The sequence below is a fragment of the Phytophthora ramorum genome, assembly GCF_020800215.1.
Source record: "Phytophthora ramorum isolate Pr-102 chromosome Unknown Phyram_PR-102_s0008, whole genome shotgun sequence".
Classification (NCBI taxonomy): domain Eukaryota; phylum Oomycota; class Peronosporomycetes; order Peronosporales; family Peronosporaceae; genus Phytophthora; species Phytophthora ramorum.
The window spans coordinates 1,987,213-2,122,702 of NW_027150654.1; the positions used below are offsets into that span (position 1 = coordinate 1,987,213).

General features: G+C 56.4%; 32 protein-coding genes across 33 annotated transcripts; 18 read left to right on the forward strand and 14 right to left on the reverse strand.

The window, feature by feature from the left end:
• Nucleotides 1-5,350: 5,350 nt before the first annotated feature.
• On the forward strand, nt 5,351-6,472 carry KRP23_9553 (uncharacterized protein; the record flags this gene model as incomplete). The annotated part of the gene is made up of 3 exons (XM_067895120.1): nt 5,351-5,613; nt 5,682-5,763; nt 5,834-6,472. 3 exons carry the CDS (start codon nt 5,351-5,353, stop codon nt 6,470-6,472), a joined length of 984 nt encoding a protein of 327 aa, XP_067742737.1.
• A 277-nt stretch (nt 6,473-6,749) lies between these two features.
• KRP23_9554 (uncharacterized protein) lies at nt 6,750-7,895 on the forward strand (the record flags this gene model as incomplete). The annotated part of the gene is made up of 5 exons (XM_067895121.1): nt 6,750-7,048; nt 7,120-7,356; nt 7,413-7,511; nt 7,568-7,687; nt 7,745-7,895. The coding sequence occupies 5 exons, from the start codon at nt 6,750-6,752 to the stop codon at nt 7,893-7,895; spliced, it is 906 nt and encodes a 301-aa protein (XP_067742738.1).
• Nucleotides 7,896-7,979: 84 nt separating this feature from the next.
• Nucleotides 7,980-8,422, reverse strand: KRP23_9555 (uncharacterized protein; the record flags this gene model as incomplete). Its single annotated transcript, XM_067895123.1, has 2 exons — nt 7,980-8,279; nt 8,339-8,422. The coding sequence occupies 2 exons, from the start codon at nt 8,420-8,422 to the stop codon at nt 7,980-7,982; spliced, it is 384 nt and encodes a 127-aa protein (XP_067742739.1).
• Nucleotides 8,423-8,672: 250 nt separating this feature from the next.
• KRP23_9556 (DNA repair protein XRCC3-like protein) lies at nt 8,673-9,700 on the reverse strand (the record flags this gene model as incomplete). The annotated part of the gene is made up of 4 exons (XM_067895124.1): nt 8,673-8,802; nt 8,859-9,037; nt 9,100-9,201; nt 9,275-9,700. 4 exons carry the CDS (start codon nt 9,698-9,700, stop codon nt 8,673-8,675), a joined length of 837 nt encoding a protein of 278 aa, XP_067742740.1.
• A 3,447-nt stretch (nt 9,701-13,147) lies between these two features.
• KRP23_9557 (putative myosin light chain kinase) lies at nt 13,148-15,031 on the forward strand (the record flags this gene model as incomplete). The annotated part of the gene is made up of 1 exon (XM_067895125.1): nt 13,148-15,031. One exon carries the CDS (start codon nt 13,148-13,150, stop codon nt 15,029-15,031), a length of 1,884 nt encoding a protein of 627 aa, XP_067742741.1.
• Nucleotides 15,032-15,336: 305 nt separating this feature from the next.
• On the reverse strand, nt 15,337-15,925 carry KRP23_9558 (uncharacterized protein; the record flags this gene model as incomplete). The annotated part of the gene is made up of 2 exons (XM_067895126.1): nt 15,337-15,723; nt 15,797-15,925. 2 exons carry the CDS (start codon nt 15,923-15,925, stop codon nt 15,337-15,339), a joined length of 516 nt encoding a protein of 171 aa, XP_067742742.1.
• A 166-nt stretch (nt 15,926-16,091) lies between these two features.
• KRP23_9559 (THO complex subunit 5-like protein B) lies at nt 16,092-18,456 on the forward strand (the record flags this gene model as incomplete). The annotated part of the gene is made up of 3 exons (XM_067895127.1): nt 16,092-16,516; nt 16,586-18,149; nt 18,223-18,456. The coding sequence occupies 3 exons, from the start codon at nt 16,092-16,094 to the stop codon at nt 18,454-18,456; spliced, it is 2,223 nt and encodes a 740-aa protein (XP_067742743.1).
• Nucleotides 18,457-18,553: 97 nt separating this feature from the next.
• KRP23_9560 (13 kDa deflagellation-inducible protein) lies at nt 18,554-18,889 on the reverse strand (the record flags this gene model as incomplete). Its single annotated transcript, XM_067895128.1, has 1 exon — nt 18,554-18,889. The coding sequence occupies one exon, from the start codon at nt 18,887-18,889 to the stop codon at nt 18,554-18,556; it is 336 nt and encodes a 111-aa protein (XP_067742744.1).
• A 191-nt stretch (nt 18,890-19,080) lies between these two features.
• Nucleotides 19,081-21,423, forward strand: KRP23_9561 (DNA topoisomerase 2-binding protein 1; the record flags this gene model as incomplete). The annotated part of the gene is made up of 4 exons (XM_067895129.1): nt 19,081-19,149; nt 19,257-19,367; nt 19,459-19,695; nt 19,765-21,423. 4 exons carry the CDS (start codon nt 19,081-19,083, stop codon nt 21,421-21,423), a joined length of 2,076 nt encoding a protein of 691 aa, XP_067742745.1.
• A 770-nt stretch (nt 21,424-22,193) lies between these two features.
• KRP23_9562 (uncharacterized protein) lies at nt 22,194-23,644 on the reverse strand (the record flags this gene model as incomplete). The annotated part of the gene is made up of 2 exons (XM_067895130.1): nt 22,194-22,688; nt 22,949-23,644. 2 exons carry the CDS (start codon nt 23,642-23,644, stop codon nt 22,194-22,196), a joined length of 1,191 nt encoding a protein of 396 aa, XP_067742746.1.
• Nucleotides 23,645-28,510: 4,866 nt separating this feature from the next.
• KRP23_9563 (uncharacterized protein) lies at nt 28,511-30,250 on the reverse strand (the record flags this gene model as incomplete). Its single annotated transcript, XM_067895131.1, has 3 exons — nt 28,511-29,699; nt 29,809-30,060; nt 30,132-30,250. 3 exons carry the CDS (start codon nt 30,248-30,250, stop codon nt 28,511-28,513), a joined length of 1,560 nt encoding a protein of 519 aa, XP_067742747.1.
• Nucleotides 30,251-31,120: 870 nt separating this feature from the next.
• KRP23_9564 (Dual O-methyltransferase/FAD-dependent monooxygenase CTB3) lies at nt 31,121-32,605 on the forward strand (the record flags this gene model as incomplete). The annotated part of the gene is made up of 1 exon (XM_067895132.1): nt 31,121-32,605. One exon carries the CDS (start codon nt 31,121-31,123, stop codon nt 32,603-32,605), a length of 1,485 nt encoding a protein of 494 aa, XP_067742748.1.
• A 356-nt stretch (nt 32,606-32,961) lies between these two features.
• On the forward strand, nt 32,962-34,697 carry KRP23_9565 (uncharacterized protein; the record flags this gene model as incomplete). Its single annotated transcript, XM_067895134.1, has 3 exons — nt 32,962-33,080; nt 33,152-33,403; nt 33,509-34,697. 3 exons carry the CDS (start codon nt 32,962-32,964, stop codon nt 34,695-34,697), a joined length of 1,560 nt encoding a protein of 519 aa, XP_067742749.1.
• A 388-nt stretch (nt 34,698-35,085) lies between these two features.
• KRP23_9566 (Bacillopeptidase F) lies at nt 35,086-36,750 on the reverse strand (the record flags this gene model as incomplete). Its single annotated transcript, XM_067895135.1, has 2 exons — nt 35,086-36,116; nt 36,177-36,750. The coding sequence occupies 2 exons, from the start codon at nt 36,748-36,750 to the stop codon at nt 35,086-35,088; spliced, it is 1,605 nt and encodes a 534-aa protein (XP_067742750.1).
• Nucleotides 36,751-37,614: 864 nt separating this feature from the next.
• On the forward strand, nt 37,615-38,907 carry KRP23_9567 (uncharacterized protein; the record flags this gene model as incomplete). Its single annotated transcript, XM_067895136.1, has 2 exons — nt 37,615-37,770; nt 37,834-38,907. 2 exons carry the CDS (start codon nt 37,615-37,617, stop codon nt 38,905-38,907), a joined length of 1,230 nt encoding a protein of 409 aa, XP_067742751.1.
• A 677-nt stretch (nt 38,908-39,584) lies between these two features.
• Nucleotides 39,585-40,844, reverse strand: KRP23_9568 (Trifunctional UDP-glucose 4,6-dehydratase/UDP-4-keto-6-deoxy-D-glucose 3,5-epimerase/UDP-4-keto-L-rhamnose-reductase RHM2; the record flags this gene model as incomplete). The annotated part of the gene is made up of 1 exon (XM_067895137.1): nt 39,585-40,844. One exon carries the CDS (start codon nt 40,842-40,844, stop codon nt 39,585-39,587), a length of 1,260 nt encoding a protein of 419 aa, XP_067742752.1.
• A 582-nt stretch (nt 40,845-41,426) lies between these two features.
• KRP23_9569 (putative urocanate hydratase) lies at nt 41,427-43,589 on the reverse strand (the record flags this gene model as incomplete). The annotated part of the gene is made up of 2 exons (XM_067895138.1): nt 41,427-41,495; nt 41,577-43,589. The coding sequence occupies 2 exons, from the start codon at nt 43,587-43,589 to the stop codon at nt 41,427-41,429; spliced, it is 2,082 nt and encodes a 693-aa protein (XP_067742753.1).
• A 1,414-nt stretch (nt 43,590-45,003) lies between these two features.
• KRP23_9570 (Trifunctional nucleotide phosphoesterase protein YfkN) lies at nt 45,004-46,655 on the forward strand (the record flags this gene model as incomplete). Its single annotated transcript, XM_067895139.1, has 2 exons — nt 45,004-45,305; nt 45,386-46,655. The coding sequence occupies 2 exons, from the start codon at nt 45,004-45,006 to the stop codon at nt 46,653-46,655; spliced, it is 1,572 nt and encodes a 523-aa protein (XP_067742754.1).
• A 1,394-nt stretch (nt 46,656-48,049) lies between these two features.
• Nucleotides 48,050-49,490, forward strand: KRP23_9571 (uncharacterized protein; the record flags this gene model as incomplete). 2 transcript variants are annotated; one of them, XM_067895140.1, is made up of 4 exons in its annotated part: nt 48,050-48,116; nt 48,181-48,522; nt 48,693-48,857; nt 48,937-49,490. In XM_067895140.1, the coding sequence occupies 4 exons, from the start codon at nt 48,050-48,052 to the stop codon at nt 49,488-49,490; spliced, it is 1,128 nt and encodes a 375-aa protein (XP_067742755.1). The 2 variants fall into 2 exon arrangements, with proteins under 2 accessions (XP_067742755.1, XP_067742756.1); XM_067895141.1 differs by having other exon boundaries at nt 48,762-48,857.
• Nucleotides 49,491-50,126: 636 nt separating this feature from the next.
• KRP23_9572 (Non-structural maintenance of chromosomes element 4-like protein A) lies at nt 50,127-51,455 on the forward strand (the record flags this gene model as incomplete). Its single annotated transcript, XM_067895142.1, has 6 exons — nt 50,127-50,543; nt 50,623-50,756; nt 50,810-50,918; nt 50,988-51,104; nt 51,170-51,260; nt 51,322-51,455. The coding sequence occupies 6 exons, from the start codon at nt 50,127-50,129 to the stop codon at nt 51,453-51,455; spliced, it is 1,002 nt and encodes a 333-aa protein (XP_067742757.1).
• A 3,581-nt stretch (nt 51,456-55,036) lies between these two features.
• Nucleotides 55,037-58,054, reverse strand: KRP23_9573 (uncharacterized protein; the record flags this gene model as incomplete). Its single annotated transcript, XM_067895143.1, has 2 exons — nt 55,037-56,733; nt 57,706-58,054. 2 exons carry the CDS (start codon nt 58,052-58,054, stop codon nt 55,037-55,039), a joined length of 2,046 nt encoding a protein of 681 aa, XP_067742758.1.
• Nucleotides 58,055-58,993: 939 nt separating this feature from the next.
• On the reverse strand, nt 58,994-63,493 carry KRP23_9574 (Adhesive plaque matrix protein; the record flags this gene model as incomplete). The annotated part of the gene is made up of 1 exon (XM_067895144.1): nt 58,994-63,493. The coding sequence occupies one exon, from the start codon at nt 63,491-63,493 to the stop codon at nt 58,994-58,996; it is 4,500 nt and encodes a 1,499-aa protein (XP_067742759.1).
• A 3,786-nt stretch (nt 63,494-67,279) lies between these two features.
• Nucleotides 67,280-68,155, forward strand: KRP23_9575 (Bidirectional sugar transporter SWEET15; the record flags this gene model as incomplete). Its single annotated transcript, XM_067895147.1, has 1 exon — nt 67,280-68,155. The coding sequence occupies one exon, from the start codon at nt 67,280-67,282 to the stop codon at nt 68,153-68,155; it is 876 nt and encodes a 291-aa protein (XP_067742760.1).
• A 1,928-nt stretch (nt 68,156-70,083) lies between these two features.
• Nucleotides 70,084-70,778, forward strand: KRP23_9576 (Peptidyl-prolyl cis-trans isomerase H; the record flags this gene model as incomplete). The annotated part of the gene is made up of 3 exons (XM_067895148.1): nt 70,084-70,173; nt 70,250-70,337; nt 70,402-70,778. The coding sequence occupies 3 exons, from the start codon at nt 70,084-70,086 to the stop codon at nt 70,776-70,778; spliced, it is 555 nt and encodes a 184-aa protein (XP_067742761.1).
• Nucleotides 70,779-71,043: 265 nt separating this feature from the next.
• KRP23_9577 (uncharacterized protein) lies at nt 71,044-71,928 on the forward strand (the record flags this gene model as incomplete). The annotated part of the gene is made up of 1 exon (XM_067895149.1): nt 71,044-71,928. The coding sequence occupies one exon, from the start codon at nt 71,044-71,046 to the stop codon at nt 71,926-71,928; it is 885 nt and encodes a 294-aa protein (XP_067742762.1).
• Nucleotides 71,929-72,107: 179 nt separating this feature from the next.
• KRP23_9578 (40S ribosomal protein S4) lies at nt 72,108-73,051 on the reverse strand (the record flags this gene model as incomplete). The annotated part of the gene is made up of 2 exons (XM_067895150.1): nt 72,108-72,294; nt 72,453-73,051. The coding sequence occupies 2 exons, from the start codon at nt 73,049-73,051 to the stop codon at nt 72,108-72,110; spliced, it is 786 nt and encodes a 261-aa protein (XP_067742763.1).
• Nucleotides 73,052-73,398: 347 nt separating this feature from the next.
• Nucleotides 73,399-76,411, reverse strand: KRP23_9579 (Phosphatidylinositol 4-phosphate 5-kinase its3; the record flags this gene model as incomplete). Its single annotated transcript, XM_067895151.1, has 3 exons — nt 73,399-75,627; nt 75,702-75,779; nt 75,848-76,411. 3 exons carry the CDS (start codon nt 76,409-76,411, stop codon nt 73,399-73,401), a joined length of 2,871 nt encoding a protein of 956 aa, XP_067742764.1.
• Nucleotides 76,412-76,667: 256 nt separating this feature from the next.
• KRP23_9580 (Peptidyl-prolyl cis-trans isomerase B) lies at nt 76,668-77,921 on the forward strand (the record flags this gene model as incomplete). The annotated part of the gene is made up of 4 exons (XM_067895152.1): nt 76,668-76,745; nt 76,853-77,047; nt 77,117-77,322; nt 77,387-77,921. 4 exons carry the CDS (start codon nt 76,668-76,670, stop codon nt 77,919-77,921), a joined length of 1,014 nt encoding a protein of 337 aa, XP_067742765.1.
• Nucleotides 77,922-78,321: 400 nt separating this feature from the next.
• On the forward strand, nt 78,322-78,942 carry KRP23_9581 (uncharacterized protein; the record flags this gene model as incomplete). The annotated part of the gene is made up of 1 exon (XM_067895153.1): nt 78,322-78,942. One exon carries the CDS (start codon nt 78,322-78,324, stop codon nt 78,940-78,942), a length of 621 nt encoding a protein of 206 aa, XP_067742766.1.
• Nucleotides 78,943-79,588: 646 nt separating this feature from the next.
• Nucleotides 79,589-81,380, reverse strand: KRP23_9582 (uncharacterized protein; the record flags this gene model as incomplete). The annotated part of the gene is made up of 3 exons (XM_067895154.1): nt 79,589-80,043; nt 80,128-80,481; nt 80,564-81,380. 3 exons carry the CDS (start codon nt 81,378-81,380, stop codon nt 79,589-79,591), a joined length of 1,626 nt encoding a protein of 541 aa, XP_067742767.1.
• A 1,214-nt stretch (nt 81,381-82,594) lies between these two features.
• Nucleotides 82,595-84,688, forward strand: KRP23_9583 (Sulfate transporter 4.1, chloroplastic; the record flags this gene model as incomplete). Its single annotated transcript, XM_067895155.1, has 1 exon — nt 82,595-84,688. The coding sequence occupies one exon, from the start codon at nt 82,595-82,597 to the stop codon at nt 84,686-84,688; it is 2,094 nt and encodes a 697-aa protein (XP_067742768.1).
• A 1,440-nt stretch (nt 84,689-86,128) lies between these two features.
• On the forward strand, nt 86,129-86,668 carry KRP23_9584 (uncharacterized protein; the record flags this gene model as incomplete). Its single annotated transcript, XM_067895156.1, has 1 exon — nt 86,129-86,668. The coding sequence occupies one exon, from the start codon at nt 86,129-86,131 to the stop codon at nt 86,666-86,668; it is 540 nt and encodes a 179-aa protein (XP_067742769.1).
• Between the last annotated feature and the right edge of the window lie 48,822 nt (nt 86,669-135,490).

The window sequence follows — 135,490 nt, forward strand, 5'->3', positions numbered from 1 at the left end:
TGACCGCTTCTAGGAGACGAGTCATCGTCCATACATCCACCCGACTCGAGCGCTTTCGCACGTGCCCGAACCCGCGGTCGACTGCGTTCTTGGTGTGCCCCTTAACGAAGAATTTTAGCTCCACAGTCTCCAAGTCACCCATGTGTGCCAGTGCGAGCAGCGCCTTCAGCACGTAGTTGTTTTTGTTCTGACCGCCACAATTATCAGCGTAGATCGTTAGCTTCCGGTGGCCGCCTGGTAACACGATCTTGTGGATGAAGTGATGCAGCAAGGAGTTCACCTCGTCTGTACCCTTGCCAGCTACCGTCTCGTCGTAGATGTAGTTGTATTGGATGGTCTTGTTCGCGTAGTAAATACCAAACATGTTGACACTCCGCAGCGACAGGAAGTACCACTGCGACGGCGTGCTGGTCACACTTGGTAATGTGAGGTTCTGACTGTAGTCTATAATGAGCACCGCGTGGTCTTCGCTTGCAGAAGACAGATCCTGTTTGTACGCTTCCCTTAAGTCCCGAGTAAATCAAAATGATGTTAGTTTCCATTAGTCTAAATCAAAATGATGCTTGTATCCCGCAGGTACAACGAACCTCATGTGTCGAGCTGCTTCGGTGTATCGCCCCAGTTCTTCTGTCAGCTCAGCAGTAACCCCGCTCCGCATCCGCGCGCAGTAGATGATACAAACGTCGCAAACGTTGCTGCGCTGGGACCTGATGCGAATTGTCGGACAATGCTTCTTCAACAGCTGCCTGAAAGAACTCGGTCTTGGCTCGCGTACTCGCAGCCGAATCTCCTCGACATAGTTGTGCATCTCCATGTAGAGCTGACCCCATGTGAAGTACGCTGGTAGCAGGGTGTAGTCAGCCGAGGAATACTTCAGCTTCACCACACCGTCCACAGTCGATTGCTTTCTCACCCGGACGGGCACCACCTCCCCCACGCTCTTCGCGAAGTCCTTGAACCAGGAGATCAACCAACGGAGATCAACAGCACTGGCGTTCTGGTTCAGCCGGTTGCCGTGTGCCTTCACAGAGAAGATGCCGTCATTGATGCGGTTCCTGAAGCGTGTTACTGTTGGGGTTGATACCCCGTACGCCGCGCACCAAGCCGCACGACAGACATGCCCGACGAGAGGAAGGTAGTAGTGATACTGATCTCGTACACCGGTGCCACGATGGCGCTGCACTGTATCCGTCTCCTTGAGCACCGCTAGCGCCGTCACAATGCTCTGCTTTCGCTCGCCACCAGTCATCTGGGACAGCGAGCATAGGAACTGTTCCAGCTTAGCTGCCTTCCCCACAAGACACCTCTTCTTGCAAACGTCTTCGCGAATCAGACGAGTAACCTCGGATGTCAAGTCGCAGTCAATCAAAATTATGCTTGTGTCCATGTCTTCGCCCCCGCCTTGATCCTCTTCGCGCTCGTCCTCGTTTTCCGCAGAGCTTGCGTCGTCTGGGTCAGGCTCCCAGCTGCTGTCTGCACTACCGTCACTGCTGTAACCACTAGAGCTGCTGGCGGTCTGGTCTCTCCCAGCGGCGGCAAATGCGGCGAGCTCTTCCATGCTTCGTTGCCGATACACTCCAGTCAAATTTAGAGATTTTGAAAAATCTCCCTCCTGAAAAATTTCACTTAAGTGCGAAAAGAGAAGCGCCAACTTCCAAGCCGTTTATCTCAAAAACGTTAAAAGGTTAACTAGCATCGTTTTGTTTGGCGCAGTCTCATATACAAACCAACACAAACGCCATTCCGACTGGTAGCGCAGAGTACGCCAAGGTGAGTCGGCACTGGGAAAAGACGGGGTATTGTTCGTTGCTTAGAATTATGCGTAGCTTTTCACATCGCTGCAATACGAGGTACATAAGTAGCTCGTTTTTAGCATTTTAACGTAAATGTATTGTTTTAGCTGGTAAAACCTTATTTCTACAACAAAAACGTTTCGCGCAAAGTTTTGAATTGGATTCTTTTACGGACCACGTTGCAGTACCAAACTACAGTAGCTCACCTGCTAGGGTACTTCTGCTACGTCTCTGACTTGCCTAGCAAACTTAGTTGGCCGCGCTGACGTTGTAGTACACCGTGTTCTCGAACTCCGGCGCACAGTACGGGAACTCCGTTTCGTCGTGTGACGGAGCAAACAGCTCCTTGCCATTCATGTACGTCACGTAGCAGCCCAGCACAAAGCAGATCACCACCACGATGCTTCCCGAGACCTTCTCCCACATCGCAACCTTCTCCCACGACATCTTGAGGTAGAAGACGATGGGCAGCAAAATGCAGTTCACCGTGATGCACGAAGCGCCGACGAAGTCTGCCAGGGACGTGAAGTCGTCCTTCAGCACAATCGAAATGATGACAAGCAGCACCACGAGGATGAACCGCAGCACGACGTACTTGATGGCGTTCGCACCGCGGTACTCCATCGCTTCTTTCTCGGAATCGTCCTTGTGCACGTTCTCAGCGTCGGCCACCGACACGTACGACATCTTGGAGTTACGGACCACGGCTGGGTCAGCCGGAGTAGTTGTTTGCAGGTAGCTGGTGGCGTTCTCCAGGTCCCCCTGCTCCGCCTTGTGCATGCCCAGGAACAGACGCTCCGCGATGTAGAACGCCGGGTTGATGATCACCGCGAAGGCGATCGTGATGTGCAGCTGCATGAAGAGGTAGGCTAGCACGATGGTTCCCCAGTTGGGCGCAAAGCCCAGGTTGGTGAGGCCGGTGTCCGCGTCCGGGTAGATAGTGAAGAGCAGGTTGCCCGAAATCTGGCATCCCACGGCCGAGTACGCGGTGCTGGCTAGCACCAGGAACAGGATCGAGATGATGCCGACGGTGACGCCCACGACACGCGGCATGCGCTTGGGGTCGCTGTGCTGGCGCTGGATGTCCGGGATCACGATACCAGCCCCGTAGGCGAGCGACAGGTTGCCGAAGCAACCAGCGACCTGCTCGAACGAAAGGTCAGGCGTCGGCACGCTCGGGTGGCCACTGAGTCCGTGCATGACTACAGCCACGGCGAGGATGTCGGCAATGATCGTTCCCAGGCATCCGGCGAAGGCGGCGCCAGCTCCTTCCTTGAGGGTGGGCACCAAGCAAACAGGCAGCACCGTGAGCGCCATGAGGATGATCCACGTCGTCTGGCTGAAGGCTCCCGGGAAGAGGCCGTCCAGCAGCGAACCGCCGAGGACCAGGAAGACGCACGGGAGGAGAAGGCACGAGCCCATTTGCGAGACGATACACAGCCAGCGACCAATCGGCCCCATGCACCACTGACCGAGGTCTCCAAACGTCTTGACGGACTTGGGCGCGAGCAGCATGACCTTGGACATGGTCATGGACGCGTAGATGTTGGCGAAGGCCATGAAGGCCATGGCGACAACAGCGAGGAAAGGGCCGGCGCGCGAGAAGTTGCCGGGCATACCAAGAGTACCAACGCCGTAGATACAGCAGAAGAGGTTGAAGGCCGACTTGGCGTCCTCCGCGGTGAAGAAAGGGCCCTTAGCCATGGTTGTCAGGGACGGCAAAGGATTGGAGCGCGCTGTTGATCAGAGGCTTGAGCTGGAGGCAGCCAAATTGACAATGATGAAGTGGGGTGGAGCTGTCGGAGGGCAGACATACACCCCCAATGCGCATTCGCAGTAGGCTGGGGACCTTAATCAATATCCGTACATGTAGCATATGTACTGGACAGTACCAGGATGGACTGATCCCGCAGGCCGGCAGCTGTAGTTCACGTAGGAGGAAGATTGTGCGTTTGATTAATAAAGTTTTAGTCAATTCTGCAGATCGTCGATCTGCACGATTTGAGATCGATCGGTCGCACGTCAACATGTCGGTGCATACACGTCCGTCAACTTTCGAGCGTACGATCTTGGCGCGCCAGTGTTCAGTGAAGGCTTTTTTTGCCCGTTAAATCGGTGCTGCTGTCGGACACCTCAACGCTCGCTGTTGAGTGCCAAGGGCGCAGCTCTCTAGTAGCACGGCGGGGCCCGCGCATCGGTCAGACCAGGTAACTTCCAATGTCGAGTACTACCTCGCTTCGGCTGCCTTCACGAAGCTGTCCGAGCGCATTGCGGCTTTTGGAAGTTGCTGTGCATATCCTTCGTGTGTATTAATACATGTACGGTTCGCATCGAGTACATGTCCGATTGTGAGAGTATCTCTCAAAAAGAGTCGGGAGCCGTGCGGAGCCGGATCGGGACGATGCCATGATGTTCGCTGTCATCGCCCAGACGCGGGGAGGTGATTGGCGTAACGCGCGGCGGTGACGACTTGTATTAATACATGTACGCAATCGACCCTCTTGCATTTATCCAGAGGAGGCAGTTCTTTTCACGTGTGCTCTGAAAGGAAATGTATTATGAAGAAAATACTGTTGTCTGCGAGTTAGCAGCAGGCCGTAGTCTGATCTATACGTGTAGTTGAGCACCTCTGCGAGCTCTTGAATGTGTTATGGCTCAACCGTAATGTTCTTGTCTTCGTAGAAATCGATCGACCGCACAATTCCTTTAAAGGAATTTCATTTACCGGTTGCGAAATACCAACTACAGTCGATTAAGATAATACACTCACACCTGAAATATGTCTAGCACGGATAGTGCCTTCAACTTCGAAAACATCCTCCGACGTAAGCACGAAGTTTAACATCCGTGGAATGAGACGCTGGACATGTGCGGGGCTTGATCGTCCTTAGTGGTGGAGATCGGTGGTTGTCTGAAGCCATTCAAAATCCTCACATCTAACAGGGAAATTCAATGCGGGCTGTGATTTAAGCATGTCTACCGTAGTGGCGAACAAACAACCATGCATACGATCGAGGAGATAATGCCGTAACAACTTGCTGGTCCGAGACGAACAAACACGTGGAAGCTGGTGCCTGAGAGACTGACGGGGCACTTGACTGCAATTTGACCATTCTTCTCGACGTGAGTGATGCACGTCAGGGAGGTGGAGTTGCAGTAGACCTCTGTATAACCCCAATATCCCGTCTGGATGCATTCGGCCCCTTTGTGAATACGGAGGGAGGGTTCACAGATGGACTTGGAATCGTCGAACACTACGCAAATGTCGGTAAATTCCAAAGACATGGATTTAGATAGCAATCGACTTAAGGATGGTAGCTAGAACGGGCATAGGAAGTCGTTAGCTAAGTGACATCAATGTACCTCACTGAGAAACGAAAACAAAGCAATGGACTCGAAGGAATATGAACATGTATGACAAGTTCACGGTCGAGTGAGGTAAGCTGACGAACTCAAACGATAAGTGTCGGTTGCTGTACATCAAAATAGGAATACCAATGGATATCGTGCGACTGCCCTCCAGATCTCATTCCTCAATCTGCTCAAGTAGTTCCAAGATGGCAACCCCAATCAAGTTCAACTTCAAACCCGCTATCAAGCCTGTCGTCAATATCGACAGCATCCAGGAGGCCGGCACACGCGAGACCATGTCTTCGAAGTCAACTTCCTCCTCCCCCGAATCCATTTCGGAGGAGTTCCTCGAATTCGAGGGCACTACAACTTTCGCTCCACCCCCGTCAGCCACCTACCGCTACTCGATGTCACTCAAGAGCGGCAAACTCCGCATCTGGCTCGAGGACTGTGAGAGCAAGAAACAGTGGTAAATGTTTTTGTAGTATAGTAATCTGGTGAAGTAGTATTGATCTGTGGTGTCCCCATTCTCTGTAGGTGCACAACCAACCTAAGTCTTGAAGACTTCGTTGATTCGACCAACGCGATCCCCTACGCTACAGCGTCAAACTACGTGGAGGTGAGGCCAACCTCGTGATCATTTCTACCGACGGCCACGGCTGCTAATCACTTGGTTATTTGGCGTGTAGTACTTCCACGAGCTGCTGAACAGCGCTCACGACGACACTGAGCAAATCCCGATCACATTCCAACGACACAAAGGTGAGAGATTCCGAATGGAAGTGACTATGAAGATTCAAGTGCTGCGGCAGGCACATGTGGTAACGTATGTCATCGACATGGAGCCGATCTCACTGGAACGGATTGACGTTCTGGAGGCCAAGGTGCGCGACCTACAGAGCGAAGTGGCTGGAGTTCGTAAAATTGGAGAGCAGAACAAGGAGCTGAACAAGGAGCTGAACAAGGAGCTGAAAGATCTGCGGCTGGCTCAAGATGCTACGACAACCGTGCAAATGCTAGCGACGGGCAAAGAAGGCCAATGGATCGTGTGGGGAGGGTCTCACACCGTTCAAATGCAGGGACCCGGTACCTACCAAGTGATGGTCGTTGTCAACTACCAGTCGAGCTACGACAGAGTAGATATCCAGTTGATGAAAAGCTACGAGCCCATCCAGAATGTTTTCTGCATTGACCCCTGTGAGGGCTACCGCATGTCGTCCTCCCTGATGTGCATCACGCGCGTGGAGAAAAATGAGCTGCTCTCCGTCAATTGCCCAATCGGCCTCGTGGGTACCAGCTACCTAACACTTGTTCGCATCGGAAACTAGCTCGGCACAATTGGTAGTTGGGCCATGTGAAAATGGCGGCTCTACCTGAACTCCGTAGCTCATTCATTCATTCCATTCGTAGTTTGTGGTGCACTCTCTTCAGTAGAGCTTCTGGTCCGATTTCAATAGAGCTACGTCGAGGCAAGATTGCCAAGAAATACAAACGTTGAATTGACCTGGCGCCTATTTTCATGGCATGTATGCTGCCTTAAAAATACCACAAAACTCGGTGGGCCATTGACAGGAGACCCGTCACCTAGACATCTTCGAGTCGGAAATGACGGCGCACGATGCCGAAGCGAAGCCACGCAAGGCCATGGACCCGGACAGACTTCGCAAGCTCATCGACTCGCCGAGTATTGCGAATGCGACTCGCGACGTCCCCATGGCGATCGTGAAGCGCCAAACCCTTTTTACTTCCTGGAATGGCGAGCAATGCGATGTCCGTGCGTTCGAAAAGTTTGGAGCTTGTGCGCGCGTTGTGCTTGCGACGGATCTTCGCGAGTGCACAATCGGCGAAGGGAAATCCGTCGCGGTGGTGCCCAGTGGCTTGCAGATAGGCGATGTTCACGTTCGGTAGGCAAAACTTGCCTTCGTAGCATTTTTTCACGGATGTTCTACTAACTGTGCTACTTGAATCGCTACAGTCCACAAGATGACCAGCTACAGGGTCGGTTTACTGCTCCATTGATGATTAAGAAAGAGTCGTTCGCTCATGCTGCGGAAATCGAGCATCGAGCTGTTCCCGACTCGGTCTTGTTGAGTGAAGGCATCATGGCCCCGCAACAACGACGCGAACGCCTACATTTCGAGACCGATCACCTTCGAGCCAAGCGGTCTCTGCGTCAAACCGACATGAATGAACACAGGCTGCATCAGATCATGTACGTTAGGCACTTCGCCTGGATGTTTCAAGCAGAAACTGATGCTGTTGTTCCAGCAAGGAGCGATACTCGACTTCCGATGTGCTGGGCACTCAACACCATACACTCGGAGCACCACGAGCTCGAGGTGAACCATACAATCCGGACATGCTAAGGTGACGCTTTTCCTACATGAAACACGCTGAAAACATTCTAACCTCTTCATCTATAGTCACAATGCAGCCGGAGCGCATCGTCGAGAGTACCAAAGCAAAAACAGCAAGGCCAATCCGCGGCTACTGCACCACGGCAGGCTCTTCAACGAAGCACCTCTCGAACGGAACCAGCAAAGGTGCGTCCGCCTCAACCTTCTTCAATACTTTTTCCTAACGTCTTTTATCTTGCTCAGAGCTCAACAACTGCGCAACCAAAGCACAGGCGGACGTCCGTACGACATTGTGAACGGTGCCTGCGTCGAGTACTTCTCACCCACGATCCCCGAAAAGCAGCACCAGTGGCAAACGCACCCGTCTGTCGGCATCCACCCATACACCCGCTAACCACCAAAGTCTCGAAGATCAATTGCACACTTGCATAATTTCATTCCAACTAAAAAACTACATGTACATCCATACTATACACCTCTAGTAGTCCTGGAAGTCTCCTGCAGGAGCGTTCACGACGCCTTCCATGAAGGAAACCACCTGTCCCCCGCACGTCACGAACATCTTGTCGGACGCGAAGCCGCGGCGACTCGGAGGCGGCAAGTATCCATACGTGGCCGAGTAGCTCGCGCTCTCGCTGAGGTTGCGTGGCGGCGACGCAGACAGCGACGAGCACGTGGACGACGGCGACGAGTACGTGAAGTCTGTAGCCATCTGTCGGGGCGAGTTGCGCGCATAGAACTCGAGACGCTGGCGCTGCGCCGTCAAGTGTTTGAGATCCTGCAACGATGAAGACATTAGTATCAATGCAATTAGAAATGACCAAGGAAAACACCGACCTGGACGGACATGCCACTGCGAATCTCGCAGTTGTTGTTGCCTGGGGACGCGCTGGCGTGACGCGTTTGCTTGGTGGCGACCATGGAGCTACTCTGGCGAGTGGAGGAAGACGCTTGTGGTCTGCGGCGATAAAAGATATTGTGTCATAGCCGGCATCGTGGCTCTTGGAAACCACCTTTAGAAACGGAAAGTTGAAGTGAGGGAGTGGCATAGTGAGACCAAGTGCAAAAGCGCAGAAACGCGATCTATTGATTGATCGCACCGCTTGGCTTTTCTGCCAATGGCAAGCTGCCGACGCGTCGCATTGGCTAAAAATACACGTCAACGTCTGGCTCAGTCTCCGTCTACTGGTCGCACACCGTCGCTCGTGACTTGGAAGTTGCAGTGCTGCATCGCGAGATGCGGCGAGAAGGCCACGGCCAGCGAGCGTCGCGTTGAGTCTTTCACTCTGGTGATCATGAGTCTGCAATGGGAGAACAGTCAGGCGTGAAACTGGCAGAAAACGGTCTCCCACCGCACCGTTGGTTGACGCAGTGCGACCACGAGAGCCCCAGCGCCGGACGCAGCGCGTTGCCCGAGCGAGCGTCGAAGTCGCTCGTCACTTGGTTGGTCACCACGAACACGACGCCGTACTGGTCGCTCAGGATGCGCATGCAGTTGGCCAGATGGAACATGGTGCGCGAACGCTCCGCCGCTTCCTGTCAATTGCAGTGTCAACAGCAACCGCTAGTCGAGTGATAGCTGAAGAATATGCTGTTACCTTGACGGAAGACGTGGATTCCAGTCGGAAAACGGCTGCGACGGAGTCCAGCACCACGAGTTTGGTGTTTTGCTCCGCCAGCAGCGCTGGCAGCCTCGCTTGCTGCCATCAGCAGTAGCAACCACAGACAACGTCAGCTCTGCACTGCATTGGGGAACTCAACAGCAGCAAGGACCAGTAGATCCAGCAGGTCGTCGACGGTGTAGAGCTGCTCGACGAAGATGCTGTCCAGGAAGTCGCTGCCGGACAGTTTAGCGACGGCTTCGTCGCGTTTGCGCTTGGTGCCGACGCCCATCACAGCTCCGTACCGCTTTGCATACACCTGTGCGAGGTCGTGCAGTCTCTTAACGGAGCCCACACCTTCTGTGCAGATGTAGCAGGCCGTGCCTTGCAGGCCGCCGAGGGATCGCGGCAGACAGCACTGCAGCAAAAGCTGCAGACACAATTGCGTCTTGCCCGCGGAAGCTTCACCGCAAATCTCCGTCAATATCCCGGATCGGAAACCCCCATCCAGAAGGTGGTCGATCGAATCGCACCCGCAGGGCAGCACGAAAGACGTCGAGCCGCGAGTCTCATACATCGCCAGCGCCGTCGCAGCCATACTCAGATACTAAGGTGGTGTACATTGAACTAGGCATCTAGTTATCCTAAATTAGGTATATTGTGTAATGGACACCAACTGTAACGGTTGGCTGGAGGCGAGTGGGCGATGCGCTCAACGGTTAGCGTCCCTCATTCCTGAAGTGTCGTTCGAGACGGAGAGCTGAGCGGAAACCTTTGTGTAGCGGAGAAGGAGGTGATGTCTATCCTGAGGGGCTGATATGTAATGATCGATAACATACCCAAGTCCAGTACGCTGGCCTGATCCTTCCGACCAAAAGCTTGATGCTTTCAAGCCTTTCATGTTTGAGTGTCCTTGACCTCGTCGCGTGCAGTCAAATCTGCCACAGTTGTTGCGTCCTCCCATGGCCAACCATACTGCTATTGGCTGCACATAACAAGCGGTTGTTCATGATAGGAACCCTTCGCAAACTACCACCGTGTTGCAAGGAGCCAATTACAGCCCACATGCCTATAAACACCATTGTGCATTTTGCGTACAGACAATCCTCTCGGTCGTGATATCCTGAGTAGTGATACCCTCCACGGAGAGATATGGGGAGGGCTCCCGATGACCGTCACCATACAAGCACGAGTCAAATATACCTCTACCCTCTAGTTACTGGTTTGTGATACAAAACACGTCATTATCACTATTCAAAGGTGCTTAACTATTGCTAAGGTCCATTTGGTGCAGGACGTCCGAAGAAGTCAAGCATCGACTTTTGCTGCTTGTGGCCTTGTCTACACGCAAGCTCCTCTCTAAATACTCGCTGCATCGTTCGAAGCCCGATAACGTCCCTTGAACGGACCCCCATCGCACCGGCGGTAACGAAAAGTTGTGCTATCCATTGAAGACGCTCCTTCAGCTCCTCTGTGGACAGGTTTTCGGGCGTTGGATAGGTTGAAGAAGTGCTTTCTTCTTCTTCGTCCTCGATACCGCCATCACCGACATCTTGACCGCACCCATTCTCGCGCTCTGAAGACTCGACCCGGCAGAAATCTTCGTCCGTTGGTTCATCCGTGAGGATGTTCTCGTCCGGTGGGTTCAGCAGCTCTTCAACCGACATCGGATTCGAGGGGTGGAGACGCGTCAGCATCTCTGCCAGCTCGTTCACGATGTCATCCTCCACGCCCGGCTCGGCGTACTCGCACGTGTAGTAGTCAAGCAAGCCAGTCTTCTTCCAGCAGTTACTGAAGACGCTGGGAAGCAGGGCGTTCCAGCTCTCGATGCTCCACAGTACTGCCTGCTGTACGTCGACGCTGTAGAGCTGTTAAGTTCAAATGTACCAATTTTACGGCACATTTCTGCCTTGTAATAACTCCAGCGAGTGATAATGTGGTGGTTCCCGACGCTATCACAAAGGAGAGGATTGTCTGTAGTTATAGTCCGCCAACAGTAGACTCTACTGTAGGTGCCAATTTGAATGCAAAAGAGAAGCAACCACCGTCGTTGAGAATCGGCAGTGTGTGCACTCTTGAAATGGGTGACTTCATACAATTCTTGATGACAGCAGGCACGTTTCTTGGTGCTCGTCAACACTTCTTGAGTCTTATTCGACGTTGAGGCAGAGACTACGAGACTCGACGCCTCTGTAGCCATGTTTTAACGCTGTCCGCCTGGTCGTTCGTTATGCCACAACGGCGGCGGTGGTGCTTGTGTGACTTGTGCCTCCTGCTTTCACAGCACCGTAGCAATCGATTCGTGCTTTCGTTCCCCGCATTTTGCAGTCCGGACCAGAACTGCTCAACGATGTCTACCGCTCGGTGCGTCGCGTATGTTTGCCTGGAAGTCGAAGCGATCATGTCTCCTGCGCCGCCATGACATGCGATGCGGCCCCAGCAGCAGTTTGGGTGCTCGGGTGTTTGTGCGACCGCAGTGGGATCGAGAGGTGTCAAGTCCATGTGGCAGCGCTTCAACTTGCCGCATGGCGAGATGAAGCTCGGCAGGTGGCGCCCAGCGAGTAGTCTACGCCAAGCCAAATGCTACGCGCCCGCAAGCTCGAGGACGACAAGTTCCACGTGGTGTGCATGATGGAGTACGAAGTATATAGGGAATTTCAGCTTCAACTGACCAGTTCACTTCAACTCCGGTGCGTACGGACTTGCGGTCAAGTACCTCGCACCGCAAACCTGAGCGCTCGAGGTCAACTTGCACCAGCCTTTCCACAGTGTCCGGTGCGGCGTCGAAAGGCAATGTCTGTGGGTGGCAAGCCTCCGGTTCCGCGGTCTTGGAGCGTGTGGTGGTCGGCCCCAAGGAGCCACGCGGTCGGGAGTGAGTTCTCCACGGCGCTCGTGGCTTTGGCCTCCGCACTGGCCTTACCGCAATGCACAGCGAGAGGTGCAGCCCGCCAAAGGTGCCACCGTCGATACACAATGCGGCGACGAGCTCCGCTGATGTGGCTACATGCTCTTCCTGCACCACGCGGGGCTGGTGATCTGCCACAAGTGTCCCCGGTAGTGGCGGTACCAATGCAGCCTCCCCGAAATGCCTCTGCACCGAGCTGATTATGCGCTGTCTGCAGAGACCCATCCAGCGCGCACGCCGCGGAAGGCGCGCCGACAACAGCAAGTTGCCTTTTTCGCCCAGCTGTTTGTGCCTGGGCGTGTCCTCGGTGCAGGTCTCCGATGCTGGCCCACCGCAAGCGATCTTCGGCAGCTATCGCACCTGTTTTCGAGCAGAGTCGCCTGTCGGGATCAGCGCAGCAAGAAACTTTTCACCGCGCTTTGCCATGGCGGCGGCGTCGATAGGACATGCAGTAGATCGCGCCATGCATTGTTGCGGCCGCAAGTCGCTGCGAAAGTGTCCTGGTCGAGTTGTAGCTTGGGACACGCATGACAGGCGCTCAAGGTGTTGGCTCGGTGTCCCGCCAGCTGCTGAATCTCAATGCGCGGCGGTGGAGGAGTTCGGCCGCTGCCATGCACCCCGCTTTTGAGCTGGGCGTGTCGGCTTTACGAGCGCTTTTGCCCGTCTTTGGCAGCTCCGGCTGAGCGGATGAGGAGACGAATCAAGGCACAGGCAGATTGGCATGGCCCAAGCCCCTGTGTGACTCAAGGCTTGAGAGTCACACTCCGTGACCCCCGGGGTGTATATTGGGCCCCAGAAGTGTCTACCGTGTAGCTGATTGCGGCTGTGGGCATGAAGGCCCGCGCCCATAATACTGCCCTTCAGGTGGCAACCGCTTCCTCTATCTGCTGTTTGCTTTCGGGTTGTGTGTTTTCGCTCAAGCTCGGCACTGGATAGCGCGAGTAGGCGTGGGCTGTCTGTGCCTCAACGGCTGGCGCCATACTCAAGCCCAGTGAAACTCCGCGAAACGTGTCCCCTTCCTCAGTTCGGCTTTTGCCCCCACCCCACTCCAACTCCAACTCGTGGAAAGGTGCCAGCGAGTATATAGCCTAGTTCAACCCCAAACGGCCCGTTAACCTGCAGTTGATGCCGCACGTGGCCATGATGCCCGCGCCCTCGTCGCCCTCGTCGCTCTCCATCCAGGTGCACCCGAGCCTCAAGACCGTCTACGTGCGCATGAAGGACAGGTCGGGCACGGTAGCCATCGACCTGACGCCGGAGCTGCTGGCGCCCAAGGAGCTCATCGTGCGTTTCCACGAACTGGCGTTCGGCAAGTCGTTCGCCGCCTTCGCCGCCAACTCGAGCCTCTTGACGCGGCGCCGCGACCAGGAGACGCCCGTGACGAGCCTCAGCGACCTGCAGGACGGCGAAGTGATGGTCTACAAGCCCTGCGAGGAGCTACGCACGCTGGTGGAGCAGGGCTGTCTCACGCCCGTGCTCGCCACACACTCCCCCGTGGAAGTGAGTCCGTCCAGCTCCCCGCTGGGTCTCAAGCGCAAGGGCAGAGCCAAGTCCGTCACCAGCAACGTGGAGCGAGTGCACCGGTACGCCTCGGACCTGGCCAAGATGGACGTGTCCCCACGAGAGAGGGAACTCATCGAGGACATGCTCATTGTGGGCGACGAACAGGTCGTGGACGCCATGGAGCAGTTCGTCGTGCACCGGAACCCCGCGCTCGTGCGGCGCGTGCTGCGTGGACCCGTGGGAAAGAAGAACGCGGCGCTGGAGACCTTGTCCATGGACTTCTCCACTATGGACGTGCATTCGCCTGCGGTCCCCACGACAGGAGACGACTTTAGTGACCCGTTCCTACAAAATCCGTTCGTACGAGCTGCAGCAGAGCCGCCACAGAGACCGTCCATGATGAACGTGGACGACTCTCCGTCAACGGAGGGCGGACGACCTTCGCTGATGTTTGACGGAGACGCGCTGTCCAACCCGCCCATTTTCCTACAGTCTATTAAGGAAAAGGTGACGCCTCCGGCCGGACGCATGTCGCTCTCGCTGTCGAACGACCTCGACCCGGCGATGAACGCGCAGACACCGACGCAGCTCTTCTCGATCGAGACTTTGCTGGACAATGTGCCCGTTGCGCGCGACTTCCATGATAAGTATTCTGTGGGCTCCGTGCTGGGCTCGGGCAAGTACTCGGTGGTCAAGCGGTGTACGAACAAGGTGACGAGCGAGCAGTTTGCGGTCAAGATCATCGACAAGCGACAGATGATCGAGGTGCGATTCCTCAAGCGGGAGCTGGAGATTATGTATGCACTGCGCCACGACGGAGTTGTGCGCCTGATGGAGCTGTTCGAGACCAACGACAGTCTGTTCCTGGTCATGGAGCTGTGCGGCCAGGAACTGTTCGAGTTTATTGACCGGAACGGGCCGCTGCCCGAGGCCACCACGCGCCCGCTTATTCGTAAGCTGGTGCGTACGGTCGCGTACCTGCACGCACAGTGCATCGTGCATCGCGACATCAAGCCGGAGAACATCCTGCTACCCCCCAACAGCCAAGACGTTAGTGACATCAAGTTGTCGGACTTTGGGATCGCGCGGAAGCTCGACGGCCACGGCCACGACAACGCGCTTACTCCTCACGAGAGCCTGTCGGAGGTGGCAAACCTCCATGATACTGGCAGCTCGTCTGGCTTGCCGTCAGCAACCGACATGGTTCGCAACCGCATGGCACGAGCACACACCAAGTGCGGGACGCGGGACTACATTGCGCCCGAAGTTATGAGCGGCAAGGGCTACGGCACGGAAGCTGATCTGTGGAGTGTTGGTGTGGTGACGTACGTGCTGGCAAGCGGCTGCGCGCCGGTGTTCCTGCCTACGGCTGAGGGCGTCAAGAAGGTGTTCTTCTCGGATGAGGCGTGGAGCGGCGCGTCCGAGAACCTCAAGCATTTCATCGAGGCACTTCTCGTGCGAAACCCGGAGAAGCGGACCACTGCCGCTGATGCGTTGGAACATCCGTGGCTGAAGGAGTAGAGCTAGCAAGTAGATAAATTCCAAACAAATTGTAAGCTGTCAAGTAGGGCTCCTTCTCGCGGAAGACATGAGCATTTGATAGGTAGCATAGCTTTTTTTTATCAGAGACCGAACCAAATACTATGTATTAAAGCCAAGCTGCGAGTTGTGCGCATGTCCATCGATCCGTAAGGCCTCCCTTGCTTGGATAACCAGGCATCTGCTGAGCCTTTGTAGCCATCTCCGCACACAGCCACTGTCTAACTTGGCTCGACTGCTGCAGGTCCTACCGGCACCTGCTTCTGGCGTGAGATCTCGCTGTCTGTCTACTCGTTGTCGTCGTCGTTGTCGTCTTCGAACTCCTTGATGACCTCGGGAGTGGCCTGCACGAGCTCCACCATGGTGGGGTTGTCGCACAGGTTGAAGAACTCGATGCTGCTGCCGTCCTCGCTGGGCGGGATCACGAGCACATCGTGGCCCTCGGGACCCTTTACGACGCCCTCGCTCGTGTACGGCACCTTCTCCTGCTTGAGGTAGCTCTCCACCTCGCCGAGCTTGTCCACCCAGAGGCTGATAAAGTTGGGGTGGCCGAAGCGGTTGCGCAGCACGCGGTTCTTGTTCTTCTGGTCGCTCTCCACGCGCGTGGGGTATTCCCAGTCCTGCACCTCCAAGTCGCGCACGCCCACAATGCGGAACGGCCGCTCGGCGACGTCCTGCAGACACGAAAAGCGTTAAAAGCGCTCCTCGACGTTATGATACATCGACTTCAGAGCTTGTTTGACGTACGTCCTCGTCGTGCTCGAAGTGGATGGGGCGCATCGCTGTTTGCGAGGGCTCCACCTTCTTGGCAAAGGCGCGCGTGGCCTGCGAGCGAGCCAAGACGGCGCGGGAGCGGAGAGCGGCGCGGCGCAGCATGACGACGAGCTATAAGTTGATGTGCGGTCGGTGAGGCCACTCGTTGTGTCGTGTTTTGCACACCAATTTGATGTTCCCAACACACGTTGACTAAAGTTGCACTACAGTTGCGCAACTTGATTGTGTACACGACGGGTACACCAACATTCGCCACTTGTGAGACTAAATGGCGATGGAGGGGGCGGCGCTCAAGCAGCTGCAGGCGACGTGCACGTCCCTGCGGGAGGAGATGGCGGGGCTGTACGCGCATCGGACGTCGGACGAGGCGCGGCTCAAGCAGCGGCGCTGGCGTGTGCTGCTGCTGCTCGGAGCTATGAAGAGCGGACTGCGGGAGACGTTCCTGGAGTCGGACGGCCGCCGAGCGCGCGTGCAGGAGCAAAAGGACGTGGCGGAGGCGCACCAGCTGCAGCTGCAGAACCTACTGTACGAGAAGGACCATCTGCTACGCGAGATCGGGCGCTGCAGGGGCTTCAGCACCAAGGAGATGGACAAGATCGAGTTCGCGGACGGAGACGTCCCCATTACGGTGGACGCGGACGTGCACCGTCAGCACCTGGACCAGCTCACACAGGAGCTTCACGCTAGAAAGAGGTGGGACGTAGGTTTCTATTGGAATGAGCGTTGAATTTGAGCTCTAACGGTGCTTTTGGGGTCTTGTAGGCTGCAGACGCAGCTCAAGGAGATCAAGCTCAAGATCGCCAAAGTGGAGGATGCTACGGAGACCAAACAAGCATTTTTGAATGCGTTGCCCGACCATTTGGCTGGTATTGAAGCGGCCACGACGGGGCTGCAGAAATACATGGGGGAACCTGTGTCGGCCCAGAGAGCGAGACATCAGGCGGCGGGAGTGGAGTTGGCCACCCCGTTGTATGCGCTCTATTGTGAGCTGGAGGCGTACCGGACTGCGAGCGGTGAGGCGGGCAAGCAGTTGGCGTTGGATATCGTGGACGCGGTGGGCGTGAAGCACGTTGGTGCGTTCCGTAAGCGCGGCTTTCCTGCCGCACTGGATCGACAGGAGTCGTCAACGGCTGCGGTGAAAAGGCTGAAGGCGCCGTCCCGCTCGCCGTCTGCTAGTGTGAATGGAGCGACACCACTCGGTCGTCCGCCGTCACGTTCACCGTCGGCCAAGCGTGGAGCAGACAGCACGACTCGGGAGCCAGAGAGCGGGGAGATCGTGGCGACACATACGGCCGAGAAGCTGCTTGAATTGCGCCCGCATGCTTCCCCATCGGAGGAGGAAGAAACCAAGGAGGAGGGCTTGGAATCCAAGCACTCTCATCACCACGACCAGGATGAAGGCGCTGCATCTGCACAAAACTTGTGGAAGCCCCACACGAAAGCTCTGCAGCTGACAGTATCTATTCAGACTCCTTTGGATGCCGACAAGAGCGGAGCTGCAGCTACCAGCGTATCCGGAACTTTCACCCTCATGTTCCAGTACTTTCCTGTGGCCAAGGTGGTCACCGCTGAGGTAGTGAAGACGAACCCCGCTAGCCTTAACCACGGCAGCCACCAGCGGAGTATCCTGACGAACCTGTTCCCAGGAGACGATGGGCTGACTGTGCCTCACTTGGCTGTGAACTATGCCTACCATGAGGAGGACGAAGAACGTACCGAGGTGGAGTTCCCAGCGAATGCTGTATGCCGCCCGTACTACTGGGCGCAGTGGATCTGCGGTCTGGACCCCATGAAGCGCCCAGACTCGTCGGATATGGCCATCGACACCACTGAGGAGAAGCCTCGTCGCCGACCGGAGCCGTCGGTGCGTAATGTTATGAGCCAGCTTGTGAAGCGTTTTGTGGCCACCGCAGTACTCAAGAAGCACCTGGACCAGCTGAACAAGTCTACAGGCGCTTCCCATCGATCACAAGACGACGGCGCGCATTTTGTACACCCTCTGGCGCGTCACCTGTACCCCCACGGGGTGAAGACTCACCTCGAAGAGTGGAAGGAGATCCCGGCACCTCCACAAGACGTTTTCCAGCTTTTCAGGGAAAGTGTGGCTCCGTCAACGCGTCCGCGAGCCCAGTTCCACCTCCCGACGACAGGCTGCCGCTACTTCCGCTCTGGGTTCAAGAATGGCCAGACGAAGGTGTCTGCTATCGTTGAGATCTCGCCGGAGTACCCCGTGCGTGCGCCGCGCTTCCTCTTTCAGCCACGATCGTCTTCGAGCAGCAAGGCGGTGGACAAGGACCAACTCCCCGTTTACGAGAACCAGCTGAAGGTGTGTGTTCCTCTCTCTCTGCTCGAACCAACTTGTGCTTAACCTCCGCTTTGTGTCATGGCTTCGCTCACAGGAACTCGAAATCGAGGTGAACGCATACTACGACGAGTTGATCCCCAAGGGTAGCGAGCACTTCCTGCTGCTGCACCAGCTGCGCAAGATCGAGGTGTGCTTCGACGTGCTGTGCAACGCTGCAGCCAACAGCGACGCGGACGTGTCTCTGTGCTTCGGTCGCGAGCGTCGCGGCAAAGACCGTCGCCAAGCCATGGTCATGGACACTGCCGCTAAGGAGCTGCGTCACCGGTAGATTTGAGCCCCACTAACAACAAGGAGACAGAGAGACGGTAAGAAGGAAGGAGGTGTTTTGCATATAGTTTCTATCCACGTTGTGCTCTGCTGCAGCCCTAGGACGACGTCTGCTTCTTCTTGGTTAGCTGCACCGTCTCGCGCTTGAGCACGTGCAGCAGCGTCTGCGAGCTCTCGAGGATCTTCATGTAGGCGGCCTCGGTCTCCTGGATGGTGCGGTCGTACTCGTTGCGCGCCTGCGTTTTCCTGGCCAGCGCCTCGTTGATCTTGCTCAGGCGGTCGGTCAGGATGGTCAGGTCCTTCTGGATCTTGGCCTTCTCCTCCTCCTCCTTGAGCATGGCGCGGTTCACCTCCTCGCGCTTCTCGCGCAGGTCCTCGATGCATTTGACCAGCTCATTGTTGTAGTTCTGGAGCGTCGCGCCTTGCTGGGCCATGGTGACAGACGGCAAGAAGCACTACTGGAGCTGCTCACAACCAGGCGCGGATATCCGTTACAAAAGTTCTGGTTGAAGTATTCCTGGAAAACTGTAGCCATCCTCTACAACTGTGAGTGGTGTAGTCATGGCCTACAACTGTGTACCCATATATGCTGTTATAGTGTGTTTCTTGTAAGTTGGCAGTCAAAATGGGCGTGAAAGACCGCATGTTTGCAGGACTCTGTCTGTGCTCCACCGGACTGGAGCTCGACATCAAGGTGCGCATCTTTTGTGTATGCGTCTCTTCTCTCTGATACACTGCTTCATTATCTCTAACTCGCTGTCTGTGACCCGCTATACCTTGCAATGTAAACATTATCTCCAGGAACAAGTGCGCAAGATCGTCGTGGCTTGTGGTGGGAGTTTCCAGGATAATCTGAACGCTGACATCACCACCCACTTGATAGCCGAAGCTGTGGGCTCTCGAAAACACCGCGTACGGTCCCAAACGACCCAGAATTGACACCATCAGGCTCGACTAAAGTATCTTACCTTTTTACTGTAAATTATGCATTATTGTCTTACAGGCTGCAGTGGCCCACGATATGCCGGTGGCTTCTCCTCGCTGGGTGTTTGAGAGTTTCAGAGCTAAGAAGCTGCTGGACGCCAAGGACTTCGGCCTGAAGTTGCTGGAAGGCTTGGGCGTCTGCACTGCAGGCCTTACAGTTAAGGAGAAGGAGACGGTAGAACAATTGGCCACGACCCACGGAGCCCAATACGACGGGAGACTGGAGCTGGGGTTCACTAATGTGCTCATTGCACAGGTGAGAGGCTCGTGAAGGTGGTGGGTGAAGAGAGAGGAAGACGCTGACTAGTTCTTGGTTTTTGTGAAGCATCCGGAAGGAGCCAAGTACGAGGCGGCGGTGGCTAATGGTATCCCAGTGGTGCACCTTGGGTGGCTCTATGCGTGCGTGGAGAGGGACATGTTGGTGGAGGAAGAGGAGTTTGCATTGCGGGCGGAAGCTGAAAATGCGAGTCTGCAACCGACGTACATTGCGTTGAATCAGCAACGGAGTGCCCAGGAACTGGTGTCGACTCTGCCGGAGATTGTGAGCAAGTATCGGCGCGGACACAATGAGGGTCGTCGATATGTGGAGGAGGAAGATGAAGAGGACTGGATGGATCTGTTTGACGGGTGCGTACTGTATCTGCTGGGGTTCTCGCCACAGATGAAGACGCTGCTCCAGCGTTTGATACGGACTGGCATGGGAACGATATATCATAATGTGGTGATACGCCAAGTGACGCATGTAGTCGTGAGCGCGTCGCTGTCGGATCGGCAAACACTTGAGGCTATTCAATCTCGCGTCATAACTGCCGGTGCTGAGGGCGAGGTGTACTTCGTGTCAGCGAGCTGGCTGCTTGACTGTGTCAGGTGTCAGGATCTACAGCCAGAGGAGCTGTATCCAGTTGAGTTTGATGTGCATGCTCCGGAACCCGTACCAGGTACTGGTGCCGACGCTCTTCATCTCGAAGGTAGTGTGGGTGTCAGTATCCCTCAGGCTCCCATCGAGTACAAGCAAGTTGAAGCTGATGCTGAAGCAAGCCTAGAAGCAGTCACTCTCTCGGAAGATCTTTTGCAAGATGGTGATGGGAGAAGCATTTTGGCAACCCGTGGCCAAGCAAATCTCTCTCCGAGGAAGAAGAGGACGAATATCTTTGCCGGCTACTCGTTCTTACTGCTGTGCCGGGATCCTGAGGACAAACACTTGATCAAGCCAATGCTCAAGAGCCTTCGAGGAGAGCTCGGAGGCGCCGAGGCTATCGCGCTCGAGGCAATTGATTTCCCCCTCATTGATCCAAAGCAGTTCGCATTCGTGAGTCATGCGGTTGTGTGCACTGGTGCATTGATGGACCAGCGGGCAGCACTGGAAATACAGCAACGCATTCACGATATTCAGCGCAACAACCGCGACAATGGTGCTGACCAAGAGGCCGATGCAGATCTCGATGACAGGCCTGTGAAGCGGACACGACACGACCTAGACGATGATCGACAGAAGCCACGGCAGCGAATGCTGCTGTTCGTGTCAGATTTGTGGGTAAACTGCTCTCTTGCTGCCAGGACGAAGCTGTCGTTTACCTCACACGAACTATTCGGAGTCAGCGCCAACCAACCGCGCGCTCTGTTCACTGCAGCGGTACCGCTATCTGGCTTCCAAGACGTGAAAGTCTCTACCTCTGTATATCGGGACGTGGAGCAGCTTGTTGTGGCGGAGCTACTACGAGTTGCTGGCGCGCACGTGACCAGAAAGATGAGCGAACACAACACGCACCTGGTTTGTCGAATACCTCACGGAATGAAGTATGTCAAGGCCATGGAGTGGGGACTGCACGTAGTGAAAGCCCGCTGGGTAGTCGATAGCCTTCTGCAAGGCACGCGGCTCAGCGAGCATAACCCGGATTTCCAAGTTGCCGACGAAGATGAACCCAATTTTGCTCAGACGGCGAGTCAAGAGACTGCGCTGTCACAGTCGTCTCCACGCTCGTGAAATGAATACGGTACCGATAAGCACGGAGCGCAAGCGTAAACTGTGAGTACGTGTTTGCGTTGAATTTATTTACTCCTCGCTCCTGTCACGATGAAGCTTACTCTCAAACTTGACCATGCTGGAATGAATGGCTTCTGGCATAGACTGGAGTGATGATCGCGTGCATCTCGAAGTCATTGCTTAGGCGTCGCTCTCGGCCAGCGAGTCGGTGGTTCCTCTTCTTGAACAGGGCGACACCAGCGATGGCTGCGACAGCACCGACAGCAACGACAACGGCGATCAAAACAGTGCTGGAAGCGCCACTGGTGCTCAGACTCGCATCATTTGTCGACGTCGTCGTGGCGAAGTAAGAAACGGTACTTGCGTATGTTGGCGAGGTGGTGGTTGACGATTGCGTCGGTTCCGTAGGTGATGGCGTTGTGGTCTGTGAGGCAGGTGATGATCCTGTCGAAGTAGTTGGTTGCAGCGTCACTGGATCCGTCGTGGTTGGGCAAGGGGTGGTCGGAGACAGCGTCGTGGGCTCCGTCGTGCTTGGACACGGAGTTGTTGGAGACAGAGTCGTTGGCCCCGGTGTAGCAGGCTCGGTCGTACTTGGACACGGAGTCGTTGGGTTTGGGGTCGTGGGCTCTGTTGTACTAGGACACGGAGTCGTTGGAGACAGAGTCGTTGGGTCCGTCGTGCTTGGACACGGAGTCGTTGGGTTTGGGGTCGTGGGCTCGGTCGTACTTGGACACGGAGTCGTTGGGTTTGGCGTCGTGGGCTCTGTTGTACTAGGACACGGAGTCGTTGGAGACAGAGTCGTTGGCTCCGTCGTACTTGGACACGGGGTAGTTGGAGACAGAGTCGTTGGCCCCGGTGTAGCAGGCTCCGTCGTGCTTGGACACGGAGTCGTTGGGTTTGGGGTCGTGGGCTCGGTCGTACTTGGACACGGAGTCGTTGGGTTTGGCGTCGTGGGCTCCGTCGTACTTGGACACGGGGTAGTTGGAGACAGAGTCGTTGGCCCCGGTGTAGCAGGCTCCGTCGTGCTTGGACACGGAGTCGTTGGGTTTGGGGTCGTGGGCTCGGTCGTACTTGGACACGGAGTCGTTGGGTTTGGCGTCGTGGGCTCCGTCGTACTTGGACACGGGGTAGTTGGAGACAGAGTCGTTGGCCCCGGTGTAGCAGGCTCCGTCGTGCTTGGACACGGAGTCGTTGGGTTTGGGGTCGTGGGCTCGGTCGTACTTGGACACGGAGTCGTTGGGTTTGGCGTCGTGGGCTCTGTTGTGCTAGGACACGGGGTCGTTGGGCCAGGTGTAACTGGCTCCGTCGTGCTTGGATATGGCGTCGCAGGTTCTGTTGAATTGGGAATCGGTGTCGAGGCTGTCGGCGCATCCGTCTCCGGGGCCTGGGTGGTCGGAGCGGGCGTAGTGGGGCTCGGCGTGGCCGGTTCTGTCGTATTTGGCAGCGGCGCGTGCGTGGTCGGCTCTGGTGTTGCCGTCGTTGGTTCTGGTGTGGCAGGCTTTGCTGTCGTTGGGACCGGCGTCACCGGCGCCGCAGTGGTCGGCTCTGGTGTTGCCGTCGTTGGTTCTGGTGTGACAGGCTTTGCTGTCGTTGGGGCCGGCGTCACCGGCGCCGCAGTGGTCGGCTCCGGTGTACTGGGCACTGTCGTCTCCGACACCGGAGCCGCTGTCGTCGGCGCTGCCGTTGGCGCCTCAGTGGTGGGCGTCGCCGCTGTCGGTGCCGTTGTCGGTGCCGCTGTAGGCTTCTCTCCGCAGTCGTACATCTCCCTCAAGGCCGTCGTCTGCACGAACCAGCTCTCGTCGTACTCGTCGTTGCCGTCGAACGAGTAGCTGGTGTCGATGTCCACGGCCTCGTCGGCCCCGTTCACGTCCCACGTAGCGCAGTCCGGCGCAACCGGCTGCCCGCAGCCGACGGACGGCAGCACGCAGCCCCACGTCGTGTCCGTGACGATCCGACACTCGGCGTCCTCGGGCGCCACGCAGCCGTCGCCTTGGAACGACGGCAGGTACGCGCGGCACTCGGCCACGGCCACGTCCCCTTTCAACGGGCACGCGGTACCCATCGGCGCGTCTCCGGCGCCCGCGCACTCCACGCCGCGACTCGCCGCCAAGTCGTATGTGGCGTCAGCGCACACGCTCACTTCAACCGCCCGCACGTCTCTAGAGGCGAGGGCCAGCAGCAGCCACAGCAGAGGCGGCGACCGCATTAGTATCCGATACATCGTCCGCTTCTCTCCGAGGCGGGGGGTTCAAGACTGCAACACGCGGGAAAAGGTTGGCTACGGACCTTACGTCGTGGTGACCGCCATTCACTAGTCTGTGTGCGGCGCAAAATCAAGCGCGGGCTCGGATTCTTGTGGCCGGAATCTTATCGGCGACATCACCTCCGCCATGCACCTGGGTGGACTTTTGCATAATGTATCCATGGCGTCCGACCATTCAAAAGTTTTGTCGCGGATGACTACGCTCCTGCTTGCAACGGCCATGGACTCGGCGTCGTCCTTGCTCGCTTCACACAGTCCACGCAGCTTACTGCAGTCGTTTCGAAGGTGTCGGGTGTCCGCCTGAACGCATCATCAACGCCAGTTAAGGTAAGCTAGCCACGTTCATTTATTAGTTAGGTGCGCCTCGCTACGCTCATCTCTTCTGGTGGTTGACGTAGCGCAGCGACAGCAACGCGAGCACTCGGATCAGGACGATCCACGCCACGACGTACGCGCAGTTGGACCAGATCTCGCTGTGCTTGATCCAGAACAAGCTGTCCATGTACTCTTCCACGGTGGTGCCGTCCGCGAGCGTTGGGGGAGTTCCCGTCATCTGCTGACAGCCTGGTCCATTGCCGTCTCCGTCGCAAGCAGCGAAGACGATCGCCGTGAGACTGGCAAACGTGTATTTGTTCGGGGTGAGGCGATAGAGCCAAACGTAGCCGCGAGGAAGCTGGGCGGCGGGCGGATTCATGCCGGTGAACAGGATGAAGATCGTGTTGATGAGCGACGCGAAGACGGGCGCCACGTCGAGGTTTGGCAGGGCGTAGACCAGAAGCTGCCCGAAGTAGCCTTGCATCAGCACCAGCAGCGAAAGGCAGAACCAAAAGGTGAAGAAGTTGCCCACGCCCGTGAACCCCACCATCGGGTAGAAGATGACGAGGAAAATCAGCGTCGCGAGGAAGCAGTACGGGATCTCCACGAGCGTCGAGCCCACAAAGTACCAGAAGGCGTTGTACGTCTGGGCGGCACGTTCACGATAGAACACGACGCGCTCTTGGTAGGTGATTGGGAGCACTCCGTTGAAGGTGATGAACGTGATGTAGGACGCCGCCATGTAGATCATGCCCATGCCCGAGTTAATACCTTGGTACGAGCTGTATTCGGCACCGACGTACGTGATTCCGAACAAAAGTCCCAGGATCACCGAGATGATGAAGCGCGTCAAGTTGTACGACGCCGTCCGCCAGTACAAGTCGAAGAACCGCTTGATCAGGAACGTCGCCTGGGTCACGCTACTGGCAGCGCGTTTCCGATCGAATGTCAAAGCCGGTAGAGAAGGCGACGGACGCGTGAATCCCTCTTGATCCAGATTCGTCTGGAGTTGAACGTATTTGTCGCTCTCCTTGAACGAAGCCACAAAGTCCGTGGCGTCGGCCTTACTATTGTCGACTCCTGCACCGATCACCTCGAGCATCCACGTCGCTGGGTTATAGCCCAGCTCCAGTTTGGCCACGCCGTCGATCGCCTCGAAGTAGTTGACCAACTCGGACGCCTTCGAGCCCAACTCACCGAAGAATACCATCTCTCCACCTCGCTTCAGGAGCAACATACTGTCGAACACTTTAAACACCACAGCCGATGGCTGATGGATCGTGCACACGATCGTCCGTCCAGTATCCGCTACGTTGCGCACGCCGTCCATGATAAGCTTTGCCGACCGAGCATCCAGCCCACTCGTTGGCTCATCCAGAAACAGCACGCTAGGCTGTGCCGCGAGCTCCACGCCGATGGTCAAGCGCTTCATTTGCTCCATGGAGCTGCCACGAATGATCTGGTCTGCGATCGGGTTCAAGTCCAGGAGCTCCAAACACTCGTTCACCGAGTCGTACTTCTGGCTGTCCGGTACGTCGGCACCTTGACGAAGGAACGCACTGAACGTCAAGGCCTCGCGGAAAGTCGATGCGTCCGAGTGAATGTCCATCTGCTCACAGTAGCCAGTAGATCGACGGATAGCGAGCTCCGTGGCCGGATGGCCATTCAGCAGAATCTCTCCGCGAATTCTTCCTCCCGTCTTTCGCCCAGCGATCACGTCCATGAGAGTCGTTTTACCTGCACCCGAGGACCCCATCAACGCCGTAATGCTCCCAGGTACGGCAAACCCACTAACGCCTTTGAGCAGGTCAATGTCTTCCTTGGGATTCGCAGGGCTCGGAACGGAGTACCACAAATCTCGGAAAGCGAGCGTAACTGGGACAAAGCTGTGCTTCTGCGTCGATACAGGGACAACAATCGACATATCCAGACGGCCACGGTCACTAGATGAGGCGCGTTTTGGTGTCTTCAAGAGGCCGTACCCATCATCCGTTAGAGCCTCGTTGCTGGCGGTGGAGTCCCCACTAAGCATGGTGTTTCTCGGGTTCTCGTAGCGCAAATGCTCCAGCACTAAGCAGGACATCAGCATGAGAAATCCGTACAGTGCCGCCAAAAAGACCAAGCCGTACCACAGCCAATGCTTTCCTGTCGGAACGCCGTACACACTCAAGAGGTAGTCGCCTGCTTGCATGCCATATCGGTCGCAATAGTCAATCCCGTCATAGACGCACGTGAGAAAGCGCGGGTCGCTGTACTGGTTCACGGCAAGAGCTCGGACGCCCCACCCCTGCGGACTGAGCCAGTAGACCCAGATCATGTAGTCGGGAATGGTATCCTTGGTCACCACGTAGCCCGAGAAGGTGACGAAGAAGAGCAGCAAGAGCTGGGTCACTGGGAAGGCCACATTCAAGTTCGGCGACACACACGCCACGAAGAAGAAGAGTGCAGCAACGACCATGCTCACGAAGAAGAGCACGAGCTCAAACAGCAGAAAACCGCTCGCCGTTGGAACGAACCCGCACATCCAGTACATGAAGGAGCCGAACACGAGCGACTCCATGAGCCCAATCGGGACGTAGCTCACGAGCCGCGCGATCACAAAGGACGAAGCTCGGAAGAAATTCGCCCCGCGCTGCTTGTAGAACACGTCTCGAGTGGCCATGACTGCCGGAATGAGCGCCATGTGATTCGTTGCCACAAAATTGATCGAGACAAAGCCGATGCCCATGACAACTTGCGAGTTGACGTCGTCGAACTGGTAAAAGGTGCTTCCATGCAGGAGACCAAGAACAATTGCCTGTATGGAGCGGCTTTTGACGGATGTCGTGTCTCTCATCGCCGCCTTCAACTCTCGTTTGAGGAGCGTCCACGCTCCATCCCAGAAACTTTGCTGGAATTCTGGAAGGAGAGTCACATGGAGTTGGTTGTCACGGACAAAAGTCGAGGCCACCGGTTCACGCAAGGCTTCCAAACTTCGCTGGTAGACTCTGGACTGCTCAAACGCCTTTCCAAACTGCGCTGGGGTCGTTGGCACAGATCCCGTGGCATACGGCTGCTGCTTGTTGGTGCCAAGGTCCATCATAAAGTCAGCCACATCGCGTCGAGGAGGGCACGTGAACCCTAGGGTTTCGAAGTAAGCCAGCGCTTGGTCACGGGGTCCATGATACATCACGTAGCCGTCGTTCAGCAGCAGCACTTCATCAAACAACGCAAATACCTCCGGCGACGGCTGCAACAGCGAAATCACGACGGTCTTGTGAAATTTCTTGGCCAGACTGCGTAGTGTCGAGATGATATCGAGCGTTGCGGCGCTGTCAAGGCCCGTGCTGATTTCGTCCATCATCATCACGTAGTTCTTGCCAAACGCCATCTCGCCTGTGGTCACCCGCTTGCGCTCGCCTCCAGAAACCCCTCGCAGCATGGCATCACCCACGACCGTGTCTTGGCAGTTCTCAAGGCCTAGTTGTCGAAGGATCACGTCTGGGTAATGCCTGTGCAAGGCCCGAGCGGTTAGCAGTGCAGCTTCGTTATCTTCGTCGGTCCCCAGCACCAACTGCTGCGCGTCGCGTTTTGACAGCTCGCCACCGCCGCACGCGTGTGCAAATTCCAGCGTTTCCTTCACACTGAAAGTTGGCAAATGCTTGTCGTGCTGCGGTACGTACGTCACGAACTGAGGCAGAAACTTGCGAACTTGTTCTTGCTCCGAGCCATTGTACGTCACGTTGCCCTCTACTTGGACGCCCTTGGATGCAGGGAATCGCCCACTTAGTAGCTTCATCAACGAAGACTTGCCAGACCCAGGCTGCCCCAGCACCAGCGTCATAGTACCGGGTTTGAACACGCCGCTCATAGAGTGCAGGATCTGCTTCTCCACCACGTGCTTGGCAGAGAACATTTGAAGAACTCCCGTCTTGACCACGTTCGGAAGCGTGGGGAGCTCGGACGTGGCTTGCGTCGCATCTTTCACGACAACCCTCGCAGAGATGGACACGTTCTCGAAACGCACTTCCACCTGCGGAAGCTGCTTCCCCAGCGATCGCTCCAACCGGTTCGCCACCAGGTCGTGCAAAGCTTGAGATCCGCCTGCCATGAGCCCCGCACCACTGTCCAAGTCAATTTTCCCTGCCTTTGAAGACACACGCTCCTTTTCAAGTAAACTTGACGCCGGAGTCATGGTCAATTGAGACCTTGGATGCAGAATCGATGATAGGTCCGTGTCCTGAAGCTGGGGGGCGAGAGAAATGAATAATGGATGGAAACATCGATTGCCAGCGGACACTGTGGCCAATAATCACTCGAAGTGCATCATCCTGATAGTCGTTATATCGAGCTCGGCACACAATCGCTTTCGATTATGGGGCGGCCACTACGATTACGCGGGCACTAGGATTATGCGGCACGCTTCAAAGTGTGGGAAAAAATAGAGTGATGGTCCCATTTTGCTAATCGTACGCAAACTTGCGAGATGTACTCCTCACAGCAGTTCCCACTCCTCACTCCAGTGCTTCTTTACAGTGTTTGCCAGAGTCGCCCATCGTGGGTCATGTGCCACTCCTGCGTCTTGCTGCGAACTGTCACCATAAAATTCGAGAAGAGTCCGCGTGCCTCGCGATCCTTCATTTCTTGCGATCGAGGACTCAGAGGGGGGCGAGCAGCCTCGTTCACACTCTCTGCTCCAGGTTCGGTGTCCGAATCTTCATCGTACTCGTCCAATGCAGGTGCGTAGCGTCGGGTTGCTCGTCTGTGGCCACCATTATCCAAAGTGGAGTGAGCTCCCGCCTCAGCAGCTATTTGCAACGCAGCAAGCTTACTGAGGTCATCTACTGGATGCTTCACAGCCAAATGGTTCACAACCAGATCACTACGGGACGACAGCACTGGAAAGTCAAGCTCGTAGCGGCGCAGTTGCTCACATAGCGGAAACGCTTCCGTCCACACTTTGATCTCGGACTTCGCCAACCCTGGAGGAGAAACTGGAGAGCTTGCAGGTGGAGTACCAGCGTATAACATCTCCATGGTAGACGCAAAGCCACCGTGGAGCGCATGAAACGAGCGCTGTCGGTAGTAAACTGCGTCCAGTACGCGCTCGATCGTCATTCGCTCCTCCAAGAACCCAGTCATGGCGCCTGCCAGCTCCAATTCGCCACCCGGTTGTTCATCCTCGCTACTGAAAAACACGTACCCCCATCGTTCAGGGCGGTGAATGTCAACCACACCCGTTGGGGCCCACACGATGTTGTCCTCCCGCTGCTCCGGCACTTTTGCATACTGAAGCTGCTGCGTATCAGCGTTCACCACAGTTTCCAGCTCGTACTGCACGCGAGAGAAATTGACTCGCCACACATCCCCCGCTACTGTGCGAGAAGTGGTCATAGCAGGTCTCGGAGTTTGTCCGCGAGCTGACGGCGGTCTGGGTGTCGCAGTCGAAGCCGATCCCAGTCGAGACCCACTGCTCAGCGATTCTTCCGCGTCGCCACGAAAGCGCAGCCTGTCAAACTGCTGAAGCTCCGCCAGAGACCAACTCATCTCCACGCACCAACGCACGCACTCGGTCTCGGGCGAATTCGTGCGTCCATCCACGAACACAGCCGAGCGTAACGTCACCAAGTTGAACGGGTTCTCAATGCTGTAGCCATCCTTGTACGGTCGATGCAGCAGAAGTTCCCAAATGGTATTCAGGCAGTTCACCTCCAACTCACTGCAGCAAACACACACACACACACACACACACACACACGCGCGCGCGCGCACACACAGGTCAATAAGCAACTCAATGTATCCCCAGTTCATCTGCGACTAGAACTCACTAATAGTGGTGTCTGCTTCCGTCCGGGTTGAAAAACACTTCAAAGTCGTTCTCGTGGTACATGGTGCTGTTCTTCTCGGTGATCGTTCCCCAAATGTTGGGCTCCATCATCTCCGCCGCCACGTACAAAGTGTCGTCGTCGTACATCATTTTGAACCGCGTGAACGGGTGTCCCTTGGGTTTGCGCTCTGGTCCTTCGATGTCCACAAAGGCATCGGACCAGGGCACGTGGGCCCATTCCTCCTTGTCTACGCTTCAATGTGGACAAAAAACACAACACTTGGTTACGGATTCCGACAAGTAAGATGCGACCTCGAAACGTACCGGCCGTCGAGCTCCAAGGGCTCATACCCGTCGTCCGACGAGATGATCTTTCGACGCAAACACACGTAGACAGGAGGTCGGAGCGAGTCCATGTACGCCCAGTCCTCCTCCGACGCCATGGTGACGATTTCCGAGATTTGGATTAGCGGATACTTTTTTTTTTGCCCAACCAGGACTACAGCCAAAGCTGGACGAACTGAAGTGAAGTTTAGTTTCATAGCTGAGTGACGCCAGCTTATTGGAGCTTAGTCGATAGCTCTACGCTAGAACATTCAGCTCGAATCATCAGCCGGGATTGAGTTTCAGTATCCTATACTCGGCCAGGAGAACCACCTTGGAGAAGCTAGTTACTCACGTGGAGCTTGGGTACACCAGACGCAGCCGAAAGAGTCGGACTCAAGATGCTGCACGGATGTTTCCTTGGTCCTGAGGTCATGGAACTCATTGGCGCGGCTTATATGTGACTGGTGCAACAACCGGAACAACTTCAACAATCGGGCCAATCAGAGCGCTTTCGACGGATTACCGCTTGCTGCAGTTGCACGAAGTGACGCTGGGCGTTTGACATTTTCTCGCGAGTTTTCTGCTGCAGTTGCATCGAAAGAGTCTATGGAGCCTTTTGCACTCTGTTGCAATTTCATTGTACGCCCAAGCAGGTGTGAGGATTGCTGGCTTTATCTCCACTTTCCTTGGAGCGAAGCTCGCGAAGGCTGGCAGACGCACTCGGTCACGTGTCGAGGTGCTCCATTTCCATATTTCAAGCCTCCCAGTGACGCTGCAATCGCTGGCGTACTGCTTTATTGCTGCGTGGCACTGTCACCACACTGCATGCATCGGAACTGTAGTCGGGAAAGCAGTTGAGCGCTTCGAAGCCGTCCACTTCTCGTGATCTCTTCATTATTGAAAGCTTCCTGTCGTGAGCAGATCCATAAGAGCTTTCGCGAACCAAGGACAATCTCGGTGCAAGCGAGTCTTCTTCTCCACGTACAATGGGCCGCAATCGTCACCACCAGCAAACTCGCGCTACCCACTACGACCAGCGTCAAACACGTGACGCCAACGAAAACGATGAATCCAAGCGACGTAAAATGATCCGCTGGATCAAGACACGCTTCGGCTACGTGGAGCCGGAAAATAACTCGCGTCCGCGTGAGCGTGGCAGTCTCAGCAAGAGCGGGCGTTCCGGTGGGAATGGCAGCTTTTCGCTGGCACCGGCCGGGTACGGGAATCCGCAGCTCACTCCATCATACCGCATGGACTACCACACACATGTGCTGATCATCGGCGGAGGAATCGGCGGCCTCTGTCTTGCACAAGGACTCAAGAAGAACGGCATCCCCTTCACGGTCTTTGAGCGCGATCCATCCCCCAACTATCGCACTCAGGGCTACCGCCTGCGAATCAACAGCGACGGGTACGAAGCACTCAAGGCCAACCTCCCTCCTGAAAACTTTGAGGTGTTCCTTCGCGCCACAGGCCACTTCCAGCCTGGTTTCAAGTACCTGGACGCCGAAACAGGAGGTGTTGCCCCTCCCAACGCACAGTTCTCACACAAGTCCAGCATTACCAAGAACGTCTTCAGCGCTGACCGCGCTATGCTGCGCTCTCTTATGCTCACTGACCTGAACGAGCACGAGATCCAGTACGGGATGGCTTTCAAAAGCTTCCACGTCCAGCCTAATGGGCGTGTGGAGGTCACGTTCGAGAATGGCACGATCGCAGAGGGAAGCGTACTCGTGGGGGCTGACGGAACCACCTCCCGTGTTCGTCGACAATACGTGCCGCGAGCAACGACCCTGCTTGACACGGATAGCGGTGCAATCTACGGCAAAACGGTGTTGACGCCCGAGATCGAGAGCTTCTTCGAGACGGACAGCACCACCATGGTCATCAGCAAGAAGCCCATGATGAGTCTGGTCATGGAGCCGCGCTGCAAGATTCAGGCGGACCTGAAAGAGTTTGCTGCCATCTCGGATTTGCCGGACGTACAGAACTACATTTGCTGGGTGCTCATCGCTCGCGCTCAGTACTTTCATCGAAACGACGAAATGACTGTCCAAGATCTGTTCTCCATGACGCCGGCTCAAGTCGCGAACTTGTCAAATGACATGACCCGCGACTGGAGTCCACAGATCCGAGCAATTTTCGAGCACCAGTCGCCCGAGTGGAGCTCGTTCTTGCGTATTTCGACCATGTCTCCGGAGATTCGTCACTGGCAGCCCTCGACGATCACGTTGATTGGAGACGCTGTGCACACGATGGCCCCCGCAGGGATCGGCTGCAACACAGCCCTGCACGATGCTCAGATGCTGGTCAAGTACTTCTGCGAGATAGGCGTTGGAGTGGATGCTATTGCGCAGTACGAGCACAACATGCGGCAGTACGGCTCTGAAGGCATCGCTATCAGTATGGACGCCGGCAAAATGATGTATGACTTGCCTACGGTGGAGGACATGCGCGCCGTCGTGTATTAATCCGGCCCCCCCCCTGCACAATTTTCTTGGTCAAGCATCCACCATGCGATTGCACTCTTGTTCAGCAAATACACGTTAGATATGCTCTGGTTTTGGTAAAGACGAATTGTTGCCTCAATGTTGCCGTGCAATGACTTTGATAACCCCACAGAGAATGTGGCACATACTACGCGAACCCAATTTGTCCTGTACAAGTCGCTCCGCCAGGTCGGCCTGGGCTTCAAAAACTCAATCAGAGCTACTGACTCAGCTCCAATAATAAGCTATCGGTGAAGCTAAACTTTACACTAATAGTAGTCCTGATTGGGCAAAAAAAGCCAAAGTATCCGCTAATCCAAATCTCGGGAATCGTCACCATGGCGTCGGAGGAGGACTGGGCGTACATGGACTCGCTCCGACCTCCTATCTACGTGTGTTTGCGTCGAAAGATCACCTCGTCGGACGACGGGTATGAGCCCTTGGAGCTCGACGGCCGGTACGTTTCGAGGCCGCATCTTACTTGTCGAAATCCGTAACCAAATGTTGTGTTTTTTGTCCACATTGAAGCGTGGACAAGGAGGAATGGGCCCACGTGCCCTGGTCCGATGCCTTTGTGGACATCGAAGGACCAGAGCGCAAACCCAAGGAACACCCGTTCACGCGGTTCAAAATGATGTACGACGACGACACTTTGTACGTGGCGGCGGAGATGATGGAGCCCAACATTTGGGGAACGATCACCGAGAAGAACAGCACCATGTACCACGAGAACGACTTTGAAGTGTTTTTCAACCCGGACGGAAGCAGACACCACTATTAGTGAGTTCTAGTCGCAGATGAACTGGGGATACATTGAGTTGCTTATTGACCTGTGTGTGCGCGCGCGCGTGTGTGTGTGTGTGTGTGTGTGTGTGTTTGCTGCAGTGAGTTGGAGGTGAACTGCCTGAATACCATTTGGGAACTTCTGCTGCATCGACCGTACAAGGATGGCTACAGCATTGAGAACCCGTTCAACTTGGTGACGTTACGCTCGGCTGTGTTCGTGGATGGACGCACGAATTCGCCCGAGACCGAGTGCGTGCGTTGGTGCGTGGAGATGAGTTGGTCTCTGGCGGAGCTTCAGCAGTTTGACAGGCTGCGCTTTCGTGGCGACGCGGAAGAGTCGCTGAGCAGTGGGTCTCGACTGGGATCGGCTTCGACTGCGACACCCAGACCGCCGTCAGCTCGCGGACAAACTCCGAGACCTGCTATGACCACTTCTCGCACAGTAGCGGGGGATGTGTGGCGTGTCAATTTCTCTCGCGTGCAGTACGAGTTGGAAACTGTGGTGAACGCTGATACGCAGCAGCTTCAGTATGCAAAAGTGCCGGAGCAGCGGGAGGACAACATCGTGTGGGCCCCAACGGGTGTGGTTGACATTCATCGCCCTGAACGATGGGGGTACGTGTTTTTCAGTAGCGAGGATGAACAACCGGGTGGCGAATTGGAGCTGGCAGGCGCCATGACTGGGTTCTTGGAGGAGCGAATGACGATCGAGCGCGTACTGGACGCAGTTTACTACCGACAGCGCTCGTTTCATGCGCTCCACGGTGGCTTTGCGTCTACCATGGAGATGTTATACGCTGGTACTCCACCTGCAAGCTCTCCAGTTTCTCCTCCAGGGTTGGCGAAGTCCGAGATCAAAGTGTGGACGGAAGCGTTTCCGCTATGTGAGCAACTGCGCCGCTACGAGCTTGACTTTCCAGTGCTGTCGTCCCGTAGTGATCTGGTTGTGAATCATTTGGCTGTGAAGCATCCAGTAGATGACCTCAGCAGGCTTGCTGAGTTGCAAATAGCTGCTGAGGCGGGAGCTCACTCCACTTTGGATAATGGTGGCCACAGACGAGCAACCCGACGCTACGCACCTGCATTGGACGAGTACGATGAAGATTCGGACACCGAACCTGGAGCAGAGAGTGTGAACGAGGCTGCTCGCCCCCCTCTGAGTCCTCGATCGCAAGAAATGAAGGATCGCGAGGCACGCGGACTCTTCTCGAATTTTATGGTGACAGTTCGCAGCAAGACGCAGGAGTGGCACATGACCCACGATGGGCGACTCTGGCAAACACTGTAAAGAAGCACTGGAGTGAGGAGTGGGAACTGCTGTGAGGAGTACATCTTGCAAGTTTGCGTACGATTGGCAAAATGGGACCATCACTCTATTTTTTCCCACACTTTGAAGCGTGCCGCATAATCCTAGTGCCCGCGTAATCGAAAGCGATTGTGTGCCGAGCTCGATATAACGACTATGGTGAGCGATTATTGACTGCAAACAAGCTCTATCATGATGAAGCGCGACTTCCTGCGGCCAAGGATGTCGAAGTGGAGGGCAACGAGTGAAACTACACGGGTCAGGCTCGTAAATTTCTGAAGTAGTTGTAACTGAATTCACTTCGATCAATAGACTCGTAATGGCCAACAAGATGCTTAGGCTGTCCGTAATTTTGGTGTAACTCACTCATTCACTCGGTCGCCACAAACTCAGCGAGCGCAATAGGCTGTCGTTCTTCAACAAAAGATCCTCCAAGGAGAATCGCGTCATCGCATGCGAATCCGAGCTGCTTTGCCGCCAAACAAACATTTACCATTCCCCAGCCGTAGATATTGTTCGGATATTCCTGATACGTCGTGTTGCCGCATTCGCTGGGGACGAGGAAAGGCTTGTGTAATTTGCGCGTCGTCGTCTCGGTGAGGCTGTTCAACACCTTCTCGTACGAAGGTGGTTTCGCCAGAGAGCTTTCTTCCGAGGAATTATACAAACTGAGAAGCAGCGCGATAGCACCGGCCACATGTGGTGTCGCCATCGAGGTTCCCGTCAGCCGAGTGTAGGCGCTGTCCTTCACACTCATCGCCGATCGAATTCCAACACCAGGAGCAACAAAATCGGGCTTGATGATGTACTTGCTGCTCGTAGAGGTTTGCACGTTGGCCAAACCTCGGGAAACCCCCTCCTCCAAGCAGGGCCCCTTTCCACTAGCACCCCAGAGTGAGCTTCCTCCGATCATTGCACCAACCGCAATCGTATCCTCGTGGCTTCCAGGGTAGTACACACTTCCACACAAGAATCCGTTCGTGTTTCCGCTAGCAAATACGGGGTAGACTCCAGCCGCACGCCACGTATCAATCACCTTACTTAACCAAGTCCACTGCGGATACGCCGGTGTCGATCGATCTACTCCAAACGAGTTCGTCACCACATCAGCACCACGAGAACAATCCGCTCCTGTGCCGTCCATCTTCGTCGGGCACAGCACCCACTGTGCTGCCAAAAGGAAGTCGCTCTTGTTGGCGGCGCCCCAAATATCAAACGCTCGAGCAGTGATCCACGTCGCCTCGGGGGCTACTCCCACACCTTTCCCTCCCACAGCAGACCCCATGATATGCGTCCCATGACCCACCTCATCCGCCGTATCGGGCGTCTCCTTCGACATGTCCGTCCCGGGTGTGAACCAGAACGAGTAGTCGAACTCCACCTTCCCGTCTTTCTTGGTACCTATCCACCCACACCATCAGCCACCTCAAACACCAAACTCTACAATATCAATGACCTTACCTCTAAAGTTTTCTCTCAAAGCTTCGTGGGTGTACCGCACCCCCGAGTCGATGCTGGCGACCACCACATTCTTCCCCTTAGCTCCTTTCGCCCACAACTGCGGGGCATGTAGCAGTTTAATGTTATTCTGAGGTTTCTCCTCCTGTTCTTCTCCTTCTTCTTGTATAGCTCCCGTGAGCCTCAAAACTGCAGCATCTTCCTCAATTTCTACAACCCCTGGGAACGAGTCGAGCTCCTCCCTGAAGAACGTCGTGAGCCTCTCGTCGTCCCCATTATAGCGAACGACCAATGTGTTCTGCATCCAGAGAGGGTAAATGTCAATTTCTCCCTCCTTTTGAGCCCCAACGAAGCTGGAAACGCTGCGTTGCACGTCATTTACGACGCTCGAGAGCGTCTGGCGCAGATTTTCGCGCCGCTCCGTAGTCGAGAGAAGCGGGGATAGCGTCAGTTCGCGCACGTTCACGGGCGGGTGCAGGTGTACGAGCAGCGCGTTGGGGTTTAGGGCCGCGGCGTGGAGCAGCGAGAGAGCGAGTGGGGCCAGGAAGAGCGCAAGATGGCGCCGGGAGCTGGCCATGATCGGGAAATGAGGGGTTGAAGTTGGAGTTGGTGTGGTGTACATACTTACCGGTCTTGTTTTTAGGTCTCAGTCTTGTTTTTAGGTCTCAGCCTCGGCCGGTTCGAAGTTTTGGAGTAGACTGGATGTGGGAGGGGAATGGGATGTGGAAGGTGCTGAGAAGCGCAGTAGACTGGAAGAATGTAAGTGAACGACGAATGATCGATGGATGCGGTTTCGAGGGCCATGGAAAGATATAGGTTGTCACAAAATTTGTGACCATATTTTGGTCAGCGCTATCCTGGGCTTTGCTGCACTGCACGTCTCATCGGCGTGTCCAAGCAGAAACTTGTTCGTTGTCCGTTTCTCAAAATCCGAAGCCAAAATCCTGGAACGGTGGCAGTGCGACACAAGCACCACGGGAGCAACGGCAAATGTGTCCGGTAGACATCGACCGCAGCGGAAGTAACTGCGCTCAAGCTGTAGGCCTCCGGCACTGGAATCACAGGCCGTCTGGGGCATCCAAATTCGCCTCCCTCCCGCTACAATCTGGCGCCTTTATCTTCCCACTCTAGATTTCCTTCTCTTCAAATTTGTATACCTCCCGTCGGTAACGGCAGCCCCTTTTTCGAAACGCCGCTGCCTGGCAGTCAGCCACCGACCCTCTCCATTCCGCGACTGTCGCCTTGGGGAAGCTCTCCCTTATCGCCCACCTTGTCTTCGCAGAGGGACGGTAGTGGAGGTGATCTATAATAACTATAATCGGAGGCGCAGGGGATTATCCTTCACAAAGAACTGGCGGGACTTGGACGGGCAGACAGGGAGCCCAGCCGACCGACCAACGGACGTCTCAGTCGCGAACCGGAGCTCTGCTAGGCCAAGCGGATGGTGTGGCTGGACCCCGCGTCGACGCTGCACTGCGCGAGCTGGTCGCTGCTGCCGCCCATGCTGCTGGAGACGCTGCTCGTGGGCGTCATCCTCTGGCGCACCTTCCACCAGCTCTACTGGCACTCGCACCCGCGACGCGTTTTCCTGCACCTCGTACGGCGAAAAATACACTCTTTCGATCTGTTATTTACATGCTAACATTATTTGTTTCTGAAGGTGCTGCTGCTGTCGTGTGTCTTGCGATTCGTCTTCTGGCTGGGGATGTGCAGCGCCAGCGTGCTCACCTTTGGTGTGGCCTGCTTGTGGTGGTCCAACTCGCTCGTGCTGCTGTGCACGGCCGCGGTGATCTTCCAGTGGTCCAGTGCCGTGACGGCGGGGAGAGTCACGGCCCAGGAGCTGCAGCGCTCCAAGCGGATCACAGTGGTGCACCCGCTCGTGTTCCTCCACTCGGTGCACTTGATGTGGACGACCGTCATGGCCATCCACGTGATTGCCCATGGATTGGGCACTTCTAGTGAGATTGAGGACTACCCGGACGATGCCCAGGCTCTCCTGCTCACGTACCGCATCGTAAACATCGTCACGCTCACTTTTGACGCAGTGGTGGCGTGCTACGTCGCTATGCAGCTGAGGGAAAGGTTGCTGTCCGCCGCCATGGCTGACGAGATGAAGAACAAGTCGGTGATCCAGATGACGCTGTTGATGGCACTGCTTACGGCGTCGCTCACTCTGCAGATCATCATGGACGTGCCCGTCTTCATCTCGGGTGTTCAGGATTCCTGGTCGTCGCTGAGCTTTGGGAACGTTTGCGTGATCAAGTACTTGGTGTCAGGTCTGTTCCTGAGCTTAGCGTTCCTGTATATCATGCGGCGTGTTGAACAGCGTGAGCCTACGAGGATGGTGGTGGTTCCGTCGCGGTCACTTGTGGAGTTCGTGGAGTGCTCGTCGCCGGACTGCGTGTGGTGTGCCCACCACCGGCGCTATCACTTGAACCAGAACAAATGGGATGTGACCTTCATGACGTCTTTCTCGCCTCGGACGGTGGATTCAAGCTACCACTCATCGACACAAGCAAACCTCTCACAGGGCTCCTGGTCGTCTGGCAGCACACCCGAGCTGCATGGAGCTAACCATCATCTGTCTCGGGACAGCCACCACCGCCTTCAGCAGGCACACCAAGCCCACTTACCCCACCATGCATGGGGACGGATATCGTTCCCAACTCAAACACACGGAGATTATGTACCGCCAAGAGAATTTCCAGAGCGGCGAGGAGCTCGCTACAGTTGAGCGGTTTCTCCCGGCCATCGCTCAGCAACAAGTGAATCTGCTCAGCCCAAGGTCGTACATCAAGCTCATTCCAGAGCAGCAGCAACAACCAAGAAGCTGTGCCAAGGACGAGCCTTGGTGTACTAAATGCCTCTTATTTATGATGTCGAGAACGAAAGCAAGCCACCGACGGACACGGCAGCATTGCTAGCGCCGAGATACCAGATAAACATACGTCAATATAAAATGGATGCGTGTCTGCGTAGAAATCGCCACTCGGTAGCCTGTTGCTAAGCTTTGTTTTTTTTTATTCTAGCGTCGAGACACTTCTTCGCTGCGTTTGTGGTGGTTTCCAAATCGTTTCGTGGGTGCGTGCATGGAGAGCTTGCAGAGAGAGAAAGCAAAACGAGGCTCATGAACCTTGTTCTGGACTCTGTAAATGCGTGACCAGCCTGGTCGAGTTCAAGCTAACTGTCGTGCTTGTGAACTCTGGCGCGATGCATATCATTTTTACTGACTCAACTGAACAAATGATGCTAGAGACTGTCGAGGCATGAACATGACGGGCTCTGATAGCGTCCGGATAAATCGCCGACATTCATAGCGTTCTTAAGGGTTACCGTATGCAGTTTCTACTTTATGTGGTTTGTGTTTTCGATGGGGACATACTTATGCTATACATACTCGGCTGCGCGTGCTTACGGTAGGCTGAGCTTGTACGTCTTCTTGAAATTGATCGGATGGGCCTCCAGCGCGTGGTCGACGTTGTTGAAGCGGTGGCCGTAGCGACAACACCATTTGACCGTCTTGCGCAGGCCGTCACGCCAGGGAACCTTCTCTTTCCAGCCCAGACGACGGATCTTGGTGGCGTCAATGATGTACCGGTGGTCATTAAAGGGCCGGTCCTGGACGTGCGTGATCATCTTGGCTTTCTCCGCTCCGACGAGCTGAGGCTTCACCACAGCCAGCAAATCCATCGCTACTTCCTTGTTCGAAAGTTCGTTCTCGCCGCCGATGTTGTAGACTTCTCCCACTTTGCCTTCGTGCAGAATGAGGTCAAACGCCGCCACGACGTCCGAGATGTAGAGGTAGTTGCGCGTGTGCAACCCGTCGCCGTGGATCGTCACGGGTCGGTCGCGCAGGATCTGATTGATAAACTTGGGGATGAGCTTCTCCGGGTACTGATGCGGGCCGTACACGTTATTGCTGCGCGTGATGATGGTCGGCAGGCCGAACGAGCGGTGGTACGTCTTGACGAGGAACTCGGCCCCCGCTTTCGTGGCCGCGTACGGGTTCGTCGGCTCCAGCACATGATCTTCCGTCATCGGAGCGGAGTCGGGTCTCCCTTCTCCGTACACCTCGTCCGTGCTCACATGGATGAACCTCTTCACTCCATGCAGCCTCGCAGCCTCCAGCAGCACGTGGGTGCCCAATATATTGGTCTTGCTGAACTCAATCGAGTTCCCGAACGAGTTGTCCACGTGAGACTGGGCTGCAAAGTGCATGATGGTGTCGATGCGCTCCGTCTTGAGGATGTAGCCCACCAAATCTGCGCCGGTGATGCTCCCGTGGATGAACTTGTAGTTGGTGGGCAGCGTGGCGATGAACTCGTCGCTCAGTTCGTCCCCCGGCTCGCAGAAGCTGCCGCGCAGTCGTTCGCACACGTCGTCCTCGTCCTCCTCGCTCTCTGTGGCTTTCTCTCTCTCGACTTCGTCCTCCTCTGTGTTGTCGCCGCGCGTCTGCAGCGCGTGCTCGCTGCCACAGGACGAGATGGCCGAGTGCACGTTGCGCACGCAGGAGCAGTAGTCCAGCGAGTCCAGGTTCACGATGTAGTACTGCGGGTAGCGCTTGACCAGGTGGATGACCACGTGCGAGCCGATGAAGCCGGCGCCGCCGGTCACGAGGATGCGCTTGGTGTAGTGCACTCCGTCGGCAGCTGGCGTGAGCGTCTCCTCCATCTCTCCCTGGGTCCGAGGTCGATAGGATTGTGACGTCCGACGTGACTGTTGAACTCAATTCGTGTCTATTCGATATTGGTCATCAGGCTGCTGTGTGTTGAACGAGGGAGAGGCCAGGAAAAGCCCAGGCTGATGCGCTTGCTGACGGGGAGTGCAAAGTAAATCAAGCACCACGCTGATAGACACACGCTCAGCGATTGCTGTGGTCGCCATCGCTTCTGTAGCCCCTGCAAGAGGTTTGTATTGTGCTCGAGGCGCGTTGTGACCGCAACAACAGTGGCCGTTTGCGACACCATTGATACTGGATATGCGCTGTCTAAGCTTAGCATTTTGCAGGCCTCATTCTCGGCCGTAGCAATGCAGATAATCGTGGCGTGCATCGATCGAGGTGAAGCTGCCTTCAAGGCTGAGGTGGCCGCGGGGAAGGAGATCGTCGTGGCTGTATTTTCTGTTTACTACATCTCTCGGTCCAACGTTGCAGGCCTCGCTACAGAGACTCTGGCGGCGACTGCAGCAGTCGCTGCTGACCGAAAGCCATCTCCCGAACTCACACTACGTTTACTAGAATTACTAGCGGGTCGTCTACCAGAGCTTGCTCACGGCATCGCGCACGCTCGCATCGTCGGCCTCGTTCGCCAGCGTCACCGTCAGCTGTAGATCACAAGGTACAAGCAAGCACGAGTTAGTGTCTCCAGCACGAAAGCGCCACAACAAAAGCGTCGATGAACGTACCAGAGGGTCAGCCTTCATCTCACGCTCGATAGCGAAACGCGCGTTGGCGTTGCGGGCCCACGCACGCCGAGCCACGCCGTTGTTCACGTCCCAGCCGAGCATGCACGCAGCCTTCTCGCGGGCGTCCTCGGAGCCGTCCAGCACCATGCCGAAGCCGCCGTTCATGACCTCGCCCCAGCCGACGCCGCCACCGTTGTGCAGCGCAATCCACGTAGCGCCACGAGCAGCGTCGCCCAGCGCGTTCTGCACGGCCATGTCGGCGCAGAAGGCGGAGCCGTCCGTCACGTTCGAGGTCTCGCGGAACGGGCTGTCGGTGCCGCTGACGTCGTGATGGTCGCGACTGAGCACCACAGGCGCTGAGATCTCCCCGCTGGCCACAGCAGCGTTGAAGGCCATGGCGATCTTGCCGCGGCCCACGCGGTCGGCGTACAGGATGCGAGCCTCCGACCCCACCACCAGCTTGTTGTCTTCAGCCGCCTCGATCCAGCGCAGGTTGTCGCGCAGCTGAGCCGCCACACGGTCCGGCACCTCCGGCTCGGTGAGCAGGTCACGCAGCACACGCGCAGCAATAACGTCCGTCTTCTTGAGGTCCTCGTGCTTGCCCGACGTGCACACCCAGCGGAAGGGGCCGAAGCCAAGCGAGAAAATGTCGCCCATGATGTCCTGCACGTAGCTCGGGTACTTGAAAGCCGTCGTGGACACGGCAGCCTCCTCGGGCTTAACACCGGGGCGCAGCACGTCCGCGCCAGCACGCTGGGCCTCTAGCAGGAACGAGTTGCCGTAGTCCCAGAAGCGCATTCCTTTGGCAGTCAAGCGATTGATAGCGACTGCGTGACGACGCAAAGACTCCTGCACCAGCTCCTGGAAGCGCGCCGGGTCCTCGGCCATGACACGCTGGGACTCTTCGAAGGTCAACTGCACCGGGTAGTAGCCGCCATTGAACGGGTTGTGCAGCGACGTCTGGTCCGAGCCCAGTTCCACCAGAATTTCGCCCGTAGCCTCGGCCTCATCGGCCAGACGCTCCCAGAGAGTGACGACGTTGCCGTGGTAAGCCAGACTCACCACTTCGCCCTTGGCCTTGGCCTCGCGGATGCGAGCCACACAGGCGTCCAGGTCGCTCACCACCTCGTCCACCCAGCCCTGTTCGTGGCGCTTCTTGACTGCAGTCTCGTCGACCTCCGCCGTCACGGAGATGACACCAGAGATGACACCGGCCTTGGGCTGGGCACCGCTCATGCCACCGAGACCCGAGGACACATACACCGTGCCTCGGGTATTCTCACGCTGCAGGTACTTGCGGCAGGCGTTGAGAACGGTAATGGTAGTGCCGTGCACAATTCCCTGGGGACCAATGTAGCAGTAGCTACCGGCCGTCATCTGGCCGTACTGCGTGTTGCCCATAGCGTACGCCTTGTCGTACTGGGCACGCGTGGAGTAGTTGGGGATCATGAGGCCATTGGTGACGACCATACGTGGCGCTGCTGGACGGCTCGGGAAGAGTCCCATGGGGTGACCTGAGTACATGACGAGTGTCTGCTGCTCGGTGAGCTCCGACAGGTAGCGCATGGCCAGCAGATACTGGGCCCAGTTCTGAAAGACGCTGCCGTTGCCGCCGTAAGTGACCAAGTGGTTGGGGAACTGCGCAACGCGACGGTCCAGGTTGTTCATGATCATGAGCATGATACTAGCAGCCTGTTTGCATTGAGCCGGGTACTGTTCAATGGGGTACGCCTTCATCTCGTACTGCTCGGGGCGGAAGCGGTGCATGTAGATGTGGCCCTCGTCCTTGAGCTCCTGGGCGAACTCAGGCGCCAGTGTGGCGTGGAATTTCTCCGGGAAGTACCGCAGCGCGTTCTGAACAGCCAGCACTAGCTCGTCCTTGGACAGGCCGTCGATGTTGCGGTGCGGCGCCTTGGGCATCGTCGGGTCCGGATGGTTGCCCGGGTGCGCGGGCAGCTCGGTCGGGATACCGACGCGCAGGATGGTCAGATCCACGGACGGAGACGAAGCCATGATGTAGATATGTGAATCGGATCGCTTGCGAGGCGCACGGGGGATTGAGGAATGACCGATCGACGCATGGAGCTGCAGCGGCGGCAATGCGCATCAAGAGGCGTCGATCTCAAGGAGCAGTTGATGTTTGACGACTTCGTATCATTATATCTCGCATCAATTATACATGCTCGTATATTATTGACAGTATTGTGATATTAAACATTGTATATACGTCTCTCATACTTGGTGATCTCCATGATCGCATGAAGTATACAATATGTAATATAGCAGGCGTGGGAAACGTCTAATCAATCGCTTAATTTAGTATGCCCGTGTTTGAATAGATAGAAAACATACACAATTTCTAGTTCGTATTGGTTTAACAGTAAAGTGTACCTATGCTAAGATGTTAGAAAGCACAACACCTTATATAAGTGAAATCAGGCTGCATGAAATGACAAATTGGCTAAAGTATTTGCCGACACGCCGCGCGTCACACTAAAACGAATAACAAACTAAATGACTTGCTCCATCGCACGCGTGGTGGTTGGTGTGCGTCTTTGGCTTGCGGTTCGAGAAGCGAGGCGTTCGTTGTGGAAGATAGTGTCTTGCTAAGTACGTCACAGCGAAACCGTGTAGGGAACAACCTCGCAAGGCCATTTTGGCGGAGCAGTATGTGGATGAACAACGGATACAATTGAATGCAGCCATGATCAATACATGTTGGATCCTGCTACTTTGAGCCTTCGTACGCGCTGGCTGGATTGCAGGGATGAAAAGTTTAATATCAAAAACAATAGATGCGGGGAACGTTGTTCCAGCTGATTCGTTTTCCCAACAGCAAGGACGAATGGAAAGTATTATGAAGCTGCGTGCAACGAACCGTGTGCATTCCTCGCGGGCTGCGATCAACCGGAATCTATGATGAATTAGATAATAGCAGAAATGCGGACCCCGGAATGGTGGCCCTCCTGTAATAGAAAACAATCGTACTAAGACTAACGACCGCAGAATAGAATATTCACGAGCAAAATTAGCTTGTATATTAATAACATCGACGAAGTTTGCAATCCTCAGACGACAGGAAAACGCCTGACAGCAGAAGAGATCCTGAATGCCTTGCGACTCACACAAGTTGTGAATCATAAGTTGTGACTCGCAGAGGCATAAGATGCAGCAAACTCCCGTATGTGAGCAGCGTGAAAAATGTAGCCATATCGCACCATCGCTCGCGAGTAATCATGCATGTCCCAAATCATAAGTGGCCGACCACCAAAACAATTTTCATCCAATCCTAATCCGAAACAATGATTTACCTCCTTCTGATTGGATGATAAAAATACATTCAACATCTTCAGCTTTTGGGCGTTGGCTGCAATGATCACTCCCGATTCTGCCACTCCCGAGCCACGCGCCGTATTCCAGTTCTAGCATGACAGAGACCACCGACCCGCTCCCTTCCTCTCCCACTGCGGCGGACACTGCTCCGGATCAAGTGCCGGCCAACCCGGAGCCCGAGAAGCCGCGTACAGGCGACCAGAGCGCCAAGATCGTGGTTCTGTCCGTGAATGACGTGTATGACATGACTCCCAATGAGCACGGCCATGGGGGCATTGCAGAGTTTGCGACGCTGCTCGAGCGTCAAAAGGCCGCCCTGCCAGAAGACGTGACACTATTGGTGACGCTTAACGGAGACTTTCTCTCCGGTTCGGAAATGGCCGAGCACTTCAAAGGGTGCGTTGCGCTGGATGAGGGATCGCAGTACAATGTTGAGTACACTAATACTGTGCTGTGGTTGTGTTTATGCATTGCAGCGCGCACATGATTGAGCTGATGAACCATTTGGGCATTGACTACGTGGTGCTGGGCAACCACGAGTTTGACTTTGGGGCGGACGAGCTTAAGACTCGTATGCGCGAATCGAAGGCCAAGTGGTTCGGTTCCAACGTGCTCGATGCTGCGTCGGGAGCGATTTTTGATGACGTGGTGGACACGGAGATTATTACGCTGAAGGACGGACTTAAACTTGGCGTGTTCGGCGTGTGCACGGAGGAAACACCGACGCTGTCGTTCCCAGGATCTACCGTGAAGTTTGGGGACGTATTTTCCACGTCTCGGCGTTGTGTCGAGGCTCTGAAAGCACAAGGAGCTGATTTTATCTTGGCGCTTACACACCTATCGATATCGCAGGACAAGAAGCTTGCCCGCCAAGTACCAGGCATTGACTTGGTGCTCGGAGGCCATGACCACGAGCCGTTCACCATGGTCGAAGGCAAGACGTTTATCCACAAGTCGGGGCAGAATGCATTTTGGCTGGCCAAGCTCGAGTTTCAACTGACTCGGTCGGCGGAGTACCCTGAGCGCGGACTTACTGTTTTGCCGCAGTGGAGTATGATCGCGAACGCACATCTGCCGCCGCAGCCAGCGTGCCAGCAGATTCTCTTCAAGTATATGCGTGAAATGGCCAGTGGGGACGACCCAGAAAAAAATGCGCGCGTGTTGGCTACGCTCGGGACTATGCTGTCAACACGGACCGCGCTTCTGCGTGCTGGAGAAAGCAATGCTGGCAACCTGGTGGCAGATGCTCTGCGGAGTGAGTTGACCGCTGACGTAGGATTCATCAACGGAGGCTTTATCCGCGGCGACAAGGAGTACCCCGCAAAGTCGAGCATCACTGTCGGCACGCTGAAGCATGAAATGCCGTTCCCGAGACCTGCTGTGGTGGTGCGGATCAAGGGCAGCGATCTGCGTGACGCACTGATTCAGCACCTGTACAAGTATCCACAGCAGAGCGGATCGCACCCGCACGTGTCTGGGCTGAGATTTACCGTGGACATGAGCTCACAACCTCCAGCGATCACGAAAATGGTGAACGATAACGGTGAGCCTGTGGACTTGGACGCTGAGCTGATTGTGGCCACGTCCAAGTTCGTCGCTGGCGGCGGCGATGGCTGCTCGTCGTGGCTCAAGGGCGAGATCCTGCGCGAGGCCGCCAAAATCCCCGACGTGGTGGCCGACTTTATGATGAAGAAGCGGCTGCTCTCGTATCCGGAGCAAGAAGGCCGGATCACGATCCGTGAGTGAGCGTGGACAAAGATTGTCCATCCGGAGGAGGACGACGGAGGACAGACGCATCGAAGTCACCAAAATATGAGACCTTCCGATAATATTAGGTCGCTCAAAGTAAAGATCACAACTTGTATTCATGTACCGAAAGCGAAAGCTTTGGTTTCAGTTGGACACGAGCTGTGTCGGGCGCATACAGTCAGTGCCTGTAACATTCGCCTGTCCGACAGGAAAGGCCGAGCCTGGCGATTGTAGGCTGTCTCGGACAACAATATTCACGAAGCCGGCCTTGTTATTATAACCTGCCATGTACGAAGACATGCTTCTTGTAGGCAATATCATATCGCAAGCTGAAGCAGCCGTTGCTGTCCGTGACTAACGTTGGCGATTCTGCCGTGGTGGGGGTCTACACGTACATGTATTATAGCACTTGCATCAATACCCCTCGCCTTGGGGCACTGCACAGCTCGCCTAAGCAAGATGAAGCCCTTTGACCGGAGCCATCGGGGTATCCTTTGCCGGAGCCATCGGGGTATCCACAATCGCGCGATTGCGCAGGGGATTCCACTTCAATGTGCCACCCCATCTTTCCTGTCCAAACTGTCTCAAGGCAGGCACTCAACATAACGGCAGTGACCAACGCCCGCATTCACTATTACACGTATACCCCACACACTCGTCACTAGTGAGCACTAATACGCACATACTCGCGTATGTTCATGTTGGCCTTCCTGTGGCTTTAGCCTGGTGTCATCATAACGACAACCAAGTTCTGAAGCAGTCACGCTTTTCTGAATGGCGCGTGATGTTGTCCCCGACTGGATGTGTACAGTAGCACGTCTACTGTACCCAATCTGTACGTTTTATAAACTGGCTTATACGTGTCCGGATAATATAGTGTTTAAAAATACACCCTGGCTGGAACTCAAACCCTTGGCTTTGCGCGACGTCTATGCCCCACCGGATTCAAGTATACAAAGGGATGCTACAGTCGGGAACAGCAGGCACTCTCTTTCGGACGGTCGTGACTGCCTGCGGTTGGCTGAAAGTCGCTCCATATGCCCCCCATCTGCCTGGACCGAATGTCTCGCTGGTTATCGGCACTGTCAGATTCCTTATCGCTCCCCCTCGGCGCGTTTCCTCCATTTGAGGGCGTCGACGAAGACGACCGAGCCGAAACCAGCAACGCCACTTGCTAGAGCGAGTCGAAACGCTCAGCAGTGGACTCTCACGCAGTCGGGAAACAGGTCGTCGCCTTGTGGTCAGCGCAGGTACGCCACGCCACACATAGAGGACCTGCTGCTCCGACGGAAAGCCATCGAGCCACTCACTTCCGCGGCCGCGTCTGTTCGCTTGCCCGTTGGCCAGCCCAGTCAGTACCTAGGACCAGTTCCAAGCCCAAGACATTAACCATGCGCTCGTGGGTCTTTCTAACGGCGCTGGTGGCCGGCCTCGCGTCCTCAACGTGGCTCTCTCAAGGTGATTTCAATGGCAGTGCAGACTACCGGGTGTCGGGGTTGCTAACTTCGTTCCTTTGCTGCAGTGGACGCCGCGGCCTGTGCCAATATCTGCTACACGACCGAGTTGACGGGCTTTGGCCCAGGAGGAACTGCGGGGTGCAGTTGCAGCGGCTCGGGGGCCACGCGCGCGGGATCGGGAAGCTGCAGCTGCGGCCAGTGCTACGAGGAGACGAACGGCGCTGTCATCGGCTACGCGATTAATAGCGACGGCACCTGCACATACGGGACGGACTGCGGAGACTGCACGTACTCGTCGGACGCGTCCAGCAGCACATCTACAACCTCGTCCAGTGCGAATCCCAGCTCCACGACTGCCACGCCGTCGGCCACGTCGAGTACAGGGTCGTCGACCACCACAACGACAGGTAGAGATGGTGCTGTGGAGTTTTTTCTTGTTTTGTTTATTCTGACGGGGTGTTTGATGTTTTTTTTGCTGCTTCTGCTCGTCACGCGTTGCTTTCCAACTCATCTCGTGGTAATGTGTTTGTTGTTGTGTGTTGTGCATTGGCTGGGGGGTGTATATTAACGCTTTCAGATGCGCCCTCTACTACATCTCCTGCTGCTACTTCAGGTGCATCGTCGAACTCGACTTCTTCCTCAACAGATACAACGAGCAGTTCGTCAAATACGCCAACCACAAGCACCAGCTCCAGCTCGAATGACAATGCTGGTTCCGCTGGCAGCACGGCTACTTCTGACAGTGAGTCCATCGATCTAGATTTGATATCTCCGAAGAGAGCCCTCGCTAATTGTGTGCTGGTGTATTTTTTTGGGAGCAGCCAGCAACAACGGGCTGAAGACGTGGCAGATCGCGCTGATTATTTGCTGCGGCGTGCTGGTCTTCACCGTGGCCGTCGTGTCGGTGCTTTCGTGCTACTGCAAGGCGCGCAACCGCCTGTACGAGAACGAGGACGAACAAGCCGACGCCAGCTACTACCAGCAGCAAAACCCTCGCCTACGCCAGGATGTCGTTGGATCTGGTGCCGCTACGCCAACTTTGTTCTCCCAAGTGCCGAATAGCACCCGAAGCCACGCGCGGTCCGGCAGCTCTGGGAGCTTCTCAAACGAGCTCAAGCCCATGTACGCGAACTCGGCAAACAGCGGCAGCACTGATAGGTTAGGAGTGGGTCTCGGTCTCGCTCCCGTGCACATGCGCAACAGCTCTGGCGACCTGGCCGGTATGGCAGCAGGCAGCTACTCGAACGATCGGATTTTGTCGGGCAGCTACCCGACGGATCGTCGACCAAGCTCGAGCAACAGGTCACTAGGACGACGACCCAGCGATCAGTACAACACGGCACGCGACCGGGACTCGTTGGCTGTGGAATTGTAGGCGTGGTCCGGCTGACCACAATGCTCAGCTCCTAGACAGCGGGAACCAACTAGGCCAACCACGCAATCAGGAAACAGGGGCAGCTACAGAACAGCGAGGAAAACAATAGCAGCAGCGGCGGCAACGAAACGGACACAGTAAGGCGTCGACGGCAGCGTCGAACAGGCTCCAAGTCGAATGGCTGGCTGCCATACGTCCCCTGCAGCTCCTCCCAGTAGATTTATTCGCGCCCAACGCACTGGAGGGCGAAGCGAGGGCTTGCAGCCCAGGGGTCTCCCGTTTTCTAGGCAGCAGATTGAATTATTACGTGAATGTCGTTTCCATCTTTTGTGTCGAGTGGGGGATCATTTGCTTTTGCAATAGAAGAGCTCTTCTCACGGACCTCTCGCCGTGAATCAACCGCAGCAGCGACGCCAACACGCTCGGGGTATCATCCACCACGGGACTACAAACAGCGCTGGCCCCTTCAAAAGTATCTGAATCATCTTGTCTTAATCATCTCCCACCACCAACACACACATGTACGCCAAATCAAAAGTGCCATCGAAAATACATGCAATGAAGTTAAGTAACGATTAAGTACCTCTTAAGTTCTTTACAATTGTTTTTGGCGGCAAAAACCGCAATATTGTAGCCATGACCAGCAACAGCAAGCGCCGCCGTGCGCGGGATGACAGCGACAGCGACGAGGAGCAGAAGACGCAGCACACGATCGAGGTGGATGACGAGGCATCTTCCCCGCGCCGTGCCAAGCCGCGGGTTGCACCGGGCCGCAACCGCAAGGGTTTTCTGGAGAACTCGCAGCTGACGGAGAAGGACCGACGCCACGTGCGCTACAAGGAGCGCGAGCTGCTGCAGAGCATCAAGGAGAATGCCAACGACCTCGCCAAGCTCACGAGCGACACGTTCGATACGCACACGCAGGAGCTGGACCAGATGTACGAGAGCGTGTGCTACCCGCGCGAGGCCAACCTAGACGCCAGCAACCTGGACGAGCTCAATGTAGCGGTGGCCAAGCAGTCCCAAGCCCTGGGGTCCAGCGACCTCACCAAGGTGCTGCAGAATGCTAGGATATTAAATTATTAATGTTGGAGGTGTGCTAACCTATTGTTTTTACTTTGTTTGGTGACAGTATGACACGACGGACTTGATCCGAGCGGCGCAGGAGGCGTGTGCCATGGAGTCCCAGGCGGGAGATTTCGACTGGAACACACTCGGCTTGGCGGCCGGAGCGTGTTTCCGATCTGCGCCGGAGATCAGTTTCTTGTATGTTGTAAAACATTTTGGATACTTGATTTGGTGCTAATGTTTGCTGTTAGATTTGGTCTGTTGGATACGGAAGTGGTGCGGAAGGAGAGAAAGAAGGCGAAGCGAGTACAGGAAGATGTGAACGCACAGGAGGCGCAGCCGACGGAGTACACGAACAAGGTCGGGCGGCAAAATACTGGAGATTAAAGATTTTGGAGCTAATGCGTTTTATTGTGTTGACTTTTGCAGAAAGACCGCAAGGACGCACAGGCTCGGCGGTTAGAGGTGCTACAGACAATGTTGAATGAAGGGAAGCGCCGCGAGTCGCTATTTGATGTCGTGGTTAATCCGAAGAGCTTCACGCAGGTGCGCAGTGGTTGATGGAGTCTGATGTGTTTTGAGGTGCTAACTGACTTGTGTGATGAGTGCAGACCGTGGAAAACCTGTTCGACACCTCTTTCCTCGTGCGTAATAGCTCTGCTGAAGTCGGTATTGACGAAGCGACGGGGCTTCCATACCTGGGTATGTACATCCGCGAAGTCGTATGCACTTCATTTGCTCATCTTTTTTGTTGTCGTGACAGAGAATCACGAGGGAATGGTGGATGCCGACATGCCGGCGTCGACGCAAAGTATCATCAGTATCACGCCTGCGCAGTGGGAGCAGCTTGCTAGAGTTACAGGACGAGACGAACCATTGCTGGGCCATCGCTCGTAGCCCTTATATTTGCGAACAGTGCAAGGCAAGGATTTCGCTCCGACCGAGCCAGGTGATATTGATATTTCTTAACTGCGATTTCCCCTTACTCAAAATGCTGCCTCGGTGAACTTCAAAAGGGGTGTATTATTCGCGTTCTAACTATGCAGAACAACTCCAAATATGAAATATGCAGGATCAGATCACCTGCCTGGCTGGCTGGCGGTGTAGCACGTCGCTTACCTGCAGCTGTTGTGGACAGAAGTCTGCGTCGTCGTTGCCGCAGCCGCCGTCTCCTGCTCGCTGGTTGATGGCGCACCCGTAACAATCTCCTGAGCAGGTGAGCTCGAGGAATCGGCTGCCTGAATAGTGTCGAGCACATCAGCGAGGTCCTGGCCGTCCGTGGTCGGAGGAGGAGTATAATAACCACTGTCAATCGGCGCTGTGGTCGTTTCTTCACCCGAAGTGGTCGATGACGTGGTGCTAGGGGTGAAAATCATAGCGTCCTTGCCGCTTGGGAGGTCAGCAGTGATTTCTACCCCGGTTGAGCCTGTAGTACTCCTGCTGCTGTACGTCTCGGTGGCATCGGTCGTCCCAGTGGAACCCGAAGAAGAAGTGTACTGGCCTCTTGGCGTGACAGTGACAACGACTTCCTCAGATGCGCTACGAGCCTCGTTAGAGCCTTCGGCAGATGTCGTGGCCGATCCGGATGATGCAACCGATGCGTCTTCGTTGGTTCCGGTTCCCGAGCTCGCCGTCGAAGTCGAAACCTCATTCCCGGTGCTGCCAGAAGAAGTCGAGCCACTGGTTGAAGCCAATGCTGAAGCACTGGTCGATGCACCAACGGAGGCGCTAGTGGAAGCGCTGTCAGACGCACTAGCCGAAGCACTAGCCGAAGCACTAGCCGAAGCACTAGCTGAAGCACTGACAGAATCTCCAGCCGAAGCACTGGCAGAAGCACTCTCAGAAGTACTGGCTGAAGCAGCCTCCGAGGCGCTGCAAGATACTGACAGCTCAAGCAGTTCCTGCACCTCGGCGTAGCTCAGACCCGTGCTCGTGACCGTGGAGGCATCAGGCTTCGCTGTGGGAAACCAAAGGAAGTCGGGATGGTCCGTTTTCGAGCCTTCGACCCACTCCCCACCGATAACAGCGTAGTTGGCATCCAGCTCCAGAAGGTACTCGTAGTCATCCGAGACCGTGTACGCGTCCACCTTGCCGGTGGAAACAAGCGGGCCATCGGCGTAGGCCTCAACAATCCAGCTCACCGTGGTCTTGACGTACGCCAGATACACCATGGCATCATTGAACGGATACGGGGCCGTGCCGAAGTACTGCTGCGAAGCCTGGTCAGCGTCCACGAGCTCCATAGTCTGCACGCTGTACGAGCGCACGGGTTGGTTCCACACTTGAGATCCCGCGGTGACGTCAAGAACGAAGGATTGCCTGTGCTTGCCCAGGATGTTGGCGATGGCAATGTGGAAAAACCCGGCGCCCAGGTCGCGACGAGAATCGCTCTGGTAGCGCCCGTACGCGTCCTCATTGACCGGCGTGTCTGGGCCATTGAAGCGCGCACCAGTGAAGATCGTCGAGATGGAAGAGCCGTCGTAAATGTCCGTGATCAGCGCCTTCATGTCCAGGACATGGAACGTCTGGTTATTCTTCACGACGTCGCACTTTGGCTCTTGCTCAAGAAGAGCAGCAGGAGACCACGCGTGGCAAATGCCGTACCAAGTGGGGATGCAGTAGCCGCTCGTGGCACCTTTGCGCTTGGCGCACACGCTGCCATCATTGCGAGACGTGCAGTCCGTGTCGGCAGTGCACTGGGTACTGCTGGAACGCGAGTCAATGCCGTTGTTGGCGGAGATCTTGTTCTTGAAGTCGGTCGGGTCGTGGCCGAAAGCTAAGGCGTATTTCTCACTGGCACTAGCCTCGCCAGACTTCCAGATGACGTTGATGCTGTCCTGGTACGTGGGCCAGTAGCTGCCAGGCCACGGGGTGGTCGGTGCAGCAGCTGCTGCGTACTGCTCCTTTAGTGTCGTGAAATCCACCTCCAAGCTCTCACCGAAAAATGTTTCCAGGTCGAGGACGTCCGAGTTGGACGCATCTTCCAGACGACGCAAGCCTCGAGCCGTAGCGCTTCCACTCCCGCTTCCCGGCACACATACTTCAGAGTCGTTGTGTTCGACGGTTGCAAGACATTCATAGTCTACGGCTGAACCAGTGACGGGGTTGCATTCCTTTGGTAAAGTTCCATTCATGGGGGTCCCGGTCGTGGGATTACAGCCCATCGGTGCGGCGGAAATCAGTCCTGCCGAGGCCGCAGCGATCACGGCGCCAAGTCCTACGGAGCGTACGATCTTGACCATGACTTCGGCTCAGGTCAGTGGGCGCTATACGGTGTCGGTGCTGGTAGGGTAACTTTCCAACGAGTTGGAAAATTGATGAATGAGTTTCGGAGGCAGCCTCGCACTAGTGCGAATGTTTCGCCTGCAGTTATCGAGGCACCGCTTGGCACCTTGGACAGCACTTGATGCAGGTTCAGAATGCGCCGTTCACGGCAACCGTATGGTGCGACTGAAACTCCGCGGCTACTGGGTTCGTGAGCCTTGACTTGAAGGCAGTTGTGGCGAGTGCTTTTCTGGTATACAAGTGACACTGCTGCGCGAACGCCCTCCATCCAGCTATCGCAGACATGCACTGGAACCATGGTCTCGCATTAGACAGCGCCCTAAGGATCTTTGCCATCATAAAGATCTTTGCCATTATTGCTAGCATGTCGCGTCGGTTGCGCGGCGAAGGAGCATCGCGCTGCTCGACCGTTATTAGCCTTTGCTGAAGCTTGATTCTGCATCCCAAATTCGGTGCCGGCACCGAATTTCTGGCAAGAATGGTCATCCGCACTGTTTGGGGCCAAGACTGTGTGAGTTGCATCTGAACTTGCAGCGGGTTTTTCTGGCGAAAAGATCGCCGACTGTGGTGCGTAGAACCAGCTGGAGCGCGGTGGTGGCGTGCTAAATCACAGCAGCGAGCACCGCTCACCAAGAGATGCGGTGTGCGCCAGTGCTGACGGGTTAATGAGACGAGGTTCAATAGTTGATCATCCGTTGAGAGGATACCTACGTGAGCGCGAGCTTGTTGTTAGACCATCGCTGATGGTGGCTGTAGTTTGCAACACGCGGGCTCTTAGCGACTGGGCAAGCCTGTAGGCTGATAGGGGATATCTACACCAGGTGTTCGCTCTTTGAGTACTAGAGAGCCCGAACACATTCGTTTCACAGGACAAAATAGCGCCTTGTACTAGAGCCTTCTGTCGCTAACCAACACGCTTGGTCTTCTCGAAGCACGCATGGAGCTATAGTTCGTTTCTAAGGTGCTGACGATGCTGGCGGAGGAACAGAGTACTCCAGTACTATCCTGGTCACAAGCTGCTTTGTCCCAGCACAGCGGCGATAGAAAATTCGTGCAAGCTTAAACCGTCGTGACTTGCGTAACCTAAAACTTGTCCACTTTGGTCCTCACCAAGAACGCAAAGACAGCCAACACGTGTACATTAACACCGATGAAACATTCACCATTACAAAAGCTACAACATCAAACACAAACTATTCACACATCTTGTGGTCCTGACTGGGATAATCCAGCGATCGAGTATTCTCGCCTCGAATTTCCGTCAGAGGGACCTCTTCTACTCCTTGATCACTCCGGGTAAGCGAATCCGTTCCGATCTGATTCCTCGGAATTGTTACCGTGCCGTAGTTGTATTCCGTCGTCGGGGTCGACTCGGGAGCAGGCGTAGACTCCTGCTGCTGCTCGGGCGTTGTCGGCACGGGCGTCACCTCCGCATCGCCCTCCGTGATCGGCGCGGGCGTTGCCACCTCAGTAGGAACCGTCACGTCCGGCGCAGGCGTGCCGTAGTTGTAGTCCGTCGTCGGGGTCGACTCGGGAGCAGGCGTAGACTCCTGCTGCTGCTCGGGCGTTGTCGGCACGGGCGTCACCTCCGCATCGCCCTCCGTGATCGGCGCGGGCGTTGCCACCTCAGTAGGAACCGTCACGTCCGGCGCAGGCGTGCCGTAGTTGTAGTCCGTCGACGGGGTCGACTCGGGAGCAGGCGTAGACTCCTGCTGCTGCTCGGGCGTTGTCGGCACGGGCGTCACCTCCGCATCGCCCTCCGTGATCGGCGCGGGCGTTGCCACCTCAGTAGGAACCGTCACGTCCGGCGCAGGCGTGCCGTAGTTGTAGTCCGTCGACGGGGTCGACTCGGGAGCAGGCGTAGACTCCTGCTGCTGCTCGGGCGTTGTCGGCACGGGCGTCACCTCCGCATCGCCCTCCGTGATCGGCGCGGGCGTTGCCACCTCAGTAGGAACCGTCACGTCCGGCGCAGGCGTGCCGTAGTTGTAGTCCGTCGACGGGGTCGACTCGGGAGCAGGCGTAGACTCCTGCTGCTGCTCGGGCGTTGTCGGCACGGGCGTCACCTCCGCATCGCCCTCCGTGATCGGCGCGGGCGTTGCCACCTCAGTAGGAACCGTCACGTCCGGCGCAGGCGTGCCGTAGTTGTAGTCCGTCGTCGGGGTCGACTCGGGAGCAGGCGTAGACTCCTGCTGCTGCTCGGGCGTTGTCGGCACGGGCGTCACCTCCGCATCGCCCTCCGTGATCGGCGCGGGCGTTGCCACCTCAGTAGGAACCGTCACGTCCGGCGCAGGCGTGCCGTAGTTGTAGTCCGTCGACGGGGTCGACTCGGGAGCAGGCGTAGACTCCTGCTGCTGCTCGGGCGTTGTCGGCACGGGCGTCACCTCCGCATCGCCCTCCGTGATCGGCGCGGGCGTTGCCACCTCAGTAGGAACCGTCACGTCCGGCGCAGGCGTGCCGTAGTTGTAGTCCGTCGTCGGGGTCGACTCGGGAGCAGGCGTAGACTCCTGCTGCTGCTCGGGCGTTGTCGGCACGGGCGTCACCTCCGCATCGCCCTCCGTGGCTGCACAGGTGCTGGAGCCGCTTGTTGATGAAGAATCAGAGGCATCGTTACTGGTGGTGGTGTAGCCACTGGTAGATGTTGACTCGGAGGCATCAAAGCTGCCACTGGAACCACTTGTTGACGTTGATTTGGAAACACCGGTGCTGTAGCTTGAATCTGAGCTGAAACTATTATCAGCACTCGACGAAGTCGTCGCGCTATTGGTGTTGTCACCATTTGTTGCTTTGCCGCTGTTTTTACCGCTCTCCTCGGTCTTGCTTGGTGCATTTTCGTAGCTGTCTGGGATGATGCTGTCGCTGCCCACGGGTAGGCTGCTCGTCGAATTGCAAGCTAGTGAAAGTTCAAGAAGCTCCTGCACGTCTGCATAGCTAAGACCAACGCTCGTGACGGTCGAAGTATCGGGTTTGCCCGTCGCAAACCACAAGAAGTCAGGGTGAGCTTCCTTTGAATCACCAACCCATTCGCCACCGATGATAGCATCGTTGGCATCCAGCTCAAGCAAGTACTCATACTCATTCGAGACAAGGTAGCTATCCACGTCACCGGTCGACACCAGTGGGCCGTCGACGTAGGCCTCAACAGCCCACGTGACAGTGGTCTTGACCTGTGCCAGTTGCACCATCGCTGAGTTGAACGGGTAAGAAGTTGTTCCAAAGTGCTTACTGCACGCCTCAGCAGTATCGATAATCTCCATCGACTCCACATTGTATGACCACACAGGTTGATTCCAGACCTCGGAGTCCGCAGCTACGTCGATGATAAAGGGGTGCTGGTGCTTACCCATGATGTTGCTGATAGCGATGTGAAAGAAGCCAGCGCCCATGTCACGACGAGTGGCATCGGTGAATCGTCCGTACTGATCGATAGCAGAAGGGCTGTCCGGTCCGTTGAACCGCGCACCAGTGAACACAGTCGGGATGTCAGCACCGTCGTAGACTTCTGTTAGCAGTGCCTTGATATCCATGACGTGGAACTTCACACCATTCAGCTCTACATTGCACTTGGGTTCCTGTTCTAGGAGAGCAGCCGGGGCCCACGCGTGGCAGATACCGTACCACGACGGAATGCAATAGCCTGTCGAGGACCTGTCGCGTTTCGCACACTCACTGCCGCTCGCGCAGTCACTCTTTCTGGAGCAGGTAGAGCTGCTCTTGCGCGAATCAACACCGTTGTTGGCAGAGATCTTGTTCTTGAAGTCCTCCACATCGAGGCCGTAGGCCTTGGCGTACTTCTCCGAAGCGCAGGCCTCTCCACCCTTCCACACGTGGTTGATGCCATCCTGGAACGTTGGCCAGTAACTACCCGGCCACGGAGCGTTGGGGGCCGAGGCATAGGAGAACTGGTTCTTCAGCGTCGTGAAGTCCACTTCCAGTCTTCCACCGAAATACGAGCCCAAGTCGTCAATGTCCGAGTAGGAATCCTCCATCTCCCGTAGCTTGCGATAGGCCGCATCGTTTGGGCCAGTTGGAATGATCGGCTTGACACAGTCGTCGTTAGGCTTCGCACCATACGCCGGGTGTGACGCTGTCAGAGGGGAGTTTAGCTCCACAGGAGTGTACGGGTTGAGCTCGAGTGGGGCCGCCTGGACATGAACCGCGATAGCTGCAGCAACCGCAACACTGAGCACAACGGAGCGAGCAACCAGCACCATTCTGGAAATGTCTCGGCTTCGTGAGTGCGTCACTAGGCGGAGAGGCTGCTGGAGCGCTGGACTTCAGGGCGAGCCGATAAATTTGAGAATGCTGTTGGTTCGAGCCGAGCTACTGAGGTCACTCTTCGCTGCAAGTGCAGATACACTCGATCAGATCAGGACTTGCTCCCGCACATGGCAGAGGAGCACACGTATTGTATATGTACTATAGACCCATTTCACGGCTGACCCAGTGAGCGATCTTCCTCTTGTATAGGGCCTCGTCTACTAAACTGGTCGGGTTTTGTTTCTTATCCCAGCCTGTCCTGGATGACCACCGGTGCCAGTTGGTCGATCCTATTGCAGAATTGGCAATTCTGAATTGCACTGGGCTGAAGCAGAAGGTATGTCGACACACACAGATCCGCTAGATAGCTGGTATTCTGCTTACCAGAAGTGCACGCGACAGACAGCGCCTCTGCATTGCGGATCCGGTGCCAACTGATGCGGTTGCGCTGCAGAAAGCTCCATGCTGCATGGAGCTTTGGCAGATAAATACGTCGCAGCTGAAGACGGATCGAAAGTAAGGTTGAAGAGGCAGCGCCACCGCACTAACAGCGAAATGTTGTGTCATCTGCCTACGGCAACAGAAGCTGGTTGTTTCACCATCTTGTAATACACATCCTCCTACACAAGTTGTAAGGATATCCGTTAGCTAAGGATCGTTTGGCAATAGCACCGGCATGGCATATTTCCTTCACGACGTTAAAAGCAAAGTGAGTGTATTACTGCATCGCCCTAAAGTAAAAAGAGCTAGTCGACGTGGTGAGCAGCTGAGATCGTCGCTGCCGTCGTCGGCGGACATCAACACGCATCGGATGCAGTCGCATGTAGCCCCCGTTATGTGAGGCTAGTGATCGCTCACTCCTCAGTCGAAGTGGCATGGGTGTGACGACGAAATCACCACCACAGCGTGAACTCTCCGAGTCGGCGGTACCATTTCTTGTTGTTCTGGGTCGGCGACTGGTTAGACTGGCTGGCCGGGCTCGTCGTCTTCGGAGTTGACTTAGGCGTCGATGTTGGCGCGTAAGTAGGAGCATAGGTCGGGGCCATCGTAACTACAGGCGTCTGGGCCGGTGTCTCGGTAGGGGCGATAGTCTCAGTCGGGGTTGATGTTGGATAGTACGTCGGCGATTCCGTCGGTCCAGCCGTAGTCGCTACCGGGGTTTCTGTGGGATAGCTTGGAGGCGCAGTTGTTGGAGCATCCGTTGGCGCTGGAGTATCTTCTGTGCAAATCAAGCTCGGATGGGGCGTGTAGGTCGCCGGCGCAGTCGTTTCCGGCTTGTACGTCTCGGGCGCGTAGGTCTCAGGCGCGTAGGTCTCAGGTGCGTAGGTCGGAGGAGCCGTGGTCTCGGGCGTGTAGGTCGCCGGCGCAGTCGTTTCCGGCTTGTACGTCTCGGGCGCGTAGGTCTCAGGCGCGTAGGTCTCAGGTGCGTAGGTCGGAGGAGCCGTGGTCTCGGGCGTGTAGGTCGCCGGCGCAGTCGTTTCCGGCTTGTACGTCTCGGGCGCGTAGGTCTCAGGCGCGTAGGTCTCAGGTGCGTAGGTCGGAGGAGCCGTGGTCTCGGGCGTGTAGGTCGCCGGCGCAGTCGTTTCCGGCTTGTACGTCTCGGGCGCGTAGGTCTCAGGCGCGTAGGTCTCAGGTGCGTAGGTCGGAGGAGCCGTGGTCTCGGGCGTGTAGGTCGCCGGCGCAGTCGTTTCCGGCTTGTACGTCTCGGGCGCGTAGGTCTCAGGTGCGTAGGTCGGAGGAGCCGTGGTCTCGGGCGTGTAGGTCGCCGGCGCAGTCGTTTCCGGCTTGTACGTCTCGGGCGCGTAGGTCTCAGGCGCGTAGGTCTCAGGTGCGTAGGTCGGAGGAGCCGTGGTCTCGGGCGTGTAGGTCGCCGGCGCAGTCGTTTCCGGCTTGTACGTCTCGGGCGCGTAGGTCTCAGGCGCGTAGGTCTCAGGTGCGTAGGTCGGAGGAGCCGTGGTCTCGGGCGTGTAGGTCGCCGGCGCAGTCGTTTCCGGCTTGTACGTCTCGGGCGCGTAGGTCTCAGGCGCGTAGGTCTCAGGTGCGTAGGTCGGAGGAGCCGTGGTCTCGGGCGTGTAGGTCGCCGGCGCAGTCGTTTCCGGCTTGTACGTCTCGGGCGCGTAGGTCTCAGGCGCGTAGGTCTCAGGTGCGTAGGTCGGAGGAGCCGTGGTCTCGGGCGTGTAGGTCGCCGGCGCAGTCGTTTCCGGCTTGTACGTCTCGGGCGCGTAGGTCTCAGGCGCGTAGGTCTCAGGTGCGTAGGTCGGAGGAGCCGTGGTCTCGGGCGTGTAGGTCGCCGGCGCAGTCGTTTCCGGCTTGTACGTCTCGGGCGCGTAGGTCTCAGGCGCGTAGGTCTCAGGTGCGTAGGTCGGAGGAGCCGTGGTCTCGGGCGTGTAGGTCGCCGGCGCAGTCGTTTCCGGCTTGTACGTCTCGGGCGCGTAGGTCTCAGGCGCGTAGGTCTCAGGTGCGTAGGTCGGAGGAGCCGTGGTCTCGGGCGTGTAGGTCGCCGGCGCAGTCGTTTCCGGCTTGTACGTCTCGGGCGCGTAGGTCTCAGGCGCGTAGGTCTCAGGTGCGTAGGTCGGAGGAGCCGTGGTCTCGGGCGTGTAGGTCGCCGGCGCAGTCGTTTCCGGCTTGTACGTCTCGGGCGCGTAGGTCTCAGGCGCGTAGGTCTCAGGTGCGTAGGTCGGAGGAGCCGTGGTCTCGGGCGTGTAGGTCGCCGGCGCAGTCGTTTCCGGCTTGTACGTCTCGGGCGCGTAGGTCTCAGGCGCGTAGGTCTCAGGTGCGTAGGTCGGAGGAGCCGTGGTCTCGGGCGTGTAGGTCGCCGGCGCAGTCGTTTCCGGCTTGTACGTCTCGGGCGCGTAGGTCTCAGGTGCGTAGGTCGGAGGAGCCGTGGTCTCGGGCGTGTAGGTCGCCGGCGCAGTCGTTTCCGGCTTGTACGTCTCGGGCGCGTAGGTCTCAGGTGCGTAGGTCGGAGGAGCCGTGGTCTCGGGCGTGTAGGTCGCCGGCGCAGTCGTTTCCGGCTTGTACGTCTCGGGCGCGTAGGTCTCAGGCGCGTAGGTCTCAGGTGCGTAGGTCGGAGGAGCCGTGGTCTCGGGCGTGTAGGTCGCCGGCGCAGTCGTTTCCGGCTTGTACGTCTCAGGCGCGTAGGTCTCAGGCGCGTAGGTCTCAGGTGCGTAGGTCGGAGGAGCCGTGGTCTCGGGCGTGTAGGTCGCCGGCGCAGTCGTTTCCGGCTTGTACGTCTCGGGCGCGTAGGTCTCAGGCGCGTAGGTCTCAGGTGCGTAGGTCGGAGGAGCCGTGGTCTCGGGCGTGTAGGTCGCCGGCGCAGTCGTTTCCGGCTTGTACGTCTCGGGCGCGTAGGTCTCAGGCGCGTAGGTCTCAGGTGCGTAGGTCGGAGGAGCCGTGGTCTCGGGCGTGTAGGTCGCCGGCGCAGTCGTTTCCGGCTTGTACGTCTCGGGCGCGTAGGTCTCAGGCGCGTAGGTCTCAGGTGCGTAGGTCGGAGGAGCCGTGGTCTCGGGCGTGTAGGTCGCCGGCGCAGTCGTTTCCGGCTTGTACGTCTCAGGCGCGTAGGTCTCAGGCGCGTAGGTCTCAGGTGCGTAGGTCGGAGGAGCCGTGGTCTCGGGCGTGTAGGTCGCCGGCGCAGTCGTTTCCGGCTTGTACGTCTCGGGCGCGTAGGTCTCAGGCGCGTAGGTCTCAGGTGCGTAGGTCGGAGGAGCCGTGGTCTCGGGCGTGTAGGTCGCCGGCGCAGTCGTTTCCGGCTTGTACGTCTCGGGCGCGTAGGTCTCAGGCGCGTAGGTCTCAGGTGCGTAGGTCGGAGGAGCCGTGGTCTCGGGCGTGTAGGTCGCCGGCGCAGTCGTTTCCGGCTTGTACGTCTCGGGCGCGTAGGTCTCAGGCGCGTAGGTCTCAGGTGCGTAGGTCGGAGGAGCCGTGGTCTCGGGCGTGTAGGTCGCCGGCGCAGTCGTTTCCGGCTTGTACGTCTCAGGCGCGTAGGTCTCAGGTGCGTAGGTCGGAGGAGCCGTGGTCTCGGGCGTGTAGGTCGCCGGCGCAGTCGTTTCCGGCTTGTACGTCTCGGGCGCGTAGGTCTCAGGCGCGTAGGTCTCAGGTGCGTAGGTCGGAGGAGCCGTGGTCTCGGGCGTGTAGGTCGCCGGCGCAGTCGTTTCCGGCTTGTACGTCTCGGGCGCGTAGGTCTCAGGCGCGTAGGTCTCAGGTGCGTAGGTCGGAGGAGCCGTGGTCTCGGGCGTGTAGGTCGCCGGCGCAGTCGTTTCCGGCTTGTACGTCTCGGGCGCGTAGGTCTCAGGCGCGTAGGTCTCAGGTGCGTAGGTCGGAGGAGCCGTGGTCTCGGGCGTGTAGGTCGCCGGCGCAGTCGTTTCCGGCTTGTACGTCTCGGGCGCGTAGGTCTCAGGCGCGTAGGTCTCAGGTGCGTAGGTCGGAGGAGCCGTGGTCTCGGGCGTGTAGGTCGCCGGCGCAGTCGTTTCCGGCTTGTACGTCTCGGGCGCGTAGGTCTCAGGCGCGTAGGTCTCAGGTGCGTAGGTCGGAGGAGCCGTGGTCTCGGGCGTGTAGGTCGCCGGCGCAGTAGCTTCCGACGAGTCCGTTGATGTCGGTGGGGTGGCCGTTGTAGCCGCTGGTGTCTTGGTCGAGGGGGTCGGTGATTTCGTTACTGGTGTCTTGGTGGACGGTGTTTTAGTGTAACCTGGTGACTTGGTGTAACTTGAGCCTGGGGTCTTGGTCGATGGTGTGTCCACGACATCAGGACTAACAGTCACGTCGACGCACAGGAGCGACTGGTCAATGAGGTCGAGCAGCTCTACGTAGGAAATTCCAGTGTCGGTGACGGTATCGTCGGTAGGTTTGGCCGCTGGGAACCACAGGAAGTCCGGGTGGTCCTTGCGCGAATCCCCGAGCCACTCGCCGCCGATGATCGTGTAGTTCTCGTCCAGCTCCAGTGTGTACTCGTAGTCCTCGTACACCGTGTACGCTTCAATTCTGCCCGTGGTTGTGAGCGCTCCGTCCTCAAGAGACTCCGCCGTCCACGTGAGTCTCGTCGTGCACTTGGCCAAGTAAGTTAGGCCGCTGTTGAACGGGTACGTCTCCGAGTCAAAGTACTCGAGTGACAGCGTCGCTGGATCCACGATCTCCGTCTCCAAGAACTCGTACTTCTGCACGGGCTGGTTCCACACCTCCGAGTTGGAGCTCACGTCCACGATGAACGTTTGCTGCTGCTTGCCGAGGATGTTGGCCGCTGCGATGTGGAAGAAGGCGGGGTTGATGTCTTTGCGTGCGGCATCTACATACCGTCCGTACTCGTCCAGCTCTTCCGGCGTGTCGGGGCCGTTGAAACGAGCACCCGTGAAGACGACGTCGATCGCTGCTCCGTCGTAGAGCTGGCTGATGAGCGCCTTCATGTCCACCGAGTGGAATGTCACGTTGTTCTTGACGACGTCGCACTTGGGCTCAGCTTCGAACATGGCGGCAGCGGCCCATGCGTGGCAGATGCCGACCCAGGTCGGGATGCAGTAGCCACTGGTCTCCCCCTCGCGGATGCCACACAAGCTGCCGTCGCCTAGGGAGTCGCAGTCCGAGTCACTGGCGCAGGTGGAACCCTCGTAAGACTCGGACAAGACGCCGGTACTCAGCGAGATACTGTCCTTAAACGACGCGGCGTCGAGTCCGAAAGCGGTCGCGTATTTCTCGGCGGGTGACGCGTCCCCGTCCTTCCAGACGAAGTTGATGCCGTCCTTGTACGAGGGCCAGTAGTCCCCCGACCACGGCAACACGTCGCAGACTGCGCTCGAGTACGAGTCCTTGAGCACGTTGAAGTTGCACTCGATGGACGTGCCGAAGTAGGATTCGAGGCGGGCGATGTCCGACAGCTCCGCCTCCAGGTGGCGGTTATTCTGCTCCGCGAGCACGATGGGCTCCACGACCTTGCCGCGTATGAGGCCACCGAAGGCCGGGTGGCTGTGCGTCAGCGTCGCAATCTCTCCGAGTGGCGTGACGGCAGCATCGGTGATGGCTTCGCCTCGGACGGCAGCAGGCAGCAGCGCGAGCGCGAGTAGGGGGTACCCCACCCAGGGTGGGGTCGGGCGGGACGGCGGCATCGTGGAGGGCGTGAAGCTGGCGTCGCTGGGGATCCGAAGTGCGTCGAAGGCGGCGGATTTCAAAGTGAGTGAGACCGAGCGAGGGGGTCAAGTAGGTCGGTTGCTGTTGCTTCGGTGGAGTGTTGACAGCAATGCTTGTAAATGGCGTGCGTCCGAGACGATTGGGTACTCCAGGCGATCGGACACTAAAACTTTTTCTCGGAATGGAATCTTCACGAGGAAGCGACCAGCGAAATGGAAGCCGTTGAAGTGGATGGAACCGTGGCGTCACGGCATCCGGTTTCGCCAATGTGGCGAGATCTAGACTGCGCGTTGATGACTGGCGTAGTCCGGTGCCATGGCGACACTGTATGGGGCTTCGTTTTCACAATGCATTGCTCCCATCCTTTTCAAGCTAATATAGACGATAGGACGCGTGATAATCTAAGTGACTGTAAATTAGGGGGCGTCAATGTTGGGGGGGGTACGCTGTCGTGGAGGAGCACCTCTTTCGTATATTTTGCCAATTGATGCGACTTGAGTAATGCTGCAACCGCTTTTTGTAGTGTCTTGTGTGTGGTCTTCCAAACAGTTGATGCAGTATCCACCGCGATCGCTCCAATACTCTGGTTCGCTCTTGCAGGCTTTATGTCTGCTTGTGGCCCTTGCACAATAAGCCTTACCGTAGACAGGAGAGACTCTTACTTTCGCTGCCGGGTTACTTTTAGGGGTTGCCAATGTTTTTTTTTTTTTTTTTTTTTTTTTTGGGGGGGGGAGAGGATCATCGATTTCGTACGTGTAGCCAATGCTCGCAGCAAGCACAACTTTTACACCACCCAAACAACAACAAATATAGATGATAGGACGCACGCCCAAGGAGATTCGTGGCTTTTATGGCATCTGTACGCAATTTGGTAGCCTCCAGGTCAACTACTGAGCTTAATACGAAGAGTGTTACCACATTTCCCAGGCATCTTCCTGCTCTCTACTCTTTGTGCTTCGCCGTAGAGCATATCGGTTCGTTGCTAATCTGGTCTGGACAAACCATCACTTTGTGCAATGAAGGTGGTTAATCGTCTCGGAAGAAAAGCTCTTCTGCTGGAGCCGAAGACTGTGAATCAGCGGCGCTCGTGCTGTGGGCCGCAACTTGGTGGAAAGGGCTAGACAGATGACCACAGGGTGTCTGGTGCACGCCGCAAGGCAATGATGACCTTCGCCGGTTTACCGCTGCGCGGTGTGGTCAACTTAATGCTCTACCTAGTAACCTAACTCTACCACAAGTCACTAAACTTATCTGTGGTAGCGCAATGCTATGCCTCTCGTCATACGTCTGAGGCACTCTACCCACAGTTGTGGGGTTTGCCATAAGGCGAGTCCCCGAACTTGCAAGCATCCGACGCCGGTAAGTCTCTCCCATGGCTGCCGCGACACGAACAGCAAAACTGGTCGTGTCCCTCGACGCTTAGTTGCCAATTTCCCAAGCCTCGACCAAGCTTCCTCACCGCTCTTCTAGCATCGTGATGATTTCAAGATTCTTCGCATTTGTTGGTGCCACCGCTTTGGCGTCAACGGCGGTGGTCCAAGCCTCGCCGCTTCAGTACGACCCGTACACCCCGGTGAACATTTCTGTTCGCCTCACACCTTCGCACCCTGCCTACGGCGGCGAGGTTAAGCAATGCGTCAAGCCAATCATCCCAGAAGACCCGAACAAGGTGAAGGCTGAGTCGCTTACGCTGCAGGGTCCAGTGTACCGCAAATTAATGAGCATGGAGGACTCGACTAGCTCGGACATCCAAGACCTGGAAACCTACTTTGGGTCGAAGATGGAAGTCAATTTCCAGACTCTCAAGAGGCAGTACATGTCCGGGACAGCGCCTACTACTCCCTGGGCGAGCAGCTACTGGCCTACCTTCCAAGACGGCATCAACCACGTCTGGAAGAGTGGCGAGGCTTGCCCTGCTGAGAAGTACGCCAAGGCCTACGGCTTGAATGTCACCGAGTTCAAGAACAAAGTCTCGTCAAAGAACGGCGTCGATTCGCTCAGCCGCAACACCGCATGCAAGGCTGACACCGACTGCACGAGCCGCCAGGACAGCAGCGTCTGCGCAAAGCGTGACGGGATGAGCACAGGGTATTGCATCCCGACCTGGTTCGGTATCTGCCACGCATGGGCCCCAGCGGCCATCCTTGAGCCGGAGCCGCAGTGTGATGTGACCAAGAACGGTGTAACTTTTCACGTCATGGACATTAAGGGTCTCGTGACGACTGTGTACGATGGAGCTGCCATCCCAACAGTCTTCACCGGTGCCCGCTTCAACGGTCCGGACTCTCCGGCCAACACGGACCAGTACGGCCGGTACAACAACCCAGCTCGTCGTGACTTGGGCGCTGGTTACTTTCACATCGCCATCGCCAACCTCATGGGCAAGCAGAAGCGATCGTTCGTCGTGGACGTGACGGCCGGCGCCGAGGTGTGGAACCAGCCTGTGCGCTCGTACCAAGTCAAGAGCATGGACATTGTCAACACTATGATGGCGTCGTTGAAGTACTTTGGCACGTTCAGGTACCCGTTCAACGACAAGATGGTTCGCTTGGCGTACGTGAAGACCACGTTCAGCTGGATCTCCGAGTCCTACAAGGACGGCCCTCTCGTGTCGACGGGCCAGATCAACTCGTTCACCGTGTCCAAGGACTACGAGTATCTGCTGGAGCTGGATGCCAACAACGTTATCATCGGCGGCGAGTGGGTGGGTCAGTCGAAACAGGACCACCCGGACTTTTTGTGGTTCCCGACCTCCAAACCCGCCGCAAACGCCGTCACGGGCGTTGGTCTGAGCTATGCCAACGTGCAGGAGCTGCTCCAGCTATCCCAGTCCTGCAGTGGGTAGACAGTATACAGTGGTATTTCTCGTAGTCGTGTGTCTGAAATATATTGAATGTGCAAGGGAATCATGTTTCGAAGAGTTTTTATACCAGATGTATTTGTTTAATTATCAAATGTTCCAGGTTATCATATTCAAACGCGTCTTATTCCGTTGATCTGAACTTTAGGCCGTTGCACGGCGCCCCCTCGTGAGCATTTCTGCTTGGTGCCTTCCACTCGCATTGACCATGGCCGAGTCTCTCCTCGTGACAATTGTGCGCGTCTGTGCGTCTCTGGCTGCGTGCGGTCTCTTTGCGAGTCTGTTGCCGGCCGTCCGAGTGGTGCACCAGCAGAAAAGCACCGCCAGCATGCCCAGCGTGCTGCCGGTTCTGTCCATGGTGGCGAACTGCGTGGCCTGGGGGCTCTACGGCCTCCTCATTGGAGACTACTTCCCTCTGGTGGCTACGAACATCGTGGGTCTTGCGTTTTCACTGTTCTACCTGGTCGTGTACTACCGCCACGAGCCGAACAAGGGAAGTCTGAGACTTGAGATTCTGGCCACGATGCTGCTGCTCGCGGGGCTCGTGCTGTACCCGTTCGTGGCGGAGTCCGAAGGAGCGGAAGAGGAGACTGTGCAGGACATTGTGGGCTTCGTTACGGTGGCCATTTCCGCCGTCATGTTCGGCTCGCCGCTGGTTCTAGTGAAGAGAGTGATTCAGGAACGCAACACGGAGCTGCTGCCGCTCACTATGATCGTCTCGGGTGCCGTCAACTGCGTACTATGGCTCGGGTATGGACTACTGCGACAGGATGCGTTTGTTATTGTACCGAATGCAGCGAACTTGCTGCTGGGGGTTGTGCAGCTCGGGCTCTTTGGCGTGTTCCCGCGGGGGAAACCCTACGACACTGTGGATTCGAAGACCCCCGAGTCCAAGAGGAAGCATGGAGCACAGGGGGACGGAATGAGTGGGACTGATGCAGAGACTGAAGACGAACTAGAGAAAAGCACTACAGTAGGTGAGGATAACGACGAACGGAGCAGTGAAACTGAAGACCTGGAATCAGCCAGAGGCAGCGTAGTACACCAGTCTGTCACGGCGAAGACCACGATCACGGTGCACTGAAAGCAGTGGTGCTTCGAAGGGAGGCGTTTGCTGGCAGCTGTGATTCTCTACGCTCAGCAAAGCGCTATTAGTGGTTGTTGAAGCGCACGTCAGAGTCGAAGGCTTCTGCTTCGAAACTGCCTTCACTGGAAGACCAAGTTGGCTTTACGTGTTACTGTTTGAAGTTTCTGCGTCCACCTCAAGAGTACTCCACGATGGAGAGCAAATCGCTACTTTGCTGCTCTGGCTGCTTCTAATGTGATCTACCACAATGTACAAGTATCTCAAGGAGGGTCTGTCGTTGCAAGATGTATTTATTTCCTTGTGTTCTTTGAGACCTTTCAGCGAAAACAGTGGTGGCGGTGCATCAAGGTGGACCATATCAACGATATGAGAGGCAATGGTGGAGTTTGGCAAGGCCGCGAGACAAACAACCAGTTCAGATCAAACGTTTGGGCATCTGCACCGGGTATTTGAAAGTCAACCGCGCCAGGGCTCGCGGACGCTGTTTGGGGCTGTCAATACTGTCAGCCTGCTGGCCAATGATGAGTTCAACGAGTTCTCCTGCACTTTATAATGCTCGATCCAGCAAGTCACTCGCGCCTGAAAAGCCAACGATTCCTGCTTTACCCCCGAGTCACCGATTTTGCCTATGTCTACGCCGGAGACGCCTATGTACGTAAAACCAACGCCTTCGCTTGTTACTCCTGGCAGACTCCGGCACCGAGTACTCCCGACTCAGAATTACCGTGTTAGGCCGTCGATTCCTGGCTAGCCCAACGAAAAGACAGCCCTCGTGCCCATTTCACCGCCTGCTCCAACTGAGCCCATTTCGTGTGCTAAGCCAGGCAGCAGCTCATGCCGTAGTTTGCAGGATTGCATCAATTCGTTTTCTTTGGACCGCTACCATGGATACGCTCCACAATTAAAAGCTTCGGCGAGTTTGTGTACTAGCGGTCTCAGACACACCGACGTTGTATCGCCTTGAGAAAAGTTATGGCCCAAGCACGTATGCACTTCGTGCGGTAAGAACGAGCCCCGGCTGGAACTGTTAAGGCTGTATAGCAACAAGCGGTGGAAGCGGGCTAGGCTCAGCTGGTTAAGCATATCATGGTTGGACGCATTCGATGTCCACATGCTAAATGACGCCAGGGCTACCAGCCGTGTTCATTCTGCAGGTTTGAAAGGCGAAGGTGAGCATGGCTAAGAGAGTTCATTCTGCAATTTGCAATCCATCTACCCAGTCTCCTCAAGCACTCCCCACCCAACCAACAATGAAGGTCTTCCAGGTTCTCATCATCGCCACCCTCGCCATCGCTGGCACCTCTGCCCAGCAGAGTGCGGTTGCCCCCACTGGAGCGGCCGGCACAGGCGTCGCTGCTTCCACCGCGGCATCGAGCACCGGCGCGGCGACGGCGGCGACAGGTGCATCGACGGCAGGCATATCAGCGGCGGGTGCCTCCACTGCGGCATCGGGAACTGGTGCGACTGGAAGTGCTGCTGTTTCCACCGGTGCTTCCACCGCTGGATCGGCCATGGCCAGCGGCATGTCGTCTATGGCTTCTAGCACCGCCGGCTCCAGCGCCACGACGACGAGCTCGTCCACCACTTCCGCTGCCGGATCATCCACGACGGCGTCTTCCTCCACGCTGGACTCGTCCTCCTCGGGTTCGTCCACGACTTCGAGCTCGTCGGGGTCCTCCGCTTCGGCGTCCGCTTCAGGATCGAGCGGTGCTTCGCAGGCGTCGCTGGGAGCTGCGGCTGCTGCTATCGTCGCGGTTGGCGCCTACTTCATGTAGATTGTTGACAAGTGAATGAGGTGCTATGCCGATGCACCATGTAACCTCATTGTAAATCTACCGTTTTGTACACTTTCCTTTTGTGTATTTCCTTTGTTGCACTCGCTAATTTTGGAGCTGTCAGCTAGTGCACAACCAATTTTGTTGTCCATGCAGCGCCCTGGGCAGCGCGCAGACAACCCCATCGTGTTCTTCGACGTATCAGTCGGCGACAAGACTGTTGGACGGCTGCTAATTGAAGTAGGCACATTCGCAAGAAGCTATCCTGTCACTCAGACGTCACACGAAACCTTGTTGTAGTTGCGCGCTGATGTAGTGCCTCGAACCGCTGAGAATTTCCGACGACTTTGTACTGGCGAGACGAAAGAGACTCGAACAGGACGACGCCGTCACTACGCACGATGGTAAGTTTGGAAAGCAATACTTGAGACTTTGAGCGAGTTTGGGGTAACCTTGTTGTGGTTGCAGCCCCTTTCACCGCGTCGTCAAGGATAAATTCTGCCAGTCGGGGGACTACGCCGTACGTCATCGTGTACCTGATGCTACAGGAGGTTCCTTTACTGACGTGTTGCTTCGTTGCCAAGAACCATGACGGATCTGGCGGTGAGAGCACGTTTGGCCTCAGTCCTCGCCACATCAGTCCGATTGAAGAAGACCCCATGTCTTCACGCGAGGGCAAGCGATCCGAAGTGCTTACTCCACCATCAACGTTTGGCGATGAGAACTTTATTTTACGCCACACTGGAGCCGGCGTGCTCTCCATGGCCAACGCTGGCCCAGACTCGAACACCTGCCAATTCTATCTGCATTTCGCTCCCGTAAGTCAGCCCTCATCGGTCACTTAACCATCAAGTGCTCACTCACTGTCACATTCCAGCAACCAAACTTTGACGGCAAGCACGTGGTCTTCGGGTGCATCATGGATACCGAGAGCTACGCTGTACTGGATCAAATCAACGCAGTTGCGACAGCAAGGGGAGATCCCAAACAACCTGTCAAAATAGCTCGAGCTGGTCAACTTTTCCCAGCTTAGATAGGTCAAATGTTTTCACGGCTTTGTTGTTCTCTTCCAGTTCTTTTTCATTTTCGTATTTCGCCGCAGCGCGTAAGATGTCAACGGGGGCAGGAGCAGAGCACCAGCGCGTGCTGGAGCGGCTAATGCACGATGTGCAATGGAAGAAGACGTTATGCTGCGCTAAAGACTACCCTGGAGTCACGATTGAAGAGCTGAACAAGTCCGTTCTTAAACACGGTCCCCTCAAGAATCCCATGTTTGGAGAAGTGAGTGGGTTCTGGGTCGACGAGGGCTATTTCACACCGGTACCGGTGCCGATCGAGTTCTCTTATGAGGTGAGAGAGAAGATTCTGTCGTTGCTGAGGTGTTGGGATGGTGTCTCGAGAAGGAAAGGAAGTATTTTGTTCTCGCAAGGAGCTTACGTCTTTGATGCACGCACGGGGTCACCAACCACCGTGAGAACGCCCGATATCTCCTATATCCCGCGCTGCGTCGGCCGAGATCTGTCCGACCAACAGTTATGGGAGTACGCCGAGGAGCCGTACAACCCGTCGTTCGTGGTTGAAATCGACAAGCTCTGCGGCGAGGACTCCCAGCTTGGTGCGCTCGATCGTAAGATGCGCAACGAGTTCTTCCAGCATAGCGTCCAATTGGGCTGGCTGATTGACTCGCGGCCGGGGTGCCACAAAATGTACGAGTACAAGCGCGACGAAAGTGGGAAGGTGTATCGTGTGAACAACGACGAGTGGAGAGACCTCGACGGTGGCGCAGTTCTTCCTGGTTTCAGTGTGCTGGCGGTTGATTTGGAGATGGCCACGGACCTGGACGCTGATTCTTCCGAAGACGAAGACTGGGATCTCCTGTGTCCTTATCCAGGGTGCGACGAACGGCTGCCATCTTCCAGTGTACTGCTCTGCCATGTCAAAAGGCACCAGATCGAACGCTACATGACAAAGCGAGCTGCCAAAGACAAGCACTAGGCACTAGGAAATGAACGACAAATGACTCCTATTTCATTCTCGCTCTTAGAAAGTTCTCCTCTCAATGCCAGTTAAGACAAAAAGCACGAAGACAGAACCTGCCAGTGCGCGACCCCTTTCAGAGTCGCAGCGAGCCCAGCAAGCCCTGCTTCTTTCAACTACTGAGTGTCAAAAGACGCTTAGTTGTTGGCCCGCTTCTCCTTGAGCTCGCGCTCCTCCAGGATGTTGAGCTTGACGCCCTTGCCCTTGGGCAGGGACACCCACGGGCGAGCCTCCTGGCCGACAGCGAACACGTTGCCGAGGCGGGTGGCGAAGTCGTGGCCAGCCGAGTCCTTCACGTGGGCGATGTTGAACGAACCCTGGTGCCTGCAGAACACAATCAACAATAGTGAGTCTCTGCTTCAGGAAACCACATCAACAATCGGGAGGACAACTGCAGCCATCCTCCAGTAAATAGACCAATGATGTAACCAGAGGCTACCACCACACCCAGCTCGCAATGAGTCCAGAAGGTGTGTTCCTACCTCTCGATGTGGTGCAGGATGCCGACGCGGCCAGCGTTACGTCCGCGCGTGATGGCAACCAGGTTGCCGACCTCGAACTTGATGTGCTCGGTGACCTTGCCAGTCTCCAGGTCAATCTTGACCGTGTCGCCGACCTTGATGACCGGGTCCGGGTAGCGGATCGTGCGACCGTCGTTGGTGGCAATGTACGGGATAGCCTTCTTGGTGTACTCCTGACGGATGACCTTGGCGAGCTTGAACTTCTTCTCCTCGTCCGAGATGCGGTGCAGCACGAAGCGGCCCTTGGTGTCGAAGAGCAGACGGAACTGGTCGCCCGTCTTGGGGAGCTCCACCACGTCCATGAAGCCGGCCGGGAAGTCCGGGTCCACGCGGATCTTGCCGTCCACCTTGACGCTCTTCTGCATGCAGATCATGGTGACCTCCTGCTTGGTGAGCGCGTATTTGAGGCGGTTACGCAGGATGATGATGAGCGGCAGGCACTCGCGCAGCTTGTGCGGGCCCGACGACGGGCGCGGCGCCCAGATGCCGTCCAGCTTGCCCAGCATCCAGTGCTTGGGCGCGCTCATGCGCTTAAGGTGCTTACGGGGTCCACGAGGCATCTTGACAGTCGACTACTTGATTGAGACGAAAAGGAGAACTGCTGGCGTCGAGACGGTGGCGGCAAAGAGCACCAGAGTGGTTGGCTGGGGATTATGAGTGTCGAGGTGGGTGGCGCGTAGTCCTCGCATATGGTGATTTGTATGTGGGAGGCACTTGTATGGAAGATAGTATGGTATCTGGCACAACGCTAAGTGCGCATTAAGTACGCACGCCCGAGTAAAAGTCTCTTCAACTGCGGTGTTGCCTTTTCCGATGTCTGCGGCAGCCTGAAGGTGGATCTAAATAAACGGGTCTAGCGATGATACGTAAATTACAAATGCGTGTCAAGATGCTACCACGGCCGTGCTTAGAATACATGCCCTTGAGCTGAAGGTGTCACGGGTATGTCGTCACGACTTTCTTGGTCCTGCAGTTGCGGCTCCTGCCCATTTACTGTGGGGGGGTGCGCTGAAGGACGAGCTGGAACTCCACGCGGCCTGATCCGTGTCATTCGATCGTATTCATCTTCATCGTCAAGTTCCGTCGAAACCCCTCCTGCTCTCTTTGCTTCGCCGTCCCCTGTATCTTCATTCGTGCTTCCCCCTTCGACAGTGGCTGGCGCTGGTGGCACGATACTTGAGTTGTGACCCAAGTGGATGATCTCTCGCAATTTGCGATGGAACCGATCGCGATACGGCTTCGGAGGCATGGCAGAGATCCCGTCCGGGTCTTTGCGGAAGATGGCCGTCTTTATAAAGCGTTCAAACCGCTTTGACAGATTCCAGGTCTGCAGCATATCGATGACCCCAATGTAGTAGAAGCCGGGACCTATCACCACCTCGGCAGCGCGTAGGCACTGTTGCGACTGCTTTACTCTCCCGTTGATTGGGTTTGCTGCCGGTTCACTCTCACCTTGCTCGTTATCGTTATTACCGCTGCGTCGTCGAGGAGTACTAGGTTTTCCGGAGAAGGAGTCAGCTGGCAGGAAGACGCTTCCGTCCCTCGTGAGGATGTTTTGTCGGTTGACTAAGTAGCTTACTTCGATGACGCCCAGCAGCAACGAGTAGTCCATGACTCCGTGTGCGCACAGAAAATCACTGTCCCGCATGAGCTGCGCCAGCAATTTCCGTCCATCGTTCTTGCCAAAACGCAATTTCATCGTGAGGTCCATGTCCTTCAGCACCACGTTGGGTTCATGGGGTGCTCCTGCTCTATTCGGGCACACGTTTCGGCGCAACTTGTCTCCAGCAACTGAATTGGAACGAGAACTGCTGCTGCCACAACGAAAACTTAGGTTACAGTGGCGGCAAGTAGCTTCAGCACCACGGCGAGGTTTCTGCGCGTTGCGGTCTACCCACGAGCCTTTGATATCGTATCGCTGGTGGATAGAGATGCCTTGCTGAACATCGAACACATTTTCCATGACCACAAAGTGTGTTGGTCGTCCGTAGAGCTCGAGGCTGTAGCTGCCGAGGAAACGCGTAAGAAAACTCCCGCCGCTCTGCTCTTCAATATATGCCGAGTACTCGTTCAGTATTCCGTGCAGAAAAGTACTTTCCGAGTGCGTCAAAGACTTGACAACGTAGCTGCGATCCGATGAATAGTAGACGAAAGAGCCACTTGCACCTTCACTGACTTTGGGTGTTGTGCACGCGTTGAGTGACGAAAGGTACGCGTCCTCTTCGATACCAAAGAATCGACGGATACGCTGGAACTCCAGTGGCCGGAACGCTGTAAATCGACACGCATTCCAAGCAGCGTCCTCGGGTGAAGGCTGGACCATGAAGGAATACTGGGCTGGTTCCCGCCCGGGTTGTTCAAACTGCTCGGGAGGTGGAGTTGAATAAGAAGACGTCGTTGGCGAAGGATACTGCCCGAGTGTGCTGGTTATCCGCACAGCTTTTGCGATGCCATGGGTCGTGTAGAACACGAGCTCGTCTAGCAGTGCTAGGTTCATCTGTGGGCGAACAGCATCGTCATCTTCGTCTGCATCGTCATCATCTTCAGTCTGCAGCCTTTCACGTTGCGCAGAGCCATCCACCACCATCCCAGGCTTTGGTTTCATTTTCTTATGCTGTGGGCGCTTGTACAGACACCACAGGATAAAGGGCACACTGCCCCGGTACGAGAGTAAGAATGCAAAGAGTCGAGATAGCCTCCGAGCCTGAGCCGCCGAAGAGGTCAGCCAATAAGCTCCATAAACTCCCCACAGTAATGCTGAGTACGCAATAAGCGTCACGGTCGTCAAAAATCCCTCGCGTAGCAAGACTTGCCGGTTGCGCAGTGTGGCCGACACGCCACGCCGAAAGCGACCATAGGACACCAGCGTCACGTACAGGTTGGCAACCATAGTAATCGTCGCCGGCGTTACGATGAAGACCCAAATACCTGTTATCGACCCGCTTGGGTGTTTGTAGCTGATATGATCACTGCGGGCTTGAGTGTCGGCGCCTACCCAGCAAAAGCTGCCCACAGCTACAGGAGATCCAAAACTATTGGACACACACATGATAACGGCACTCATAAATGCTGTAAAATGTGCAATTCCCTGATACTTGTGCCGATTGAGCCGTGGCGACGTGAACGGGTTGGTCATCTGTTCACACACAGCATAAAGGTAAGCAGTAAGCATGTGAGCACTGCTCCACAAGAAAATAATACGCGACGTACCAAGTAGTACAAGTCAAGCGCCGTACAGGTCGTCCATGCACTCGAGCACATTATAAGGTACTCGCGCGCTGTCGATAACTGGTCAAACGAAACACCGTTGAAGATTAGTACTATCATCGCGTTTCCAACTTGGCTCAATCACGCACCCATCGGCAAGAGAGGTCACTCCCAACACCAGCACCCACGCGATTCCAAGCCGGCTCCAGCAGAAACGAAATGGCAAGACAGAACTCGCACAGCGCCAAATTCAATAGCAGGATGTGCATGTGCCGTCGATACCACTTGGTTCTTAGATATGCTGCAATGATCACGGCGCACATGGAGACGGAACCTGCCGACCCCAGCAAGAGTCCGCTTTGGATACCTGTCGCTTCAAAAAGCTCGTCGTGGAAACACAGCGCGCTGGCACCCAATGACACCGACACCACGAGCACACCGACGGACATAACCAGTTGACTCTTTTGAGCTTCCGCTGTTGGCGCCCTTAGCAATGCTGCGACGACGCGGACGCCCGGCTCCGCTGTCGGAGCCGACTGCAGCATCGGCGGAGGCACCACACCATCATTCTCTAAAACCTTACCGGCCGCAGTAGCTTCCCGCACTACGTTACTCTCTCCATTTCTTGATTGCATTTGACTTTGCTGCTGGATGAGCGAGGGCGGCCGCACCTCGTCGTCGTCCAAGCTCGCGTCCACAACTGCTGGGGCCATCAACACGTACGGCGACAGCGTGCGGCGCAACAGTGTGGCGGGCGCAATTGGTTGAAGGTGCAGGGATCAAAAGACGAAAGAGAGAACGAGGCTACAGGCAGCTACGAAGGCAACAGACTTGGTACTAGCAGGACTCGACGCCTTGAGCGCCCCTTCGGCAATCTGTGACGTGGCGCAGATACAGTGCTAAGTACGATGCGCACTTAGCAGCGTATCAAAACTTGTGGCTCACTTTTGTCTGGAGCTCTTGACCGCCATGGCGTCTCTGCTGCTGCGTCCGTCGCAGCTCCTGCTGCATTCTCAGCGCTCTCTGCGCGCCCCGCTACTGCGCAAGGTCCTGCTCTCATTCTCCACCGCTTTTCCCGCCTTTTCCGCTTTGAATCGCGTGGAAACTCGTCTCTCATGGAGTTATTGTAATATTTATTATATTTTATGCTGCAGACGGCTGCGTTCAGCTCTTCTGCAGGTCCAACTGGGGGATCCTCGGGTCTCACGTCGCTGCAGAAGGCGTCGCTGAGTCTTGCCGCCATGTTCGGCGGGGGATACGCCATCGGCTACTTCTTTGGCCCCTTCCCGTCGCTGGAAGAGCTCATGGGCACCAAGGTGGTTAGTGGAGCACCAGCCTACAAGGGAGAGGTGAGGTGGATGGTGGTGGTGGGCTGAAAGTGGCGCTGATGCTTTTTTTTTTACTTTTGGTTTTGGCAGTTGAACGTGACGGACAAGGTGTTCTTCGACATTGGCATCAACGACGACTACGTGGGCAAGATCGTGATCGGCCTGTACGGAGAAGTGCAGCCACGCACGGTGGAGAACTTCCGAGCTTTGTGCACGGGTGAGAAGGGAGAGTCTCGTGCGGGTCCGCCGCTGTGGTACAAGGGCTCAGGCTTCCACCGCATCATCCCTGGCTTCATGTACGCTTTTGGATGTATGGTGTTGCTGTTTGCTGATGGGGCTGATTGGGTACTTTATTTACAGGATCCAGGGTGGAGACTTTACGCAGCACAATGGACGTGGTGGAGAGTCGATCTACGGTCGTCGCTTTGATGACGAGGACCTGTCCGTGCCGCACGGAGGTCCCGGAACGTTGAGCATGGCGAACGCTGGCCCGAACACGAACGGTAGTCAGTTCTTCATCTGTACGGGTGACACGCCGTGGCTCGACGGCAAGCATGCGGTCTTTGGTCGTGTGCTGGAGGGTATGGACGTCGTAGACATCATCTCGAGCTGCGGACGACGCTCTGGCAATCCCAAGGCCAGCGTTAAGATCATCAACTGCGGTATTCTCGACGCGGATGCGGGGTCAGACCAAGGTGGTGCTGCGGAGAAGCCGAAGCGTTTGACCCGTGAGGAAATGCAGGATCGTTTGGAATCGCTGCGCGAGGTCGAGGGTAACTTTTTGGCGCAAAAGGATCAGATAGACCCCACCATGTATAAGCAAATGATGGCAGAGATCGAGCACGAGAAGCTTCGCGTCAAGAAGGAGCTGAAGAAGCCGCAATTGCAGGAATAAATGGCGCAAGGAAAAGTGGCCAGACTGACTAAGGAGGCTGCGATCAATGATCACGCTGCGTTATTTTATGATTATGGCGGATATGCGGTAGGTAGTAGCGTGGTCATTTCAAAGCCTTCTGTTATCCCAGCACAAATCTACGATAGAGCTTCGACACGAGAACTGCAGAACTCCTGTATCGAGCACTTGAATTGCAGTTCCCAACAGCTAATCTTGCCTCTGACTCTTTGGAAATTAAAGTCCTCACCGAGACACGACACAGACGGTCAGCTAGCTTGCGCTGTGTAGTGACCTGCGATCACTTTCCATTTTGGCTATCGACCGACACTTCCGACGCTCAAAAATCTCCATGGTTTCTTCGTTCGTGTCAACACTCGCCGTAGCCTCGACTCTATCGAGTATGGCGCTGCTGGCACCCACCGCCGACGCTCACCAGATTGTGCTGCTGCCGGAACCCCAATGGACGACCGACGACAAGGACACCAAGTACAACCCGCTGGCTTTCCTCGAAAACGAAGGCTTCGCGACCCAGGAGGACTTCACTGCCTGGCGTACCGAGAACGGCTACAAGTCGCTGCGTGACTTCATGGACAACGCCAAGTACAGTGTGACCAACGGCGCCGACTTCTCTTGCGGCTTTACCGACCCCAAGGGAACCCCGCAGCCCATTCCGGCCGACAACGCGATGCGTTCCACGGGATACACGCACGACGGTCCGTGCGAGGTGTGGCTCGACGACACGATGGTGCTCGACGGCGAGAACTGCCACGAGAAGTTCCCTGGCAAGGACTACACCGTCGACTACTCGTCCTGCAAGGGCACGTGCACGCTTCGTTGGTACTGGATGGGTGTCCGATTCCTGAAGGAAACCTACTCGTGGCAAGTGTACAAGGAGTGCATCCCGCTGACGGGTGGATCGGGAACTTCGGAATCAGCGCCGGCAACTGACGCTCCGTCGACTGAAGGCTCAAGCACGGGCTCGCCGGCCACGGATCCGCCTGAGCGCAACCTGCGTAACTAAGCCGATCGCAATGGAATGATACATGTAGCACATGATCCTGCTTCAAGAACCGATGTCCACAGGTCTGGATAAATGTGTCCAAGTAAGCGTTTCGAGGATCATATCAAGTTGTGGGTTGTATAAGGGCCGTTATCGTGCAGTCTAGGGCTCCTACAATTCCCGAAAAGTACACGATCTCTGACAAGTCAAACCATTTTTCGCGTACTTACACTTGACGTACATTGACACTGAGTCACGGTGCTACAACAATCGCCGTGATGAAATCCCAGGCATGGACTGCACCATCGACTACTCGTCATGCTGTGGTGGACTGTGCGCTGCACACTGATGGTGAATCATATCCCGTGGCAAGTCTACAAGGCCCGTATCCCGCTGATGTCGGAATCGGAGTAGATAACGCAGCTTAACTCGCCAAGCTCAGTCGATGCAACTACGAGCTAGCCAGCTTGGATGACAGAAGTGGCCTCCAGGCTTGAGTGCATGACAGAATAAATGGATTAGTTGTGGGTCGAGGATTGAGCTGACATCCCAAGCACAGTTGTGATTTTGTGGCTTGTTACCTATTGGCACAAACCGATTCTATTCCTCATAAATACATGTTGCGGCTCCGGCTCGTCGTCGACGATGGTATTCGCGCTAACCTTACTCACACGATATAAAGTCGCTCGGAGTGCTGATCCGAGATACTAAAATCAGAGCTGGATGCTGACTGCAACATTGCGACCGAATCGAAAGTACCTCTCTCCTCACGGATAGGCGCTGCCTCCCCTGTGGACGTAAACCTACTGCTTGGAGCACCAATGGTGACGCGGTTGCTGCAATCGATATCGCCATCCTCTTCAGGCTCGCAGCTTCCGAAACTCAGCTCAGTTTCGAAGCTTTCAATACTTTCTCCGCTGAGGTAGCTGTCCAAACTACCTTGGACATTACTTCTGCCATCTAAGGCCACCACGGAATCCGTCGCGGACATTTTTGTAGACGCCACAGACCCGCGGATAAATCGAACACTGCAGGGCCCCATTTGACCACGTTTGATAGGATCATAGTGCCAGAAGAGCGCGTCCGTGCGCTCGAACAGTAGATTTCCCAGGTAGTTGTCACCTACAAGGCACCACACTGCAAAACCGAAATATCACATAAGCCAAGAGAGGAAAAGAAATACCACAACACGTGTCACAAACGTACTTGCTTGCTCGATACCCCCGTCATGCTGTAAATTGATCTCGACGTAGCCCGTCAGATAGTGACAAGGATTCCAGACGAAAAGCAACAGGTTGTAGATGCTGCGCTTGGCTGTCATGCTGTGAAAAATGCTGCCATTCACATTGTGGTCTGTATTGACGAGCGTGACGAGCGAGTTGGTCGTGAGTACGCCTACCACCGTTCCGCTTACTCGGTCACGGGCGGGAAAAGGAATGTGACCACTGACGATTCGGTCATCTTTTCGCGGCGGCTTGCTCACTTGCTGAGGCAGCAAGTCTGTTAAATTGACAAGCGTCCACGACGCTGCCTGTACGACCGCTGCCACCGCCTTTTGATCTGGTAGTTGGTAAAGTACAAAATCACCAATACACATGTCAGACTGAGGTAAAAAAATCGCCAACTTTCACGCTAAACCTACCGTCAAAATCCAACGGCGACGTCCACAGGCAGCGCTGTCGAATGGCCAACCGATACAAGAACGGGTTACATCCGAATAAATACTTCAGCATCGGCGCGATCACCACCGCAGACGGGAATTTGAGTGCAAACTTGGCAAACCCCTGTCTATCCATGGTCCCTAGCACGGCACAGACGGTATCTCTCCAGCTCCACTTGGGCCACTGACTGCAGCTCTGCATTAAGGTCAAATTGTCTCTCACCAGCAGAATCTTCAGCGATACAATTGCATATATCAAGCTGAAGATGAAAATGGTCGGGAAGAGCACGAGCCAGTAGAGCAGTACGATGAGGTGACAGGGCAACGCCAGGAGACCCAACACCACCGACAAGATCTGGAAGCCTACGCCTCTCTCAATACTCTTGGTGGGTCTTTTTAGAGCAGTAGCCATGTAGATCTTAAGTACCGATAGCCCCGGCAGTGCAGAGACCCCAACAGCTACGTAGGCAGACGCGGCCACTGGCAGCAGCAAAAACAGCACGAACCCCGTGTACAGGTCCACAAACTCGACTCGGTCGACTCGGTCGGTGTCGTCCAACTCCTGGTGATTGGCCAGCCACGTGGCGCGTGTGGCTTTGGTCTTGGGCAGCGAATCTTGCAGCAATTTGGCCATGGACGCGTCCGAGCGTGACACAAAGTCCCCCCAGGGACCCCCGACCGACGCCGCGGGTGCGTTGGCAGCCGACGACATGGCCGAAGTGCCCGAGATGGAAAACGGAGACGAAGAAGCCCGAGGTAACGGACTGCAGCGACGTGGGGACGCCTGTGCACTGCTCATGGCTGATCGAGAAGTGAGCCATGTACGAAGCGACACGCCCAAATTTCGATGATATTCGCCCGACTCTGCGCTGAATTTGTGATCGGAATTCGATCGAGCACAAAACCTTCAAAAGTGCGCCGAACTAAGCTCACTTCAGCTGGATCTGGTGTCACTGCGAATGAAGCACTTACAACTGGAAGAGTTGTAGCAGCTCTTTCAGTGTTGCTGGTTGTCCAGTTGCTCTCGTGCTGCAGGCCTAGTTGGCAGTGAGTTCATGGTGCTGAAAGAGAACTGCAACTCGCTAGGTCTGTGTTGATCGTATTGCGTTTGGAAGGGCGGACTGATCTTAGCTTGTCTTGCCTAGGCGGCCCCACTAGAGAGCTTCAATCTACATGTAACTACTCGAAATCTGGCCGCAAGAAGGGCACGTACGTGGTCGCTCTCTCCAGCTCTTCAGCTTGCGTCGTCTTAACCCGTGCAGCACCGCCGTCCCCCCCCCCCCGTCGGCTTTGCAGCAGGAGGTCGCCTCAGAGCAGTGCTGCATCGGACACTCGCTCTGGCTGATACCCGCCAGGAGATGTGATGGATTCGCGCTCCATACTGGCAGCATTGCTGCAGTCACTGCGCAGGACGTTGTGACGGGCTCAAGCAACTATGCACGAACTCACTTCAATTCAACCTGCAGATTTCACAGACCCTACATATTACGATATTCTCTGTTTCTGTTCATTTGTATATCTGCATACTATACGTGATTTGTTTTATTGCTAAGACTGATTTCCTGCAAACTACCACATATTTGATCTATGTGGCATTCCCCGCCCCTTCATTTGGAATCTTAGTCTGTGCATCGAAGCCGCCGGCGACACGCCGCGAAATAACCTGACAAATTAAATCGATCTAGACAAGCTCGCGTACAATAAATTCACAATTATACAATACATGAGATACGATTTTGTATGCTATACCGTCTCATACTAACCTGGACAAACACTCTGATAGAACAATAGCAAGGCTACAACAACTCGCATCATCTATTCCTTCAGGAACGTTAAGTTTGACATGCAAAGGGCACCGCATTTCATTGGGCCCACCACCGTCCCAATCGAGCCCCCACTTGCTGCTGCATCAACCGCCCAGCGCGGTGCCATGGCAATGGTAATGACAAGTTGATTGACAGCTCACTTTCCATTTGGCACCGCCCGGCACACCTGCTTTTCGCCAATCGCACCATGTCGTGGATCAACAAGGCTCTGGGCTGCAGCGCAGGCCCGAGCGACCGCTTCGCGCCGCCGAAACGCACGTGGCTGCAGCGCGCGCAGGACGTGGCGCCCATCTTCCGCTGGCTGCCTCGGTACGACGTGCAGAAGGACCTCAAGTTCGACGTGGTGGCCGGCATCACCGTGGCCATGATGCTCATCCCGCAGGAGGTGTCGCTGTCCACCATCATGAACGTGCCGGCCCACCACGGCCTGTACACGGCCGCCACGGCGCCACTGGTCTACGCCATCTTCGGCTCCAGCACGGTGCTGTCCGTGGCCAGCGGCTCCGAGGTGTCGCTGCTCGTGGGCACCATCCTCGAGGACATTGAGGACCAGGACGAGCGCGTGGCCACGGGCGTCTTGATGGCCTTCCTCAGCGGCTGCATCCTGCTGCTCGTCCGCCTACTCAACTTGAGCCAATTGGCCGACTTCTTCTCGCGCCCCGTCATGGGCGGCTTCATCTCGGCCGGTGGGTTGCTCATCATGCTCTCGCAGTTCTCCAACGCCCTGGGCATCAAGTTCGCGTCGCAGGACTACCCGCCGCAGACCGTGTACCAGATCTTCAAGCATCTTGGCAGCACCAACTTGACGGCCTTCGCGGTCACCGCCATCTCGATCGTGTACCTGTTCGCAGTCAAAGTCATCAAGAAGCACTACTTCCCGTCCCCTGTGCTCATGCAGCTCTTCGAGTCGCCGTCCAAAAAGAAGGACGACGAGACGGAGCGGATCCTCACGCCCGTGCAGACCACCGGAGCTCACACTGTCCACAGCCACGGCTTCTCGCTCTCGGACGAGCAGTACGTGAGTATGGAGAACGCCTACGCTCGTCACTCAGCGGCGGGAAGAGTTTCGGACGTCGGTGACAAGCGGCCGCAGGACCAACCCAAACAGAGGTCCAAGGCCATGCTGATTGCCATCTTCCTCGCGCGCACCATGTGCGACCTGGGGCCATTGGTTGTGTGTATATTCGGCGGCATTGTCGGATACTTGCTGGGCTCATCGCACCTAAAGCTCACGGGCGAGATCCCCGGTGGGTTCCCGGACCCGAAGGTGCCCTGGTACGGATTCACGTCGCACCTCATCGCAGGTGACCAATTCGGCAACATCTTGTACCACGCACTCACTGTGGTGGTCGTGGTCTTCCTGTCGAGTATCGCTATGGCCAAGCGCCTGGCTATCCAGCGAGGTGAAGACATCAACACGGACCAGGAGCTCACGGGGCTGGGCGTTGCCAGCATCGTGGCTGGGTTCTTCCAGGCCATGCCTCCTACCGGCGGGATGTCGCGCACTGCTGTCAACCTGCTGAACGCCCACACGCAGCTCGCCTCCATCTTCACGTGCCTCATCGTCATCCTCTCGCTCTACACACTCACCAGTGCGCTGTACTACCTGCCAAGCGCTACACTGGCGTCGATCATCATCGTGGCCGGCTACTCGTTGGTGGAGTTCAAGGAGGCCAAGTGGCTCTACCGCGTCAAGCGCGACGAGTTCTGTGTGTGGACGCTGTCCTTCATCCTTACACTCGGTCTTGGAGTGCTGGACGGCTTGATCGCCTCTATTGTGTGCTCAATTCTGGCTCTGATGTGGAAGACCAAGGTGTCGCCCGTGTCCTTCTTGGGTGAGCTGGACAATGGCAGTCTAGTGGATCGCGAGGTATTCCCGGAGGCAAACGACCTGAAAGATATCGTTGTCGTTCGTGTGGAGAGCTCGCTCTACTTCGCCAACTGCGAGCGTGTGGCTCTGGCCGTGGAGTACGAACTGGTTCGTCTGAAATCGCTGGGCATTCATCCGCGCGGAGTTTTGGTGGACGCGCGAAACATGAACGACATGGACGCTACTACGATCCAAGTGATGTCGGACACCCAGGAGAAGTTGGCGGTGCGCAAGATCCGCTTCGGCATCGCGAACGCCAAGAGCCGGGTGCACGACTTGTTGGCGGCTACGAACCTCATCAAGCGTATTATTGCTGGCAACCCGTCCATCCCGTTGGAGGAGGCCGTGCAGCTCCTTCGCGAGCAGCCGGCGGCGGACAGCAAGATGCGTTCTTCAGACATTACCGTCTAAGCGACAACACGAGCCTTCCGAGAGGCAACCGGACAGCAAACGCACCAGCCAAGCTTCTGCTCCGTGTTTTGTCCCCCTCCTATCATATACGGTACCGGTATTAGTTTTAGGCAAAGTTAAAGTGTTTCGTACTCGAGGATGTTAGGGTGGGGCAATGGCGCACGATTTTTCATGCTCCATTGCCCACGCCGGCACGGTTCGTCTGCTCTCAGAAATTATCACTTGTAGAAACGATACAGCTTGTTTGTCGAGAACGCGCTTTGTCGTCAGCCGACACTATCGACCAGTCCTTTGCTTGGTACAGAGGTCCCTCATCGAATCGATTTCGGATCTGTACTTGCTTGTTTTGCCTCAATGATAAAAAAATACATGTGTACGTGTACCACGATATCGAAACAACGAGGTGCGCTTGTTGAGAGGGACCTCTGTATCCTACATGCATGGCGTCTTGACTCATGCTAACAATCTTGCTGCGGGGAATTGTTGAGGCCAGCTCGATCGCGGACAGCGAGAAAGCATCTGTTAAACCAACCGTGTTGATGTGCTTAAAAGTCACAAATCCATCGCATAGCACAATGCTGCATCGACCCACCAGCCGCTCCGGCAACCCCCCAGCCTTTGCAGTGAGGGCATGTACGGCGAGAGAGTAAGGAAGTCATTTATTAACCTTCGTCATTCGTTTAGACGCTTCTGTAATGCTACGGCGAAAGAGCACAAACCGTTCCTTTTCGTCAGGAGCACGCTGCTGGGTTGGGTCCTGCTGACGCCACGAGGAAAGCCAAAAGACGAGCGTAATACATGTACTGTTTCTTGCCGTTGTTCCTACACCTTGACTCAAGGTCCTGAGGGCGAGATGCAACGCGATGTGTAGCAACAACACAACGCACCCCCTTTCGCGTCCGTATGTAGGGCAAACTGGATGAAGGACTTTCAATTCCTTTTTTTTTTTTTCATTTCCCGACATACGGTAACGCGAAACGTTATCGTCAAACCTAAAGTCTATTCGAATGGACCCTGTGCGGACCCGCGTCCGGTATTCACGATTACTGGATTGGTACACACGAAAACCGCGTCGAGCGTTGCTTTTTCATGGCAACCCGCCCCGTAGCATCAATTACCAAACGCCGTACTTGAAGTACAAGGTTCGGCTTCGGTGGTCCACGGAAGCACGTTTCGCAGTGCTCGCTGCGACTACAACACCCATACAGATGGTGCCTATCGAAAGTAGTGATTCCGACGTCCGATCCCATTTCGTATCAATGGAGAAACGAGGTCACCGGAGTTCCTGTTGGTCGTACACCAACAGAAGCTCGGTACCGGTATGAGTGAGTGCTAGTCACCACTTTGCTTTTCACCGCCTGTCCAACAAGTGCCTATCTCAACGTCTCGATGGTTTCTTCGTTCGTGTCAACACTCGCCGTAGCCTCGACCCTGTCGAGTATGGCGCTGCTGGCGCCCACTGCCGACGCTCACCAGATTGTGCTGCTGCCGGAACCCCAATGGACGACCGACGACAAGGACACCAAGTACAACCCGCTGGCTTTCCTCGAAAACGAAGGCTTCGCGACCCAGGAGGACTTCGCGTCGTGGCGCGACGAAAACGGCTACAAGTCGCTGCGTGACTTCATGGACAACGCCAAGTACAATGTGGCCGACGGCGCCGACTTCTCTTGCGGCTTTACCGACCCCAAGGGAACCCCGCAGCCCATTCCGGCTGGTAACGCGATGCGTTCCACGGGATACACGCACGACGGCCCGTGCGAGGTGTGGCTTGACGACACGATGGTGCTCGACGGCGAGAACTGTCACGAGAAGTTCCCTGGCAAGGACTACACCGTCGACTACTCGTCCTGCAAGGGCACGTGCACGCTTCGCTGGTACTGGCTGGGCATCCGTTTCCTCAAGAACGACTACTCGTGGCAAGTGTACAAGGAGTGCATCCCGCTGACGGGAGGAGCTCGGCGCGCCCTGCGGGACTGAGTGAAAACTCGTCCGGGCTACCACTTGCTGTAGCCGTATTTTTGATGTTTGCCATAGATTTTGATTCTTGTTGGGCTAAAGTGGATGTTTGGTGAAACCTAGCAAGACAAAATGAAGAACGTTTGATGTGTTGAATCATTACGATGTGTGTTTCCAGTGCTCCACTCCGATCGCAGTCAATCGGTGAGCCATTCAGTGGAATTGAAAGCTCTGGTCTTGAGCTTCGACGTCGTTAGTTGGATTTTTTTGCAAACACAATGGGTCAGCATCGTTCACACGTACCGAACCAACTCCAGACACGCTGTGTTTTCATTCAGATCCGAGTGTTGAGAGATTCAGACTTGTCTATTACGCCATTATCAGTGGTTGCAGGATGTCTGGTATGTCTTGAGCCTGGTTAGCAACGCCGGTTCCTCGTGTGAGTCCGGTGGTTGTACGGGGCGTGCCGCCTTTCGCGGCTTCTCTCTTGGTGTCCTAGCTAGATGCTGCTGCATCAATAGCAGCCGTGTTCCTTGGATCTTCGTATCTGCTCTTCGACGTTCCCGTTTTGCGATCGCTCGAATTTGCCTCATGCTGGATTCCCAAAATGTCCTAACACTACCATCGATGGTTACCTCCTCACCCTTGAATACGACTTGGTTGCGTTGGATCCATAGCGTTGTAATGCATACGCTGCACAACACTCGCCATAGTCGGTTCCAGACCCCCTCATATTGGTCTGCTGCATCCGGGTTGATCTTCTGGATCGCTGTCCGGATCACCGTTGATACTGGGGGTGCTTTCCTACTGGCACAGCTTGCTTGGAAGCTGTTTAAGCTGGTGTTTGTCCACTGTTCCGCAGTCCAATGGCTTATAAGCTTCTGCCAGCAAGCTTGAGCGCATGGACACTCCCAGAAGATATGCTCCATGGTTTCCTTGGAGTTCCGGCAGCACGGCAGCTTCCTGCAACTGTTGTCGTGTTCTCGTCCTTCATAGTACAAATTGAGTTGTCTCAACGCCACTCTGTACGTCGTCCATACCTGATACTCAGTTAGCTCTTGACGGTGAGCCCATAATTGCTTGGGAAGTTGCGTCAATGCTGCTGCTTGCCATGCGCTGGCCCCAGCTGTCTCCTGTAGTTGAGAAATAGCTCTGTCGAGGCCCTTTTCGGCGTTCCGATATCTCCTATACGGTTGTTTCAGGAGTGCCTTCAGTACATGCTGATTTGCGATGGAGTCCGGCACTTCCCATGGGAATCTGTGCAGAGCCGGATGGGCGAAGAAGACTATGCCCCCCTTCTCCTGTCGCTTCCGCAGTAATTGACAGTCCTCGCTGGTTGCGTCGGTGTCTGCGTTGTCGCTGGCGATACTCCAGTGAATCCCGTCGCTTTGCTGGGTCAATGCAATCACCTCTTCCTTCCTGGTGTCTGCCCTGCTCTGATGCCCCTCGATCCTGCCGGCTTTCGCGCTTGTCCATATGTAAGCTTCTCTTAACTTCGGCAGATGCCGAAAGCGCTGCTCCGTTCCTACTTTCAATTCTTCCCCGATCTCTATTCTCGGTGAACTCATCAGGATTGCTATGCCCCACTGCCGGAGCTTGGGCTGCGAGTGGTGCTTCGGCCCCTTGGGTGGGATCTCCATGACATACGTCCTTTCGCCTATTCTTTGGATATGGAGGTCTCCTAGCGTACATGGCCGGATTCTGTTGAACTTCTGCGGGTTGAGTGTTTTGCCTTGTTGGTCCCTGATCCACGGGTTATCAGCCCATTGGTAGACCGGCCAGAAGGCAGTCTCAACCTTTGTCTGTTGCATGACTCGTTGCGTAAGCCTTCTTATTCAGATCCGAGTGTTGATGTCACTGACCATCCTAGAGTTTGTTACGCGGACCTCACTAAAGTTGCCTCCATGAAGCCAGACTCCTACAATGTTGAAGTGACTCGCACATTGACGAAACTTTCAAGGAATTAGCGATTAGAAGAAATTGCACGTTGTGAACAGATCCAGCTTTTAGCAGGTTGGACACCGGAATCATTTACGCTGACACCTTTTTTCTAATCACCACTTACGGTAGCGTTCGAAGGCTCCACCATTTTGCGAGAGCTGGCCAAACTCCGGGTTAACCGTCATTGGACTTCATTCCGAACAGTGCATCCCAGGTGCTAACGGTGGACTCACAGTACCGATGGGGGTAGCTGCTTTCGGCTTGATTGGACCTGGCCGTCTCACTCAACGAGTGCCACCATTGCAGTCAACAGCAACACCCGTGGCGACACCGCGCTAATGAAGGCCGCTGCATTCAGATTGATTGAATCTGTCCGGAAAGAGGTGCTTCGTACGTAAATGCCACGAACAAGGACGGCAATGCAGCACCCGATGAGGGCTTCAAAACACGGTGAGATGACTATCATCAAGTATCTTACTAAGCTTTGTGCCGTAGACGTGAAGGCCACGAACAGTAAAGGATACGCGGCCCTCTGCTGGCCGCCGATTTCGGCAAAATTGAAGCCGTCCGGTACCTTGTTGGTAAATGTGGCGCAGATGCCAATGTTCAGAATGAAATCGGAGACACAGCACTGATGATGGCCGTTGTACACGGAAACGCTAACCTCGTGCGATATCTTGTACGCGAATGTGGCGCGGGCGTCAATGTCAAGAACAAATACGGAACTACAGCGATTCACCTTGCAGCCGATCGTGGATATCACGCCATTCGTCGTAGCTTCACTCCATTTCTTCTACCAACTTCTCAATTGCAAACCAGCGATACAAAAACAGTTGCTGGGAATGGTGTTCTGCCTTTCAAAGGTTTGGCAAGCTGCTCCATCCCTCCTTCCGAAATCAAGCTAGTTGTTTTCCCTCAGCCTGATAATATTGAGGGCGATTTCCACGCCAAGTGGCTCGATGCCGATGTGGTTATAAAATTATTCATTCCAGACCCATCTCACTCGGCATGCGAGGATGAAGTGCATCTGTGGCAGAAATTGCGGCACCCCAACGTGATCGAGATGTACGACGCGTGCGAGGCTGACCTGCTGGTGAAGTTCTTTGTGTGCGAATACGCTACGGATCTCTGATTGAACACGTCGCGTCAGCTCCAAAGGAAAAGCCGACGGATTGGAAATACCTGTACGAGGCAACGTTAAGGGTCGAATATCTTCACCAGCGGGGGAATGAGAATGGTTCATCCCCTCGTACGAATTGATCGTTGACGAGTGGAGCTGTCTGGGTGAAGGTGGGTGCTTGCAAGCGCGAACCGAGCCAACTGGTTGGATTCGAAAGTGTTTAGAAACAATTGCAGCAGCGCAAAGATTGGTTACTCGGCTGCAAGACAACTTGAAAGGAGACGAATTTTGCGGTGCTGTTCTTGTATAGATCCCTGTGAAATCGCTTCAAGCAGACACACGACCAGATCGACGGCAATTTCAAGTGCCGTGTAGCATTCTGCACGTTACTTGTAGATGCTTATGTGTCCACTTTGAACTTGTGAGGAATGGAAGTAGCCTACATTTCCCTAACTGAGACAGCAATTCGGTGTCACTCATTGCGTCGGCGTTTGGATAAACTCAAGGATGGATATTTTCTAACATTAAGCCTGAATGAGCAGAAAACAGCATCGCAACGGAGCCGTCTAGACCCAGTGTCGGCTAATTCTTGGGGTTCTACGAATCTCTCGACAGCTGGAGGCTTATTCTCATCGGTCATTAAGCATTTTGCTGGTCATGTGTTGCTCTCTCGTCCGTCCCGCAGGATTGTTCTAGTGCCGTATGTGATCGCATTCTTGTGTACATGGACTTTATTAGGAGTAGTAGATGGTGAGCAAAATCCGTGACGAACTGTTAGTACTACGCATACATCGGCGCGCCATCAATACATTGTCAGCATTTCTCCGAAATCTTACTTCCAGCCGCCGACACAATGACGCTTGCAATGTACCACACTACAGCCAACCACAACGCAATTCACCGCCACGGACACACCACTACCAGCAGCAGCAGCAGCAGCAGCAGCAGCACCACCACCACCACCACCACCATCACCATCACCACCGGGGCCTTTGACGGATAACCGATCTCGACACCATGAAGCTCTCCACGCTTGCCACCACTGCGGCAGTGATCGCTGTCGCCAGCGTCGTCGCCGCCGAGCAGCAACCTTCTTTGCGCGCACTGGCAGCACCGGCTGAGGCGGCTCCGGCAGTGGCCAAGGACGCGTCCGCTCCTACTGACAAGAACAAGGAGCATTTCGGTTGGGGTGGTCCGTGGGGAGGCATGGGCTGGGGCGGGGGCTGGGGCGGTGGTCTCGGAGGTGGCCTCGGAGGTTGGGGTGGCCTTGGTGGCTGGGGCGGGGGCGGGGGACTCGGCTGGGGGTGGTGATTCTCAAAACGAACGTCCTGCCGTAGTCTAGAGCACACGAAAGACGTCTCGCAACTCTCTTTTCACTCCACGACGTATCCCAGCTAACACTTGATAAACACGGCGATTCACTGCTTCTTTCATGAGATTGTGCACTCCACAGCGACTGGTTGATCGGGTACTCGTACCGTTTTCGTGAATGGTCGAGTCCTCGAACACTTCCGTAGCGGTGACATGAGTCTGCTAACACTTGATCTCTTCACAACACGCAAAACTTCGCGTAGTCGCTAAAACGATGGGCAACGGCCTAGTATGATGGATACGTTTCGAAGTACTCCGCGTTGGGCTCGACTGGGGTAGGGTAACTCCAGTAAGTTTACAAAAGCGATTTTCCAACTTCCTGCAGAACCGTAGGTTCGTTTCGTTTTTCAGTGAGGTACATTGATGTCACTTAGTTGTGCTAACGACTTCCTATGTCCGTTCTAACCATCGCCCCTATGTCGGTAGTTAGCCGTCTCCAGGTCCTAGCTTACGCTTCCCCGTTACGTGCCGGTGTCCTTACTGACTGTCGGCCACGACGTCCGCTTGCGCCGCGTTGTCCTCGTGTGTTTTCCATTGTATCATGTCTCCATCTAGGTGGCGGAGTACTTTCCTCCATTTCCCTGAATCGGTGCCCGTGTCAGCCGTGTACTGTTGTACGCTCGTTCTGCTTCGAGCGCTGTGTTTGTTAGCTCCATTGCCATACGGTTGGCTTCTTTGGCGTGGTGTAACCATTCTACTTCCCGAAGCCGATCCACGATGCGCCGACTCCTCCAGTAGACTTGTGTTAAATGCCGTGCCTTTGGGGGTTTGCGTTGCCGATGCTGTGCAATCAGCATCTTGTTCGTGCTCACCACCCATAGCGGCCAGTACCGCTTCTTCTCGCACGCCTTGAGTCCCATGAGGAGCCCTAAGTGTTCCGCTTCCGTGGTCGTCGGTGACGAGCTGGCGTATGACATGTGCCCGCTCCAGTTGGCCCCGCTCGATATGTCATTACAGCTGACAATGATCGCCCCGCAAGCTCCTGATCGTTTTGTTCCTGCCACCCGTCCGGCCACGTACAGTATGTACCTGGTTCCTCCCTCGGCGTGATCCACTGCTGGCAGTGTGTCCCCTCCCGAGTGAAGGGCTCTACCGACGATCTTCGCCGCCGTCGCTCCAACTACTAGTGATGGCGCTGCCCGTAAGTGTGCCTGGACAGTATTGTAACCCTCTCGCAGCCGCTTGTTAAGGAGTGCCACGTGGTGCCCTTCCGTGATGTTGTTCGACTCGTCAAAGTGGTTGACCCGCCACCGCCAAGCTGCGTGGAGATAGATGGCTACCCCAATGCGCCAGCTGCTCTCAACGAGCAAAGTCACCTCCTCCGCAATCTGAGGGCGAAAGTCCATCACTTCCCGTTGTACTGTAGCCATGCTGCCCCATACGCCTGCCGGTATTTTCGTAAGTTGCATCCCGAATACCTCCTGCTGCAGTCCGTCGTCTGTCAGTCCGAGTTGTCGCCATGGCTGGAGTAGGTGCCTCCGTAATTTTCGCGTCGCTGGGCATCCCCAGAAGACGTGTTCCAGATCCACGTCCAGCAAGTGTACACAGGATTAATGTGGGCAGCCGATCTTGTCGTGTCGCCTGTCAAACATCGAGAGTGCTCTGAGCTTGAGGCGCAGTAGTAGTTGTTCTCCCCACGGATTGAGGCCCACTACTCTCCGGATGCGTTTCCATTCGAGTAGTGCAAGCCCTTCCGCCAGTTGTGGGCTCCGTTCCTGCCATTTTTTGGTCCTGCCGTCGAGGTCTATAGCCCCTCGACGTCGTTTCGCCGCTGCCACGCGCTCTTTGTACTCACGGCGAGTCCGTGTCCACCTGCGGCGTCCCGCCCATAAGCACACGAGTCTGCTCAGTCTTGGATGTGGGTGAACCTCATGCACCTTCAGTTCCGGTCGCATTCTGGCCGTAAGTACTCTGCATAAGTCTGCCCCGCCGTGTATTGTCTGCACCCACGGTTCCTCAGTGATGGATGTGTGGAAGACCACTTCCACCGGGGAGTGGCCTCTGACCGTCACTATCACCGGGTGTTGGTCTGGGGTAGCAGTGAACTTGACTTCAGCAGGGTATATCTTCCGCGTCAGCAGGTCCATATAGTTAAAGAGCAGTGCTTTCGCAAATTTCTCGGCCTGCGCTCGGTTTTGCGGCGCACCATGCACTGCGTTGAACGTGAAACATCCCTGCCCTGTGGCCGTCCTATTCCAGGCAGCGATGTCCACTACCGTCGGGGTTCGCTCGCCTGTCAGTCCCATCTCCTCCGCCAGCGATCTGCGTTGCCCGTCACTCGAGATAATCTGTAGTGTCTGCACGTCCGCGTGTGCTAGCCACTCCATGTGCGGTCGGTCCGCATATTTTCCCGGAGGAAATTGTCTTGCAATCGCCATTGTCCGCAGCAGCTCCGTCGCGTCGACTCTCAGTGTGTGATTCTCCCACTCGATGGCGATACCACCCGCTTTGTAGGCGAGGCATACCTCAGCTCGTTTAGTCGCTAGCGCTGTCGCCGTCGGCTCCGGGAGTCCTGCCAGAGCGATCAACTTCCTACCTGTGAGCCAGATACTGGCGCTTCGTCGGACCCCTTGAGTTCCCGATGGCGTATATTCAGGTGTGATGTGCACCTTCGGTGCGAGTCCTGGCTTTCCAGTATGAAACAATACGTCGCCGACAATGTGTGCTTGGTTCGTCCCGACCGCCGCCCAGGTGCTGACCGCCACTGCCGCTAGCGCGTAGAGCTCCGATCGCAGATCCGGAACTGCGAGCCCTCCGTTGGTCCGCGGCAGTGCTGCCAGATCTGCGTTTAGCCATGCCCTCGTCCCCAAAACTTCATCTGCGAACTGCGCATGCCAGACATAGTTTCGTATCTTGGTGTCCATGAGCTGCACCTCTGATGTAGTCGGCCAGGCATGTCGTGCTACGTACAGGAGCTTCGGGATGATGACTGCAGCCGCAATCATGCTGCGTTGATCCACCGTCAACACCTTTTGACTTGCCATGTAACGGGGTTACCTGAAGAGTGCCCGTCACTCTTCCGGGTTGGGTATATGGTGTACCCAACACCACTGACACGTGGTGGTGGCCCACAGCCACCCATACATAAAACATATAGGATAAACTATAGTTGACTTAGGAATTGTATTGCAAGACGATCTCTAGGTAACTAACTATAAATATATTAGTCTATAAACTACGTTGTCTAAGTCAACCGTTCCCCAAGACCGGGAACTAGTGAACCGTCGTTCACTTGGAGTTTGTATACTCCTAGCACTTCCTCGAGCGCAAGGTGCTGTGTGACTCCCGTCACACTTGGTAGCACTTGTAGTCAATCCTCGCCTACGCGGGTAAGATTGGACTACCTGAATCCTCTGTAGTCTCAAGCATTGAGCCACCATGGATCGCAGTGAGTTTCCTCACTTGAACGACTCGCAGTTCGAGTCCGTTCGGAAGATGGCGGGCATCTTCGGGATGGATGCCCTCCAGAGCTTGGCGGCAGCAACACCTGCCGAGCAGCTCGAGCGCGTAAGCGCTTTCGACACGTACGAGCAAGGGCTAATCGCCCATGTACGTGGGAGCCTACAGGCCCCTGTGGCTGAACGAAAACCAGTTCAGCCCAAGCCTTTGAGGCTGAAGGTTAACCCCTACGAAGGGAAGGAAGGGGAAAACCTTCACTTCTGGGTCCGAGAGGTCGAGCTCGCTACGGACGCGGCTCTCGTCTCGGACGAGCGACTCCGCGTCGCTTTTGCTCTCTCTCACCTTAGTGGTCGAGCAAAGAGCTGGGCGTATACGCGTGAAGCGACAACGCCTGGATGCTTTGCATCCTGGGCTCAGCTGTGTGAACAGCTTCGAGCCGCCTTCCTCCCGGCGAACTATGAGTATCGCCAGCGCTCACGCTTCCTTGCGTGCAAGCAAGGGAGACGTGAGCTGCACGAGTACATCCAGGAGATGCGGGAGCTCACCGCATCTCTGGTGGGAAACCCACTCCATGAACACATCAAGGTGACGGTGTTCATGGACGGCCTGCGAGTAGGCCCAGCACGCACGCAGCTGTTTCGGGTGCAAGCAAGCACCCTGGAAGAAGCGATTCAAATCGCTCTTCAGGAGGAGTACAGCCATCGACAGGCTCGCACTCCTGCCACTGCGTGGCTTGGGGGCTCCACTCAGGGCGGGCCCCAAAGTAGAGGCCCCTTCAACGGTCCTGTGCCGATGGACCTGAGCCTTGCCGAACAGCACGACATTCGCTGTTTCGGCTGTGGCAAACTGGGGCACATGAAACGTGCGTGCCCCGCGGGAGGAACAACACGGCGGTTTCCTCCCAAGCCCTTTGGTCCTTGGGGTCGCTGGCAAAAGCCGCGACCCCGTAGCCAGGGGAACGCAGGGAACCAGTAGGGGCGGGGCGCCCTACTGGGGAAGATCTAAGTCTTCATGAGTGGTGCGCGGGTGGTGCGCACCATGAAGGCTTAGCCCCTGAGAGTCTCTGTACTCTCGAAGCGGAGAAGGGCAGCGGAGGGCTGCTTGTAGTACATGCAAGTGTACGGGGATACGATCATCCCATGAGAATCTTGATCGATTCTGGGGCGTCAAAGAACTTTGCACGCCGCCGGACGGTCGCTCGCAAGAGCGACCAGTTCACCGATGCTTTACGAGAAAGTAAAGGGAACGGGCATGTCCTAGTCAGACTGGCTGACGGGACTGTAGTGGAGGTGCCCAAGGTCTTTATGGACCTGTCCGTCAAGTTTGAGGACTTTAATTCCACTGAACGATTCCTCGTTCTTGATATGGACAAGTACGACTTGATCCTGGGCATGCCATGGCTTGAGAAGCATGAGCCCTGGATAGACTGGCGCGGCAAAGCCATCGGGGCTAGCCGGCCTGCTGCTACTGACAGAGCATTGGTGAGTCATGTTCCCACCTCTGTCAGCAGCCGGGCCTACCACCGGAGCCGAGTCGGAAATGACTCCGAAGAATTAGTTGCGGCAGGAGCCGCAACAGGTGTCATGACACCGTCCACCGCGGGCAACGGACCGCCACAGGCAATGCCGGTGGACAGGACGTCGAGTCCAGCGAGGGGAACTGCAATGCCAGCAGTACCCACCGCTCCTGACTATGGCACCGTACGGCCTTCGGCCTTATCGACGCCGGGGAAAGTCAACTCCCCAAGGGAAACGAGCCCACGTGAGACCAAGGAGGTCGAGACCGTGGCCAGGGTCGAGGTTGCTGGGAGCACCTCTGGTGTGGGTAACAATGTGCCACACGGAGTCGATGGAACTCCCGACTCCACCCTTGAGTCACCACCGGCTGTGGGTAACAAAGGACCATGCCGTGGTGGGCATCGACGACGTCGTCGCCGCCGTAAGCCGAGTCTGGTGAGACAGACTGGAGTCGCTACAAGCGACTCGGAGAGAGAGAACTCTCCTCAGGCACGGCCGGCCGAAGAATGCTATCACTTCTTCGACGGCGAGACCGGGTGTACGGTCAAGGTGGGCTCCACAACGTTGGCAGCCCTGCCTGAGGTGTCAGAGCTACTGAACCTCGAGGAAATGTCGATGGACGATTTCCTGGCACAACTGAAAGCCGAGGCAATCGCGGAGATGGTGCTCCTGAAGCCGGAGGCCTCTCCAGAAGAGCTGAGCTCCTCTTCCGTTATGGACAAGGATGTCCTGGACGAGCTTGGCAAGAAGCGCGCAACGCGCACGGGCTCTGCGATCCTCGAGAACCCCAAGGATCCAGTGTATCCTTTGGTGAAGGAGTTCTCGGACGTGGTGTCCAAGGACCCGCCGTCCCAACTCCCACCTGACCGAGGAGTTAGGCACGAGATTGATCTTGTGCCAGGCACAAAGTACTGTGTGACCAGGCAATGGCCACTGCCTCGCGAACAGTGCAAGGTCATTGATGCCTTCTTCGCCGCGAAGGCAAAGGCAGGCATGGTGCGTGAGTCGAAGTCTCCGCACTCGACGCCCACCTTCTGCGTTCGCAAGCCGAACGGGAAGTGGCGTCTGGTTCATGCTTATAACAAGCTGAACAGCGCAACGGTGCCCGCCCAGACACCCATTCCCCGCAAGGATGTGTTGTTGAACAACATGGCGGGCTGCGAGCTTTATAGCGCGCTGGATCTGGTGGATGGATACTACCAGATCCTGATGCGCGAGCGCGACATCCCGCTCACGGCGGTGAGCACCCCGAGCGGCATGCTCTGGGAGTGGCTAGTGATGCCACAGGGCCTATCAAATGCCCCAGCGACTTTCAATCGCTTGGTCACACAGTTGTTTAGACCCTTGCGTGCGTTCACGCAGACGTACTTTGACGATATCTTCGTCCATAGCCGTGCCGGGGAAGGCAAGACGGCTATCGAGGTGCATCTCGAGCACCTCCGTCGAGTGTTTATGGTCATGAGAGCAAACAAGCTCTATGCCAACATCGACAAGTGCGTCTTTGCGGCACAAGAGATCAAAGTTCTCGGCTGCTTCGTCAGCAGCGTCGGCGTTCGAGCCGACCCTGAGAAGGTCAAGGCCATTGCGGCCTGGCCCACACCACGATCCCAAAAGGATCTTCGCAAGTGGTTGGGTCTCGCCAACTACTTGCACAAGTATAGTGCGGGGTATGCCGGGCTGGCACGACCCCTGTCGGATCTCCTTAAGAAGGATGCCGACTGGCGCTGGGAGAGCCGTCATCAGGATGCATTCAACAGCATCAAGGCGAGCTTGCAGCGCGCGCCGGTCCTGGCTTTGCCGGACGAGACAAAACCGTTCAGCGTTGTCTGCGACGCCTCCGACTATGCCATCGGTTGCGCGCTGCTGCAACACGACGCGGACGGGCACGAGCGAGTCATCTCGTTCCAGTCCAGGCAGCTTAAAGCCGCCGAGAGGAACTACCCTGTCCATGACAAGGAGCTCCTCGCAATGAAGTATGCCCTTGTCAAGTTCCGGGTACACCTCCTGGGCTCTGAGCCCTTTGTGATCTATACAGACCACGCGTCCTTGCGGACGGCCACCAACTCTCCGCATCTGTCTCAGAGGATGGCCCGCTGGCTGTCATTCTTCGCGGAATATAACTTCCGCGTCGAATACAAGCCGGGCAAGCTGAACGTGCTTGCCGACGCGTTATCCCGTCGACCCGACTATGAGCTCGCGCACATTAGTCGGGTTACGACAGATCTGTACGATCGGATACGCCTGGCGTATCGAGATGATGAGAATCTCTCCCCCATCGTGCGGTTCCTCACCGCTGGCAAGGAGGCCAAGCATGCATGGCTAACGCCCCGCCATCGTGCCCGCCTCCATCGCTATGCGTGGGTCGATGGCCTCCTCCACTACCGCATGGATCCGGCCGATCCTCCGCGGATAGTCGTCCCCAACGACGAGGATCTGAAGTATGACATACTTCAGGAGGCGCATGATGTGCCTTCCAGCGGCCACCTTGGCCGCGAAAAGACCTTCTTGTCAGTCTCCCAGGTCTTCTGGTGGGCCCACATGTACAAGTGGGTCGCCACGTATGTAAGGACCTGCGAGACATGCCAGCGAGTGAAACCTGCTGGTCATGCCTCGGCTCCTTTGCAGAGCCTGCCAGTCCCGGAAGACTGCTGGAAGTCGATGAGTCTTGACTTCGTCTTCGGACTGCCGGCTGATGCCCAGGGCAACACCGGCGTCCTGGTGTTTGTCTGCCGCTTGAGCAAGATGGTACACCTTGCTCCGGTGGCTGACTCAGTCACCGGTGAACAGACTGCACGGCTGTTCCTGGATGGCGTCTTCCGCTATCATGGCCTCCCTGAGACTATTGTCTCTGACCGTGACCCACGGTTCACGTCTGCGTTTTGGAAAACGCTGTTCCAATTGCTTGGAACACGGCTGCTCATGTCCACGGCCGACCACCCGCAGACGGACGGCCAGACGGAGCGCGTCAATCGCGTCCTCGAAGACACTCTACGCAGTGTCTGTGCCGAATCTCCCGGCACATGGTCGGCCAGTTTGCCGATGGTTGAGTTTGCACTCAACAACGCGGTACACGCGTCCACGGGGTTCTCCCCGTTCTACCTCAACGGGCTCCGAAACCCCCTGGTGCCACTCACTCTCCGTGGTGACACCGCGGCTTCGGTCGTAAGTGGGGGAGAGGCTCGGAAAGCTCTTTCCTCCCAGGTGTCAGACGTGACACCGGCTTCCCTAAAGAAGCAGTTGTCGACTTTTGTCGACAACAGGCTTAATGTGATAAGCCGGGTGCGCGACACAATGGCCGCCGCCCAAGATAAACAAAAGGAGTACTCTGACCGACATGGAAGAGGAAACTTAAACGTGTTTAAAGTGGGCGAGTTAGTCCTACTCGACACTAGGAACCTACCACTAAACTCGGCCAGTTCCGTGCTCAGCAATAAGCTGAAGCACAGGTTTATCGGACCCTTTGAGGTCCTGAGCAGGCATGGCTCCGCCTACACGATCGACTTGCCTAAGTCGATGACGACCCACCCGACGTTTTATGTGGGTCGTCTGAAGCGCTACCACGACCCTCAGGCTTCTGATCCCCCGCAGGAAGCGAAAGGGGATTCTGAGGTGGCGAGTTCACCACCTCGAACCGAGCGCCCGCCTCCCGCTGTGGCGACCGCCACGCGGAAGCCGGCGCAGGGGACTGGTCGTAGGCGTAAGCCTGTGACCTCGAAGACGCCCCGCCGTACGGGTAGGAACCGTAGTACGGCTGGGAGTACGCATAGGACTGCGGCTCCCGATAGCCCGGATAGCTCGGCCGGTTCTGGATCTCAGAACGGAGGTGAGCCACCTCGTCGCGAAGACAGTCGACGTCGTACGACGACGCACGACGATCGACCCGGGAGTGGAGATCCCCACACTCCTGGCTCAGTCGGTCCACATCCCCACGAAGGAGGGGAAGAGACCCCGGCTTTCCCGACTGAGCGGCAGCCTGCCCACCAGGGCCGAGACCCAATGCGATCTCCAGAGTGTACACTCGATCACGGAGATCGTGGATCTCCTGCTGCTGAAGCAGCACGGACTGATCGGGAGATCGCGCCGACGATCTCGGAGCCTCACGCTGTGGCGGAGCCTCGTACGCATAGTCGAGCAAGGCCTCCGCCGGCCCTCCTCGACCGTAATGGGGAAACCCACTACCACGTGGAGCGTGTGCTCCGTGAGCGGCGCCGCCAAAGGAAGCGCCAGCTCTTGGTGAAGTGGCGAGGGTATCCCTCGTCACAGAACTCATGGGAGCCGATCGAGCGGCTCCAGGCTGACTGCCCGAAGGCTGTCGCGATCTGGGAACAGAAGCAGCGACAGCTTCGTAAGTAGTCCGCGGCTTCTTAGCCGACGGACGGGGTACGGTGGCAGACGCATGAACACCGTACCCGCGCTCATTTCGAGCGCCGGACTGAGCTCTACGCTCCAGTCCTTCCATCTCGGAGTACAGCTTCCGCTTACTCACGAGGTGGGCAAACCGAATCCGGAGGTCGCGCTGATCGAGGATTCGATGCAGCAGGCGATCCTCCTTGAGCTCATCGAGCTCCTGGGCGGAATGCCCACGCAGGCCAACCCACCGCCAGAACAGGTCTTCCGCTTGGGCCACGGTGTAAGTGTTCTCGGGTTGGACCCAAGGGTAACCCCACACCGGGTGGAGACCACCCCTGTTCTCACCCTTCTTGCGAAGGGTGGTGAACTCCTTGAGCGGCATCCGATGCGGAGCCAGGAGGACGCACCGAGCGGCCTCAATATCCTCGGTGAACAAGTCCACCTTTTGGATCAAGTCGCGCTCATACGCGTCTCGGGAGGTGGGGCCTCCAATGAGGCCACGAGGGGCGCCGAGCCTCTCAAGGAACAACGGAGAACCCGTGTTCTCATCGGGCGGGAAGTAGCCCCTGGGGTGCTTGGACTCCCTCTCTCCCGAAGCACCCCCGCCAGGAGTTGGTTGCGGCGCCGGAGGCGAGAGGCGCTGGCGCATCCGGGCCTCCTGGAGGCGTTCTTGCTGCTCGTCGAGCGCATTAGCGACCTCCTCCGGGACATGTACCTGTCCCTCTTCATCCTCCGAGTTTGACTCCGAGGAGTCAAACAGGGACTTGATAGCATCAAGCCCCCTAGTCCGGCCCTTGGGAGGGGACCGAGAAGCGATTCGCTTCTTCGACGCGGCCTCTTTGGCCTTGGCGTCACGGGCTCGCTGGAGACCCTCGCCGAGCGTCAAGCGCTTGGCTGGCGACGCTGCCTTAGCGTCGCCGTCCTTCTGGCCACCCGCGGCGCTGGCATTCGTGGACCCAGTGTCCGCAGGAGACTTGGGCACGTTGTCCCCATCTCCACTCAGGTCCCCATGGACCGAGGACACGTCCTCAGACGCGCCTTTGTGACTTGGCGCGTCACCTTCGTCGTGTGAGACTGCTCCAGGAGAGGAGCAGTGCTCAAGGTCGCTCGGCGACCCGGGACTGCGGTCCCGATGTACAAACCGAGGGTTTGGACGGTCGTCCGGTGGTACATCGGACGAACCACGGCGTCGCGAGCGCGTGCTCGCAGACGCGGATACGGACGCGTCGCCAGGCGAATAAATCGCCTGGGAAGCCGCATCAACGGCGTCCCCCAACGCGGAGGCCTTGCCGCGAGGCTTGGCCGATTTTGACTTCGCCCTCGCGGGCTTAGTCTTGGACGCTTTCGCGTCGCGAGGTGTCTTCCTCTGAGGCATCTTGCCAGGCCGACGTGGAGGCCAGGGAGCACGTTTGGGAATGCCCCAGCGCTCCGGAAGAGCGGAGAGCGCGAGCGGAAACGCTCGGCCTCTTGTCGATGGTTATCGACTGAACGAGGAAGTAAGAGAAACTTCCCGCTCGCCCCGATTGGTCGATAAGATCGAGTCTAAGTGGGGGAGGATGTAACGGGGTTACCTGAAGAGTGCCCGTCACTCTTCCGGGTTGGGTACATGGTGTACCCAACACCACTGACACGTGGTGGTGGCCCACAGCCACCCATACATAAAACATATAGGATAAACTATAGTTGACTTAGGAATTGTATTGCAAGACGATCTCTAGGTAACTAACTATAAATATATCAGTCTATAAACTACGTTGTCTAAGTCAACCGTTCTCCAAGACCGGGAACTAGTGAACCGTCGTTCACTTGGAGTTTGTATACTCCTAGCACTTCCTCGAGCGCAAGGTGCTGTGTGACTCCCGTCACATGCCAGAAGCAGCCGCGTGAGCAATTGTTGTCCAGCTAGTTCCCAGGATCGGCATGGTTTCACATTGCTTCCCACTTGGATGCCAAGATACCGACACGCCGTCGCTGCGCTCTGATACTTCAGTTCCTCTGGTAACTGCATGTGCGGCTGCGGCCCGTCCGCCCGCAGGGCAATCACCATTGTCTTGCTGGTGTTGATCTGCAGGCCCGAAGCGTTCCCAAACTCCGCTAAGACCCTCAGCAGCACTGGAACGTCTTCAGGGTGCTTCACGAAAGCCGCTGTGTCATCCGCGTAACCTGCGACGCGTAGTTCAATTTGTCCCGCCGCTGATTGTACATTGACCCCCCGTATACCGAGGAAACCATCCAGTTTGCGATATAATGGATCCAGTGCAAGTATGAACAGCATTGGTGCCAGTGGACATCCCTGGCGGATACCGCTAGTCACTCGAACGCTTCGCGAATTGAATCCATTCACCAGGAACTGCACTTGCGTTCCATCATGTAGTCGCTCTATCGCTTTCACAAACTTGGGGGGGGGGGGGGGGGGGTATCCTTTCCGGTAGAGCACCTCCAGCATGTACGCTCGGTCGAGTGAGTCATAGGCCTTTTTAAAGTCCAAGAGAATTGCAGTAGCGTCTTTTTGGCTAGGATCTGCGACCACCATGCGTTGTGCGGCCTTATAGAGGTCCAGCGTCTCATGGATGGTTCTGCCCGGGACAAATCCGTTTTGATTGGGGTGAATTTCATCCGGCAGCGTGATGCTCATTCGACTTGCCAGGACCCTGGTGAAGATCTTGTAGTCAGTGTTGAGTAATGCCAGCGGTCTGTAGTTCAGCGCATTGCGTTGCGAGCCGCCCTTCTTCAGGCAGAAGATGTCGGCTTCCAGGAAAGTATTTGGAAAGACCCCAGCGTCGTACCACAGATTGAGTAGTTGGACGAGTAGCAGGACCAGAAGATCTTCGTATTCGCGATACCACCCGTTGCCAAGGCGGTCGGGGCCCGCTGCCTTGCCAAGTTTGCATGCCCGTAGTGCCGTCCGCACCTCCGCCTCTGTAATGACCGCGGCAGCGGCCTGTTGCTCCACCGTCGGTTCTCCGTTGGGTGGAATCCACTCCAGCACTTTCTTGATATTCGCTTGGGTGGCTGCGGGCTGTTGAAAGATGGATTGCCAGCCGTCCGCCATGATTTCATGTTTCTCGTGCAAGTCCCTCGGTGGCGCCCCCGGCACCTCGTCCAGTTTGTGAATGATATTATCAGCAAATTTGGTCGAAACTCTGCTGAAAAGAGCCTTGGCCGTTTTCCCTGTCCAATGCGTGTTGTCACGGAACAGCCGGCGTTGCCCCAGATCAGCCCGGGACTTTTTGCACTCCGCGATGGCCCTGCGTAGACACGCCTCGCGCGTTGCGCCAGCCACTTCGTCAAGCGAAAGTGCGTCGAGCTCGTCTGTCACGGCTTCTACCGTTACTGGGCGCCCCAGTGTGGCCTCCAGCAAGCGTTGTTGCTGCCGTATCAGCCTTGCCAGCTTCTGCTTGGTGGAATTGCGGAGCGACTTCTTCCGCTCTCTCACGCAGAGTCGTGTTCGCCTCGCAACCTCCGCCTTGACTGCATCCCATCTTTTTGCAGCCTCCGCCGCCTCCCACCGTTGTTCCAGTCGTTGTTCTTTAAATTCCTCCAAGAGCTGCGTTATCACGGCGTTCACCGCCTTGAGCGCATAAGCCGGTGGTGGGTGAACCCTTGATGGTCGCCGAATCCTGATTGGGTCAATCGGCGATCTAACATGCAGTTTGGTGCCCTGGTGGTCCCCGTCCGCCCCGAGGTGGGCCAGGTTCCATCCTGCCGCCCAAGGCATTGTCGCCGCTGTGACGTACCACTTGTCGAGCCTGGAAGAGGGCCCGCCCTTCCCGGGGATCGTGTAGTGGTAAGTGTGCGTCGCCGCCTGATGTTTCAATAAGTCTGCTGGTTCCCACGTGTCCGGTCGTGCCAGTGCCACCGGGTCCAGCATTCCCCACGCCATCAATCTTCTCCGCAACGCAGGCGAGTCGTGGCCTCCAGCACCAGTCACATAGCTTCTGTCTGCAACTTCATCCAGAGTGCAGTTGAAGTCCCCCCCCATGAACACCAGCTCATCCTTCGGGAATTCAATAGTGCTGAGGCTGTCGAAGAACGTTTCCCGGGGCGCGAGCAGGTGTGGAGCATACACATTGCATATGATCGTTGGCTTTCCGTCGAATGTCCCCCTGACAGCGATGAAGTGTGATGACCAGTGCTGCGGCAGGTAGGGCATGACGTTCTTGAACGATCCGTAAGGGTCCACTAGCAGTGCAACCCCCCCCCCCCCCCCCCCCCCCCCCCCTTTTCGATCTGTCGAGGGCGCCCAAATGAGTGGACCTGTTGGTCCGGGTCGCTTCGGAATCCCCACCTTGCAGCGTAGTGCCCTTCATACCGCTGCACTTCGTCTGCCTCCACGTGCGTCTCTTGGATTGCCAGCACGTCGGTGCGTCCGTGTGCATCGTGTTCACCAAACGCTTGAAACCAATATATTCTCGCCGCCTCCGTTGCCCCCAAGCCATTGACATTTTGTGACGTAAGCCCAAACGTTTGGTCAGACTCCAGCAACCCGTGCTCTTTCCGGGTTCCTGCCGTGCGTCGTTGGCTCATTTTCTGTTTCTTCACTCGTTTTCGCTTGTCGTTCCGGAAGCGGGCGTGTGTGTCACTCCTCTTCTCCTCCTCCGTCAACATTCTGTAGTATGCCGGCATGCCAGTTTGTCTGCTATCCCCTGTCAGTTTGGCGCTCCTCATTCCTGGTATCGGCGGCCGCTCCGTCTTCTTCTTCACCTCCTTCCTCGCCTTCTCCTCCGTCTCTTCCTTCTCCCTCTGCTCCCCAGTTTCCTTTTGTCCGATGCCGTGTGTCGTCTGCGTCCACTCAGGCCTAATCTGTTTATGTGTCAACAGTGTATCCTGGCACGGAGGCCGTTCCGTCCCAGTTTTATTCTGCACCGCGGTGCCCTTAGTTCCGCTTTGCGGAGCATGTGTCTTCCGATTCGTCATCTTCCTGTTCCCCCCATGCCAGTCCTGTTGGCGCTAAAGTCGCCGCACTCCAGTCATTGTGGTCTATGACCCCATGGCAGAGCGTGCGTAGGAAAGGAAACTCGTCGTACCAGATTGCCCTCGCGCCGTCAGGGATTCTACCCATAATCGTCTTGTCCCAGTCTCCGATTGTGTACGGTAGGATGTGGAGGATCCTCCATTCTTCCTCAGTCATGCTTGACGGCTGCGCTCTGCAGTATGCCTCGGATACCTTTCGCTGTAGCCTCCCCCACCTGTCCGGTGACCTCGCAAGCGCTTGAGAAGATATCTCGTGTAGTGAGCTATCTTCACAGGCAGCAAGCCATTCGGCACAGAACTGCCTGACCTCTGCTGTGTTGTTGTCATCGTGTACGAGCCTCCTGAGCGCCCCGACTTGTTCCCGGTACACTTCGGCTGCGCCCCACTACTCACGCAGTTTTTCTGGCCACTGTTTCGCCTCTGACTCAGGGTACGGCAAGAACGCAAATAAGTGTCGGAGAGCTCTTGGCTGCTGGCAAAGCCAAGCGCTAACGTCACTGGGCTTGGAGCCCCGTCGTTTAGTGGGAGGAATACCAAGTGTGGGGCGATATAGCACACACCATTTTGCGAAAGCTTCCCTGTTGGCCGCTTCCACTAACGTAGCGAGTGGATCGTCAACGGTGTCCATTTGGGCCTCCTCTGTATGGCGAAGGATTCTAAAGTACGACATCATCATGACATCTCCGGTCGCTGCTTTGGCATATCTGCACTGTGACGGGAGTCACACAGCACCTTGCGCTCGAGGAAGTGCTAGGAGTATACAAACTCCAAGTGAACGACGGTTCACTAGTTCCCGGTCTTGGGGAACGGTTGACTTAGACAACGTAGTTTATAGACTGATATATTTATAGTTAGTTACCTAGAGATCGTCTTGCAATACAATTCCTAAGTCAACTATAGTTTATCCTATATGTTTTATGTATGGGTGGCTGTGGGCCACCACCACGTGTCAGTGGTGTTGGGTACACCATGTACCCAACCCGGAAGAGTGACGGGCACTCTTCAGGTAACCCCGTTACATCCTCCCCCACTTAGACTCGATCTTATCGACCAATCGGGGCGAGCGGGAAGTTTCTCTTACTTCCTCGTTCAGTCGATAACCATCGACAAGAGGCCGAGCGTTTCCGCTCGCGCTCTCCGCTCTTCCGGAGCGCTGGGGCATTCCCAAACGTGCTCCCTGGCCTCCACGTCGGCCTGGCAAGATGCCTCAGAGGAAGACACCTCGCGACGCGAAAGCGTCCAAGACTAAGCCCGCGAGGGCGAAGTCAAAATCGGCCAAGCCTCGCGGCAAGGCCTCCGCGTTGGGGGACGCCGTTGATGCGGCTTCCCAGGCGATTTATTCGCCTGGCGACGCGTCCGTATCCGCGTCTGCGAGCACGCGCTCGCGACGCCGTGGTTCGTCCGATGTACCACCGGACGACCGTCCAAACCCTCGGTTTGTACATCGGGACCGCAGTCCCGGGTCGCCGAGCGACCTTGAGCACTGCTCCTCTCCTGGAGCAGTCTCACACGACGAAGGTGACGCGCCAAGTCACAAAGGCGCGTCTGAGGACGTGTCCTCGGTCCATGGGGACCTGAGTGGAGATGGGGACAACGTGCCCAAGTCTCCTGCGGACACTGGGTCCACGAATGCCAGCGCCGCGGGTGGCCAGAAGGACGGCGACGCTAAGGCAGCGTCGCCAGCCAAGCGCTTGACGCTCGGCGAGGGTCTCCAGCGAGCCCGTGACGCCAAGGCCAAAGAGGCCGCGTCGAAGAAGCGAATCGCTTCTCGGTCCCCTCCCAAGGGCCGGACTAGGGGGCTTGATGCTATCAAGTCCCTGTTTGACTCCTCGGAGTCAAACTCGGAGGATGAAGAGGGACAGGTACATGTCCCGGAGGAGGTCGCTAATGCGCTCGACGAGCAGCAAGAACGCCTCCAGGAGGCCCGGATGCGCCAGCGCCTCTCGCCTCCGGCGCCGCAACCAACTCCTGGCGGGGGTGCTTCGGGAGAGAGGGAGTCCAAGCACCCCAGGGGCTACTTCCCGCCCGATGAGAACACGGGTTCTCCGTTGTTCCTTGAGAGGCTCGGCGCCCCTCGTGGCCTCATTGGAGGCCCCACCTCCCGAGGCGCGTATGAGCGCGACTTGATCCAAAAGGTGGACTTGTTCACCGAGGATATTGAGGCCGCTCGGTGCGTCCTCCTGGCTCCGCATCGGATGCCGCTCAAGGAGTTCACCACCCTTCGCAAGAAGGGTGAGAACAGGGGTGGTCTCCACCCGGTGTGGGGTTACCCTTGGGTCCAACCCGAGAACACTTACACCGTGGCCCAAGCGGAAGACCTGTTCTGGCGGTGGGTTGGCCTGCGTGGGCATTCCGCCCAGGAGCTCGATGAGCTCAAGGAGGATCGCCTGCTGCATCGAATCCTCGATCAGCGCGACCTCCGGATTCGGTTTGCCCACCTCGTGAGTAAGCGGAAGCTGTACTCCGAGATGGAAGGACTGGAGCGTAGAGCTCAGTCCGGCGCTCGAAATGAGCGCGGGTACGGTGTTCATGCGTCTGCCACCGTACCCCGTCCGTCGGCTAAGAAGCCGCGGACTACTTACGAAGCTGTCGCTGCTTCTGTTCCCAGATCGCGACAGCCTTCGGGCAGTCAGCCTGGAGCCGCTCGATCGGCTCCCATGAGTTCTGTGACGAGGGATACCCTCGCCACTTCACCAAGAGCTGGCGCTTCCTTTGGCGGCGCCGCTCACGGAGCACACGCTCCACGTGGTAGTGGGTTTCCCCATTACGGTCGAGGAGGGCCGGCGGAGGCCTTGCTCGACTATGCGTACGAGGCTCCGCCACAGCGTGAGGCTCCGAGATCGTCGGCGCGATCTCCCGATCAGTCCGTGCTGCTTCAGCAGCAGGAGATCCACGATCTCCGTGATCGAGTGTACACTCTGGAGATCGCATTGGGTCTCGGCCCTGGTGGGCAGGCTGCCGCTCAGTCGGGAAAGCCGGGGTCTCTTCCCCTCCTTCGTGGGGATGTGGACCGACTGAGCCAGGAGTGTGGGGATCTCCACTCCCGGGTCGATCGTCGTGCGTCGTCGTACGACGTCGACTGTCTTCGCGACGAGGTGGCTCACCTCCGTTCTGAGATCCAGAACCGGCCGAGCTATCCGGGCTATCGGGAGCCGCAGTCCTATGCGTACTCCCAGCCGTACTACGGTTCCTACCCGTACGGCGGGGCGTCTTCGAGGTCACAGGCTTACGCCTACGACCAGTCCCCTGCGCCGGCTTCCGCGTGGCGGTCGCCACAGCGGGAGGCGGGCGCTCGGTTCGAGGTGGTGAACTCGCCACCTCAGAATCCCCTTTCGCTTCCTGCGGGGGATCAGAAGCCTGAGGGTCGTGGTAGCGCTTCAGACGACCCACATAAAACGTCGGGTGGGTCGTCATCGACTTAGGCAAGTCGATCGTGTAGGCGGAGCCATGCCTGCTCAGGACCTCAAAGGGTCCGATAAACCTGTGCTTCAGCTTATTGCTGAGCACGGAACTGGCCGAGTTTAGTGGTAGGTTCCTAGTGTCGAGTAGGACTAACTCGCCCACTTTAAACACGTTTAAGTTTCCTCTTCCATGTCGGTCAGAGTACTCCTTTTGTTTATCTTGGGCGGCGGCCATTGTGTCGCGCACCCGGCTTATCACATTAAGCCTGTTGTCGACAAAAGTCGACAACTGCTTCTTTAGGGAAGCCGGTGTCACGTCTGACACCTGGGAGGAAAGAGCTTTCCGAGCCTCTCCCCCACTTACGACCGAAGCCGCGGTGTCACCACGGAGAGTGAGTGGCACCAGGGGGTTTCGGAGCCCGTTGAGGTAGAACGGGGAGAACCCCGTGGACGCGTGTACCGCGTTGTTGAGTGCAAACTCAACCATCGGCAAACTGGCCGACCATGTGCCGGGAGATTCGGCACAGACACTGCGTAGAGTGTCTTCGAGGACGCGATTGACGCGCTCCGTCTGGCCGTCCGTCTGCGGGTGGTCGGCCGTGGACATGAGCAGCCGTGTTCCAAGCAATTGGAACAGCGTTTTCCAAAACGCAGACGTGAACCGTGGGTCACGGTCAGAGACAATAGTCTCAGGGAGGCCATGATAGCGGAAGACGCCATCCAGGAACAGCCGTGCAGTCTGTTCACCGGTGACTGAGTCAGCCACCGGAGCAAGGTGTACCATCTTGCTCAAGCGGCAGACAAACACCAGGACGCCGGTGTTGCCCTGGGCATCAGCCGGCAGTCCGAAGACGAAGTCAAGACTCATCGACTTCCAGCAGTCTTCCGGGACTGGCAGGCTCTGCAAAGGAGCCGAGGCATGACCAGCAGGTTTCACTCGCTGGCATGTCTCGCAGGTCCTTACATACGTGGCGACCCACTTGTACATGTGGGCCCACCAGAAGACCTGGGAGACTGACAAGAAGGTCTTTTCGCGGCCAAGGTGGCCGCTGGAAGGCACATCATGCGCCTCCTGAAGTATGTCATACTTCAGATCCTCGTCGTTGGGGACGACTATCCGCGGAGGATCGGCCGGATCCATGCGGTAGTGGAGGAGGCCATCGACCCACGCATAGCGATGGAGGCGGGCACGATGGCGGGGCGTTAGCCATGCATGCTTGGCCTCCTTGCCAGCGGTGAGGAACCGCACGATGGGGGAGAGATTCTCATCATCTCGATACGCCAGGCGTATCCGATCGTACAGATCTGTCGTAACCCGACTAATGTGCGCGAGCTCATAGTCGGGTCGACGGGATAACGCGTCGGCAAGCACGTTCAGCTTGCCCGGCTTGTATTCGACGCGGAAGTTATATTCCGCGAAGAATGACAGCCAGCGGGCCATCCTCTGAGACAGATGCGGAGAGTTGGTGGCCGTCCGCAAGGACGCGTGGTCTGTATAGATCACAAAGGGCTCAGAGCCCAGGAGGTGTACCCGGAACTTGACAAGGGCATACTTCATTGCGAGGAGCTCCTTGTCATGGACAGGGTAGTTCCTCTCGGCGGCTTTAAGCTGCCTGGACTGGAACGAGATGACTCGCTCGTGCCCGTCCGCGTCGTGTTGCAGCAGCGCGCAACCGATGGCATAGTCGGAGGCGTCGCAGACAGCGCCGAACGGTTTTGTCTCGTCCGGCAAAGCCAGGACCGGCGCGCGCTGCAAGCTCGCCTTGATGCTGTTGAATGCATCCTGATGACGGCTCTCCCAGCGCCAGTCGGCATCCTTCTTAAGGAGATCCGACAGGGGTCGTGCCAGCCCGGCATACCCCGCACTATACTTGTGCAAGTAGTTGGCGAGACCCAACCACTTGCGAAGATCCTTTTGGGATCGTGGTGTGGGCCAGGCCGCAATGGCCTTGACCTTCTCAGGGTCGGCTCGAACGCCGACGCTGCTGACGAAGCAGCCGAGAACTTTGATCTCTTGTGCCGCAAAGACGCACTTGTCGATGTTGGCATAGAGCTTGTTTGCTCTCATGACCATAAACACTCGACGGAGGTGCTCGAGATGCACCTCGATAGCCGTCTTGCCTTCCCCGGCACGGCTATGGACGAAGATATCGTCAAAGTACGTCTGCGTGAACGCACGCAAGGGTCTAAACAACTGTGTGACTGTCGTGTAGGAACACGCAGAAAATCTCACTACCGAACGGTATGAGTCCCACCAACAACACACGCTTCCCTCGCGAAAGGTCAGCGAACGTTGGATCAACACCTGAAGACCAGGAACGATCCCTTACACCGGGTTGGTTGTAAGCGCCTCTGTATACCAAGGTTGAGTTCGGTCAACCTTAAAACCTGCACTACTAGCCACGAGCGAGGGCTAGAATGCAATATTGCGCTTTCGCGCGAACCCCCGCAGTCCCTCAGAAGTAAGGGTACCGGCAGTCACGCCTAATACGGGTTTGCCGAGGGTAACCTCGGCGGGTAGTGAAATACACTTGGGAACACTCGGGTTCCACCAATATATAGGGACCGACACTCCTTGTCGCCCCTAACTCTCGGCCACTCCTATCTCTTGGACTGACCAGCAACAAACTCTCGGTTCAATGTACCTCAAGCTCGCTGACAGGCATCCCACGCAGCCGAGCGTATCCAGACCCTAAGACAAGCTAGCTAGACTTACCGAAGACGGACTTGACCCTTGGTGGCTTGTGGGGAAGACTGCTGATTTATTTCTCTTATCCTACAGCTCTGGGAGCCTCTGTAGGTCATCATTTGGCTAGTCCTATATCTCTATACAAATATCAAGTGTAAACAGATCTCTGTGGGAAATCGTATAGCCGGCTCTACACAGCCGAGGGTACGACACGAAATGGGTACAAACGAGGCTTTTAACCTCGGCCGGGGTTTTATTAGACCCAGCCGAGACCTCGGTCACTATTGTTCCTAGGTCACTATAGCGCGGGAAATGAGACCCGCCAATCAAGACGCTCTGTCGCCGTTCACTGAAAGGTGCAACGTCAGCCAAACCGTGACAGTTCGGCACCAAAACCCAACGCCACAACTGCCCCCGCCTCGACGCAAGCTTCCACAAGTAGTGCGCGTCGCGGCGCCTCTTGATCGCGCCCTGATGGCTCGCCGCTCGCCGTTGCTCAACCGAGCTACGGCCGCCGCCCTTCATGCCCTTGATGCATCCGGATAGGTTCGTTTCCTGCTTCTCGTTTCTTCTTCATGCTCCTTGAACCTTGCCTGACCTCTCGGTGCTTGTATCCATCTTAATCCACGTTCACAGGATGCTAGCGGCACTCCATCCGCTGCTTCTGGCTCCGCCGGAACTTCGGTGACCGTTCCTCGGTCGCCGACTGCCACGCCTATGGTTGCTGGCGAGGGTGCAGAGGGTTCGTCCCCACCCACGCCTCCGTCATCACCGGGGTCTTCCCCGGTGTTGGCGTACCTCCTTGGCGCCACTCCGACGGTTGTTTCGACACCGCCGGGGTCGCCGACGACCCACAGCGTCTCGGTTGGGTGTCAAACTGACCCCACCGGCGGTGATCTACCCCGTAGTGCTCAAGCCGAGCCTTCGGAACCCTCGTCCATCGAGCGGCAGCTATTGCAGCTGGGTCACCTGGTCGTCGGCGTTGCGCGCCAGCGTCCACGACGCGTCGACTCTGTCCTGGACAGTCGGCTGGAGAGCGCCACAGATCTCGGTGAGATTCTGTCGGCTGCTGTTGCACCTGCTCGGCTCTCCCTCGCCGAGTCCGAGGAGATCATCTCTCTGCGGGATGAGATCGCTCGGCTGCAGGCCCAGTGCGCCGACTCAGAGGATCGGTTGCACGCAGAGGTGCAACAGCGTGAGAAGATCGAGGTGTTCTGCACCCAGGCGACGAGCGACAGCAACCAGGCCATGGATGCCTTGCGTCAGCTCCGCCAAGATCACGTGGCTCTCACCCGGCACCACAACGCTGCGAATGCTGCTCTCGGCCACCACGCCGACATCGTGGCAGGCTTGTCGGCTCGCGCCAAGGCTGCCGAGACTTCGGCGGCGGCTGCTCAGCGACTGATCCGGAAGGATCGGGAGCGATTTAAAGCTGGCCTCGTCGCCTACACGGCGCAGCTGGCCAAGCTTCGGAGCGACCTCGCTGCGGCTGCTCAAGCCTCTGCGGGTGCGGTTCCGGCTCAGCTGCAGGCTCTGCAAGAGGAAAATGCGAGCCTGAAGCGAGCCAACTCCGTCTTGCGCCGTCACTCGGCTGCCCACGACTTGGACGTGGATACCTTGGTCCTTGCCTCTGCTGGTAAGTCTTCAGTCTCCACTTGTTCGGTCGTCTCTCATCCTCTAACTCTTCATGTTTCCTCTGTCAGGTATCACCTCAGAGGACATCGACTGGGAGTTGCTCGGGCTGTCGCCTCCGAGCATTTGTTCCAAGCGCAGCCGGAGCTCGTCCTCCGAGAGTTCGGAGGACAGCCCCCGATGTTGCCATGGACTCTGGCGGCGAGACCAAGGCTCCAGCCGAGGTGTCTGCCGGCGCCGGGGATGACAGCGATGAGTCGGACGACTTGCCGCTCATTCCCTCGGTCTCCAGGCGTCGGCGTGACCGGCGCAAGCGTCTCCGACAGCGCAGCTCTTCTCCGAGCTCACTGTCGAAGTCGGCTCTTCCCGCTGGCAAGCGGTTGGGCCGACCGTCGGTCAACCTTCGAGCTCGCGCTCAAGGTGGACCCTCGGGCGCCTCTGGGTCGACTCCAGTGTCATCTCCCGTGTCTGGGTCGACCCCCACACCCTCACCGAGTCTTTCGGCGGGGCCGTCACCTGGTTCTCCGGCGCATACGCCTGCCCCGGATTCTTAGGTGCCTCCATCTTCGGCCGAAGTCGTTGACTTGTCGGGGGAGGAGGTCGTCACCGAAGCTCCGGTGGCTGCGGTTCCTGCGTCCGGGCCATTTTCGTCGCCGGTGATTACTCCACCGCGGCATGACGGTCGCCCGTCGCGCAGTGCCTCGGTGCTGGCCAATTTGCGCTCGATGAAGGCTCTGGAGACTCTGGAGGCTTCGGACGATTTCATCCTCGGCTCTGGCCAGTCGTCCGAGGTTCCCGAGGTCTCCTCACCTTCAGTGGCTTCCGCCAGTGGTGGTGTTGACGCCCCGATTCCAGCCGTTGGCGTTGAGTCGTCGCCTGCCGTCCTGGTGACCTCGGTCGGCCCGCCAACTTCGGCGCCACCCTCGGTCTTGTCGGTTCCAACACCGGCGACTCCGGTTGGGTCGGCTGCGGGTGCCCCAGAGACTTCTGCAGCGTCGGCTAGCCAGCCACGCGCACGTCTTTCGGCGGCTCGGTCTGCGACGCGTCGCACGCACACCGAGGTCACGGCCACGCTGTCGACCGCCCCAGGCACGGACCCGAACTCGTTCGCTCCGGCCGTGCCGACGGTCCCCGGGAGCGTGGATTCCCAGCGTCTTTCGATGTTGGCGAACCCGTTCTTGACCCCTGGGTTCACGGCACCAGGCGCACAAACTGCCTGGTGCCAGATCCAGAACCAGAGCGTGACTCCGCCTATTGCAAAGGGCGTCGAGTCCCCGTGCTCGGTTGCTGGGATCCGGGCCCTGGCGGATTGGACTAATCCGGCTCATCCGTGGCAGCAAGTGCGCCAGAAGATGCCGGAGGTCCCATGCCTATTCGGGCTGGACCAGAATCCGCCGGGGTCCAAGATTTCGATTCGCGCAAGTGGGTTGGCGCGCACAGTGAAAATGTGGCGCCAATTCCAAGGCGTCTCGACCGACCGAACGGAGAAAGCAGACCTCGGTCTCGCTTTGTGGGAGCGGCGCCACTGGGTCCAGGTAGCTGCCGTTGAGACTTTTCTCCGGAGCGAGGCACAGAGGCTTGGAGCGACCGATCCGTCGGTCGTCTCCCTCCGTGCCGCCTGGACCGAGTACAACAAGGCCCGTAACCTCCGTGCTGATCGCATTCGCCAACAGATGCTTTACCGTTGTTGGGAATGGTGCATCGAGCGCACCGGCAAGCCTCGGGAGTCGATCACCGAGTTCTTGCTGGAGCCCACGTACCTCCAATATTCGTTCGAGGTAATTGAGTGGGCTCCGGCGTCAGAAGATTGGCTCGGAGAGCTCGCCACGTTGGACGACAGGCAGCCGTGGCGCAATTGTTGGGTCGACGCGCCGGCTAGCCACCCGTTCAACACCACGTTCGCCCCATGCAACCCTCAGGTGCCAATGTTCGTGCCCCGAGGGATGACTCAGGCGGAGGTGGTGTCGGGTTTGATGGTGGATCCTTCGTTGCCGTCGGCGTCGGTGACGGCTCCATGGGCTGCCCAAGCTTCTGTCGGTGGTGCTTCTGGTCGACCGAGCCAGGAGGGAGAAGATGAAGGCGTCTCAGAGTCTTCTCCAAGTCCTTCCTCGGTCCCAGCACCGGCCGACGAGCCGGCAACTGCTCAAGGGTCGGATCTGGATGTTTTGGCTAACATCGCGTCGACACCTGAGGTCTAGGCTTCGGTCTGGCCTCATCCATTTTCCACGTTCGTTCCTCAAGCTGCCAGTGTGCCGTCCGAAGCCTGTAGTCCTCCGTAGCGGCAGTTCTTGAGCTCCAAGTAATTCCATTTAATCCAATTCCATTCGAAAATCGTTCACGTCACATGTAAATATGCAAATTCGATGCAGTAGCAGTTTTCGTCTGTCACTGCGGGCTGCATCATCCCCGCAGGCAGTTCATTCGTCAACCGACGTCGCCACCAGGCCTCGTCAGAGGCTTGGTAGCAATCAATAGTCGGTCACTCGCAATTTTGATACAGTAGCAAATTTCATCTGTTGCTACGGGCTGTATCACCCCCGTAGACAGTTCAACTCTCGGTAGCTTTCCAGATTAGTTCTCGTCAGCGACTTGAACCATCTGCAATCGTCGTTCGCTGCGCCGAGTCCGCAGATAATCATAAAGTAGCCCGCCACATGATAAATTTGAGGCAGGCTCCCACGTGGGCTCATCATACCCAATCCACTTCACCTTGAACTCTCGGACAGCGCGGCTAGTGCCCGTCGACAGCGGGGATCGGTCATCGAGGATGGTTTCTACCTCATATTCGCCAGCGAGCTGGTCTGGCTCCCAGCTATCTTCAGGCAACAACTCCTCGTCGAAGTCCAGTCTCGTATCCTCGGTCACTTCAGGTGCTAACCGACTCTTCGGTCGGTCTCCAAATTCGTCGACAGCCTTGAGTCGGGACACGTGCACCACCGGGTAGAACCTATACCCACTTCGGTCTGGCAATTCCAACTCGTACGCAAACTCTTCGATCTTTTTCTTGATCCTGAATGGTCCATGCCATCGGTGGGCGAGTTTCTTGGTCAACCCTGGCTTGACTCGCTCCATATACAACCAAACTCTGCTTCCGGGTTGGAACAGAGACCTCGGTCCTTCGACAGTGGGATCCGATGTTGCCCCCGTCTCCACCTGTGACTCGTCAGAAGTCTCGTTTTCGTCGACATTCGGTACTGCAGCTCTCTCACGTCGCTCCAGCGACTCATTGTGTTCTCTCGCCCTCCGAGCTTTCTCGACACTTTGGTACTCCATTGCCATTTTCCACGAGATTTCCTGTTGCCGGTTCACTTCTCGGCGCCATGCCAATGCGTCAGTCTGGCCTCCGAATCCTCGTTTGAGTGACGACGACATCGCTCGCAGCGTGGATTGTGCGTCCCACCCATGAACTAGGTAAAACGGAGTGTCCTTCCGGGTGCCATCTTGAGAGTTGTTGATAGCGAAGATCAATCGCTCCGCGATCTCGTCCCAGTCTTGCTGCAGCGGGTCTTCTGCGTACACCCGCACCGATTGCATGACCGTCTTCACCGACCTCTCTTGCTGTCCGTTCGCCTGCGGCCGATAGCTCAGGGTCGCTCTTGACCGAGACTGCATCATTTCTGCAAAGGCCTGGAACACCTCGCTCATGAAGCGAGGGTCTCGGTCATGTCGGATCAGAGTTGGTGCTCCGAATCTTCGGTACACGCATTCCTCGAAAGCCTGTGCGACCCTCAGAGCGGTAGTGTCTGACATAGCTTTACCCATGACGAATCCTGTGAACGCGCACTGGAACAGTAGTAGGGCTGAGTTGCCCCGACGAGACTTCGGTAACGGTATGACGAAATCCATCGACACCATCTGGAACGGTCGCTCTGCTAAGACATTTCCTGGCGAATAGCCTCGGAACTGTGGTCGGCTTTTGCTCGAACTACAGTCGGGGCAGGACTTGACGTGTCGTTCGGCGTCTGCATATAGTCCAATCCAAAAATAATCTGATTTGACTCGGTGGTACGTTCGACCGATACCTTGGTGGCCACCTTCCAACGAGTCGTGGCAACTCCGTAGTACTTCCTGAATCATCGTTGTGGGCACCACTAGACGCATCGTTGTCTCCTCTCGGCGTTCGTTGCCCCACCGACGGTTCGTTCCAAGAAAATACAGTACACCATCCTCGCTAAGCACGAACTTGTCGGCCATCTTCCAAGCGTCTCTGGCTGCTCTGTAGCTTAGGTCTGTTTCCTTGCCTCGGAGGACCGCTTTTAGGTTCGACCATCTCAGCTCTTCATCCTGGGCGGCGGAGATTCGTCTCCGGCGCTCTTCCTGTATAACCACAGGGTCAACGTCTTCTGCGTTTGGAGCGCCAGGGTCGCCCTCGTTGCTCGATTGCTCGGCTCTCAGCTCACTCTGAGCTTCGGTGGTCACACCATTCGCTTCGTCTCGCTCAGCCGTACCATTCGGCTCTATCACCGACGTTTCATCTGCAAACTGGACTCGTTTCTTCCTCACTTTTGCTTGGTTTCTGGTTGTTGCAGTTAGGTAGTCGGGTTCGTCCCGCACAAAGTCGAAAAAAGATCTGTCGCGGGAGATCCCACGGGCTACTTGGGCTCGGGCGAAGCTGACTGTCGGTTTCTCTTCGGCCGTGGTCTGTACTGAGGGTTCATAGATGACCTCTCCGATCCGGTTCAGCTCGACCAATTCTAATTTCCTAGCCTCGGTCGAAGCTACGCTGGATTCTTTGCTGCTGAGAGCCTCGCTTGCCAACGAGTCTGCTGCAGCGTTGAATTCTCGGACCACGTGCAAGTACTTCACCGACCGCAGCTTGGTCGTGAGCTCTCGGTGTCGATTCAGTTGAACCATCAGAGACTCCTTTCGACATGCCATCACCCCTAGGGACTGCTGGATTGCGAGTCTCGAGTCTCCCACGATGACTAAATCCTCGGCTCCATGTTCGAGCGCAGCTGAGACGCCGTTGTTCATTCCAGCATACTCAGCGAGGTTTACCGTGGTGGTCTCGAGATAAGCACTCGCAGCCGTCACTACAGTCCATTCTGGTAATTTCCACAAAATCCACGAGCAACTGCCATATCCACCGTTCTTTTCGGTCTTGGCCGAACCATCGAACGACATCACAAATCCGGTATAGGACCTCGGTAGGCAGGCATAAAGCAAGTGGGGGTCCATACGAGCAGTAGGTGACCCTTTCGTCGGCGGTGTAACTGGGGCCAACGAGTCTTCCAACTCCACGAAGCTTGTGAGGCCAGCTTGGAGAAGCTGAGCAAACGTACAATCGCGTTCCTTGACTCGGTTGACCACCAGGTGCCACGGGGACAACATAACCGCAAAGTGGGTCGCTCGACCGAACAGTGTCTTGGATTTGTGCACCCATTCGAGCGTCGAAAAACGCGTATAGACGTGGATGGTCTGACCCACCAACTGGGAGTAGCACACTTTCAACACCAGCAGTAGCGCTAAGACCTCCTTCTCGGCCGGGTGGTAGTTCATCTCGGCGTCCTTGAGGACTCGGCCACAAAATCGAACCGGGTGCAGCTTGTCATCATGGTATTGCATCAAAGTGGAGCTCAATGCCCACTCATTCGCGAATAACGTGACATGCGCCTCCTTGTCTCGGTCAAAGTGCCGGAGGATCGGTGCCTCTGCAACCTTCTGTTGGAGCGCGGCGAAGCTTCGTTTGGCTGCCGAGAGGCTGCCACTAGGCGTGAAGTCTTCGTCCTTCAACTGGTACAAAGCTGCTCCATACACTGCGAAATCCTGGATGAATCGACTGTAATAATTCAGCGCACCGAGGAAAGACTGCATCCCCTTTTTTGAAGCAGGGAATGGCAGCTCGGTCACTGCTTTCATCTTCTTGGTGTCGGCTCGAATACCTTCTGCAGAGACTTCGTGTGACAGGAAATCCACCTTTGGCTGGACGAAGATACTCTTCGTAAAGCTCACACTAATGCGACATTCGGTGAACCGTTGGAGCAGTCGGTCTAGCGTCTCCAGGCACGCGTCGAAAGTCTCGGACCCAAAACAGATGTCATCGACAAACGACCGCCGGTCGAACACCGGCACCAACAAGGATTCATCCGGTTCTCCGGTTGAGAACATGTCGGCAACAGGGCTGTTCACTAACCCATTCACTGCGTCAAGCGTGACCGAGGATTCGCGGTCGGCCTCGAATTTGGTCACCCGAGTTGTTGACTCCTCGAGTCGTCGCGATGAAGGGTCGGTCACCCCTGTCCGCGCAACCTCGGCGTGGGCTTCGGCCGTTCGCATAAGCTCCGAGAAGTGGAGCCAGCCGCCTTTGGGTTGGACGAAACCCCACAGAGCATTGTCAATCATTCGTTGGTAAATCATCGGTGCATTCTTCAATCCGAACGGCATACGAAGCCATTCGAAATGTCCGAGTGCACAGACGAATGCCGAGACTTTGCGGGCCCGCATCGTCATCATAATAGCCCAGAATCCACTGGCCGCATCAAGCGAGCAGAACCATAGGTAGGCTTCCAGGTCGGTCAACAAGTCGTCGACTAACGGCATGGCGTACTCCATAATCGCCGTCACTGCATTCACCAGCTTGTAGTCGATGCACAACCGAATATCAACTCCATTCTTCTTGAGCACGATCACGATGGGCGACGCCCATGGACTGTCTGAAAACGCCACTAGACGAGCTTTCAGCAAGCCTTTCAGAAGCTCGTACAGCTTCCGAAGGTGTCGGAGCGGTGTCCTCCGAGCTCTCTGTTTGATGGGTGGATGCCCCTGTACGTCAATATCGCACACCACACCGTAGGCCGGTGGTGGCAGAGCATTCCCACTCGCAATCATGATCTTCTCGTGTCGTTTCAGCACCGCAACGAGACTTTCTTGTTGACGGGCTGTCGCGCTCGGGTTCAGAACATTCGGTCCTGAATAATCCAGTACCGTTTCCGAGGCTTCGGTCAGGTCCGGTAAGAACGCCAACTCGTGTGCATAGTCCGTCAACTCGATCTCATTCGCTAAATGTTCGGACGTATTGGTATCGGTGTTCCCACTACCTGAACCGTCCCCCGCGGTAATCTCATGCATCATTGCTACGAAGGCAGAGTCCAATCGGGTCTCCGGGTCATCACCGAGGACTGGGATGGAGATCTCTTCACTCGTATACGTGGTATCCGCGCCATCAGAGGTGTCGGTCGCCACCGAGTCGTCATCTTCGTCGACCCATCTATCTCCAACGGGTTCATCAGAGGGTTGCACCGAAGTCGTCAACGGCATTCGGTCTCGTTCTGTCGGTTCCTCAGTGCCCCTATTCGCGAACGTTATCTGGCCCTCGTCTAGGCCTTCCAAGTCGTCGGATGGTCGAGGTAGGATGCCGCTAGGTGTCGGATAGTCTCGTCGTTCTACAGCTGGTGGCTGATCTGCCAACCATCGTTCGTAGAGTTTGCGTTCCCGCGTGAACAAAGTCTCGTCTCGACACTCCGCGTAAGCCAGGACTTGCCACTCCTCATACTTAGCGGAGTTCAAACGAGTGTATCCATCTCCTTGCGGCAGGTCACCCTTTTTCACCCACAGCAGTACCGATTCGTGTCTCGCGCAGTGAGCAATCTTCGGTGACACGTTCGTTAGTCGCACCATCGTCGGCTGCCCTCGTCGAGACCTCGTTACAGTGGGCACCAGGTTTCCAATCCGGCGTGCCCACACATCATGAGTAGTCAGAGGCGGCCGTCGTCGTGGTAACCTAAATTCTCGCCACTCACGCCCTGGGACCAACAAATCTTCGGTCGGGCGTCCAGTCACTTGCATGCTGTACGGCTCGGCCTCTGCTGGGTTCTGCGACTTCACCAGGGGCACCATTACCTCATCCGGTAGTCTCGCAGTACCGTGGAACAGATCCAACCGGACTCCGGCTGGAATCATGAAGTCTGTTCCCAGGACCACGTCCACTCCTGCACTGTGATCCATAACCCATACTTCAAATTCGTACACACGCTCCCAGCCTAGCGTGATTTTAACGAGTGCTCGTCTGCGGGTCTCCATCACCCCTGGGTTAATTCCTCGCACTTCCAGACTCCTACCGTGATCTGGAACTTCGCGCAAGCGCAACCGTTTCGCGTATGACGCGGAGATCACACTGACATTCGCTCCAGTGTCCAGCAGAATCCTCGTACGCGAGTCGTTTACAGCCCCATTGACGAGGGCTCGCAATCGCTTCCTCTTGTCATAGCGCTGGGATGACCACCACCCCATTCTCTCGCCAGATAACAGTTTAATTGTCTGGCCGAGGTCTCGGGATGGATGGTCGATTTTGGCCATGCTGAGGATCGAAGCGTCGGTTAGCTCCACTTCGTCTCCGTCCACACGTCGTCCATTCACTTCACTCTCACCGAGGCTTACGCCTCTCTCCTTTACATTTTCCGTCGTTTTCACATATTCCATATTCAAGTCATCAGGCCGTTTGCTCACACCTGCGAATGCGAACATATAGTCCGCATCCAGCGCAGGTTTGGCTAACTGTGGCAGCCCGATTGGGACCAACCCAGTTTCAGTTGGCGGGCTGCCTAGTTTAAATGACTCCCATAGACGAGTTCCTGCAACTCCGGCGAGAGGTCCTTCTTCTCGACCTTAGCTCGGAGGAGATTCGTGAGTTCTTGGAAGGCTTCACACTTCCCGGCATCATGAACCTGTTTGCACATCTTGCATCGCTTAAAGCAGTAGTGAGCCGAATGGGTGAGTCCCCCGCAGGCGGCGCATGGACCATATTGGCGTCGACTATCGCGTCCGGTGGAGTTTCGGCGCTGGTCGTCTCGGTCATACGGGCGTTGACCGTTACTTGCCCTCGGCCGACGGTTGTCGGCGCGAGCGAACGCTCCTTCGGCCGCATTGCGACGTTCAGAGTCGTTTGCAGCAGCCACGTGGCCTCGGTCCTCGGTCGACGCGTATCCGTCGTCCGAGTACCCTTCGGAGTATCGGTCGTCATCGCCAGAGTGAGACTCCGGCCCATACTCCTTGGTGTCATCATATCCGTCGTTGTACGCTTCTGGGTATCCTCCACGCGCGTCCACCGAGCGTCCCGCATTCAGTGCTGTCACTATGTTGGTCAGTGCATCAGTGAGAGTGACCCTCGGTCGATATTGTTGGTCATCCCGGCGACGGTTATCGTCTCGGTAACGGTCTTCTCGACGACGGTCGTCCTCTCGGTGACGTCGGTCTCGGCGATAGCCGTCCCGCGGATCCTCGGAGCGTCCACCATCGCGTCGGCGTGCTACCTCTTGCCCTCGAGGGCGGCGGACCGAGGACTCGCGTCCAGATTTTCGCTCCCTGCGACGAAGGATATCATTGATCATATCCTCGAGGTCGTGAATGTTCTTAACTCGGACATGGCACAGACGCTCTTCTAGACCTCGGTCTTCGCACGAATCCAAGAAATGCTCGACGTGGTCCTTTGCATCACGACCGCCATGCTCGAACTGCACTCCGGCGTTGCGAGCATAGCCGTTAAGTCGGTTGAGGTAGTCGCAGACATGCTCCTTCTCCTCTCGCTTGGCCGAGTAGTACCGAGCCTTCGCAGACTGGTTGAACCTCGAACAGTAGTACTTAATGAACGCATCGCTCAACAATTTCCACGTGCGCCTCGTTTTGCGGGGCAGCTGTCGGTACCAATGCAGAGCACCATCTTGGAGGCTCAATTCAAACGCCATGCACCATTCGTTAGGCGGCGTGTGCGTCCCCTTCATCTCGTATATGAACGCTCGGAGCCACTGCATGGACTTCTCGCTCTTGTCGCGGAGTCCCAAGTACGGCTTGATATTTCCGAGTGGGAGATGCGTAGCGATCTCTAGCCTCGGTGTCGCACTGTCATTCTCCACAGCGCTCAGCTCACGAATTTGGCGTGCCCATTCTCCCGTCAAGTCACCCCCGGTGTCTCCGACGTCGAACGAATCTTCGTCAGATGAGTCATCGCGGAGGTCGTAACGTCGGCTGGGCGTCCGACTTGCACTTCGTCCAGCAGTCGGAGCGGTTCGATATCCCTCGGCCTCTCTCGCCAGTCGTTCTGTGCGACTGACCGACCTCGGCGTCACCATGTGAGAGTCTTGGAAATATGTCGACGTCGCACCTTGGGCTGAAAATATTCCGGCCTCGGTCGACCCTCTGGGGCGTCTCCCAGGGGTCACTGGCAACGGAATCATGGACGGGTCGACCGGATCCGATGCGTGGCGGACGTTCGGTGGACGGCTAACTCCCGCCTCGGCCACCCCGAAGGCCGACCGAAGCTTCTGCTTCCACTTGCGAAGCGCCGTAGCGGCGTCCTCGGGTGCCCATGCTCGGAGGTCTGCTTCCGACGGGAACACTTGGGGTTCGCATCCCATAGCGCGTAGGAGTTGCACCGTGTCCTCGGCCACCTGCCGAGTGTTCCACGCCTCCACGGGCACAGTTAACTCGCCACCGAGCTCCATCCAGATGGCTTGGCGAACAACCTCTGGAGCGAAGGATCGCATCCAATTGCTCTTCACCTTCATGAGTTCTAGGTATCGACCCAGAACTCGGTTGGCGGCCGGGGTGTCTCCGTTAAGAGGAGGCCGGCCGCCATTCGGCCGAGAATTCGCATCCTCGGCCATCGCCGACGATCGGTGATCGTCGGACTCATCTTCGTCGTAACCGTTGGCTGGTTCGGGACCAGCCACTTCGTTCAAATCTTCGGTGAGGTTTCGCGCAAGCGACCTCACCCCTCCGCTGCGTCCTGCAGATACTGCAGCGGCTTCCGAAAGCTCGGGCATAGCTGCCTTCTCTTCCAGGTCATCTTCTTCGTCATCTTCCTTGGCGTCAGAATAGTCCATCGGCTCATCAAAACTGTCCGAACGCTCGTTGATCGACGCCAACGTACTCGGCGTCGCGAACGACGAACCGGAACGCCCCGAACCCTCGGTACGCGTTCCACTTGACCTCGCCGGCGTTGCTGGTACCGCTGACTTCGCTTCTTTCGCCATCTTCTTTCTTCTTCTCTTCTTTCTTCTCTCGACTGCTCGTTAAGGTAAGAACCTGTATGCAACCAAGACACACAGAAGGTCACACCAATCCCGGGTCGCGGCACCAGTTGTCGTGTAGGAACACGCAGAAAATCTCACTACCGAACGGTATGAGTCCCACCAACAACACACGCTTCCCTCGCGAAAGGTCAGCGAACGTTGGATCAACACCTGAAGACCAGGAACGATCCCTTACACCGGGTTGGTTGTAAGCGCCTCTGTATACCAAGGTTGAGTTCGGTCAACCTTAAAACCTGCACTACTAGCCACGAGCGAGGGCTAGAATGCAATATTGCGCTTTCGCGCGAACCCCCGCAGTCCCTCAGAAGTAAGGGTACCGGCAGTCACGCCTAATACGGGTTTGCCGAGGGTAACCTCGGCGGGTAGTGAAATACACTTGGGAACACTCGGGTTCCACCAATATATAGGGACCGACACTCCTTGTCGCCCCTAACTCTCGGCCACTCCTATCTCTTGGACTGACCAGCAACAAACTCTCGGTTCAATGTACCTCAAGCTCGCTGACAGGCATCCCACGCAGCCGAGCGTATCCAGACCCTAAGACAAGCTAGCTAGACTTACCGAAGACGGACTTGACCCTTGGTGGCTTGTGGGGAAGACTGCTGATTTATTTCTCTTATCCTACAGCTCTGGAAGTCTCTGTAGGTCATCATTTGGCTAGTCCTATATCTCTATACAAATATCAAGTGTAAACAGATCTCTGTGGGAAATCGTATAGCCGGCTCTACACAGCCGAGGGTACGACACGAAATGGGTACAAACGAGGCTTTTAACCTCGGCCGGGGTTTATTAGACCCAGCCGAGACCTCGGTCACTATTGTTCCTAGGTCACTATAGCGCGGGAAATGAGACCCGCCAATCAAGACGCTCTGTCGCCGTTCACTGAAAGGTGCAACGTCAGCCAAACCGTGACAGTTCGGCACCAAAACCCAACGCCACATGACCAAGCGATTGAAAGTCGCTGGGGCATTTGATAGGCCCTGTGGCATCACTAGCCACTCCCAGAGCATGCCGCTCGGGGTGCTCACCGCCGTGAGCGGGATGTCGCGCTTGCGCATCAGGATCTGGTAGTATCCATCCACCAGATCCAGCGCGCTATAAAGCTCGCAGCCCGCCATGTTGTTCAACAACACATCCTTGCGGGGAATGGGTGTCTGGGCGGGCACCGTTGCGCTGTTCAGCTTGTTATAAGCATGAACCAGACGCCACTTCCCGTTCGGCTTGCGAACGCAGAAGGTGGGCGTCGAGTGCGGAGACTTCGACTCACGCACCATGCCTGCCTTTGCCTTCGCGGCGAAGAAGGCATCAATGACCTTGCACTGTTCGCGAGGCAGTGGCCATTGCCTGGTCACACAGTACTTTGTGCCTGGCACAAGATCAATCTCGTGCCTAACTCCTCGGTCAGGTGGGAGTTGGGACGGCGGGTCCTTGGACACCACGTCCGAGAACTCCTTCACCAAAGGATACACTGGATCCTTGGGGTTCTCGAGGATCGCAGAGCCCGTGCGCGTTGCGCGCTTCTTGCCAAGCTCGTCCAGGACATCCTTGTCCATAACGGAAGAGGAGCTCAGCTCTTCTGGAGAGGCCTCCGGCTTCAGGAGCACCATCTCCGCGATTGCCTCGGCTTTCAGTTGTGCCAGGAAATCGTCCATCGACATTTCCTCGAGGTTCAGTAGCTCTGACACCTCAGGCAGGGCTGCCAACGTTGTGGAGCCCACCTTGACCGTACACCCGGTCTCGCCGTCGAAGAAGTGATAGCATTCTTCGGCCGGCCGTGCCTGAGGAGAGTTCTCTCTCTCCGAGTCGCTTGTAGCGACTCCAGTCTGTCTCACCAGACTCGGCTTACGGCGGCGACGACGTCGTCGATGCCCACCACGGCATGGTCCTTTGTTACCCACAGCCGGTGGTGACTCAAGGGTGGAGTCGGGAGTTCCATCGACTCCGTGTGGCACATTGTTACCCACACCAGAGGTGCTCCCAGCAACCTCGACCCTGGCCACGGTCTCGACCTCCTTGGTCTCACGTGGGCTCGTTTCCCTTGGGGAGTTGACTTTCCCCGGCGTCGATAAGGCCGAAGGCCGTACGGTGCCATAGTCAGGAGCGGTGGGTACTGCTGGCATTGCAGTTCCCCTCGCTGGACTCGACGTCCTGTCCACCGGCATTGCCTGTGGCGGTCCGTTGCCCGCGGTGGACGGTGTCATGACACCTGTTGCGGCTCCTGCCGCAACTAATTCTTCGGAGTCATTTCCGACTCGGCTCCGGTGGTAGGCCCGGCTGCTGACAGAGGTGGGAACATGACTCACCAATGCTCTGTCAGTAGCAGCAGGCCGGCTAGCCCCGATGGCTTTGCCGCGCCAGTCTATCCAGGGCTCATGCTTCTCAAGCCATGGCATGCCCAGGATCAAGTCGTACTTGTCCATATCAAGAACGAGGAATCGTTCAGTGGAATTAAAGTCCTCAAACTTGACGGACAGGTCCATAAAGACCTTGGGCACCTCCACTACAGTCCCGTCAGCCAGTCTGACTAGGACATGCCCGTTCCCTTTACTTTCTCGTAAAGCATCGGTGAACTGGTCGCTCTTGCGAGCGACCGTCCGGCGGCGTGCAAAGTTCTTTGACGCCCCAGAATCGATCAAGATTCTCATGGGATGATCGTATCCCCGTACACTTGCATGTACTACAAGCAGCCCTCCGCTGCCCTTCTCCGCTTCGAGAGTACAGAGACTCTCAGGGGCTAAGCCTTCATGGTGCGCACCACCCGCGCACCACTCATGAAGACTTAGATCTTCCCCAGTAGGGCGCCCCGCCCCTACTGGTTCCCTGCGTTCCCCTGGCCACGGGGTCGCGGCTTTTGCCAGCGACCCCAAGGACCAAAGGGCTTGGGAGGAAACCGCCGTGTTGTTCCTCCCGCGGGGCACGCACGTTTCATGTGCCCCAGTTTGCCACAGCCGAAACAGCGAATGTCGTGCTGTTCGGCAAGGCTCAGGTCCATCGGCACAGGACCGTTGAAGGGGCCTCTACTTTGGGGCCCGCCCTGAGTGGAGCCCCCAAGCCACGCAGTGGCAGGAGTGCGAGCCTGTCGATGGCTGTACTCCTCCTGAAGAGCGATTTGAATCGCTTCTTCCAGGGTGCTTGCTTGCACCCGAAACAGCTGCGTGCGCGCTGGGCCTACTCGCAGGCCGTCCATGAACACCGTCACCTTGATGTGTTCATGGAGTGGGTTTCCCACCAGAGATGCGGTGAGCTCCCGCATCTCCTGGATGTACTCGTGCAGCTCACGTCTCCCTTGCTTGCACGCAAGGAAGCGTGAGCGCTGGCGATACTCATAGTTCGCCGGGAGGAAGGCGGCTCGAAGCTGTTCACACAGCTGAGTGTCGTGTAGGAACACGCAGAAAATCTCACTACCGAACGGTATGAGTCCCACCAACAACACACGCTTCCCTCGCGAAAGGTCAGCGAACGTTGGATCAACACCTGAAGACCAGGAACGATCCCTTACACCGGGTTGGTTGTAAGCGCCTCTGTATACCAAGGTTGAGTTCGGTCAACCTTAAAACCTGCACTACTAGCCACGAGCGAGGGCTAGAATGCAATATTGCGCTTTCGCGCGAACCCCCGCAGTCCCTCAGAAGTAAGGGTACCGGCAGTCACGCTCAATACGGGTTTGCCGAGGGTAACCTCGGCGGGTAGTGAAATACACTTGGGAACACTCGGGTTCCACCAATATATAGGGACCGACACTCCTTGTCGCCCCTAACTCTCGGCCACTCCTATCTCTTGGACTGACCAGCAACAAACTCTCGGTTCAATGTACCTCAAGCTCGCTGACAGGCATCCCACGCAGCCGAGCGTATCCAGACCCTAAGACAAGCTAGCTAGACTTACCGAAGACGGACTTGACCCTTGGTGGCTTGTGGGGAAGACTGCTGATTTATTTCTCTTATCCTACAGCCCTGGAATTCTCTGTAGGTCATCATTTGGCTAGTCCTATATCTCTATACAAATATCAAGTGTAAACAGATCTCTGTGGGAAATCGTATAGCCGGCTCTACACAGCCGAGGGTACGACACGAAATGGGTACAAACGAGGCTTTTAACCTCGGCCGGGGTTTTATTAGACCCAGCCGAGACCTCGGTCACTATTGTTCCTAGGTCACTATAGCGCGGTAAATGAGACCAGCCAATCAAGACACTCTGTCGCCGTTCACTGAAAGGTGCAACGTCCGCCGGACCTTGACTGTTCGGCTCCAAAACCCAACGCCACAACTGCCCCCGCCTCGACGCAAGCTCCCGCAAGTAGTGCGCGTCGCGGCGCCTCTTGATCGCACCCCGATGGCTCGCCGCTCGCCGTTGCTGAGCCGAGCTACGGCCGCCGCTCCTCATGCTCTCGACACCTCCGAAGAGGTTCGTTTCCTGTCTCTCTTTCCGTCTTCATGCTCCTCGAACCTTGTTTGACCGCCTCCACGTTCACAGGAAGCTAGCGGCACTCCGTCCGCTACTTCTGGCTCCGCTGGAGCATCGGTGACCGTTCCTCGGTCGCCGGCTGCCACTCCTCTGGCTGCGGGCGAGGGTGCAGAGGGTTCGTCCCCACCCACGCCTCCGTCGGCTTTGGTGACGACCCCATTGGCTGCCCAAGATTCTGTCGCTCGTGTCCCCGATCAGCCGAGCGTGGAGGAGAAAGGTGAAGACACTTCCGAGCATTCTCGAAGTCGCACTCCCGCTTCGGCAGCAGACAGCGAGTTGGCCGCTCTTCAAGGGTCGAATTTGGATGTTTTGGCCGACATCGCGTCGACACCTGAGGTCTAGGCTTCGGTCTGGCCTCATCCATTTTCCACGTTCGTTCCTCAAGCTGCCAGTGTGCCGTCCGAAGCCTGTAGTCCTCCGTAGCGGCAGTTCTTGAGCTCCAAGTAATTCCATTTAATCCAATTCCATTTGAAAATCGTTCACGTCACATGTAAATATGCAAATTCGATGCAGTAGCAGTTTTCGTCTGTCACTGCGGGCTGCATCATCCCCGCAGGCAGTTCATTCGTCAACCGACGTCGCCACCAGGCCTTGTCAGAGGCTTGGTAGCAATCAATAGTCGGTCACTCGCAATTTTGATACAGTAGCAAATTTCATCTGTTGCTACGGGCTGTATCACCCCCGTAGACAGTTCAACTCTCGGTAGCTCTCCAGATTAGTTCTCGTCAGCGACTTGAACCATCTGCAATCGTCGTTCACTGCGCCGAGTCCGCAGATAATCATAAAGTAGCCCGCCACATGATAAATTTGAGGCAGGCTCCCACGTGGGCTCATTATACCCAATCCACTTCACCTTGAACTCTCGGACAGCGCGGCTAGTGCCCGTCGACAGCGGGGATCGGTCATCGAGGATGGCTTCTACCTCATATTCGCCAGCGAGCTGGTCTGGCTCCCAGCTATCTTCAGGCAACAACTCCTCGTCGAAGTCCAGTCTCGTATCCTCGGTCACTTCAGGTGCTAACCGACTCTTCGGTCGGTCTCCAAATTCGTCGACAGCCTTGAGTCGGGACACGTGCACCACCGGGTAGAACCTATACCCACTTCGGTCTGGCAATTCCAACTCGTACGCAAACTCTTCGATCTTTTTCTTGATCCTGAATGGTCCATGCCATCGGTGGGCGAGTTTCTTGGTCAACCCTGGCTTGACTCGCTCCATATACAACCAAACTCTGCTTCCGGGTTGGAACAGAGACCTCGGTCCTTCGACAGTGGGGTCAAACGTTGCCCCCGTCTCCACCTGTGACTCGTCAGAAGTCTCGTTTTCATCGACATTCGGTACTGCAGCTCTCTCACGTCGCTCCAGCGACTCATTGTGTTCTCTCGCCCTCCGAGCTTTCTCGACACTTTGGTACTCCATTGCCATTTTCCACGAGATTTCCTGTTGCCGGTTCACTTCTCGGCGCCATGCCAATGCGTCAGTCTGGCCTCCGAATCCTCGTTTGAGTGACGACGACATCGCTCGCAGCGTGGATTGTGCGTCCCACCCATGAACTAGGTAAAACGGAGTGTCCTTCCGGGTGCCATCTTGAGAGTTGTTGATAGCGAAGATCAATCGCTCCGCGATCTCGTCCCAGTCTTGCTGCAGCGGGTCTTCTGCGTACACCCGCACCGATTGCATGACCGTCTTCACCGACCTCTCTTGCTGTCCGTTCGCCTGCGGCCGATAGCTCAGGGTCGCTCTTGACCGAGACTGCATCATTTCTGCAAAGGCCTGGAACACCTCGCTCATGAAGCGAGGGTCTCGGTCATGTCGGATCAGAGTTGGTGCTCCGAATCTTCGGTACACGCATTCCTCGAAAGCCTGTGCGACCCTCAGAGCGGTAGTGTCTGACATAGCTTTACCCATGACGAATCCTGTGAACGCGCACTGGAACAGTAGTAGGGCTGAGTTGCCCCGACGAGACTTCGGTAACGGTATGACGAAATCCATCGACACCATCTGGAACGGTCGCTCTGCTAAGACATTTCCTGGCGAATAGCCTCGGAACTGTGGTCGGCTTTTGCTCGAACTACAGTCGGGGCAGGACTTGACGTGTCGTTCGGCGTCTGCATATAGTCCAATCCAAAAATAGTCTGATTTGACTCGGTGGTACGTTCGACCGATACCTTGGTGGCCACCTTCCAACGAGTCGTGGCAACTCCGTAGTACTTCCTGAATCATCGTTGTGGGCACCACTAGACGCATCGTTGTCTCTTCTCGGCGTTCGTTGCCCCACCGACGGTTCGTTCCAAGAAAATACAGTACACCATCCTCGCTAAGCACAAACTTGTCGGCCATCTTCCAAGCGTCTCTGGCTGCTCTGTAGCTTAGGTCTGTTTCCTTGCCTCGGAGGACCGCTTTTAGGTTCGACCATCTCAGCTCTTCATCCTGGGCGGCGGAGATTCGTCTCCGGCGCTCTTCCTGTATAACCACAGGGTCAACGTCTTCTGCGTTTGGAGCGCCAGGGTCGCCCTCGTTGCTCGATTGCTCGGCTCTCAGCTCACTCTGAGCTTCGGTGGTCACACCATTCGCTTCGTCTCGCTCAGCCGTACCATTCGGCTCTATCACCGACGTTTCATCTGCAAACTGGACTCGTTTCTTCCTCACTTTTGCTTGGTTTCTGGTTGTTGCAGTTAGGTAGTCGGGTTCGTCCCGCACAAAGTCGAAAAAAGATCTGTCGCGGGAGATCCCACGGGCTACTTGGGCTCGGGCGAAGCTGACTGTCGGTTTCTCTTCGGCCGTGGTCTGTACTGAGGGTTCATAGATGACCTCTCCGATCCGGTTCAGCTCGACCAATTCTAATTTCCTAGCCTCGGTCGAAGCTACGCTGGATTCTTTGCTGCTGAGAGCCTCGCTTGCCAACGAGTCTGCTGCAGCGTTGAATTCTCGGACCACGTGCAAGTACTTCACCGACCGCAGCTTGGTCGTGAGCTCTCGGTGTCGATTCAGTTGAACCATCAGAGACTCCTTTCGACATGCCATCACCCCTAGGGACTGCTGGATTGCGAGTCTCGAGTCTCCCACGATGACTAAATCCTCGGCTCCATGTTCGAGCGCAGCTGAGACGCCGTTGTTCATTCCAGCATACTCAGCGAGGTTTACCGTGGTGGTCTCGAGATAAGCACTCGCAGCCGTCACTACAGTCCATTCTGGTAATTTCCACAAAATCCACGAGCAACTGCCATATCCACCGTTCTTTTCGGTCTTGGCCGAACCATCGAACGACATCACAAATCCGGTATAGGACCTCGGTAGGCAGGCATAAAGCAAGTGGGGGTCCATACGAGCAGTAGGTGACCCTTTCGTCGGCGGTGTAACTGGGGCCAACGAGTCTTCCAACTCCACGAAGCTTGTGAGGCCAGCTTGGAGAAGCTGAGCAAACGTACAATCGCGTTCCTTGACTCGGTTGACCACCAGGTGCCACGGGGACAACATAACCGCAAAGTGGGTCGCTCGACCGAACAGTGTCTTGGATTTGTGCACCCATTCGAGCGTCGAAAAACGCGTATAGACGTGGATGGTCCGACCCACCAACTGGGAGTAGCACACTTTCAACACCAGCAGTAGCGCTAAGACCTCCTTCTCGGCCGGGTGGTAGTTCATCTCGGCGTCCTTGAGGACTCGGCCACAAAATCGAACCGGGTGCAGCTTGTCATCATGGTATTGCATCAAAGTGGAGCTCAATGCCCACTCATTCGCGAATAACGTGACATGCGCCTCCTTGTCTCGGTCAAAGTGCCGGAGGATCGGTGCCTCTGCAACCTTCTGTTGGAGCGCGGCGAAGCTTCGTTTGGCTGCCGAGAGGCTGCCACTAGGCGTGAAGTCTTCGTCCTTCAACTGGTACAAAGCTGCTCCATACACTGCGAAATCCTGGATGAATCGACTGTAATAATTCAGCGCACCGAGGAAAGACTGCATCCCCTTTTTTGAAGCAGGGAATGGCAGCTCGGTCACTGCTTTCATCTTCTTGGTGTCGGCTCGAATACCTTCTGCAGAGACTTCGTGTGACAGGAAATCCACCTTTGGCTGGACGAAGATACTCTTCGTAAAGCTCACACTAATGCGACATTCGGTGAACCGTTGGAGCAGTCGGTCTAGCGTCTCCAGGCACGCGTCGAAAGTCTCGGACCCAAAACAGATGTCATCGACAAACGACCGCCGGTCGAACACCGGCACCAACAAGGATTCATCCGGTTCTCCGGTTGAGAACATGTCGGCAACAGGGCTGTTCACTAACCCATTCACTGCGTCAAGCGTGACCGAGGATTCGCGGTCGGCCTCGAATTTGGTCACCCGAGTTGTTGACTCCTCGAGTCGTCGCGATGAAGGGTCGGTCACCCCTGTCCGCGCAACCTCGGCGTGGGCTTCGGCCGTTCGCATAAGCTCCGAGAAGTGGAGCCAGCCGCCTTTGGGTTGGACGAAACCCCACAGAGCATTGTCAATCATTCGTTGGTAAATCATCGGTGCATTCTTCAATCCGAACGGCATACGAAGCCATTCGAAATGTCCGAGTGCACAGACGAATGCCGAGACTTTGCGGGCCCGCATCGTCATCATAATAGCCCAGAATCCACTGGCCGCATCAAGCGAGCAGAACCATAGGTAGGCTTCCAGGTCGGTCAACAAGTCGTCGACTAACGGCATGGCGTACTCCATAATCGCCGTCACTGCATTCACCAGCTTGTAGTCGATGCACAACCGAATATCAACTCCATTCTTCTTGAGCACGATCACGATGGGCGACGCCCATGGACTGTCTGAAAACGCCACTAGACGAGCTTTCAGCAAGCCTTTCAGAAGCTCGTACAGCTTCCGAAGGTGTCGGAGCGGTGTCCTCCGAGCTCTCTGTTTGATGGGTGGATGCCCCTGTACGTCAATATCGCACACCACACCGTAGGCCGGTGGTGGCAGAGCATTCCCACTCGCAATCATGATCTTCTCGTGTCGTTTCAGCACCGCAACGAGACTTTCTTGTTGACGGGCTGTCGCGCTCGGGTTCAGAACATTCGGTCCTGAATAATCCAGTACCGTTTCCGAGGCTTCGGTCAGGTCCGGTAAGAACGCCAACTCGTGTGCATAGTCCGTCAACTCGATCTCATTCGCTAAATGTTCGGACGTATTGGTATCGGTGTTCCCACTACCTGAACCGTCCCCCGCGGTAATCTCATGCATCATTGCTACGAAGGCAGAGTCCAATCGGGTCTCCGGGTCATCACCGAGGACTGGGATGGAGATCTCTTCACTCGTATACGTGGTATCCGCGCCATCAGAGGTGTCGGTCGCCACCGAGTCGTCATCTTCGTCGACCCATCTATCTCCAACGGGTTCATCAGAGGGTTGCACCGAAGTCGTCAACGGCATTCGGTCTCGTTCTGTCGGTTCCTCAGTGCCCCTATTCGCGAACGTTATCTGGCCCTCGTCTAGGCCTTCCAAGTCGTCGGATGGTCGAGGTAGGATGCCGCTAGGTGTCGGATAGTCTCGTCGTTCTACAGCTGGTGGCTGATCTGCCAACCATCGTTCGTAGAGTTTGCGTTCCCGCGTGAACAAAGTCTCGTCTCGACACTCCGCGTAAGCCAGGACTTGCCACTCCTCATACTTAGCGGAGTTCAAACGAGTGTATCCATCTCCTTGCGGCAGGTCACCCTTTTTCACCCACAGCAGTACCGATTCGTGTCTCGCGCAGTGAGCAATCTTCGGTGACACGTTCGTTAGTCGCACCATCGTCGGCTGCCCTCGTCGAGACCTCGTTACAGTGGGCACCAGGTTTCCAATCCGGCGTGCCCACACATCATGAGTAGTCAGAGGCGGCCGTCGTCGTGGTAACCTAAATTCTCGCCACTCACGCCCTGGGACCAACAAATCTTCGGTCGGGCGTCCAGTCACTTGCATGCTGTACGGCTCGGCCTCTGCTGGGTTCTGCGACTTCACCAGGGGCACCATTACCTCATCCGGTAGTCTCGCAGTACCGTGGAACAGATCCAACCGGACTCCGGCTGGAATCATGAAGTCTGTTCCCAGGACCACGTCCACTCCTGCACTGTGATCCATAACCCATACTTCAAATTCGTACACACGCTCCCAGCCTAGCGTGATTTTAACGAGTGCTCGTCTGCGGGTCTCCATCACCCCTGGGTTAATTCCTCGCACTTCCAGACTCCTACCGTGATCTGGAACTTCGCGCAAGCGCAACCGTTTCGCGTATGACGCGGAGATCACACTGACATTCGCTCCAGTGTCCAGCAGAATCCTCGTACGCGAGTCGTTTACAGCCCCATTGACGAGGGCTCGCAATCGCTTCCTCTTGTCATAGCGCTGGGATGACCACCACCCCATTCTCTCGCCAGATAACAGTTTAATTGTCTGGCCGAGGTCTCGGGATGGATGGTCGATTTTGGCCATGCTGAGGATCGAAGCGTCGGTTAGCTCCACTTCGTCTCCGTCCACACGTCGTCCATTCACTTCACTCTCACCGAGGCTTACGCCTCTCTCCTTTACATTTTCCGTCGTTTTCACATATTCTATATTCAAGTCATCAGGCCGTTTGCTCACACCTGCGAATGCGAACATATAGTCCGCATCCAGCGCAGGTTTGGCTAACTGTGGCAGCCCGATTGGGACCAACCCAGTTTCAGTTGGCGGGCTGCCTAGTTTAAATGACTCCCATAGACGAGTTCCTGCAACTCCGGCGAGAGGTCCTTCTTCTCGACCTTAGCTCGGAGGAGATTCGTGAGTTCTTGGAAGGCTTCACACTTCCCGGCATCATGAACCTGTTTGCACATCTTGCATCGCTTAAAGCAGTAGTGAGCCGAATGGGTGAGTCCCCCGCAGGCGGCGCATGGACCATATTGGCGTCGACTATCGCGTCCGGTGGAGTTTCGGCGCTGGTCGTCTCGGTCATACGGGCGTTGACCGTTACTT